Below are 104,043 nucleotides of genomic sequence, written 5' to 3'. Positions count from 1 at the left end.
TACAATAAGCGAACTACATCGGGTGTCGAACCAACGGTGTCCAAAGAGCGATACCAAGCTAAAAATAGCCTAAAATCAACGCTAGTTCAATGGCAGATAACATAGATTTTACAGAAATAAGTGTTCTTCCCGATGGAAGATCTTTCTCCCATCTCTTGATCCGATCTCCAGATGTTCGGTTCGTGCTATCAACGTACGTTGGATCGGGACGCGTGAATTTTAAGCTGCAGATGTTTTTGCGATGCAGCCTGAACTGAGCTGAGTTGGTGAAGATCATTTTCACAAAGGTTTTAAACAACAGTAGTTTCGTACAAACTGTCACCGTACATTTCTCTAACAATTCAACTAATCTTACAACATGTCAACATCACGCACTTACCAACTAGGCAGCTCGTGATATCGTCCCGTTATATTCTACTTTTTTGTCTAGGGGTGACACCAATTCTAGGACGTTTTCGAGCAGTCCTCCCTGCTTCGTCCCACCTCCCATACAAAACTGCTCGATGGTTATTTCACGTAGAACGTGTTTTGGAACGATTCGCTCGAAATCGAAGCTTGAAGTTAAGTTCCTCTATGATTGCGAGTGTCCTGGGAACGATTGAAACTTGTTTTCCGACAACCCTCTAGCGGAAAATTTTACGCCCGCGATTCCTTTTCCCTTCTCGCCGCGAGAGGACAAAAACATCGAAAAGGGAAATTCGTTCGGTTTCCGGTGGGCTTCGGGGCGCGTTTGGAATCTGTTCCGTTCGCTGCTAATCAAACGCCACCCGGCTGGCGGATGATGAATCGGCATTTTATAGCATTCGTATTTGTGGTGTGATATCGAAAAATTAACGCCATCGTGCTTATCTTTCGTGCTTGGGAAATTCGATTAGCGCTGGCTGATTTACGATCGGTCGAGATTAAACGCAAACCCATTATGGCACCGGCCAGCAGCTTCGCACACCGATACGGAAAACACACAGCACGCAACTGCCAGGCAACTGCATCCATCGCTCGCAGGACGTCGTCCTGGCGCCGCGTGCTGCTGTCAGTTGAGCCGTTGGAAAACCTACCGCTGTTTGGCGGGTGGAAATGCTCGGACCGAACGACGGCAGTCGGCTATTTTCGGCTTCCGATCCGTTCGGGTCTGCCAGCGGACGAAAGGAACCAACGCGTCGGTGGACTTTGGAAGCGTTCAGTTTTCCTGCATCTTCCAGCCTGTGTGGACGTGCTTTTCCGAGCGAAGCGAGCCAAACGCTCTCGATCTTTTGTCTCGAGTTCAAGCCCCAAAAGAGTTGTGTCGCGTGTACAAGATTCAAGAAACAGCAAACCGTGACAGAGTTAGCAAACTCGCAGTGGAAGTGGAAGCCCGCGGTGGTGATCGTCGTTCAGCTTTTCCCTTCTTAATGCTCAATCGGAAAATTGATCTGCCTTGATCGGTTTCGCAAAACAGCAAAGTGTCTTAATGCGTTCGAGTGTTTTGCTTGACAAAGAGAAGAAAACAAAACAAGTAAAATCAAAACCCGAGACGAACATTTGCTTCCCAAGGAACCGTTCCGTTCGCAGATGAAACCGTGATCAGTCCAGCGCCTTCCGCGACAGGGTATACAATTGTAATGATCTTTCAACCAGCCTCTAGGGAAGTGTTGCATCCTTTCGCTTCCCCACAGCCCCCCCCCCCCCCCCCTTTCTAGTTCTTCTACATTCAACTTGCAAACAAACGCAAAGAAAAACTCTCAACTAGTTGTCTGCTTTGATTGGAAGAAAGTAACGCAAAGGTAGTTTGAAGGAAAAAGTAAGCAAAAAAAAAACAACTCGGGGAAAAAACAGCAAGGATGTAGCACTGCGGAGGATGGAAAGGAAAAGGGAAACGGAATCTTTCCCTTTCCCTTTCTTCACCGATCATCGCCGGTTTTCCACGATCAATCACATCAAAGACCCCACGAACGTTCGCAAAACGGGATGGAGGCGCCTGGTCCTTTAAGGCCTGCGTGTATGAGTGTGTCGGTGTGTGCATGTTTGTGTGTATCGTATAAAATTTAAATACCTTTTCTTTCTATTGCTCTTGACAGTAAAAGCCACAAGAGGCGTGTCTCACTGTGAGAAAGGAAAATATCCGTAAAAGTTGAAAAATTAAAAAATTTAAAACGACTCTTTTGTGCCTGTGCGTCAGCGTTTCAGTGTGCGGGTGTAAGTGTTTAGTGGTGAATGGTGGGTAAGGTGGTTTCTTTGCAAGTTCCAGCCGAGTGTCACGTGTTTCAGCCCCGGTTTCCGTAAGCTCAACGTACCGGTTCCGACGGAGTATTTGCCACCTTCAATCAACCGTTACGCGCATCTTGCCCAGCGTTTCCGGAAGTTTTCAAGTTTCCGGAAAATTCACCCCCGCCGGTGACGGACGACCATCAGCCAAAGTCTACAATCAGGCAGTGTTCGCTTTGCCTCGGCTCGGGTGACACGTGATCGCCATCAAAGCGGTAAGTGTGGTGCCGGATCTCGATCCTCTTTAAACATCCGATCCTCCGGAACCGTACGCTTCCGCTTTCCCCGTTCACGTCAATGCAGCCCTCGTTGAATCTCCTTCCTCCCAAATCCAGCGCGATCACATCGACGGAAAATTAATTACAACCAGCGGTCTTATCTTGTACCAAAAAGCAAACCAAGGTAAATTGCTAACAAATATGGTTTGGTAACAACGTTTTCCACCAGTAGCGCTTCCTACCCTCATCCTTGGTAAACAGTTGAACCATCATCCAATTTTTCTGTGATTGTTTAGGTTTTTCGTACGGTAAAAAGCAAAGAAAGGGAGGTAGAAAAAGTGTTTCCTCGCACCATTGCGAACGCTTTGCGCTTCACAAGGCCTCATCGGAACATCTGCGATCGCGTGTTTGGGTGAGGAATTTTTGATTTCGAAAAGGGAAACTCCGAGACACAAAAAAAACCAACCTTAAAACCGGGTGTTCTTTCAAGTTAAAGGATGAAGCAAAACAAAACAAAAAGGAAACCAGATCAAAAAGTTTGTAATCCCGCCGCGTTTCTTGTTTTGCTTGGTTTTATTTTTTCGTTTTCCTATTTCGGCCCCAACGCGAAAGCGAAGGGATGAAAATTTAAACATTCCGTGCGGACAAACGTGTCCTCGCGGGCCGTTTGATGTTTGGACGGACTGGCCGTGCGCATCGGTTAGTGCAGCGAGGAAAACAACAAACCGAGCAACATCTTGAAATGAAATAAAGTAACATCAACTAAATGAAAATGGCGTCCCCGCCGTGCCGAAATTCTGGGCGCAAACGGATAACATTTGTAACAATTTCTCTCCTTCTCCTAGTCCGGACATCTGCCAGCTGTATGTCGCGTTTAGGTCTTCCGATTTGGTGCAGAGATTGCCAACCTTTTTATATTAGTTGCACTGTAAAATCGGGAAATTAATATAAAACAAGTTAAATTTTACACTGTCGACACTGACGTTGACCCTTGCCAACCTATCGCCATTTGATAGAATCATTATTAGTTTATTCATTATAAGTTTATTTGATAGATTCATTTTTAAGATTCATGATTAGTTTATTATTAGATTAGAACGTAAAATCCCAACTAAAACCTATCAGACTAGTAATTGTTTTAAGGTTATCTAACGAGTTCATTGCGATTTTCTATCCCGAGAAAATCGCTACACAGTTTATCGCACTTTCCTTTTTGTTTATTACCGAGCCAAATATGTTTAAATATGTATTTCCTGCCTTCGTGTAAATCGTGAATTAGACGTTATGAAGATTAACAAACATGAAGCTGGATAACCAAATTGGCAACCATATCTCGTGATTGAGAGCATCTGCTTACAAAATGGAAATGAAGTGAAAAGAAAAAAATAGATCGGTGTAACTGATGGGCGCTAGTTTGAGGGAAGTTAATTTTTCTTCCAAGCGAAGTGGGGCATCATGCCCCATTTTTAAGCTGTCGGAAAGGGATGGCTTGGGGTTCGTTTCTCATATTTCCGCGAGTGCAATATTGGTTTTCCTTTCGTGGATGCCCTAGGTCGGCGCGTTGCGTTATCTTGGTGCGTGAATCGTCGCCAAAGGTTCTTGCCCCGGTTCCGCCATGAGTTGCCCGGCGGTGCGAGATTCTTTCTTCACCTCGCCTCGAAAGCGAAGGGCTAGTCTCGCGTGACGCAGCCCGAAAAAGCCGGTGCGAACGAAGTATGCGCCATTTATCATCTCGTACACACGCACGGGGGAAAGGCTTACTTTTCATGCTTTTCCCACTCGGCATACATGAACGAGCAATAATTCCCCCGGTGTTTGTGGAAGGGTGGAGGTAAACTTCGAAAACTATACACTAATGCTAAGACCGAACGAAGTAACGTATGCATAAAGCAGTGCGGGCTCATAATGCGAAATTTTCCTACGTACCAGTTGGTATTGGCGAACGGTGTGTGTGGGAGGGTGGAAATCGTTTCCGAATACGGGTGGCGACGGAAAGGGAACGGCGGAAAGTTTGCGAAATGAAAAGTAGAAACGCAAAAGAAAGCGTAAGCACAAATAAACAACATGCTCGAAGGACTAAGCTCACTAATCTTTTCGCCAAAAACCCGCTTCGGTTGCCCAATTTCCGCTGAAGCCTGTGCGTATTGCGGGCTGTGTTTGGCGCCTCCTTGGGGGCCCTTTTGGAGCACCGGTCCACCCGGGCGGTAACCGGGGTCTTGAAGTCGTTGATTACAATTTAGTGAAAACCGTATGCGCGCTATTTATGAGTTCCGGACGTTCCGCACCGGCTTTCTCACCGGCGGTTGTTGGTGGACGGGGGGTCGGGATCGAAGGCGCACAGATGGGTCCTCTCTCCGCGACCTTCCAGGAACGTCGGGCCTAAGCCGAGGCCGAACCGATCCTTCCTTTCGCACGTTTCGCCGAAATCTATTCTTGAGTTCGAAAGGAAAGCTAAAAAGGAAAACGTAAGCCATTAGAAAGTGTGTCTAAACTTCCTACCCTTTCAGTGACTTTTGCCTTCCAGAGGTCTACTTGAGTACCGGGAAAGATCCGACGAATGTGAAATCGGCTTTCCAATCATTGCCGCACGATTGGCTCCGCAAGGTGGCGATTTGCGCTCCCTCGAATCTCTGGAGGCTTTGAGACGCTGGAGCGAGGCTGGTTGGTTGACTTTTGGGACGATATTTATGGAGGAATACGGTATCCCTTGTTTTATAGAAATATAACTAGAAGATGTTAGATTGTTTGGTTACCGTAATATCTACCGTAAGAAGACTATTCAATGTCTAACCCTATTCGAATAGCTAAATATTCTATAGCCAGGTCGACTCCAAGACCAATATTACAAGAGGAGGGAGCATCTCCACATAGGTTCAATTGAGATTGACATCATCAGATCTTCATATATTTAATAGTTAGATTTTTTGTTGCAGAGCACATTCCAAATTACTCTGAGGGACGATGTTTATATGATTTAAATTACTCAAATGTTCAAGTGAGAGCAAAAACATTCTAACTTGCATTTAGAGTTAATCAATCATTCAAGCAAAAATGTTGTTGTGGATTCAATACTCAAACAACACAAAAAGTATGATCCAATAAGGCAACGGAAGCTTGACGATTCGAACTTCGGGCACGGAATGAACACTTCCAAAAGATGTTGAGTTGTTTTGCATGCTCAGACACAACGTACACAAACTCAAACAGACAACTGGAAACGATTTCAACCCTGAGCACAATGGCAACTCGCGGGAGAATTTTTTGGAATTTTTCTTTCCCGAAGAAGCGGAAGCAGATAAACAAATAAATTGACGTGTATACATGTATAAATATCTATGTTGGTGGTTTTGAAGGGTACCCCCTAATGAAACGTTACAATGCATGCTCCCCACCCAACTTCCTAGAGCTTCCGCCGCAACAATTTCGTTCTCCCTGCGTCAAGATAAACCGCTCGAGAGCGCAAAAAAGTAAAACGGTACGCAAACAACAACATTCCCGCAGACCGTTGGTCAAATCGGTAGGGTGGGTGTAGGCGGTCGTGGAGGGGAAGAAAGTAGCAACACACTGGTAGACGCGCCGCCAGCCAGCGTCATAAAGCATCGTTCGAGCAGGCGAAGATTTGCGCGCCGATTTTGCGGCCCGGAACCGATACCGATGTTTATTGCACCGTCGAATGGGACGTTAATGTCCTGGAGAAGGAAAGTTTTGAGTGATAAAAACACACACACGTACACGGCATACGCATACGCATAGGCAGATAAGACCCATCCACCCCTCGGATAAGGCAAGCGTAGGCAGATCGGGATCGGGAAAATAAATTATTCTTGTGTTTGTTGTGTTTTTTTTTATCTCCTCTATTCTGCCTTCTCATACACACTTCGCTCACCGCATCCTCGGCTCCCCGATGGAGCTGTTGCGGAATTTATATTAAGGTTTATTTTTCAACACAGCCGACAGCCGAAAATAGCTTTCACTTTCGTTTAGTTAAGGCCCCGGGGAAAGCTGGGCGAAAACAGGTCAGCGATTTTAATTAAAAAACTATCCAACTCCACACGTCGCCGAGGAAAGGATTGATTCTAGGAGTGGGTTTGATCTATCCTCACACACAACACACACGCACGCACGCATATGTGGCACGTCGGCTGGCGATGGAACCGATTTGTTTATGGCAGCCCGTGGGCTGCTTTTCTGCCAGGCTGGAACGCCCGGCCAGATGACAAATTGATGATGGCTGACGGTTGACGGCTTTGTTTATTGCTTCATTTCCTGCCAAAGCCGGTGGCTCCGTCTGCATAGGGACCGCAGCGAACCCTTCGTCATACACAACGAAACCCAGTAGAAACAAAAACGCAAACGTGCGCCATGGCGACGCAAACGATTAACGAAATTTTGACCGACGGTTCGCACTTTTACTGCCCGTCAAGGAGCAGGAAGATGCAGGGGGTAGGTAGCCCCGGCGGCCGGCAGTTAATTGTGCCGCCTTCGCACGCGATCTCGGAATGATACTCCCAGGGCGTATATTTGATTGGGATGCGCCAAGGGCACCAAATGTCACCCGAAAACCAGGGGAACCTCTGTTGGAGCGTACTGGATCATTACTTCTTGCCGGTAAAATTAGGTTTCCTTTGTTTTTGCACCGTAAGTGCCGATAAGTCATCACCATCCAACCATCATGTGGTCCACCCAGGCCATCAGTTGTTAAAGTTGTTTGCGACATTCGCACCGTACAAAACGATTCAACGTACAGAAGGGTGGTCAAAATACGTTGTGTAGTTGTTTTTTTTTATCGTAGCGATACATAAATCTTTCGTGAAATATCGGTGGGTTTAGGCTCCGGTACTTCTGTAGTTTAAACATTACCTAAAACATAATGAAAACTATTAATACAAAACATAAGCAGAACGGTTATGGTGCTAAACCATTTATCCATCCAGGTATTTGCTTCCATACAACTCCTTGGCCCATCAAGCTTTGTTTCGATTCGTTTAGATATTATTATTATCAGCGTTGGGTTCGTGGTTCCGGATTACTTTACTATCTATTTAATAATTGTTTTTAACAAAGCGTCCATCAACATTTGTCTTAAAGTTCAATTCCGTTAGCAAAGAGGCATCCAGGAGTACGTTAAGGCCAACAGATCGGAGTGAAGAGACTGTGCAGGGAAAACAGAAACTCGACGGGAAAAGTGATTAGATTAAAATAGGTACCATCCATAGTTGTGGTGAAGGTGTTCGGGCAGCCGGTGCAAGGCAAGGTGGAAGATTTATGAAACGCGCTCGTCCAACAATTTCCTCACCCAATACCCATTATGGTTCCGCTCACAAAGGATAATTTTCTTACTTGCCATTGCCAAGTGGCAGTCCCCCGTCGTTTAGTGGCGGTGTGCAAGGGTGAGGGAGAGGGGAGGGGAGATGGGAGTTATTTTCCTTGGCTATGCCAAAGTCTCTCGCCGTTTCGCAAACTCCCAGAAACGGGAGGGTATGTTCGGGAAATTCGGGGGTTTCGCCGTCAAAACCGTGGTGTGCGTCCGGGAACCGGCGAGACCAGATGGCCGTTTCCAGCGCCTCGAAACGATGCCCCAGCATGCTCCGCCATCCCCCCCCCCCCCCCCACTTCCGCCCTTCCCCCTGTGCCACTCGATCGGTGTTCCAAGTTGAAAGGAAGCTGTATTTCAATTTGATATGTTATGCTACACGCCATAACGCACCCGCTTGATCCTTGCCCAAGTGAACTGATCGTACTCCGTGTACTCAACTCCCCCTTCCTCTACTCCTTGTGTTATTGCATACGTTTTCCCAATCCAACCACCGGCTATCGTCCCCGGAGGGCGGGAACGAGCATACTGCTTATTTGTCTAAGAAAACATCCAGAGCGCTCTTCGTGAAAAATACAAAAAAAAAAGGTATACACACACACACACACCGGTTGGCTGAAGAAAATGAAAGTGACGGAAGACCACAACACCGGCAGGAAAAATGCGAAGAAGAAAAAAAACATTCCGACAGCAGCGGAAAAACTTACCAAAGGTAAACAACGCCGCATTTTCACAAAACTTTTCGATGTGTTTTTGCTTTTGCTTTTATGGCCCGTTTCGGTATTCCGATTTCGGTTCCTAGTGGGTTTCACACGCCCCTCCTTCCGGCCACGACCATCCGGGGCCGCTGGTAATTTAGTCGTTTCCACAATCGGCTCGCCGATAAACAAATGCTCGCTTCTGGAACGCTTACACGACCGAATAGGCCAAGATGACCTTTGGAGCACCAAGAATTAGTGGGGAAACAGATCACGACACAAGCATCTCTGTTGCACTATTTAACATCTAATTACCAGAGATTTTCTAATTATACATTTTGATTCCTTTGTTTACCGATTCATCGATGACATAAGAGGTTTTACGTTCAACTCGCAAGTATAAACGATTTGATTGGTGACGTATATCCGGTGGTGAGTTAATCACGAATAATTCGTTTCAGTTGGATAGCAAGAAAAATGATTTGTTATAATCTCCATGAAATATCACCAATGTAGGTATAATGTTGTTTTAAATAGGTATAATGTTCTAAGCTACCACCAATAATGTAAGGTAAAAAGCTAAAGTTTACCGGGCCAGCTAGTCACTTCAATCATTTTAACCTCTGTATAATTTTCATCCATTTCTCACTAACAACCGGATAGGTATATTATTAGCCGTTAGTTCAGTGCTAGATACAATTTTTATTTTATGTAGAATGTACTGACTATCCTCCAAAAAGTTTAGGTAAAATGTTTCCGTAATATTTTGAAGGTAGTTTAACAGTGTACGTCCGCATGAATAAGCTAAAAAATGAGTTGCAACACTAGATTGAAAGATGATTGCCGTTTTCGATCGTAGCAACGCATGATTTTCGTTGCTTAGCAACGCTGCAACTAGATGAGGAGAGATTTATAAGCGTCAATCAAAGTAACACTAGGCTTCGCAAAAGCATTGTAACGAAACAGTTCGTCGTGTTAGCAGCGTAGGGTGGTACGTATATTCGTGTAATAAAACTGAACTGATAACTTAGCCGATTCGATACAGTTCTTCAGGAAAGGATAAAGATGAATTTTATCTACAATAAGTTCGGAGTTTTGGTCGGTACCCGCGGGGATACGGATCTGGCCTGGATTGTGGGTGGCAGAAATGGTATGGTCCAGCTGCAAAACCTGGACGATAACCTCATCTGGCGGCCCGTACACTCGCTCCTCCCTGTGTACGGAAAGTCCAGTGACCTGGATCCCCCGACGTGGCAGAAGTCGTTCCGTCGCCAGGACGTCGTAATTTACCGCTACGAGCGAGTATCTGTGTGGCGCGGCCAATATCGCGGCGCCGAAGGTGTAGTGATCGCCATATCAATACGCGATGTCTACATCAAGTTGGATTACGCATCCGACTATGCGATTATCTGTACACCGCAGCACACTATCGGTCTCCCTCCTTTTGGGCCGGAAGGAGGACGCGTCGGACGTCGTCGTGAGCGGTTCATTTCGGCGGTCGCTTTGACGACCCATTACGAAGAGGACGACGAAGACGAGTAGCAACTGAAATATAGCTGAACGTTGCAGTGTAGTCAACCAATATATAGAATATAGTTAAACGGGACTGGCAAGTCCGTGGATATAAATGGCTTTTTCTTCTACGCGGAAAGTGACAATCAATCGGTTAGCGGAATATTGGGTAAGCACATTTGAGGACGAAGATTATCTATCCTTTACGGATTTTATCCATCACACCAACGCTGTCGCAATCATCTCTATGGGAAGATAGAAATAGTAATATTGTAGTATTATTGATTTACATTCGTTTTGGCTAAATGGTTTTACGAGCTTACAGCAATATTTACAAAGTGTAATTTAGTCGCCATTTGTTTGCCTCATTATTTTTCATTACGGGTGGTGTTGCCGTGTCCGCGAATCCGTGTGGAACTCGGGAATCGATGTATAGGAAAGAGACCCATAGCGAAACAAAAGAAAATTACATATTTAATTTCCTCAACCTAGCTGGAACCTGGAAACTAACCTACCATAATTATACCCTTGTTATTAACTCGCATTTGATTTCATACGCAAATTTGTCGATAAATGTAACGATCGGCTATTAATACCGGAGCGAGGTATTGAGGATTCACTTTGAGAATAACTTTTTGTTTTATCTGGAGCCACTTTATGGGCGCTTGGGTACATTTACTCCACGCTGGAGATACATAACTTATAATAGGTCAAACGCATGTTTAGCATGGTTTTCTGCTGATTATGATTTGACTTCCTGTTTCTAAAACGGGCAGTATCTGAATCGGTTTATCTACCTTATATTCTTGCTGTGATGATGGTGCGTTTGTGGATAGTGGAGGTTGACAATCAAATCAGGTGTATTAGAGAATACTTTTAGTGATGGTAAGGTTGTTTCTCGAACTTTTAGGATAGATGTTACTTCTAGCGTTTCCTTCAACAAGTCTAGACAATTAATCAAAATCAATACTTTTCATCGGTTGATAACAGCCAGGTACGAATCAGTTTTGTGACGATCAAATCATTACTTATGCAATTGTTTCTCTGAGTGGACTCGTTCGGGAAACCCCATTCAGCTTGATTAAGCTATTGGATACATTTCTGCTTATCGATACCGTCTTCGTCTTTAATCCGGCTCGTTGGTTCCGTTGTCGATGGGAACGGCCACAACGCATCAATCACACCGGGACTCAATTACTGTTGCATCAAACACTTAACCCCGGGGCGGAAGCGTCGAGTTAGAATTACGGACCGTCTATGCTGGGCGTCTCCTCTCGCTGTGCTTCCGGAAGCTGCGAGTCGTGCTCATCAGGATGCCGCTTGCGTAGGCAGTTCCGCTTTGCGGCCCAGAACTTTCACGCCGGCGATTGCTTTGACCTACATCGAATCCGTCGGGAATGGCCCCCGAGGCCCCGGTTGTATACGGTTTATCGGCTCAGAAAATGCGCATAATAATCTCCTTACGGCTCGCACGGCCGTTTGGCGAGGATGAAATTGTGTTCCGCTCGTTTTCTTCGGGAGACGGAGATACACACCAGGTCGGTCCTCTGATCCGCAAGGTCGCTATCGATCGCGCACGAAATCCTGCGGAGTGAAAAGAATGAAAGAAATAAGATCAGAATATATCATACTAACACGAACAAATGTGGATACAAATAGAGGGAAACATATGCAAGGAAGCTGTTAAAGTAAGTAGAAATGAGAACCCGCCATTTGCATTATTCAAAAACAATTTGAGTTCATTATTTTTATAATCAAAAACAACATGTCGTGAGCCGGTTGTTTTTGTTTATGTGGAAAATAGGCTCCATGGATCTCGCCTGAAATTCTGGGGACTTTGAAATGGAAAAAGGTAGTGTTTTAATGTAGAACGTTTTTATTTAGGGTATATTTAATTGTGTTGAAGGTCACAAAATCAAATCGCTGGAAAAGCAATGTTTGACAAACAAGTATGCAACGTGTCGATTAATGGGTTTTTGGAATGTATTTTTAGGATAATTGAAACGCGACCGGAAACCCTGCTACAGAAGCAGCTTGAGAAGGTGTGCATTTTCCGGCCCGTGGCGGTACTTTTCTCGAGCCCGGTGCACTTCAGGTGCTGCACACAAGCCGCCACAACATTTCCTTTTTCCGTCCTCCAACTGCAAAATTTCACACACACACACACACTCACGAATCTCGCAAACCGTCGCTGGATCGGGGCGCGAAAGAGGAAAACCACTTGGAACAATTCATCGGGGACACATCAAAGATCCATCGGGAAACGGTGAGGCGCTGCGGGACGGGAAATAATTTTCCCCAGCATCACGGTCGTATACCCGACACAATACCAACACTCTGTGTCGGTGTACGCGGCGCGTGTGTTTGGAGGATTTCGCCAGGAAGCAATCGAAGAAATGCTGATGTCGGATGGCGTTTATTTGTTCCCCCCCCCCCCCCCTTCCCTCCAGACCCCGCTCCCGGCACTTTTCGGTAGCTGCCACAAAACGTCCCCCTCTCCTTCGCCTCCGCCCGTGCTGGGAAGAAAGGGTGTGGATCCTTTGCCGAAAACGCTCAATCCGGCCGCGGGGGAGATTGTTTCGGCGGACGGGCTTCCTGTTGCGATGATGGCTGCCGATATTTAGCAAACCCTCATCATGATGCGTCCCCGGCAGATGAGGATACTTACGAGGAACGTTTAACTCATACACACACACACACACACGCGCTTACGTCAGACGCGTTTCCTTTTCCCGGAGTCGACTGTGTAAGCCTTTTGCGGAGGGAGAGAAAACGAACGGCGCAAACAAACACGAAGTGAAACCACGGCCGGCTGACGGAAGCTTGATAAATTGCTGACAAGCATTTGAATCTGGTCACCACCGGCTTCTCCCACCCTCTGCCATCCTCCCATCCGGAAGACGGGCAGGTCGGGCGGGTGGCAGAACATCCGGGGTTTTTTCGCAGAACCATCCAGGGAGGGGGGGAAGCTGCGAGAGTGGCTTCGTTAATCAACGCGCGTCAAGGAATCAAGGATGTCAGCCGTGCGGTGCGGTAAATAGGAAAACTAAATTAACAAACAAAAAAAACCGATACAGGCAACGGCAGGACGACTGCCGGCGATGGAAATGGAAAAACGGCATCGACGAGTGAACAAATCATCACCGCCCGGAACGCTTCCTTCCGGCAGCGCCCTCGCGTCCCTTGTTTGACACGTCCGACACGACAATGTGCGGTCGGTTTATTACGCGCAAAATTGCCAATTTGCCTCGAGAGGCTCGCCAGAATGCAGAATGTGTGCGAACTGCTGCGCACAAATTTCACTTTAAATGGTAAGATTACTAAAGAGAACTGATTCTACCGATTCCAGCCAGGTGAATCCGTTCTCTTGAATGCTCCCATTGGCCCGACAGTGGAGGATATACTCTCCTCACAACATGTCCTGAGCGGGAAAAAGCCTTACGGCCGATGGAAAACTCTTATTTTCACACCCGTACTTATCAAACAAATCAAGTTATAATAATTATTTTGTCTACCGATCTCGTAGGAACGAAATGCAGACGTTAATGGATCTAATACTAACAATTCTAGCACGCTTAATTGGACACTGGTGATTACCATATGTACTCTTGCGTTGTGTTTTTTTACCGGTGTAGACCGCACGAAAACCTGTTATAGTTTTTCACTCGTGTGGAAGTGCCGTATGGTAGAATATTTAGGACTACTCAACATGCCGTTACGCAAAACATTTGGCGCGATATCGTTTTAATACCGATAGTAAAACAAAACCGTAAAGCAAATCTAATCAAGGAGGGAATACAGGTGCACACAACGTCCGTGTTCGGACAGATGTGTGTGTGTGCGTGTGTGTGTGTGTGTGTCTAGCAGCAGTTTTAAAACCACCTGCGGCACGCTAGCCGGCCACCATTAGTAGTCCATTGGCGGTAAAACTCCGGCAATGGTAATGGATGGCGGGCGGGGGGTTCCGCCAGGGTTTGCGAGGGTCCATCTCTGCGTGGCGGCGCGTCGTTTTCCCCTCGCACGGTGGAGGTTTTATTGCAGGCTCTTGATTGAATGCGCGCCTCCCCGGTGCGAGCGGTTTGGCCTAATTTATCGCTGCATAAACAGGCAGCGCGCAATCGGTGGAATGTTTGGAATGAATGCTGTGGACTTTGCCGAACACCGGTTTAGAAGATCTATGGCACGGAAGGGCGCGAAAAATAAACAACGATCTCAAATAAACAACGGTCCAAGCCTGGCCGGAGAATTTCTCACGATCCAATCGCATCGAAACGTTTTATGATGGTTCTGACTGGTGAGACGCGAGGTAAAACCGGTGGAAAATGGAACGAGAACGTAAAGGATAGAAGGAACTCCTAGCAGGAGGTTTTCAGGTCCCTTGACAGGGAGTCGAACACCCAAAAGAGTGTATGAGTGAGTAAAAGAGTTGCTAGTCGCCATAGAGATTCGAATGCCAGGTAAAGATTCGAATCCCAATAGTGAGTAAAAGAGTTACTAAGATTCGAGTCTCAAATAGGATTCAACTCAATCACTCATTCTTACTCAGTGCGCACACATCACTACTTCAAACAGTAGGCTACTTAAGCACACCTAGTAGATCATATGTTGACTGCCATCACCCAACAATGTAGTCTATTTGTAAAAACAAGAACAAACACTTTAAGTACTACTTTTGGGACTTGCCAAAGAACTGGCTTAATGTGCTCGTGTGTGTTTGTGTGTGATACACTAAGAGTGTGGCGCCACAATCCCCAAAGAAACGGCGGGTTTTTCTGCGACATGCACGAAACACAAACAAAAGCCTCCTCCCGTGCGATGGCATTCATCTTCTGCCATTGACCCTCTTGCATGGTTTCCCCTTGCTCTCCCTCCTTGTGCTTCCTTGCTCCTTCCGGTGTGTGTGTTTGTATGTCGTGTCGCAAAAACGAGTATCCCCAAAACCGTCGGATGTGATCCCATGTCAGGAGGTTAATTATCTGCTAATAGCTATTTTCCTTTTCCTAGTGGCCTTTACGCCACCCGCATCCTTCCCCCCCGCTCCCCTCCCCCCATACCCCCCCCCATTGTCCTCACGTTAGTTCCGGGTGGTCGGCCCGGCACCTAGCCCGGATGTCTTCGGCGTCCGCCCGGTTTGTTATTTTTCGACCACCAATCTTTACTTTATTTTGTCCTTTCCGGTCCACTGTGGCATCGCATCACCACCCACTGCTACGCCACCAATTGTCGCCGTGGTCGCCGGATCCTTGATTAAATGGGGGTGGGGGTGCCGCAACCGCAACCATGCAAATCCGCCAGGACCCGGACCGCGGGCAGCGCAGTGGAAGCGAGGGCGGGCCATAAATAAATATTCGACCCGCCGGCCACTGGGAGCAAGCGGCGCAGGAGGCCCACCGGAACTAGGGCAGCGAGGTTGCTCGGGAGGTGCAACTGTTGATGACGATCTGGACGAATAGCGCCGGTAGCGATATTCCCGATAGAGCGTAGCCGCGAATCCGACAAACAATAAAATAGAAGGAAGATAATAGCCAACCCCGAGGCGTAGTGCGTGTTAGATTGTGTGCTACCGTGTGTGTGTGCGTGGGTGAATGTATGTGTGTGTGTGCGTGTTTGGCGTGACCTCGATACGCAGTGCGTCGAAACTCGTTCGGCAGACGATCTGCTCCCACGAAGCGCAGATCGTTGGAAGTTCATACAAAGTCGCTGTTGAGTCTCTTTGAGCGGCCTCCGTTGAGGTGATAAACAGTAGGCCTGGTGAGCCCTCCCCGACGTACCCAGACTTGAGTCGTCAGGTTCCAGGAAAAAAGCCAAAAGCCATCGCGGCAATTGGAAGCGGCACCGCGCGGACAGTCGGACCGGATCCCTCTTCTTCTCCCAGCGGACGGTAACAGACAGGTGGCTACTCTGGATTTGCCGTGGTCAGCGCCCTTCCCGTTCCAGCATGACCTCACATGTCCTGCAGTATGCGGACTACTTCAACCGGACACTCCGTATCAACCCTACGGCCCTTGGGGTGATAGTAGGCAGCGCCAGCGCGCTCGGCTCGAGCGTCAGCAGCAGCGTCAGCAGGAGCAACAGCAGCAGCAGCAGCAGCAGCAGCAGCAGCAGCAGCAACAGGAGCAGCCTCCTCCTGGCGACCAGCAGCAGCAGCAGCAGCGTCAGCGCCAGCAGCCTCCTGCCGAGCAGCAGCAGCAGCAGCAGCAGCAGCAGCCTGCTGGCGGGAAACGGCAGCACCCTCGGGCCGGCCGGCGAGCTGTTCGGCGAGGTGTACGCACCAAACTACCCGTACGTCTCCTCTACCGAAGAGCAGAACTACATCGATCAGCTTACCGAAAGTTTGCGCAACCAAACCGGCGCCGGCGGCAATCGCTCGTACGGCGGCTACGGCGGCTACGGCGACTACGGGCTCGAGCCGGGGCCCGCGCCCGAGTGCAGCAACGCGTACTCCGCCGGCCTGTACTTCCAGATAACCAGCTACTTCCTGTACATCACGATCTTCGTGATAGCGGTGATCGGCAACTCGATCGTCCTGTTCATCGTCCAGTCGAACCCGCGTATGCGTACGGTGACGAACTTCTTTATTACGAACCTGGCGGTTGGCGACCTTATGATGACGCTCTTCTGCGTCCCGTTCACGTTTATCTCGCTGTTTATCCTCCAGTACTGGCCGTTTGGCCTGGCGATGTGCCGCCTGGTGAACTACACCCAGGCGGTTTCGGTGCTGGTGAGCGCCTACACTTTGGTAGCGATTAGTGGCGATCGCTACATCGCCATCATGTGGCCGCTTCGACCGCGCATCACCAAGACGTAAGTGCGGGCCCTTGCGCCCTTTCGCATCCAACTGCACCCAACACTAACCTAGCTTCCGTTTCTTCTCCTCTTTCATCTCACGTTGCTGCAGCTGCTCCAAGTGTTTGATTGGCATCGTTTGGATCATAGCGCTGATAACGGCTGTCCCCATCGCCATCTTTTCCACGCTCAACTTTCCCACCAAATGGCATGAACACTGCAACGTGTAAGTATTGCAATAGGGGCGAAATCCACGCCTTACCCAGCTGGGACCTCTCTGTGACTCATCCTTAATTCGCTCCAGAGGACGCTGGGACCTCTCTGTGCGTCATCTTAAATTGGCTAGAACTAGGTATGCTAGGAAAGTCCTACCTAGTGTTGAAGCAACTCGAAACCTTCGGTTACCCTCCATCCCCCACCCAGTAATGGTGTGTGCGTAAAGAAAATAGGATACCGCTAGTTTGTGAATCACTCTCCTCGGCACAGCTAACGACCGATTCCATGTTAAATTAAAAGTCAAGCCAATCCCACCCCCCTCCCCCTCGTAGTTTATAGTTTCGAATAGTTTGTAGTTCGAACGAATTCGTCTACCTGCCTGGCCTGGTGTCTCATCCAGCAGTTGACAGCGAGTTGCCGCTCAACGTCCTGCTGTGTGTTTGCAAAAACCACCGCTTCGAAAGTTACGTCACTCACTCGCTCCTCCCTCGTCGGCCGGCGTTTTGCGGCCGGCAGATACCATTTGATAACAGATCATGGTTTATAACCGAAGCATGAAATTAGATTCCAACCCCCCCCCCCCCTCCCCTCTCCTTGCCTCTGGCCAGGAAGGAAGGAAGGACTCACCACCACCAGAGTGGCAACGTCACATTTCAACAGGATTTAACCCCCCGCCCCCACCACACACACACACACACTCACTGTAGAATGCGGTACACTTTTCCAGTGACAGGACAAGGCAGGAGAAAAAATAAATCAACACGAACACCATTTTCCACATCGGAACATCAACCAACCCATCGGCTGTATATTTGATTCCTCCAAATGTTCTACACAACACTACGTGCCCGGTGGTGGAGGAGGAGTACCGGGGGATGGGGGTTATCAGCGAGTGTTGTGGTTTTGTGTAGCACACTAGACATGCCGACTTTTGCCGAGGTCCAACACAAATAACATGCCAATTAGTGGCAGTGGTCGTGCAATAACTTCATAATTGCTCGAGCGCTCCTGTCGGGAAGTCGAGAGCATCCTCCAAATCTCCTCATACTCTTCACACACACACTCACCACACCCCCTGCGCTCCCTCCTGCTGGGGAGTAAATTATTTTACTAGCTGCCCAAAACACGGCATGGTGTTTCGAAAATTAATAAGGCTTTCCGTCAGCCGTCCATCAGACATCAGGAGAGCGGTGTTGTGTGTTTTGTTTTGGTACCGGGGGGAGGGGGGTTGGTTGGAGGAAGGTGGCTGGCTGGTTGTAAATCAAACTGCGGAGGATCAGCCGTATCGTAGATCGCTCGCTTGACGCTGTGTGTTGGTAAGCTGGAGCGTCAATGCCGGCCTCGGCTCGCGCGCGAAACACGACGAACCGTCGGGCCTCTGGGGTAATTACATCCGAGCTTTTCCATAAGGGCGATTGACACCAGCGGCAACATTAGAATTACATTAGGATTAGGCGCACCCGGGGAACGCCGGGGCTTGTTTCCTTCACCTAGCGGGCGGATCGTTAGCCCTTTTCCGACGAGTGCGCGCGCGGGCTTTGCGGCTTCGTGACGCCGGCTCGAGCGTTCCGTGCACGTCACCCAGCGCGGTCCCATAGGAGTGGGGGCGTTGCGGTAAACAGTGTGTTTGATATTCAGGCCCCACGGTTCCGCACGATAATGGTCGTTGGCTGGGCCGCAGCAGCAGCAGGCTTTTCCCATTTTCCACCGGTCGCGGGTGTTTCGAAAAACATAGAAGAACAAAAATACAAACAACGAACGAAACTCTCATCGGTTCACCCCCCCCTCTGTTTTTCACCCCCTTTTTCCCAACACACGCAGGCCGATCTGCATGGAGGCGTGGCCGTCGGCGGAGCAGGACAGGTACTACACCGTGGCCCTGCTGACCACCCAGTTCATCATTCCGCTGGTCGTGCTGATTTTCACCTACACGCGCATCGCCATTGTCGTGTGGGGCAAGCGGCCGCCCGGCGAGGCGGAAAACTCGCGCGACCAGCGGATGGCCAAGTCGAAGCGCAAGGTAAGTGCCCCCCCGCCCCTCTCCCACTTACACTATGTGCCATAACCTCACAAACCGGACTGACCGTGTGACCTGAACGAGTGACGAGAACCGCATTTCCATCCAGAGCCAGATTTAAGCTTTCCACCACCCATGGACAGCTGCATTTTCTCTTCCGTCAAAAGTCTACTGATCAAACCAAGGATTTGGTCCATACCTTGTTAGTCTTTGACACCGACTCGACAAACGAAGGACATTGTACGGTATGAAACCCGTTGTGACCAACAGTCTGATCGACCGCGTGCGCATTGGAAAAAACGAGTGAAAGTGCTGCAAAACAAAATGCAAACGGAAAATTGCTTCATGCGAAGACAATTCGTTTAGTAAGTTTTATTTAATCAAATGCTGTTTTTGAAAGGTAAGTACCCGGTGTAGGGATATATAAAGAGAGACGGGGCGCCTCCATTTGGGATTTTATCAAATATGGATTTGTGTGTATTTTGCAGGTATTTTTTAAATCCTGCAGAACGTTTTCTTAAAGGTTAACCTGTATATTTAGATAGATTATCCTTCACTGAAATCAAAACACATTTGCAGCACAACGAAAAACACTATTTATCATTATTTAGGCTAAAGCCTTGTCAACTACTTCTTTTCCCTTTCGGTGGTAAATCCATGCAATCAAACGTCAACCCCCCCCCCCCCCCCCCCCGGCCCACCCCCGCCAGCCCGTCTGTGCGCGTCCGAACAAAAGATAAGCGAGCGGGATAAATTCAGTTACCTCAAGCACTGAAAGTTCCGCTGTCTCTGCTTCTCTTTCTCCCCTCCCCTCCCCCACCCCCTACCCCCTTCCGGGGGCTCTGTCCCTTCATCATCCGGTTCAACCCCGCGGCTTTTAAAGCACTGGCAGTGAATCCCAATCACTAGATTGTGGAAGCAAATCCTTTAATTAATTTTATCACCCCCCACCAGCAAAGCTGAGTGCGTGTGTGTGTGTGTATGTGGGTATGGTTTTTTTTGCTCTATTTGCTACTTTGTGCTCCGGGCCGTCCTTCGTCTTCGAGGCTCTCGGGCTTAATCCACTCCACTCAGCGCGCGCCTGATGGTTCCAATCAGGGCGTTTTTCTTCCGCGAATGCGAAGGGGGGGAGGGTGGGGGGGGGGGGGGAAACACAACGAAGGGAAAATGATTGCCGAAGGTCGATTGCCGAAAGGAGATTAAAGGCAATTTCCATCAAATTGCCCATTAGCAAGCGATGCCTCCCCCCCCCCCCCGCCACATCCCCCGGTTGCCGTTTTGTCCCCGTTTTTTTCCTCCAGTTTAGCTCGTTCCTTTTCGCGAGTTTCCTCGAAGGAAACGCGGCAGAAGAATAGTCTCGCGCGCTCGGTGAGAGATTTTAGATTCTGACAATCGGTGTGAGACGGTGATGGGTAATTTAATCATACTTTCAAAACGGCATGCCGGCGTTGTTTCGTCGAATTTGGGCGCCCCGGAAAAAAAAGGATGGCTACCCCCAGGATGGGGCGACGGGTGAGGGGGGAGGGGGCTGGAGGGACGGTAGCGTGGGGTACCGGTTTGCTTCGATGGTTCTTGAAAATGTTTTGAATGCCGGAACCACCACCTAGCACACCACCCACCCTAACCCACCACCCCCCTCCCACAAAGGAAGGAGCGACTCCCCGCAGCTCCGAGCGACGGAAAGGAAAACAAATAAACTCCAACCGTCTGCACACACACATGCTGGTCACTCCCACGCACTCCGAGCATGCAACCTTCACGTTGAGGCAGCAGCCGCCGGAAAAACCGAAGAAAATTTCATGCCTAGTTATTGTTTATCTTGCGGTGGAAATGTAAACTATAACGCACTTCACGGTGAGTTCCTTCGAGCTCACGGAAGGGGCATGAGGCGGGGCTGGGGGGGTGTGTTTCGACCTGCAGATGATGATGGTGATGATGGTGATGCTGCGGTACTCCCCGATCTGTGACACAGCGCGGCTATTTCGGGCGTGTTATGTGTGGTAGTGTTTTTCCTTTTCCGTTTCCCCTTTCCCGGTCCCCAATCAAAGTGGGTCAACTTGGTGGCCCCCTCTTTTTTTTACGGCTCGTGTTCGGTCCATTAAAAAGATTGAAGCATAAAACAGTCTATATACAGCGGCATCGAGGCCGACGGGCGCGCGGTAAAGACTGACTTTAATGTATACACTCGAAATCAAAACCCAAACAAGACAAAAAAAAAAAGGTAGGAAAAATGTAGAACCATTTGTGCACGAGACGATATGGGGAAAAGGGGAACAAAACATGATAGCGACGTTGGCATTGAACAGCACAGAACGGCACATCAAACGCGGAAAATAGGTGCAGCAAAACAAAGAGAAGAAAACAAACACGAAAATGTTCGGAGCATCAGCAGTTACATCGAGAGTGAGCCACTCGGGGGTGTCATTGCCAACTCGGTTGTCAACTAGCTCGACAGGAGCAAGGGCAAGAGTCGTCTACTTACACGTTTTTCGCCGGCAATCCACTGCGCTTCGGGGTTAGGTTCGTTTTTCGCCTTCGGTCCAAAAGCCAAGGCTGAGCCCTCTGGCAGATCCTCTCGATGCTGTGTCACGGGTGAGGGCCAAACCCTAGGATTTTGCTTCGAAATCTTTCAGTCATTCATCTTCGTTAGCTGCGCACGCTATTAGGTGATGCCAAGCTCAATGATATCCTTTTAGGTGTGTGTGAGAGAGAGAGAGAGCGAGAGCCAGCGTCGGCAGAGTCTTGTTCGAACCATCGTTCCATCCACCCCTCCTCCGAGGGCACATACTTGGAAAGTCCTATATTTTAATTGATGTCATGCGGGTTACGCCTACAGAAAGAGAGAAAGAGAGAGAGAGAGAGAGAGAGTGGGTGTGGGGGTTAAGAGAATAAATTAATTCAACCGTATGAGAGTTTACCCCTCAAACAGTGATAAGATATCAGTAATACTTAACTTTCACTTTGTTTTCCCCGTTTCCGCAAGCTGCTCGGGAAAAGCTTTAAAGGTTCGAAAAGTGGTACTTTAAAGTTATTTTAATCCCACAACTAGAGCCCGTTCCGTGCTGCGGGAAATTTTTCTCTTTCCAGTTTCCATCGACATGCCGCTCCGATGACGAGAATGCCATTTATCCGCTTACCACGGCAAACGCGTGCTGAGAAGTGGAAAGCTTTAGGTTTTTCCCGTGCGCCCAAACAATGTGGATCATGGTTTTTGTGCTATTTTAATGTTTGCGGGAAAGTTTTGGAATCTGCTGTGTATGCTTGTACGTGGTAGTACTATTTTTAAAATATTTAACGCTTACCGTACGGTGAAGCGAAAATGGGTTATTTACTTTTCGAAAGTGGTATCTCACTGAAGAAAACCTACCGATAGAGATATGTTGGACTTATCAATAATATTTGTACAACCGACAAAGCCCGGGATAAGGCTCAATAGCAGGGAGGAAATGCCCTGCTACTCTGTGTAAATGACATTTTTACAAATGACAAAAGTCCCATACTTCGATGCTCCAGCTCTCTCTCTCTCTATGCTAAGCAGCTGTGTAATTATGTTGAAGGTATTCTTACCGAAGGGATTAGAAAGCGATTTGTAAAGCATGAAAGCATTGGAAAAGCTTACCGTCAACAAATCAGAGGATCAGATTTTCTCAACGTTGTCATGTATTAGCAAAAGGCTAGTACGACTTCTTCCGGTAAAGAATGTATTAATATTTATTCATCGTACTTAGGAAACGAATGAATGGGACAGTGTTAAACATACAAAAAAAGTTCGTGTGTGTTCAAGTGTTTTACAGCTTATAACTTCACGTACATTCGGCTTAGCGGTGTGGAAGTGAGTGGACTTTGTCTGATACTTTATTGTTTCAGCAAGATTTAACAATATGCATAGCTCTGGCTCTTTTTCCTCGATTACAGATCTTTATCTTTTCTAGTCTCGCGTAACATATCCTTTTTCTTCTTAATTTCATTCAAGTCATTCAAGTTAACCGGTTTTGTGTTTATCTTGGATGGCACTAGATATATTAACTGAATCTAACGCTCTTTAGAATAAGCACAAAACTATCGATTCGTGTCAAAAAATGATTTCAAGGATATCGTAAATATCTCACCTCAAGGACATGTTGGAGATTTCCGTGATGTTTATCGTGTAGTTCTTGAAGTGGTCCTTCGATCAACCTCCGTCATTTTCCACGGCAGTGGTTGATCAGATTTTTGGAAGGTGAATGGGATGCATTCGTTGTTGTACGAGCTTGCGTAAGTAAACACAATATTACAGATTGTTGTCAAAACTTGATTTCAATAAGTTAACCATTACTCTCTCACCTGAGGGACATGTTCGATATTTCTGTGTTGATGTTTCCATCCTCGGTCCCCATCCGCATTGAAGCTGGTGGCGTTCTGCTTGATAGAAAGTTGTTTCGGGCGTCATCTAGCATTTTGTCCCGGCGATGCTTTATCAGATTTTCGATGACGGCTTCCAGAGCTGGCGCTTACTTCTCATCTTAACATTTTCTATCCTCACCTTCTCGCACTGTTTACCTTCGTCGAACAAATTTCTACTTCAAAAAGTCGGGTTTGTTGGTTCGTACAAATTAAGAACACCCATCAACCGAGACGCTCGTTGAAACGCCGGCGTTTCGAGCACGGTGAAGTTGTTGCTCGCACAGGACGCTCAGTTTTGCCCGTGAAGTTGGACATTTTTTCTTCGCTTATAGGCTCGATTATTTTTATGTGATCCTGCTATTTCCTAGCTTCATTGAAGTGCCGGTGCAATTTGTAAATACGGTCTACCTTATCTCATCGTAAAAGTAAAATGTAACCCCAACTGCCAAATTGGGGTCCAATGTTGCTGCTCACTATATCAAGGTGAACACAACGCGGGTAGGAGTAAGCCATTGAAAAGCAGTACCCCATGAATGAAATCGCAGCACTTGGCCGATGACACAAAACCCGCTTAATGGAGTTTGTCCTTCGGCCAAAAAGGGGTTAGAGTAAGTGATCCGGAACTGCCGCCATTAAGCTACGGGGCGCCGTCAACCTTTATCGGCCGCTGACGCTATTGCGTAACCGCCGTTGCGTCCGGCCTCGTTGAGAATGGATGAAGATGTGTGCCTAGAGACTTTCCCCACTTCGTTGAGTGCGCGTTTTTTCCGCTTTTTTTTTTGGGGCGAACGGTATACAATATCGGCTCGTGCTGAAGTGACCACGGCGATGGATAAGACCGGACTGCAGGTTGCGGCCGGCATTTTTGGAGCCCTCTTTGCATTCCGGAGCGCGGCGAAGATGTCAAGGCGAGCCGCGTTTGCGATCCCGGGGAGTGTTGGAGTAGCCTTCCCCATAAGCTTCGCACGGATGAGTCGGTCACGTAGGAGCTCCTTTCCAAAATGGTGCATACGGATCCCGTCTCCGAAGGGTGAGCAGAAAAACCACCGATTGGCCGGTTCCGAAAATGCAAGACGGTTAATGAGGGACGTGCCCGGGTAAGGTAAGCGTATAGACACATACACCGCTTGTAAGTCGGTAAGCCATCGCCAGCGGAAAGTTTGGGATGTTTGGGGCTATCCGTTACATTCGTCCGGTGTCGAACTGACCTTTTCACTTGCGGCATTATGAAAGTAAATGCGAACCCATGATGTTGATGCAGTCCGCGTCGAGAGCTGTCCGGATGGATGGAGTAGTGATTGCTTTTGTTTCTTGGCCTTTTGGGGGCCCGGATCACGCACGCGTTATTTCGACGTGGTATTTGGTGGACCTAGGGCGGCGAACTACTTAAACGTTTTGACTTCATTTCAGAGCTTATTCCGGAGCTGGGCTCCGTCGTCATAGGCGCTATGGAGGTTACGGTGGAGTTCGTCTTTTTACGACACTCGCATATCGAGGGAAAGGTACTCGGCAGCGCTGTGCGAGTGAATTAGTATAGGTCCGCTAGGCAGGCCATAAATATTTGCGATAAATTTAAGATGTCAGCATAAATTATGCATGGCAAACTTTTTTGTTTCCCACCCGTTTTCCAAGGTACCTTTGGCTAAAAAAATGGCTCGTATTGCCAGGTCCTGTGGCGTAGACAAGGGACACATAAACGGTCCTTTTGGATATGACATAACGTCGGGCTCCGAGCTCAGGGGCATTCCGTTGGGCGTTGGGCTATCGGAGTTAAAACTTAATGAATCGATAGCCGGTTGATTATTGGCCCCGAAAACTTCCAAAACCACACACACGCACATACCAAACGCTTCCCAGGTGTCCGTCCGACCATCGGCGGGTTCAACATCCGAAGCGGATGATAAATTATTGCTTTCCGGATCTGCCCGCTTGGCTTCGCCCGGTAAGCGTTGATTGCTCGGGGGCCCGCTTTATGACAGCTATGAAATCTCGCCGCGCCACTCCTCCTCCTCCCATTTTTCGTGTGTGGCGAGTGTCGCGAAAATGGAAAACGCTCCGCTCCACGGTTGCGTCGCGCAAAGGGTCATCGTCACACGCAATCGTCACCGCAATCGCAATCGATCGCATTATTATTAAGTGCCGTTCGCGCTTCCCATTCCTTCGGGAAATGCGTGGGTGGGTTTGATGGGCACGGGCGGAACAGGTTGAGGGACGCTATACCGAGAAACCCATTACATCCATAAATATGCGATCAACCTCACACCCAGCTGTGAGGTGGCACCCCGTAGGTCGTATCTTCAAATCGGTTTCGAATCAGAACGCCGCCTTCGCGATTCCGGCGCCCGTACATTCAACTCTTCCGGTCGCCTGCCTAGCGGACCGCCAACCACCAATCCCCCTGCGCGTTGGGTGATACATTTCAATTTACATCGAATTGATGCGGCGCCACCATCCCGAACATGGTTTCTGCCATGAGTAAGCGACCTCTACCACTGGAAGGACGCGTGTCCCTGGAGGGGTTTTGATGCGGAAGTGCGTACCCCCTCCCCCGTACTAGTGCTTCGTAAATGTGTGTACGCTGTATGGGACATGCCAAAGCATTATCGGCAAAGAAGTATCGTCGTTGGGCGTAGCTAGAATATAACACGCCAAACTTTTTTTCCTCCACTGCATCCTAGTTGTACTAACTCCTGGTGATGTGCATCAACATTGAAGGCATTAAAGATCCACTCCGGAACGAACCCTCCAATCCATTCCAACTCCAACAACGCGCGTTGGGTGTGTGATTCCAGGCTGACTCCGAAAGCAGAAGCGGAGCAGAGTGTGCAGGAAGCTCTTAATGGCAACGTTTGGAGCACGCGACTCCGACTCCGGGTCCTCCGGGGTGCCGGATTCGGAACCAACCAGATAGGAGTGTTTGCCTACCACCAGCTTCAGTGGTGCTTTATGGAGTGTAATGTCCGCGTTCCAGGCAGATAAATAGATATTTCCACGTAACTTTGATCCCTTGCGCAAAGAAAAAGGGACTAAACTCACTCCGCCAGCTGTGTGCTTCCCCCAACTCTATATGGCTGGGCGATAGGAGAAACTTAAACAAGAAAAAAACAAAACTCCCCGAGCAAACTGGGCCCCATTGTGCAGCACCCAAACATGCCGCACGGCATTTGGTTGTTTTGTGACTTCCAGTTTTGCAAACATGAGGGGGGGGGGAGGCTGGACTTCCGTTTTCTCCTTTCCGTTTCATGGCGGCGAAAAGAAAAACCTGACAGATTGGGTGCGTGTTTGGTTTGAAAAACAAAGCAGTGAGAGAACGTTGATAAACAACCGGATGGACGGAACGGTTCTCTCATGCCGCCAGCCCCCCCGCTCCTGTGTGCCAGAAGTGCGCAACATAAACTATCACTAGCGCTATCATTCCCCTCCCCCGATAGGACACTTCCTCATCCGCGAACGGCGGTCGAGGGGGGGCGCACAATAAGTGCCATTTAATGACGGGCCGCACCGTACGCAAATCCCGTACCCGAATCGATGCCAATCGAACGCGCACGGCCGGAAGGGAAAGCACTCTGTCATCTGCGTCGACATCCGTTACGCACAATGCGTTTCCAGACGATTAGCACGAGCTCCGGTTAGCGTCGATAAACAGCTGTTACTCGTGCTACGCGCTCGCTGAAGGAAAAAAACAACCTCACTGGCTGCGCTGAAGAAGCAGCTAAATCTGGTTGGTTCCTTCGATACGAAAGTGGAATGATTTCATCGTGGAAGTGTTGAAGAAGAGCAACGTTAATGTTTCGAAAGGAAAGATACACTGTTTCTGGTGAGTTTTTCAGTAACGACTGACACCATTCGCAAGCGCAAACGACAATACTTCTCTACAATCTGCCAGTAATTGGAAGTCCTCTATTGACTTTCCAAACAGAGTCTCTGCATACATTAAACAAAGAAATGATATGCGGAATGCGCTAACTGAGTTGAGTTCTGCTGCTATACGACGAACGAGGTTCTAGCAAACGATAGCGCGCGGATGCAATTAGTGCGCGCTGTTTTTCCTTTTAGGGAGGTAGAGTTTTCCTTTCCGATTTGATTCCGTTCTGGATCCAAGGACGGGTCGGGCTGGCTCAAAGACGCAACCCGCTTGCAAGTGGAAGTGCATGCCTCGATTGCTTCGGTAATGATGAGCTGATATGCCGGTAAAGCGGCCAGCGAAAGCGAACGGAATAAACGAGCACATGCGAACCGGCACGTAGTATTACAGCCTCCCCTAAAGAATATCTCTGGCGTTCTCCCAATTTCGTCGTGTCCTGTGGCAACAAACGTCAACTGCCATCGGTGAGGAAAGATGAAAATATAACGGGGTTACCGGCGTTAACCCTTCCAGCGCTAAATTGCGACAACAGACCTCGTAGGCACGTGATTACTTTCCGATTACAACTCAATTTCCGACGACTACATGCAACTCCCCACGGGGTGGGACGTGCGTCCAAGGGGTTAGTCGCAAGGATCCGTGCTTTTTGTTTGCTGTTTCGTTTTTCTACACCCAAGCTTTTTCTTTTTTTTTTTTACTTCTTCCCCAATTCGCTTCACGTCGTACCGAGAACATGACACTTCATTTAGTGGCAGGCATGGTTTGCCGAGGACGCCATTAACACCGGGCGAAGGTAGACACACATGTGGATCGGGGGGGGACCACGTTCTTCAGGGCTGGTTGCTTGCTGCACCGTCATGGAAAATTCGTTACGGGCGCCACACCACACGTACGCACAACTTCCGCGTCATGTCTTCATTAAGTGAGCGCTTTTTGAACGCCTTAACACGCCATTCGACACGCCGAAAAAAGGGCAGCCCGACGCTTGTGTCTTACGGCGAGCAACGGGAGGCGAGGGGGGGGGGGGGTGGAGGAGTGACACACCGAAATCGCCCTGTCCAATGCAAAGGGCCGGCAGGAAAGTCGAAAGACAAAGCACACGCCCGTCTGTGCAAAGCCGGATATGCTAGTGGCTTGAGGGAGCAGCGGGGGGTGGGGTGAGAGGTTGGTGTCAAAGGTGTTCAAAGCCCGAGGAAGGTAGCAGCTGGCAGCACGAGCACAGACACCTAAACACAAACAGCACACGCGGTAGCCAAGTTTTTTTTGGAAATGATTAATTTCCCATTAGCAACCGGAAGCTTAGCTTTATTAGAGGTGGACCTCCGGCAGAAGTCGCCCCCTCCCCCCACCCGGTCCGCGTGCTGCGCTGGGATAGGGAGTGTGGGATCCACAGTTTCGGACGCTTTCTTCCAGCAGTGAGAGAAACCAACAAAACCAGGCAAATACCCGTGTGGAAGATTTTCGTGAGAGCAACAGCTTGGCGAAACGGAAAAGCTTCAAAGTCGTCCATTTCTTAAGGATTTCTTAAGCTCGTATTTCATTTGATATACCCAACAATGGCATGCAGATATCGTTAAGGATCTATATTGGTTCTTCAGCAGATCTTCACAAACCGCGAATACATCGCCAATTTCCCATTTTAAGCTCTAGACCCTCCTTGTCCAGATTGCCCGTGTTGGCCTTTGCCGGCGGATTGGAAAGGCGAAGGGTAGGTAGCAACAATGTACGTGCCCTTGTTTGACGCGCCCGCCGACTCCGGGGTGTGATGATCCAATCGAACGGCGAGGCGAGAAATTCGAGATTTGAGTTACCGTAGACCCAATACAGGGGGGGCAGGGCAGTGTGTGTAGCGGTGTAACTCAAAACGGTAGCGGTGTGAAATGTGCGGCTTTAATGGTATCTGGCGCTGCCAATCGTGCGCGGTTAAGTTGCGCTTATTTTGAGTGGTAATTATGAAACAACAACAACATGACGGCTACAAGGTCTGCTCGTTCGAGGGGATGTTGTTAGTGCCGTTTACGCAACCGTCGAAGCATCCCGACGGGACATTGATGCTCCCCGTGCGGTCCACGGTGAGAGGCAGGGAGAGAGAGAGAGAGACAGAGAGAAAGAGAGAGAGAGAGAGAGAGAGAGAGAGAGAGAGAGTTATCAATCAAGCTTGAGAAGCTGCGGCGGTACTGGAAGCCCTTATCCGAGCCCTATTTGCGGCGCCCCGGAGTTGCTAATGCCAACCCATCAACTCTGGACCGGTTACTGTTTTGTTTTTGAAGTCGATCTCGAAGGAGTGGCGGCGCATCGCTATCGCCGAAATAACGAACCGGTGATAGCAACCAACGCCAGCGGGAGTTCCCCTCGGCCCGGGTTGAAGCCCGCTTAACTCGAACAAAACGTTCGGAGGACGTTTCTCGTCCAATTTACGTAATCTCATCTCAGTGCATCATCCATCATCTTCGCCGTGGCTCTCGCGCGCGCATGCAAGGTGGCAACGAAACGCGGATGGAAAAGAAAAAGGCACTCTGCGGTGGCCCTCCACCGACAAAAAAAAACAAAAAAACAAAACAAACGGTTTGTCGAATAGGCTCGGGACCATCACTTATGGAGTTAAGCATGTGGCTATTTTTAAAGCAATTTCTACTCGCCAATAGGCCGGCCACACGGTGCAGATGAAGCAAACCCGAAGCAAAAGCAAGAAGCCAACCGACGCAAGGCTGCGCAAGTGTCGCGTGCAAACGTCGAAATGCAGCAGCCTCTCACACAGCCGCTGTTTGACATTGGGCTACGCCAGGTGACGCTGCCGAAATTCGGTAGGCAATTCGACTGCCGGGAAGGTCACACAGGTAGCGCTGCTGTTAAAATACTGAATTATCGACCAACTCATTGGGCTAACCTTAGCTGTTCAGCGATAAATAATTCCGATACACAACGGGGAGAAGGTTGCGGTGAACTATACCTTGTGGCCGCGTTACTCTTGATCGTCATCGGGTTCACTGTGTTTGTTTTACCCTGAAGGCTCGGGTTCGATTCGCGATACGGGATCCAGGATAGTCTGCTCGTTTGATAACATGCTTTTTCAAGCTCCTGTCCGATGTAGCGATGGACTTTGTTAGCAGCTTCCATGGACCAGGCCAAAGGTTCCTGTCTGGTTCCGAATTGCACCAAAGGATTGGAGACAAAATTAGTCACCAAGACTCAACTCATCATGGAGCTGGAAGAGGAGCAAGTGGATTACGATAAGAAGGAAGAGTTATAAAAGTATCGTTCTATACCGAGATAGTGTAGGTAATATCCACTATCCTTAGTTTTTATTTTAGAGCTTTACAACTGTAAAAAGCTGTGTTAATGTTTAACTAAAATTCAAACTAAAAAAGTACCTGCTGCCTCAACCTAACCTGGCTTCACACTCGCATACAGGACACAACGAATACCTCCGTTGATTCGGCAACAGCTGCCTTTCACCGGACCAACCTTTCCTGTGTGCGCTCCTGTGTCATCGCGGGGTCAACGGTGTCCCTTGAGGTGGAGTATCGCTTACGCAATATGTCCGGTAGGCGCCGTTTGCGAAGCTCCAAGAGCGAAGGCACATCCATTCGGGAGCCCGGATTCGCTAATTGAGTGTGTGTTTCTGTTCCCCCAACCCGCCCCAACCGTCCAGCGCAGATTCATCGTCAAACAAACCGGCACGGTGGGGGAGGGGAGGGGCAACAACACTGGTGCGCGCTCGACACTCTTTCGGGCCGGCCCACCAGCTTCACGGGGTGAAGCGGCATGGAAGTCGTGTTTGTTAACGGCTTTTGACGATGACATTGATGCGGATTTGTCACCGTGCGATGTACGCCAGATGTTGTGAGGCGAAGATTGATTTTGACAGTCCAGGGTCGCCGCACTCGTCGCCAGGTCCGCCACCGCAACGCGTGCCCTGCTGCCCCTGGCCATCCCAAACTGTTGGCAGATTCTTGTTAACTGCCATCCTCGCTACCGTCTACCCCTACCCGCAGCTCTCGGCAAACTTCGCAAAGACCCCGGGACAAGTGTGTTTGTCAAACTTTTGCCCATCTCCCTCGGTTCGCGACCGAGCTTCCACCCGCCTGCCTCACTCGCATTGGCAAGTGGGGTAAGTGAAATGGATTTTAATTGAATCCCGAACTGTCCTAAATCATCGTGTCTTGTATCTTGCGCACAGCGGCAGGTTTCGGACCTTCCGGCGACTGATTCGGCACACCCCAAAACCTTGACGCCTCCGGAGTCGCCTTCCGCCCGGAGTGAACTTCCTACCACATTCGACTTTATAATGTCTTCCTAATTAATTCGTTTTTGAGCCAGCTTCTTCCCAGCTGACAGTTGTCGCACCCACACGCAAATCACCAGGACGAAGTTTCGAGGACACCACCATCGCATCAAGTCCAGCCTCCGTTGGTTGCCTTTTGCCGGCGGACTACTGCTTTCTCTGTCGTGCGCAGCATCGAGGACCGAGGCGACTTATGCGTTCGTTCGATATCAGTCCGAAGGGACTGACGCGGCCTGAACGGAAAGTTTACTGGAAGTCCTTATGGATTGACATGGCGGTTAAAGTGTTGAAGAGATTCATAGCTTATTTCATAAGGTGGTATGGTCAGGGCATTCGCTCATCATTAGGCACGAGGACCTTACCTTCCCAGTTAGTATATGCAAACAAGTTGCATATTCCAGCCAGCACCACGAGGAGGTTGGGATAGGATTTTGCTGACCAGCTGAAAAGAAAAATATTAGATTATTCTGATTTAAATTTGCTTCCCCCCTCCCTCCCCAGGATTCCGCTCATATATAGATATAATACAAAATAATACAAAAAAATATATGTATATATAATACAAAAAATACAATATAATACAATATATAATACAAAATATAATTCAAATAATACAAAACATTGCGCGACCGCGACCAGCCTCCCCCACACAGGTCCTTCCGCTCAGTATGTCGCGTGTGGTACTACCTTTATACTCACCTTATGGGCAATTTCATTCAGCAAATCATGTTAACGACTCACTGCCACGAACTCTCCCCAGGCGGCTCGGTATTTTAAGGCCATAGTTAATTTACAAATTTGCCACAGTAGAATGCAAAGTCCAGAGAGAGAAAGAGAGAGAGACAAGTGATTTCTTGGTCACTAGAGAAGGAAACCGGATGGATTGTCTCTAGCACAAGGAGGGCGGACGCGGTGGTGAGCAGTCTGCACGTCGATTTGTCACCCTGGTCCGACCCGGGTGGTCATCCGCATCTCATCGCGACCGGATGTGGTTTCGCTCCCGGTGGTTTCGGGCTGCAAAATGGCGAGCATTAGTTCGGGGGATGGCTCGGGGGAGGCACCCAGACAGTTTGCTAATATGCTACGTGCTAATGGGCACCTGTGCGTTCGTGTGTTTGCGGTCTCGAACGGTGGAGGTCACGCACCGCCATTCGTTTAAATAAATTACTAGCGATTACCGGTGCTGACATGGTGCCGGCGGCACCTCTCTTGGAAGCCCAACGTCTGGCCGCGTTCCGCTCGGGGCGTGGGCTTCATAACTTATACTGTGAAGAAGACAAATCAAGATGCACAAGGTTGCCAACAAACCCATGACATGCCCAGAGACCGCCTTCGTTAATGATCACACGAAATTAACCCTGTTTGTCCACTCTGATGCTCGCATTACCTCCTCAAGGTGGGTTTTGGGTGATTGGCTGTTTTAAGCTGTTGTTGAAGCGTTACCCAAACGAGGGTGAGGTGGTAAAAACCAATCTCTTAAACAGTTCCCCGAAGTACTCCTAAGTACCGGGGGGGGGAGCACGTGTACACTTGCTGACTGGGTTACGGAACCCTACGGTCGGTCGGTCATCCATCTTCCCCAGCATCCACCACACACACACACACACACACACACACACACACACACACACACACGACAGGGGTTTTCCCGGAACGACCGCCATCAGTAATAATAATCAGGCCGCTCGGCGCTCATAATGTGCTCTAAATTGTATCGGATGATATAACTGCACGCCGCACGTTGGGGCATAGAACCCCGGGTTAGAGGCGGCGTAAGGCGCCCAGGGATGGCGCGGTGCCGTGTGGCCTATGAGGCGGTGGACTTTCACCACTTTAACCTGAATGGACTTTCGAATTGGCCGGCGGGGTTTGCGGGCTAAATTGTCGGGTGTCAGTTGGTCGATGTCTAATCTGCTCTCGTTGTTGCCGCTGCTGCTGTTACCAACCCCGCTGCTGCATTGTTGGCAGTTCTTTGTTTGCGCAGCAGTCGCGGTTCCCAGTGCCCCGGAATGGGAGGTTCGGTGTGAAAGCTTATGACATTACATTACCCTGCGCTTACCCCGATCCCACTCCTGCCCAATCGCACTCACGCGAGATGGATGTAATAAAATGCTCCAAAGCTGGCACGAGAGTACCACGAGCGTTTGTGTGCACGCGGAGGTGAGAAGAGGTACATGGGCACCTCACAAAAAAACCCCGCAATAGAAGTAGTGAACGGTAACGGGCAGGAAAAATCTTCATTAAGCTGTTTTCGGCTCAAGTGATGATGCGACTTTCGGCTCTGTCATCCGCTGCATCCGTCGTCGTGGCCGGAGGTTCCCGAAACTAGAGACGTCGGACGTGACGATAAACTTTTATTTGGGGACACCCTCCTGTGTGTGTATGTGCCCCGACAAACGGCTCTCTTTGGGAAAGGTCTTCGGGTAGACCGAATCCTTAAGGATTTGCGCTATAAATAACAGATTGCCGTTATGCGTGCGTGTATTTGGTCTGTGCGGTCGGGTGTGTAGATTTGGCGACCTTTTGCGGGTGTAAGACGCTGTGTGTGCCGGCTGGCAACACCGATAGCTCGCGTACGTAATGCCGAACTATATCGCCCGCTTCTCCGCGCCCCTAGCGAAGGGGTTTTGGGGGGTTCCAAAACTTCCAATAATGGCTCCAAATTGAGGGTTTTCTTTCCTCTACGAATGTAGTTGGCTGTGTGTGTGTGTGTGTGTGTGTGGGGTGTGTATCGCACGGGTTACAGAGGCGGACAAATTGGCGACTCTCCAGCCCGAAGGCCCAGCCTTGCCTGATCGAATTCCAAAGGGGCCTCCAAACGGCGTACTATTGAGTGCGAAGCGAAACGATTATTACCGTCCCCGGGCTTTTCGGTCCAAATATTGACTGTTCGGCTTTAGGCAGCAAAGGCTGTTTTTGGCAAAGTTGAGCAGCCATTGATAAGGTTTTACGACGTACCTCACATCTCGGGGAGGAACACACTCACACACACACACACACCCTGGCAAAAGAGCCGGCTTCCCGACATTGTTGCATCAATCGCGTGGCAAAAAGGACGTGCGGGTGGTAACGTCGATGGGAGCCCGGGTACCCCGGGGGGAAAGGGGGGGGATGGACGTCAACTGGCAGTGAGATAACAGCCAGCGAGTGAACCGAAGCGAATCGCTATGATCGGGATTAAATTCTCCAGCACCTCGGAAGGAGGAGCCTAACGACAATGGCACACCGATTGCTGTAAATTTATGCAACCGGCAGACGATACGGTCCGGGTGCCCAAAAACCGTCGATACAAATCGGGAGTTCCCACCCAGAAGCAGGGGCAACAATTACGCAACCTCGATTGGCGCTCAGGTGACGCGAAACGAACCAATGAACCAACGCGGTGTTCGAAGACACGAGCAAAGGAGTGTAGGGTGTGGAGTAAATTGTCAAGCCGTGTAGTGTTCAGCCCCGAAAATGAATCTTTCACCTTCAACTGAAATGGAAAACATTCTGGCATCCCCACGGGACCATGTGTTAAGGCGTCCCATCTTCATCGTCGTAAGAAACTTGCGAACTTCTTATTCGGAGGTCAACTGGTGATTGAACAGAAGTTTTTCGTGAAAAACAAAAATGACAAGCATTTTAAACACAAGCTATAGTAAAAATCGCTAACCACCAGTGGAAGAAGAAAAATAAAAGAGCGTCCATTGGCAGACATTTGTGAATCCCGAAAGACAAAGCGAAATAAAATTAACAAAAAACATTAAACTCCCAAATGGCAGTCGCCAACGGATGGGGGGCATGAGAAAAAAAAAACCGACAAGTAAGGGGGCTAGTGGTTCGCACATCACGAGAAAAAGCTTCACAATTTCAATGAGAGTCCATGTCAGAGGAGGATGGGGTGGGGAGGGGGGGAGGAGAGAAACCTCTTTTCTTTCACCCGAGCGGATGATAGTGATCTAGCTAGGGGGTAAAAGGGAATCTAATAAGTCTAAGATGAGATGAAGGGCTGCATGAGGAGAGCATGCGGTGATAATCTCCATGCATACACAAACTTACAAGCGCCCCTGTACGAAAAGTGAAATGTCGACCAAAGGTGGGTGGGTGCGGGGGGTTAGGGGGGTATGGAAGCGTATAAATAAATAAATCTAGGCGGCATTAGATCGCGCTAGCAGGTGGTGTTGGCTGTTGGCAGACGATTCAATTCTGCAGAGTGAACGTTTGGGTTCCCCCCCCCCCCTCCTCCTCCTTTCCTGCTCCTCACTCCTCTCCCCCTTCAATCGCTTAAGACGTCGGTCCCTTGCATCGCTTACGCAACCGGAGTGGAGTTGGAAGATGCATCTGCCATTATCTAAGCAATGGGTGAAAAAACAAAAAATGGCGAAACAGCGAAACGCTGTGAATAAAAAAAAGAAAAAACCAGCTCCCAATCATGGCCAGCACGAACGCAGCTCGTTTCGTTCGAGAGCTGTCAGCCGAAGTAGCAGCAGCACGCTCCGTTCCTGAACCACCATTCGGGATAAGAGCTATCGGAATATTGGTGATGAAAAACGGACCGCAAGCTTAATGAAAGCGGACGATGCACACGCCGCCGGAGGCTGCACGACACCGGTGCAAGGTTTAACAGTACAAACACCCGAGAGCTCATCATATTCGGTTGCTCGTCTTATTATGCTACAAACGAGCGATGGCAGCGCTTGATAAGGGTGGCCCCCGGGTGCGGGGGTGGGAGGTGGGGGGTGGGGGGGGGGGGGGGGCGGTTCGGTTAACAACATAATATGCAGGCTCCCCCAGCGCTAAACCCGGTGGTTCGCGTTGCATAATGCGGTGCGGTGCTAACCTGCAGCGTCGCGCAATGGGGATGGGTGCACTTGCCAAGCGCGTGTGGATAAGCAGCCGGGACCCATCGGGCACCAGCACACCATCAACAGCATCATCGACATTAGCATCGACAAAAGGCTGCTGCTGCTGCTGCCGGAGAGCCATGCAGACCCCCTTCTCGTCGCGTTCCAGAACTGCCAACCCTTGGAAGAAAGGCAGCAAACCGCAACGTGCCAAAGTCCTCGCAAAGTCTGCGGTTGAGGCAGCAGTTGCCACCACCCCCCCCCTCACGATCTCGGGGAATGTTTGTGCAGACAGCGTTTATGGAGTGATGCGAGCGCGAACAAGGCAAACAAAAACAAACTGAACATCGGGATGCGCTGCCGTGTGGTCAACCACTTAGCGGCGGCTTCAGCTGTGTGGATTAGGAGAGCCCGTTTCGGGTCGGTTGCATAAGGCGTGAGGAGTTGTGGTCCAAAACCGCAGCCCCAACTCCTCTGTGCATTCGTGGGTTCTGGGAGGACGTTGGGAGCCTAGAATCGGGGATGCGGAGTCAGTGACTCGCTACAATCTTCAGCCCGCTACGTGCAGGTACAGGGGGAAGGGCGCACCTGGTGCAACTGATCGCACCTTTGCGGTTGACAGGTCTGTCAAACGAAGGAGACCGCTGCGCTCAGAACCACTCACGGTCCCTCACAAAGCCGTTTCGCCATTGCCGGGCAAATCGGTTCCAAAATCTCTTGCTCCTTTTCTCCAGCGCGCGTGGGACGTTTTCCGCTGAGTTGGGACAACTTTTCCCTTTGCGGCCTAAGCGTTTTCCCTTTTCCGCGATGAAAATACTTCTGTCAAACTTCCCGTCCAACTATTGACCGGTCCGAGGCTCCTAATTTCTTTGCAGTCCGGCACATTTCGGTCGGAGAATTTCGGGGCACGCCGGAATGGTCCACTGGAAGTCGGAATGTTAGATTACGAGAGTTGGGTTTTGACCTTAGGACATTATATATCTCTAAAATCAAATTTTGCCTGGTCCATGGTCGCACTCATCTTACAGTTTGTCCTTAGGCCAGGCGTTGGGGGCTTCCCATGCCATTGTCGATCGGAAAATGCCACCTAGGTTGGATGGGGGACAGGTTTCGTTTTTCCCGCCCGCTGCGGAATCATTTCCCACCAAACCTCGGTTCGTTTACCAACCGATCCGGGGATTGCGTGGGCATCTCATCGCAGCATGGAGTTGTTGCTTGTTTCATTTCAACTGGTTTGGAGGAAATCGATTGCAAAAATCATTGTTGCGTACCGGATCTCGCCCTCGTGCGCCATCAGCCATCATTACACCGGCGGAGCGATTTGTTCGTGCGTAAATTTGGAAACAATCATCTTTAAGTCTCCCGCCACCGCACTTCATTCCGGAGTGTGATTGGTAAGCCCCGCGGGAAAGGAGACCCGGGACTGTATTGGACTAAAGAAAGATGGGGAAAAGGAATCGCTGAAGGTAAGCTAAATCTGTCCGTCGTGCGGCCCACGCACAAGCAAATGGTACCGAGAGCCTCCCGATGGTTTTCTGGGCGAACACAACAGGACACTCTTTCCGCTCGCTGCCAGACCGATGCCTTCATAAATCATGGGAATTTTAATACGACGTTTTTAGCTCAACTAAAAGGAGTGAGTGTGAGAGAGAGAGAGAGGGAGAGAGAATGTAGTGTGTGGCTCGGGTTTCAATGAGCTCCAACTCTGACGCTGAAGCCAGACCATCCATCACCGATCGTCGAGAATCTCTTAGGGGCGATGGCACTCGGGAACGGGTTGACCAAAAGGTGGAGGAGGGTGAGGCCAGCTCCCAGCTTCCTCCTCCCTTACCACCACCAATCTCTTGGTATAAACCTTTTCGTTTCTCATTTCGTCAAAAAGGATGTGCGCATCCAAGCGTGTGCGAAATAACGAAAATAATCAAATCAGAAGTTAATGGCCCCCGGAGGGGTTTGGGGGCTGACGGAACTGGAGCGACCGAGGCGCCCGCCCAGGGGCGGTGGTGAGGGGGAAGGGCGGGCCCAAATTTGCGCCCAAAGGAGCAGCGAATCAAATCGGCCGGCCCGTTTTGATTGGGACCTGTTGTTGCGGTTCATTTAGTGTCACGAGTCGTGGAATTAACTCGTTTCGATACACCTTGGAACCAACTCATACGCAACCAACTGCCCCAATATTTCGGTCGATACAGAAGAAAACAAACATGCACACGCACACACAGGCACAGTGTGATGAAAAGCTTAGAAAGTAAAAGCAAACTCCCCCTCCATCGGAAGGACCTTCCTAAGGTAAGCTATATCCAGGTATGATTAATGAACTTGTTTCTTCGTGCATTGATGTCAAATTTTGGGAGCGGGTTCGCCATTCCCCCATTTCCCTTGGGCCTTCCAAGGGGACGGGGAGAGGAAGAAGTTTTGATGTGTTGGTCTGTTCATAAATCAAAACCATACTCATCCAATCGACGTTAAGGACCTCTACCTTACGCCTACGCACTGACAGCTCGCAGAAAGGTCTCTGAGTGGGTACCTTGTCTATATATTCGCTATCGGGGTGAGTGATCGTCGTCGGGAACTTCGGCGCGACTCGCTAGCGATCGAGTGCCCTCCGTTCTACGAACAAAATCCTTGCATTCTCAAACAAGAGAAAACACACAAGGAGAATTGCCCTGTTTCCCAGGACATTTCCTCCCTGGGAGTTGTTATGACCTTATCCCGGGGCCTAAGAAATCTCTTATTTAAAGGCTACTCCCTTCTGTTTTCAAGATCCTCGCTTTCTCAGGTTCATGAACTTTTCTTACACAACTTTCTTCACGATTTCCACCCTTCCATATGGGAGAGGGGGAAGGGAGCAAGATGTTTCTCATCGGAACAGTCACAGAGTGCTGTGTGTGGCGCGAGTAAGTGGCTGATTATTTGCACAAATGATCATTTTCAATCCCATCGGCGTAACGATGCGCACGGTTTTGGTAAAGGGCACCACGACAACCAGCCAACCAGCACCCAGGCATCAACCTTTAGAGATCGCCAGATAGTGGTGATGTTTCGCCCGTCGGGAGACGACGACGGGGATGGTGGTGGTGATGCTGATGACGACAATAAGTCCTTTCACTCGCTGGCTTGAGCCATCCCAAAACCGAGCGGCACGATTCTTCGCCTTGACGGGGCGCTCCTTCTTCGGTCGAAGCTGAAGGCTGCCTGCCTGCCTGCCTCTCTGCCCGGAGTTGACCACGCGAGGAGTACACCCAGGCGGCAAGGTGCAGAGGAAATAATCAAACGACGGGAACAGAGAGGCAAACGAAGGAGAATCCCATGCTATAACATTACCGACCCACCACCCAGCTCCACTGATGAGCTCAGATTATGTTCGGGTGAAAGATGTTGCCTGCCCGTGCGCAGCTCGCTGTACGCCACATCCCACCCCCCTGGAAACCGGGCTGTAACGAGGCGCGCGTACCGGTCCAAATCATGTACATACTTCGCCATCCCATCGGTGGTGACCATCGCTCTGTTGCCCACTCTTCCTTTCTCTTAGTCTTAGGCTGCCACGGCAACCAAGCCAGCAGCTACGCTGGGCTGGAGAAGAGCAGCATGGTGCTTCTTCCCTCGCAATGTTTCATTTTTCTCCGCCATGCACTGGAGCGGCGCTCCTCCCGCGCTCCGTCCGCGTCTAATGCACGATTTATGTAATCGATAGATGAAAATTTATGCCTTTCTGTTTGTGTTCGCTTTTGCAGCATCCGTTAGTGAGCGAGTCTGTCCAGAAGTTAAATATTCGGACGCCCTTTGAGCTAGTCGCACGATTGTTTTACACGCAGAATGCAATTAGCTTACTCTACAGCTGGCATCTAATACCTTAACCTCACCAGAAACATGGAGTTGTGTTTTGCTACAATTTGAAATGCTCGCCTCTCGGTTGCTGCTATCAGCACGAGTTGTTAAATGATAGATTGTCCTTAACGGTTCTTTAAACGGTATTTAATGAAAGGTAACATTCCCCACACCAGGGAGGGAGAATGTTGGAAACGTTTCGGGTCGGCGATGTTTTTAGCCTAGAAAAAAGGGTCGAAGGACGAGCGTGGAATTTATTTCATGAAGCAACAACATAGATAAGCTGATCGAAAATGTAGTTATAGTTCATACCGAACACGGTTCAGTACCTGCGTGCAGTTCGAACGTCCTGCGTTGAAGGTGATAGCTTCACGTGCAGTCCAGTTACTTGACTGCATCCAGCATGTCGCAAATGGGGAGCGCGGTAAAGAATCTGGAGCCACCAGGTCCTCTGAAGTCCCTGTCTAGGCCTTTCTAATGGGTGCATCAATGTAGATAGCATAAGCGCATTGTTTACCACAAAATTACCACAGCATGGACCCGCTGTTGGAGAACGTATCGAAGGATACGCTGGATCTTGGCGTGCAGATAAAAGGAAAGCTATCATGGTTTCCGCACCTTAGGGGCGTTGCAGAGAAGGCACAACGAGTCGGCGATCCCAACCACGACGGATTACGCAGGTGCTCCGGCGAGAGTGGAATGAGGAGCGCGCCCAGGGAGCGACAAGCAGTAGCTGGGCTGGAGGCAACCGACTGGGCAGCTGCGGACACTGATGCAGACGGTATCGGTATCGTAAGCTTCCATGCTTGGACTGATCCACTTCGCCGCACCCGAAGTAGCAGGAGACATCGGAGAGCGGCAAGCGGGAACTCTAGGAGAAGTGTCGGTACATGAGCTCAAGAAGCTGCAGATGGAAACTAGCCCCGCTCAACGAAAAGCTCAGCCAGCATCCTACGCAAGTGCAGGGCAAAAAATCCTTGCATTCTCAAACAAGAGAAAACACACAAGGATACTTGCCCTGCTTCTATCAACACGCTGCTATCAACACGAGTTGTTAAATGATAGATTGTCTTTAACGGTTCTTTAAACGGTATTTAATGAAAGGTAACATTCCCCACACCAGGGAGGGAGAATGGTGGAAACGTTTCGGGTCGGCGATGTTTTTAGCCTAGAAAAAAGGGTCGAAGGACGAGCGTGGAATTTATTTCATGAAGCAACAACATAGATAAGCTGATCGAAAATGTAGTTATAGTTCATACCGAACACGGTTCAGTACCTGCGTGCAGTTCGAACGTCCTGCGTTGAAGGTGATAGCTTCACGTGCAGTCCAGTTACTTGACTGCATCCAGCATGTCGCAAATGGGGAGCGCGGTAAAGAATCTGGAGCCACCAGGTCCTCTGAAGTCCCTGTCTAGGCCTTTCTAATGGGTGCATCAATGTAGATAGCATAAGCGCATTGTTTACCACAAAATTACCACAGCATGGACCCGCTGTTGGAGAACGTATCGAAGGATACGCTGGATCTTGGCGTGCAGATAAAAGGAAAGCTATCATGGTTTCCGCACCTTAGGGGCGTTGCAGAGAAGGCACAACGAGTCGGCGATCCCAACCACCGAGGAGCACTGTGTATTTTGCTTCAATAACAAAGCTAAACCGATCGTCTATAAAAGTCATAGGTGCAAGGATCAACGTGGGTTGGTAAGCTGTCCAATTCTGCGAAAGCTCATGTGCCCTTTTCGCAAGGCGACAGGTCCAACCGCACACACGCCAAAGTATTGCCCCATAAAACCGATCATCACCCCCAGCATACTGCGAAGCAATGGAGCGAAGAAAGAAGGAAAACAAATGACTTGACTTTTCTTCTAGCAACAACAAAAAGTACATCATACCAAACAAGCTTGTTCGTAAGGATATGAATAGAAGAACGGACACCGCCGGTTGGTCCGGTACGAGGTCTCTGTGGACAAGAGAAGCGGAGCCGCATAACTGAAGTGGTGCGACGGATTACGCAGGTGCTTCGGCGAGAGTGGAATGAGGAGCGCGCCCCCCGTCCCCGGGGAGCGACAAGCAGTAGCTGGGCTGGAGGCAACCGACTGGGCAGCTGCGGATACTGATGCCGACGGTATCGGTATCATAAGCTTCCATGCTTGGACTGATCCACTTGGCTGCACCCGAAGTAGCAGGAGACATCGGAGAGCGGCAAGCGGGAACTCTAGGAGAAGTGTCGGTACATGAGCTCAAGAAGCTGCAGATGGCAACTAGCCCCGCACAACGAAAAGCTCAGCCAGCACCCTACGCAAGTACAGGGCAAAACATCCTTGCATTCTCAAACAAGCGAAAACACACAAGGATACTTGCCCTGCTTCCCAGGGCATTTCCTCCCTGGGAGTTGTTATGACCTTATCCCGGGCCTAGTCGGCGGGTGGTGGACTTAGTGATCAACGAAGTGAATCTATAGACTTCTTCAAACAAAAAAGAAAACGCATAATCCTGTTTCCCAGCGCATTTCCTCCCTTGGGAGTGGTAACGCCCTGATGGGGTGATAGGTGATTTTCCCTCGCCGTTAAGTGTGTTAAGTCGTCCTGTGTGTGCCAGGTACATGACACGTGTGCATCGATATGTTTCGAAGAAAGTGAAACTGCCGGGACCCGAAGCGCGGGAAGGAGAACGCAGACGGAGATCGTCAAAATCGCAGCAGGACACTTTTCCAAGCTGTCCTAGATCCGTCTTACACGAGTCTTACATGTGGCAAATGGCCTAATGGCCTCCAAGGGACCACCACACACTCGCACAAGGGGGACTGTCCGTCCAGCAGTCCCGCTCTATTGTCGGTCGCAATTGTAGTGGTAAAGTGCAAAGCGAAACGAAAAAAAAAGGCAGGCGAAGGATCATGGGCAAGTAAGCCGCTTACAGAACCGTCGGCCGGGAAGGTGTGTGATTAATGGGTTTAAGCTGATGTTTCGCCTCCCCCCCCCTCCCCTCCCCCGCTTTCTCCTCACTCCCACAGCCCAACACTCCCAAGCCGATGGTAGGAGCTCATATGTTTCCACTCGCCAGCCAACCCCCATCGGCTTTCTGGCTGCCTACTCTCAGACTCCCATTGCGGGCATGTGTGTGTGTGTGTGTGTGTGTATGTGACGAACGTATACCACGCGCAACAACCCAAGTGCGGATAGGCTTGATCTCGTCCTCTCAGCCCCACCCCTCCCTCTCCAATTATGCTCTGTTCTTGTTGGGATATTTGTCATCTTTTCAGATCTTCCACTTTAGTTTCCTTTTATTTCGAGCAGTTTTTCTTCTTTCGCCTGTGCCCCCTCCCTCCCCTCCCCCTGGCCACATCTTATAAAAGGTGCTTTGCTATCGATGTGGCGCAGAAAATAACAGCACTCAGTTGCAGCTATATCATTCCACCATGTTTTGTATCGTGGTAGATAATGTTCTTAATAGGAGAATGGGCAGAAACACTGAAATGAGGCAACTTCGCGGGGTATCTGAGAGCGCCAATGTTGGCGTGGTGGCGTCAGTACACAAAGCTCCGAAATATTATTCCAAATGGTTATGAGAAAGTTATGGAACATTCACGCGAAGCAGCGTATAAAAGGTTGATGCAGTTAGAAAACCCTTCTAGACATCGCTCGTTGCTAGACCAGTGAAAAGTTATCTGGAAACGTGGAAATGGCATGTGACAAGTCCTGCATGTGGGAAGTCAATCGGAATTTTGAGTTGTGCTGTTTGAAAAGAAATCTCACGCTAATAAATGTAGGGCTTGAGAGATCATTTCGATCCCTTTGAATGGCAAAAAGTGAACCTTTGCCAAATGCTAAATGTGTTTGTGAAATGCAAAGCACGACCATTCCATGTCTGGTCCCGTCTGGGCCATTCCACTACATCCTCGGGGAGCGGGAATTTCGCTATTTCCGCTCTGTTGTTGCTATATACATGGTTCCCCTTGCCGCTGGCCCAAAAAACGCCTCGGATGCGAACGATCGGAAACACTCGGTCCACAGCTTGCTACACTTTTGTGACGCGGGCGGGGAAATGGAAATACGTTACGCGGCCCGACGCGGCTGAACGCTTTTCCCCCCCTAGGCTCCCTCTCTAAGGTGGCGCGCAATCGGGCAGGTGGATGCCACGGAAAACGCTGGAATGTTCGTCACGACCGGCGCGGCAGGATATTTGTTTTCTGATCAGCGTATTGTTTATTAAATTTCTATGTTAATGACTTTTTCACCCGCTTCCGGGACGGAAAGGCAGTCGGAATAGCATCGGGACAACGACACTCGTGTCGAACGGAAGGAGCGAGAGACGGTTTGGGGCTCTCTTTCTCTCTCTCTCTCTCTCTCTCTCTCTCTCTCTCTCTCTCTCTCTCTCTCTCTCTCTCTCTCTCACACATACACACACACTCACTTTCATCTTTCGGTCTTCAACGTGTTTGCAACGTTTAGTATCGCTTTGCTGTCGTATTTTTATAATGGTTCGAGGGAGGGTGCTGAGGTTTGGTGAAATGGGCAAGCCGTGGGAGGTAGTATAATTTTCGTCTTGTTCTTTGTACCATCGATGACATCCCCCTCTCCACCCTCCTTCCCTCCCTCCCTACCTGTCTTTACGAATGAAGTGAAAGGGATGGATTGGAGGACGTGACCGAAGGAACCGGCCGGTTCGGTGCGGGGGGAGGGGAGGGGAAATCCCGGAAAAATGGGCGACAATTGCACGCTGGTTTGGATAATCCTACCTGCCAAACCGACGCTTCAGCCTGGCTACCTGTGCCGTTGAAGGAAATACAGATAGAGAGAGAGCCCGAAAGGATGTACGAATCGATGGAGGCGCCTGGTACTTTCTTCTTGTACAAAAAAAAACATAGCGGGTGCCAGTGGGAAGTACATTAGGAAATAGTCCGGAAATATCCCAAACTTCCTCCCCCCCCCTCCATTCCCCCTCCTACGCCTTATCTTTTCACGTCTCTTTTCTTCTTTCCGTCGGCAAACCCAACGAACCGAAGGCGTCGTTGTTATTGAATGAAAAATAAAACGTAACATTCCGATGGTTCGTTTTCTACCGCCTGCGCTTTTCCTCCTAGCGTGTTTATGCCGTCGCTGTGCTTTGTCGGTAACAGCCAATAGGCTTTTGGGGGGGAGAAATTTAACGTTGTACCCGTTGTACCCCGTGTACCGTTTTCTTCAAGCACGAGGAAAATGTCGCCAGTAAACGAGGCTTGACTTTCCGATTTTTCACCAGAAACCTAATTTTATGCTGTGTCTCTATCGGAGGGGAAAAACACTGACTGGCAAGAGCTGTCCATTTAGGGAAGGATTGAAAGTTCGCCCAATTTCTCGTGCGTAAGTGCCTAACCTTCGTGAAGAAAAGTGAAGAAAGCGGCTTTTAAGCGGTCAGAATAACCTTCGAATGAAACTCGTGACAGTCTCATTTTATTTCAATTTCTATCCTTTGAATTGCTGTTGCTGCCGGAAGCAGAAGAGTTTCTGGAGGAGCATTTGCTTCCGGGGTGCTTAGATAGGATTTCATTCCTCCTTCTCTCTCGTCTTCGAATCACTTCCTCACGCTGCAGGTGGCCCAGCGGTGACAGTAATCTTTAACCGCGTGTGGATTACTGTCGTCAAGTGTGAGCCTTCCAATTTGGTTTTACTCCTGGTTTCCATTTTGCCGCCGGAGCCTTTTTATCCTTCAGCCGCAGCAGCTAAAAAGACGTAGCGGTCAGGTAGACCGATCGACGTCAACGATTTTGTTATTTTCTTTTTTCCACCTCCGGATTCCGGTGGGGGTTTTTTTTTGCCAACGCAGTGGAAAGCTAGTTACCGCCCGCACAGGGGTGGGCAGCTGTCAAGTGTTGATGGAGGAAAATGGTTGGTCCAGCTAAGAAGGAAAGAAAAAACGACCAAAGTCCTGCCGGAAGAGCAGCGAACCGATCGTTATGGAAATGGGCAATGGCGAGCTCCTTTAATCGATTCTTTCCTTCATTTTCCCATGCGCCTTGCGTCGCGTCCTTCCTTCCCTCGGTTGGCTCTCTCAGCGGTCCTGTTTTCATTCGATTTTTTTTCGCACTACCTCCCCGAGCGAACGTTCGAGCGAAAGGTTTCCGGAGGGGGGAGGTGGGACCAGGGGGAGGGGGGAAGGCTGGGATAACGACCCTCTATTTTAATAACCTCACTTCCCCGCCCGCCGTGTCGGAGAAAAGCCCGGAGACTCGACGGCTCGCCCTTTGTGAGTCACATCAAATTTGTCAATATAAAATTATGGATCGAAAGACGACCTTTCCCTTCCCCTCGACGGGGGGAGGGAAAGGAAGAAGGAGGAACTCATCGATGGACACGTGGCCTGGTAGTTGACAGGTCAAGGCGGCACACCCAGGAACGCAACGGACACATTTTTCAAATTACGGCAGCATCCATGACATCTCGTGTCAATCCGGCGATTGCGGTGGAGAGTTCATTCTGTCAAATTGTCCGCGCAAAATGGTAAACAACTACGCAGGACTAAAAAGGTAAACAAATTACAGATGAACTACGGATGGATTTTACAAAAGCAGTCGGCGATTATAATGTCGAAAACCGGCTGAAACCCCTTCACATATTGGTGAAGTAAAGGCTTGCAGTTAACAGTGAACATCTTTTGCTCGTTTTGCCAGTATTTTATGACAACTCTGCCATTTTTGGTAGCATTTGCCTGGTACGAGTTGGCGAAAACAAATTTGCTATCATTAGCTTGCGCCCGCTTGTCCTTCTTGGCAAAACATTCCACTTTGACCCAGAGCTCCCTCTCCTTCTGGCACCCGTTCTTCCTTCTCCTCCTCCTCCTCCTCCACCCATCACCATAGTAAGGGACGTTGCCAGGAAGTTTGGCGCGTGTTCATTTGCAAACGGGCTGCTTGTCCAATTAACTGGTCTAAGGATGGCTGGAAAGTAACGGAGGAGGAGTTAATCAGGTCCATGTTGACCCCGTGACGGTGGTGTGCACCCCTCTCCGGGTGCTTCACCCCCCGTCCTCCCCCCCGGGGATGACGAATTTTGACGAGGGAATAAACATCCCTCGGGGGATCGGACCGGGTCCAACAACGGTCGGTCAGCCAGCTTTTCCGGCGCGGGAAAATAATTACTTTCCCTCGAATGCCGGGGCCAGCGCGCTCGCTCGATTGTCCGCTTCTTGCCATCCCATGCTCGGGGTTATTTTGAAATTCCATCCTTCACCTCTCGCCCATTCGCGACCTACCCTCCTCTCCATCTCCCTCTGTTCGGTGGCATTCAAATTAAGTGCTCATGTTGCTACTGGAACCTTTATTTTGAGCTGCTCCCGTTTTGCTAAGATCCGTCCCGTAGCGTTTTTGGCCCGGTCGTCTGCTTCTCGTCTAACCCCCTAACCTTTGGACTTCTCCCCATACCCGGCGCTGGAGCCGTATGTAATGGGAGAAAGCATATGCACCAAGCCTCGCACTGAAGTGAGGTTGAACGTTCCGCAAATCACGCAAATTTGTTCACCCTGCATCAAACGGCAGGGGGTGCAATAAAAAGCAGCCCTTCGGGAACACGTCCGCGGAACCGCTCTTTGGCTGGGATTGATAATCCGCGGAACCGGTGTTACCAGAACCACTACCACACACGCATGCCTGCATGCCGACGACCGCCAGATGACTTTAATGTCGCTGCCAGGGATGCGCGCGGCGGAGAGCTATGAGAGCGCTTCTTCGCGTCAGTTTCTTGAGGAAAATGTTGCGCAACCCGCCCCAGCCTGGTTCGGGTGGCAGGGAGGTGAAGAAGTAGTGCGCGGAGCGGTACGGATCGCAATCGCATCGAATGGCTGCGATGCCTTTCACCAACGACGGCGATGGAACCGTTCCCTTCGCGCAGCAGGGGATGATAGAAGACCCGTTTGGCAAAACACCGCGAGACCCTGCGACGTTCGGTAATTGTTGTTGGCGGCTTATCTCTTCGATCCGTCGTCTCCGTCCCGCAGTGGAGGGAGGGAAGTTGAATCGATCTTCACGCACCACTAGGTGTTGTGGGTGTTGTGCGCTAGGCTCGAGACTGCATGGAGAGAGACTATCCTCCCAACGCTGGTCAGATCGGAGGTCACACGGCGAACGTTCGTCCAGTGGTGGACCCAAGAGCTCCACACCATTTCCAATTTCGGATTGAACGCGGATGTGTGTTACGCGAATGCCTGGGCGTTCGAGAAAGGCCCATCCGCTTCGAGATGGCGACAATTCATAGACCCTGCCATTGGCCATGGGCTCTATTGCCGGTAGCTATACGCAGCCATGGCATGTATATGCAGCGACAGATTTAGAAAGCCAAATGGATAAAGTCGAACCGAAGTTCATTGTTACGTGTCTTTCTAAAACTTCTAACACCTTGTTTCGTTAGTACTTTAAAGAAAACTACTGTCAAATGAATGAAACAAAACTGTCAAAAAGTACACGGGTAGTTGCAAGATCTATAGGTGATAGGTTGCTGGTAGACCTACAGTTTCTTACTCAGGTGCAGAGATCTTAATATAGAATAAGATATTCAGAATTTTATATTAGATAGATGAAGATAGAAAGATATATATCATTTGAAGACATTCAGATTGTTTCACTATCATTTGTAATGTATTCCCAGCAAAAGGACTTTACAACAAACATCAATCACTGCAACGACGTCGTCGATTAAAGGAACTGCTGGAATTTGAACGATGTGTCCTTCTGACGGATATGAATGGAGTTAACGGGCCACTTGAGCTACAATCTCTCTGATGTCTCCGTAACGATACGTTCTCACAATCAACACCAAAACTGGCGCAAAGCAGCCATGTGCAGGCGACCCCAGTGCCGCAGACGGAACCGGGCCTCGTAAGGATTCTCGTGAAGCCAATGCTGCGAAGGAAGCTGGACTATAAACGCAGAATCTTCTGAGAAAGCAGAAGATGGAGCGACAACCGAGCTGTTGAAGATGAAAAGGCAGAAATAGATAACGCCTTCTCGATTCATGCTGGGGCTTTGTAAGAGATCGTGCTGAATTCTGTCGAGTGGCAATATGTTGCCTGATCGAAATACAGTTTCTTACTGAGGTGCAGGTGCGGAACTCTTACGAGTTCCATCATTGATGAGACATTTTAAAACCTCACCATGCTGGTACAGAATCTGACAGGAAAACGAGCTTCGATTACTCTAAATTTGTACGAGCTGCTACGACCGTGGTGGTGTATGCACAACGCGAATGTTGGTGGACGGTGATGAAAGTAGTGAGTGCGCAAAAACGTATGTTGCGACTGCGGATGAGCCAATTAAGGGTTGAAACCCGCCGACCCGGCGGATACGCACGCGAAAAGGGCAGAGGTTGGACCCGTCGTTGTCGTTACGCAAAGCCCCGTTTCCGAACTGAAAACACGTTTGGAAAGCCTCCCCGCGTGTCCACCAACTCCACCCCCCCCCCCCCCCCCCCCACCTATACGCGCGCTGATTGTGGTGGTCGTAGACTGTTGTTTTTTGTTGGTGATTTTTTTCTGAAAATTGAGCTGGTGCCAATCGGTTTAATTTAACAACAGGGGCCCTGCCCCAGATCTACCGCACACCCCTCTGATTATAAAGCCTTGCCAGAGGCTTCTTCGGAGTGCAGTCCGTTCATTCGTAACCCAAACGACGACCCCTCGGAAATCATTAAAAAAAAGACAAAAAATTAAAACCCCACAACAAGCAAAGCATACAACATTAAGACAGCAGTCGGGAGGAAAAAATAAATAAACCGTGTAACCGACCTGGTTGATTGGCGGAGATGGGCCGATGTGAGCGAAGCGGCGCGGCGAACCCGACTTACATCTCTTCCCGAGGGCCCGAACGAAAGCGCACAGATTAATTTACTTCTTTTGCAAAAAAAAACAACTCATAAAAAAAACAGACGCATAAGAAACCGGCGAGCGTCTTCTTCTCCCTGCCATCGAAGAGCAGGGAACAGAGACGGCAAGCGAAGAGTGAAGACGCTGCGAGAGACTTCAACACGCGCGCGCGCGCCCGCGCGGCATCGCTTAACCAAAAGCACCGGACTCTGTTGCGTTTTGTTTATCTCATCTACAATTTCTACCTCTTGTTTCTTTTACAGTCGATTGGGTAAAAACCGGGGCTTTTCTCCTCTCTTTGTGGCGCTTTTCCGCAAGGTTTTAAATGTGTTTCTTTTTACGGCACAAATGCACTGCCTGGCAACTGTTTTCTCATTTCCTCCCTATACCGCAGCACAGTTGTTTTCAGTATGTTTGTCTGGTTTTGTTTGTTTGTTATAGGTTTACTTGGCCATGTAAACGCATCGATAATGTTACTATATGGGGGAAGCTTTACGAGTGACGTTTCGATGCTTTGTGTTCTGCCGTGTGTATCGATTACCTATATTTAAATCAGAAAACAGTCTCAATCGTGTTTGCGGAAAATTAATGCACCACGAGCTGTGAGTCATGGTTCGAATCATCCAAAGGATTCCGTTGCACAGTGTTCTGCACATCCACCTACCCGCGTGGTGGAAAACATTCTCCCCAAGGGTCGCCGAAGAAAAGCGGGAAAGGGACAGAGAAAGCAGGAGCGGTGTTGGCAACATTGACGATGCACACACAGCACACGAGTGGATAATCGGATGAAATTACCTTCCAACAAAGGACACGACGTTGAATGATTGTTGTGGTTAAGCGTTTCAGGCGCATTGCATGCCGCTTGCCTGTCACTTTGAAGGAGAGATCTCTTGTCGGATGACAGGTGGTAAGTGCAGAAAAGCACCTTGAGCCCTTCCAAAGCGTCAGACGGTGGTAACCTGCGGAGTTGATGTTTCGATAGTTGAGGTTAATTTATTGTCGTTCAATTACCGACGGACCCATTGTGCCTTCAGCAAGAGATGACACGTACTGTCGTACAGGTTAAATACGCCCCAAAACAACTGTTCCGAATAGGGCGATGCGAATGAGTGAGAGCTTGCGTCTCTTGACGTAGGAGACTATCAGCAAATAGCACAACGTCTGGAAGAACTTCTCCAGCGGCAATTCATATTCTTTTAAATTGGTAACTCTTGATCAACATCCCAGCGTCTGTTTGTATCAACTATACAAGTCGGTCAAGGGGATTGACGGATCGTCAATCGGTGTTGTCAGCCCAACCCGGGATGTCGTGACAACAAAGCAAATCGGTTTAGCCCCCCCGTCGACGACACGACGGGAGTGGTGGGTTTGCGAGTGCGACGCGGAAAATGCCTGACATCATCGCATGCTAATGGAAATTCCCGCCCATTTCAGAAGCCCAAATCGATTGCACTACGCCGAAACGGAAAGACGTCGCAATGGAGCGGGGCCTCGGCCTCCGGTTGCCGCCTCTGGAGATTGCACCAGAGGAGCGGATAGTTTATGGTTCGGCGCGGTTCATCAAACGACGTTCTTGCGCCACTGTGTCGCATTGTTCCGTCGTTCGAGACATTCCTGCGGTTTCTGGCCCGGGCCTGGGCGCTTTCGACATATTTACGCCGCCTGGGTCGAGGAGATTGCGGTCGAGAGCTGCAAGGATAAAGCAATCGCTACCAATCCTTTTGAACATCGGTTTCAGCGCCTTCGTTTGGCGGCAAACGCCTCAACAAATGTAACGCGCCTTACAGGATTTTAAAGTGAGGTTAGGCCAAGCCAGGTCACAAGAAGATGATGGTCGAAGTTGTAAGTAACTCCATTTGCAGACATCTCCACTCTTATTGGATGGGTATACTTGCGTGTCTGCCGAACAGTTACTAATATGGCACATGGTCCGGTGACTGTATGTAGGGTGCTGCATTATTGTCCAGCTTTCCAGGCACGTAACGCGGCGCAGCGGACGGCATTCCAAGCGACCGTTACCGGTTCGCTTCCGGTTCGCCTGTTGGCACACACGCGATAAACGCCACGGTACGGACTTTCGTTTTCGTAACGCGCGTTTATCCGTTCTTCTTCCTCCGGTTGCCCCCCCCTTGAGACTTCCCCGCCGCGCGCCCTGTTGGCTTTGGAAGGACTCCCCGGGGCCGGGACGAAAGACGAAAGTGTCGAACACCCCTGCCAGCCACAAGTGGGCAGGCGGCGTACGCACCCTCCTGCCCATCCCCCCCTACCTACCTACTTGTTCCCTCCAGTATCGCCCATATTTTGCCCGCTTAAGATTACGGAACTGGTTGTTCCGTTTTTGTTCACTTCAGTGCTGACGACCATCGCCCTATCGTCCGATGCGAATTAACACTTCCTCGCGCAGAATCGCTGTCCCCCCGGGTTGCCTCTTCCTCTCTCCCTGTTTGTTTCATAATTTCTTCGAGCCCGGGCCACACAGAGGAAAAAAAGGGATAATCAAACCAAAAATAAACTCTCCCGGGCGTGGGTACACTTTTTTTGTTGTTGTGTTGTGCCCCCCTTTCGCGTGATGCACAAATTGGCGTGACGATGGCAAAATCCCCCTTTGCGCTCGCTTTCCCTTTCTCCCGACGCGAGCCGACGGGAGCTCCGAGAGGTTCCGGTTCGGGAGGGGGAGTAGTGTATCGATCGGTAAATCACTGCATTTGATGGTACTTGCAGAAGAGGATGTACCTCAACCGGACAGTGAGGCTTGAGGAGGCGGTGAGGGGTGGGGGGGCAACATTGATGCAACAAAGTCACACCGCTAACCTACTAAGTGTTTGCGCGCATCGATTTCTTGCCCCGAAGTGGCCGACTGCAAAGTGAAAGTCGTCGCAATTTCGCCTCCGCCGTGCACCGGACAAAAGGCAAACGCGCTTCCCAAGACGAGCGAGCTAGGGGAAGAAATTGGTCCAACTTCCCACCCCAAAGCTCCCGAGCGGCATGTTCCGGACCCGGGCATGACTTCATCAAGCGCTCGGAGTGTAGCGGGTTTTTTTTTTTGCGGCCACCCGAAAGTGAGAGTTCCCGAAGACAAACTCGAAACCCCGGACCACGCTTCGCATTCGCAGCGGTTCTTTCCCGATTTTCAAGCCAGACCGAGTGCCACGTTTCGGGCTGCAGTTCCGTACACCATCTTCCTCTGGGAAATCTTCCCCGCGACTCCCACACATTCCCAAACAGCTGCATCGCTCCGCAATAATCGAAAGAGCATATACAGGTTTTCATTTGTTTGTTTATTTGTTTGTTTGTGGCGGGCAACGCCACGCCACGGGGTTTCGGGCTTTCGCGCCGGCACCACGCCGTGTGCCATGTAATGTGTTTCGCGCGCTTCCTCCATATTCACACACACACGCGCTAACAGAGGAAAACAACGAGCGTGCAAATGCAGATCAACACCTCGTGCTCGCAAGACGCCGCTCCGCTGCTGCGGATGATAAATATCGGAGCACGCGCGCATTACGACCCCTGCGTCCATGCCACCCCCACCCTCCCCTCCCTTCACCCAGGTACAGACTCTTTCGGTCTATTTTTGTTTAGCTTCGATTCGCGTTACATGACGGTGGTGGCTTTTGTGTGGCTTTTGTTATTTTATCGCACAAAAGATGTGAAATTTCGTTTCGATCGATCCATGACCCGAGATAAACGGACGGAATAAGGCATGGGGCAAGCCCCCGAGCGGGAGAGCTAGGGCCGGCGTTCTTCTACACACCCCATGGCACCTGCCCTTATTACATAACTAGCATTCCCGGAGGCCCGGGGTTGCCGTACCCCGAAGATCGGCCCAAGATCGCCCCCCCCCCGGATCGGGAAGAACGGAACGGGTCTAATATTGTACGTTTCAGTAATTAAGCTTTCTACCAGGAGAATCATCAACGTTCTTATCTATCACAACTCTGGTAAGGAATCCCAAAGAATCGAAACAGGAGGAGCTAATTGTTGTTACCGGCCGCAAACTGCGGGTTCAATATTGGTTGGGAGTTTGATAGATATCCCCTTGCATCCCATTTGAAATACTAGCAATTAGCAATTACTAGGCGTAATTTTTCCTCAGCAACAAGCTTGCTCTACCGCCTCCCCTACTCTCCCAGGTTCACCAGTGAGCGGGGAAATCAATCAACATTTGTACTATGTATGTCTCAATATCGATTTAGTTCTTTAGAAAATGTCAAGACCAACTAACTGAAAAACTTCGTTACAGAATTACATTTCGGTGATGACGGAGTTGAGCCTTGGTCGCTTTTGATCAGCAGGTGTCTTAATTCAATAACATTTGGCCCTCATCAGCCGGGCGCCCGGATCGGCTCAGAACGAGTGTGCGAGCCGTAAGCGCTGAGTGATGCCTTAAATAAACGTCGATTGGGCAACAGATCCAAACGATCGTTTGATGATGAGCGCCGCATAAATCGGGCGGCGGCTCCCTCTCTCTCCCCGGGAGTGCACGAAGGATGGGTTACACCGAGCCCGTCGCCCGGCACGGCGCTGCTAAATCCCGTTCCTCCCCGGTGCGGCCATCTCCGAGGCGCCGTTAGCCATTAAGCCGTGAGCGTTACGCAATGTGGCACCGGCATTATTGTATGCTGCGTGATGCCGGGGTGATCACCGCTGCTCAGATATCCGGACGTGCAGCAAGCGGTCATTTGTGGCTCCGGCGCCCTATTATTCACCGCCATCAGAAGGGTTCCACAAGGCGCCTCACAATACGGCCTCACAATGGTGGGCCGAATAAAACGGGACCAACTTCCCACACACACACACACACACTCAGTTCGGCATGGATTTAGCAAACAAAAGTAAGAGCCATCGCAAAGGTGGGGCGGGGGGAGAGGTACGGGAAGATTGGATGGTGTCAACGCATGCGTACGCGTTGGTCCATTTGCGGACAAATGCGTCCGATTACGTGATCCGGTGCCTTGGCTCCATGCTTCATTTCATGCCCCGTTTTCTCGCCCATCTCTATTGTGTTCAGCTCAGGAAAAACGATTTCCCTGCACGTCTATGACCACCATCCACGTCGTTGCATGGTGCGAGAGGGCGTTGACGGGATTTGGATGCTGATCTACAAAGTCCGGGAGGGAGATCTTGGGTCTTGGGAATTCGGGAATCTCGCAAACTAGATCGAAGCACCGTGAAGCGGTGGCAAGGATTACATTGCTGGAGACATAGTTTGGACATATATACCTCATCCCAAGTATTGATGCAGCAACGGATCAAACTAACCAAACATAAAGGTCACTTTGGATGCGAACCCTCCGTGACGAACACGTCGTCCCCCGAGAAATGGCTGGCGTTCCTGACATCGCATCACCTACACCAGCACCCGCATCAGCACCTAGAATATACAAAATATCAGAAAAATTAGGTGGTTGCTTTCAAAGATGCTGCTAGTAAGTAAGAATATTAGCTACGAGCAGAGGGACGAGCACGTCCCCCGAGAAATATCCGATCACCAGTAGGTAGGCTATAAATGTTATAAAGAAGAAGCTGCCCTAGAACCGTAAATCGGCGACAGAGATTACATTGATGGAGACTCGTCTCCAGTTGATAGCACGACACGAGCAAAACATTTCATAAACAAGGAATGACATATCAGAAAAATTAGTGATCGCTTTCAAAGATTTTGGAGTAATCAAACAGTGTTCAGTTCAACTAAACAGCTACGCACATAGTTTAGCTAACAACCGGGCCCACGAGGTACGGCCGTATCTAAACCTCAGCAATATCGCGAGATCGTACCCTGTGTTGGTTTGGTGAATGGAAGAAGAGGTGCATGATAACAGGTATGCACTTTTGCCGCACTAGTTGACTCTTATTTATGCCGGAAGCCAATAACAATCGAAAAAGTATACACCAACATCCGCAACTAGTTTGAACAGGCAGCATCCTCCTCCCTCCCCAGCCCTTTGCCTTCTTTTTTGCATGAAGTTAGAGGGGAGCGTGGCATCCGTACACGCGAACATTCGCCACCAACGGGGTGGGTTTATGTGTTTTATATTTTTCCCATTTTTATATGTTCATCCCCTTTCGCTTCGCGAGAGGTCGTCTTCTTCATCGTTCTGGACCGCTTCCCTTCATTCAAGTTTCTCACCCCGTTGGGTGGGGCACGAGGATGGGGAGGGCGTTGTGCATGGAGGGTGGAAAGAAATCTAGAAGGAGAGAGAGAGAGAGAGAGAGTGGGATGGACAAGCTTGAACTTTGCCACACGGTTCACCGCGCGATCACGATATCGCTCCCTTCGCTTAACCCTTTCTCCTTTGCGTTTTTCTTTTCCTTCGACCAGCACCATCCCATCCCTTCGTTTCCCTTTCCCCGTTCCCTTCTGCTCCTCTTTTCCTCTTTCCCAAACCGGTCACATAATGGTGGAGCTATCGCACGATGGGAAGCAGCGGCGTTTCGCGGATTAAAACCCATCTTCAAAACCGGCAGCAGAGCCCGGCTGCTTCTTGTACTTCGCGCTAGATTCCACCTCTCCCCCTCCCCCATCCGGCCCGCCAGTAGTCCCCGATTGCAGCAGAAAAATGTCATTCACCACCCAACGACTTCCCCCTCCCAAAAACTGAAAACAAAAATCATTAAAACATTTAATGTTGCAAATAAGCGTTGTGTGTTGATTTTTGATGATTCAACCAACAAGATTTTGCATAGTAGAAAATAAATTTACATTGTAATGGGGACATATTTCGAAATTCACACGAAGAATGTTTTTCGACAACCAAGTCTTGGTGCTGAACGGAAAGGCCACCTTTGGAGGCGAACCCTCCTTTTGTCGGCGGAGCTAGGAGAAAGGCGAGAAATTGGTGCTGCCCTGTTCGTCTCCGGTGGAAAACATCACCACTGTAAAACACGGTTTCCCCCCGGTGGACAGATTGGATGCTTTTTGCCCGAACGCTGCACGAACATTGGCCATTCGTTACGTCTACCAACAAAAGAAGCAAACAAGCGCCAAACCAAAAACTACCAGCAATTCTTTTTTCGGACGCCAAAGTTCAGGCTCGCGAAACAACCCCAAACCCCACCCCATTCCGTGAAGAGAGTGCCGAGAAAAGGTAAAGATGCTGCACTTCATGGGGGGGGGGGGGGGGGGGGAACCGTTTGATGAGATTTCGTCCCTCCGCCCTCCCCTCGGTGCGTCTTCTCTTTCTCCCCCCCCCTACCCCGGACCCGACCGACTTGCACGGGAACAGAAGTTCACTTTTCCTTTCATTTGGTACCCGCCCGCTTTTGGGCCTCCCCCTCCCCCCTTTCCCTGCTGCTACTCCTCTTTTACGACCGTTTGCCACGAAAACCGAATCATTTCCCTCTCTTCGGCGACGGCTCCGGGCGCGCTCTTAAGATCTTCGAGTCGTACGCCGTTTTGCCGGGGGTAGAGGTGGGTAGGGTAGGGGTCGTTTTGCCGCGGATTGTTGCTGTATGCGCGGGTATCTCTCGCTCGGACAATTTCTTCACGCAGCACTTTCAGGTGCAAACTGGAAGACTGGTGGAAGAAAAAAAACACACACACACGGCACCGGTGCCGAGGCAAAGGAAGGGGAGAAGACACCGGCCAAAACAGAAGAAAGAAAAAAAAACATTTCGAACGCACGAGAAGCGCGCGAGAGGAGTTGATTCACGAAATCAACGAAACTGCGCACGGCGCGAGGCACGAGAAATAAACGTGGCCGGAGCTTCTGTCCGCGTGTTTCGTTTCGTTTCGTTTTGTTGTTGTTGTCTGGGTTGGTGATGCTTTTTTTTTCTTTCTTTTCCCCTCCAGCCCGGGCTCCGGTGGTGGTGGGCCTTTTGTGCCGCGACCTGGGAGTTTGGGTCTCCGTTTGCGCTCTTCCCGCCGTGGGGTAAAAAGGGTATAAATTGCATCGGCCCGGGCAAACGAATCATCAGTGAAGCATTTGCATCGATCAAACCAAGATCGGCCCAAAGACAGCGAGTGAAGTGTCGTTCTCGTTCGCGGCCATTACACACGCCCATACACACACACACACACCCACGCACACAGTTACGTGTTACAGCCCGAGTGTCGGAAGGAAAGGACACTAGGACGCGAATAGTTCAACAAGTCAAAAAGCCGCAAAGCAGGGAAACACACACACACAAACATGAAGACGTTCGTGCTGGTGAGCTGTTGTTTGGTCCTGGCTTCCGCTCGGCCGGAAGCGGGCTACTCATACAATCGTCCATCAACTGGCGGCGGCTCGCACGGTGGCGGCGGCGGCGGCGGCGGCGGCTACGCGTCCGGCGGATCCTTCACGTCCGGCGGTAGTTCCGGTTTCGGCGGCGTCGGCGGCGGATTCGGCGGCGGCGGCTTCTCGTCCGGTGCCGGTGCCAGCTTCGGCGGAAGTGCCGGTGGATTCGGAGGTGTGTGTGTGCGCTATAAAGAAAAGGCTCGCTAGAAGGGAACAAGTCGGTTTTGCATTTTCCCACCATGTGTGGAGGTTTTCTACCCCAACCCACGGTTTCTCGGCTTTCCCTCACCCCTTTTCCGGGTGAAAGTGTCCAATAATTTAAAAAACATACATCAACACAACCACATCCACACACACACACAAACAGTTTCAATTAAACGAACAGCCTAAAACCAACCTTCAACATAGCTCTTTCGGGGAGAATAGTGTTCGTGCTTGCTTTGCTGGTATTGTGACGTGTGCGTTGTGGTAACCACTCTAGTGCTGCTCCTCGTGTGACTTTTCGGCGTGTTCCAGACCAAAAAAACACGTTTCCGGCAGAACGTTTACGAGGACAGAACCGAAAAGTGTGGTTTATACTCTTAGTCTCTTCAACCAGCAGCAGCATCATCCTTCAACAATCAAAGCATTCGGAGCACAAAACATACAAGTACACACACCCAATACACAATCCTGGATTGTAACAGGCGCAACGAACATCTTAAAACGTTCGCCAAGAATGAAAGACTTCTCCGTTATTGAATGTCGGCATCAAGCGACGAACCCGATGAAGTTTTCGAAATCAAATTTTTAAAAGTTCCCTTTTAATGGGACTGGCTTTCTCCTCTGGATTTGAAAAGCTTGTAAGCCGTGGTTTTTTGTTGGATAGGAAAAGTGGGTTGAGCCGAGATCGGGAAAATCCCATCGAAGGGCTAGAGGGATTTTCGTTTATAGCTTAAGCTAGTGGAATAAATGGGCAACTGTTTTAAACGGAACTCTCGCTTCGTTTGCGCCTCACGGCATTCCACCCCCCCTCCGCAGGATCGTCGTTCAGCTCGGGTGGAAGTAGCAGCTTCGGCGGCGGCGGCGGCGGCTTCGGCGGTGGCAGCTTCGGCGGCGGCTCGCAGCAGGCCATCATCCAGAAGCACATCTACGTGCACGTGCCCCCACCAGAGCCGGAGGAGGTGCGCGTCCAGCGCCCGATCCAGCTTGCCGCGCCCCAGAAGCACTACAAGATCATCTTCATCAAGGCGCCGTCCGCGCCCGCCTACCAGGCGCCGCAGATCCCGCTCCAGCCGCAGAACGAGGAGAAGACGCTCGTGTACGTGCTGGTGAAGAAGCCGGACGAGCAGCAGGACATCGTCATCCCGACGCCGGCCCCGACCCAGCCCAGCAAGCCGGAGGTCTACTTCATCAAGTACAAGACGCAGAAGGAGTCGTCCGGCGGCGCGTCCTCGGGCGGATACGCGAGCGGCGGCGGATTCGTGGGCGACCTCAGCGGCGGCGCTGGCGGCGTGCTCGGCGGCGGTGACCTCGGCGGACACGGTGGCTCCCTGGGCGGCGGCGATCTCGGCGGCCACGGCGGCTCCGGTGCGTCCGCACCGGCCGCGCAATACGGCCCGCCCGGCAAGTCCGGCCCCTACTAGGTTCGCACGGCCTCGACGTAGGAGCCACGTAGCTAGTCGTACACACCACCCCACATTCCCCCTCGTTCCCACATCGATCATCTAAGACCAGACCCTCCTCAATCGCACCCAACGCCCCCCCCTGCTGCTACTGCTGCTGCTGCTGCCCGCCCCTCCTACGGGGTTCTCCGCGACCGAACGGGTTCGAAAAGGACGCGCCGGGGAGAAGAGACCCGTGGTGTTCGGAGCGTGTGTGTGTGTGTTTTCGCGCGGTGCAGCCTTTCTTGTTGTACATAGTTCTCTATATTAGATTCATCTTCATCGCCCCTTCGCCAAGCGCCAAACTGCTTCCATGCACCGCGCAGCACCACCACCACCACCACAAACCCCCGGCCGGTACCTCTCGGAACGCGGCAGATTAGAGTGAGGACGGACAGCACACACGCACGCCACCCAGGCGCGGGGCTGGTAGGAGAGGTTACACAATGGGAGGAGGGTCGCCAAGCAAACCAACCAAGGACACGAACAAAGGCGCATCATCTGGCATCATGAAAACGCCCGGAAGCTCCGGAGGATTCGGGAAAAAAACAGCACAAACAAACAAACAAACAAACAAACAATCGAATCTCCGGAAGCCCCGGAAGTTTGTTTTGTTTCTGTGCCGACACCCACACTCTCACACACACCCACAAAAAACACATAATCTCGCTCGTAAGTTAATATTGTTAACTATTCGTAATTTTGTATTCTTCGTATTTTTTTTTTCAAAATGCAAATTAAAAAAAAAAGCAACGGTGACAAATTTTGAAAAAAAAAAACAAAAACCAACTATTCTACTCACGTGTGTTTGCGCCTTCCCTGGCCCTCCGCCTCGGAACCACGAGGTGGGGATTAAAATGCATCCGAAGGGTCGAGAACTTCTCTCCGGCAGGTCTCGCTGGAGCGTTGGTTTTATGTTTTGGGGGAAAAAAACCAAACATAAAACAAATCACCAACCGTACGCCTGGAGCAACGTCCCGGTATATCCGGTTTGCGCCTTTCACGGCGCTCACAGTGAAGTGAGCGTTCACTTTCATTCTCGGCGACGACGAATGTCAAAAGTGAGGTTCCCATAACATTTCCCAACCGGTACGAGGAAGTAGCGAGTAGGCCATGTACAAAGCTAAAAAAAACAAACAAGATAACTTGATTCAAAAAGCGGGAGCAAAGCTACTAGTGGAGGGAAATCGTGGACAAGAATTCCCAACCCGCACATCGCGGCGCCTCCAACAACCAATGGCTTCTCGTCGTCTTCCGATGACTACGTAATGGTAATAGCCATCAGGCGGGGCGAGCTGAAACGGGGGGAAGTTTAATCGATTCCGGTTCATCCTCTTCTCTCGAACCATGGCACAAAATTCGCTTCCGGCCAGCTAGACTCCCCGCTACGCTAAACAAACGACTCGTCGAAAGTGCCGTTGGAAAAGCGACGAACCCATCTTCCCACGGACAATCGTCTTCACAGTACACACACACACACACACACACACACACAAACCCGCTGTGGGTTTATATGCAATCACACAGGCGAAACGGGCTACACAGCAAATCGCACGGTTTTCGCTTCCGTGAGTTGCGCGATCATTTTCCACCACCACCGTCTTCTTGGCTTGGCTTTTCCTTCCCACCCGGCGTTGTTGGCGTGGGTGACGTGGAAAGTGTGACCTTTTCGCCTTTCGCTTTTCATTTCCTCGGGCGGTCGGGGGGGTTGTAACATTGTTACGCGGTGGAAATTGCCATTACAAAGGGCGACCCGAACTTTTCTTCCACAAGACAGCTTTACAAAAGACGGACCTTTTTAAAAACGTGGTTGTGGTTGTTTAAAGAAAAGATAAACGCACTACTGGGTCCGAACTAACTTGCACATCCTCTCTCTCATATTCGCAGATGATCAAGATGATGGTAACCGTGGTGATCGTGTTTACGTTCTGCTGGCTGCCCTTCAACTTCCTGATGGTAAGTAGTGAGACGGTAATAGGTGCATTGGCATACGGATTCGGTTATTTAACGATCGGTATGCGATTCCACCTACTGTTGTCTTTAAAACTACCTCGCGCGTCCCTTCTTTCAGTTGATGAAGCTGGAAGCGTCGTGGGACCTGCTGCCATACTTCTGGTTCGCCTTTCACTGGCTCGCCATGTCGCACAGCTGCTACAACCCGATCATCTACTGCTACATGAACGCGCGCTTCCGCAGCGGCTTCATTCTGGTGCTGCACGGCGTGCCGGGCCTGCAGCAGATCTGCTGCTGCATTCGTCACTCGCCGCCGGCCATCGCACGCAACGTGGGCTCCAGCGTTGCCCTCGCCGGTGAGTATTAACCCGTCCCCCCAGCCAACCAGCGCAGCCGAGAAAGCCCGGCATAAGGCTCGACAGCAGGGAGGAAATGCCCTGCGCAAGGAAATCGGGATTACGGAGACAAGTCATCTGCTCAGGATGTGATTGCATTTTTAACAGAATTAGAAGGCAGATAGAAAGTAGGTTCTATCAGTCATAATGTCGTGATTGTCATATTGGTTTCAATCGGATCAGAAAGCACGACGACACGATTGAATCAGAAAGGAACTGAAACGCATGGAAGAGGAAAGGATCAAAGCATACGTAGACTATCCAACTGATCTATTCGAAAATCCTGCACAGTAGCGCACGACCCAACACTAATAAAAACTACTTAAAACAAACTCACCACCTTTATTACTGCCGAACTGAAGGTGGTCCGCCTGGAATGAAACAAAAAAAAACAAATTATTAATAACAATATATTCACTCATACACACAAACACACAGACATTTCTTAAAATTAAAAAAGAAGTTATAATTAAAGAAAATTATAATTAATTGATTGTCAAAGCCGTGCGCGCGTGCGTGATTAAATTGAAATCTGAAGCCGCACATTTTTTCTGGGAAGTCTGAGAAACATCTGCCCATGCCGTCGAAGCGAGATGGCGGCACTGGCAGATCTTACTCAGAATTTACAGAAGTAGCGAAAATCAAAAACTTACCTTGAATTAATAATTAATTTGTCCTTCTGGGAGAGCTGCTCATGCAGAATTTACAGGAACCACTTTACAGGAACACTTACCACCGCTATTTTTTTCACTTGCACTTCACTTTCACTTGCACTTCACACAACATTATATTATTGTGACGCGCACGTGCATCACCGAACGGCACTCAATCTAGAATGATGTAGAATCCTTAGAACGATAGCTCCTTGCGTGATGTTTGACATTTGACAAACTGTATGCTGTAACTCTAACAACCTTGTTCGATTGCTGTAAGTGTCGTAATAATTGAGCCCATTTGACTTTTCCGTTGTATCCCTAAGTAAAAATTACAGCAAATTAAAATATTTCCTACGTTGTGATGGTACAAGTCCGTGATGGAGATAGTTTGCTCTATAACGGATTGGGCTTGTTTTTCATTCAGTTCATTTTAGCTTAGGGCAGCGGATTGAATTTAAATTTTCGAAATTCCGTGGACTATGTTGGTATCCTATAGAACATTCTTTTATATTATTTTATTTTATTCTATTTTCCCCCGGCACTGTCCTCAACGACGGTAAACGCTGCAAACGATGGATAGGAATCGATGAAGTGTCCCATCTGCATCGGGTCAATACATGCACCACGTACATAAGCACCAGAAGAAAACCGAACATCAACCTTCAGGTGAGTATGTATCCGCATATCCAAACATGCCAATCAATACTGGATAGCACAGCCAAGCGGAAGTGACCAAACCACCAGCCTCGAGTCCTGGAAGTGTCGGAAAAGGAAGTGTGTAAATACAACTGCAACAAAACCGGAACCGGTGATTAAGGATTAAGCAACGCGTTCATACGGGGATAATCGAGGGTTATATAACGTCTTCCATTTCCCACATTTCACTGATTCCTCTACCTGAACGCTGTCAACACCATGTTCCGTAGCATCAGGTTCTTCTCGATTCGGAAGCAGGCGGCCCGAGCTGGGAATGTAAAAGTGCGTCCGGAAAATGAAATAATGAGGTTCCGCGTATCCATAGTTGGACGTAGCTTTGTATCGGTACTGGGAACTTTTTATTGAAAACCACAGGGAATGGTTGACTATTTTTTAAAATCAGTAATAAGTTATGTGTAATATAACTAACAAGAACGTTTTATTCATTTATCAATATAAAGCTCTAATGCTATGCCTACTTTTTACAATCAGGCTCGCCGTTGAATCACTAATGAAACACCGGTATCCGTTCGCTGCCGAAGGAGGCATTGTCCCTTTCTATCTACCAAACCACTGACGCACCGAGTGGAATTTAAATGCACTGGATTTTCAACGGTGAGCTTAAAGGATCTTGCTGCGCTTGATTAAAACGGGAATCCGCTTTCCGACGTGTGCCACCTTCGCTCACCCTACTTGCTGTAAAGCGATGCTAACGAAACGAATCGTACGTGCGCTGGTGAAACGATTTGAGTCGTGCCAGGAAAAGAAAAACTCGGCTACCATCGGTGGGTACTTGTTTCGTTTCTCGTTATCGGTTTCCCGCGCTGTTCATCGCCATGTAGTAAGCGGTTCGTTCATTGAATCCGATTTCGATGCAATTTGGCCGCCACCATCCTTGATGTGGTGGTTCCGTTGTTGCGGCGATGATGGCAAGACGAAGTCCACCCACACAATGGAATCCGCAGGGCTCGAGCCGGGTACGAATTTGTGCGCGGCAAATGCACATTATCGTAAATCCCACCGGGTGAGGGAGATCAGCTGCAGCTTTTCGCACGCTTACGTTTCGGAAACGAGAACGTCCTTGGAGTAGCTGATGGCAGTGATCTAGGCTTTCCTTTACTTCCATTTTTCCTCCTACTGAGGCTTACGGCTGGTGGCGATTCTTTTCTTCCACGTGTAAATTAAGTTGTTGCCACAAAGACGAAGGCATCGCTTTCTGCCGAATCTCCATCATAGATTGTTTCCTATGAAAGAACAAATGAGAATAAAAAAAGAATGAAAATAAAAACATCGTAAAACACCCCATAAGGAAAGTCGTCTTCAATGAAACGAAGCTTACTGTATTCCTATAATTAAACATATTAAAATGTACACTAATGAAAATATTTCCAACGTCAAAATACATGAGCTAGCTACCAAATGTGTAACAGCGACGGTCGATGGAGGAATCGGATATACATATTTTGTCTCTATTTATGAGTAAAATAAGTCACACTTATAATGCATTTGATAACCTGCCAAGAACATTTTCTTACACCAAGGAAAACCTTAAGGTTCTTTGAGCAACGTCTTCACTCACCAGAGAGTTTACCATCCGTATTACAATATCCCCGTTGGATCAACAATGTTCCTGTTAATTCCTTCCATCAAAAATGTTTGTTCGCGCGTAGGACGTTTTTAGGATGACATTTCGAGCTGTCTAGCGGGGATGTGGCAATGAGTGGCAAGAAGAAACACAAATAAAGGCTCTCCAATTATAGTAACAATAAGCCAATGTACCAAGAAAGTGTTTTGAGTTGATTTTTCTCACGCTTATGTCTCTTATTCTCTCCAGATGCAGTCGACGGAAACGTCCCTGTTACGGTGATACCAGCAAGCCTACGACTAGAGCGCACCTTTCGCCGGCGCCGGCAGTGCTTACAGCGTGAGCGGCGGTACGGGACCGACGGTGGCGGCGTTGGCCGACCGGTTTCCCTGCCTGCGCTGTCTGGCCGGCGTCGGCAACGGTGCGACCATGGACGGAACGGAAGCGGCGACCAGCGGGGGCGGCAGGCGCAAGCGTGGCGGACGGTGCAGCCATCAACCGACGCCAACGGATGGCAACGGACGGACACGGAGCAAACCCCGGGGCAACGGGAGCGGTAGCGGTGTGATAGAGCTGATGGTAATGGACACGAACGAGGACTCCCTGGCGCACCAGCCCGGCTGCAGTGCTATGCGCACGACGGAACTGCTTGGGAATGAATTTTTTGACGTTAGGTTGGAGCCGGAAGAGAGATCGGGCCGGCGTGTGAAAATCATTGGCGAGGAAGGAAGCTTCCAGCAGTTGGAAGACGCTGGCGGACGTGCGGGGTTTATAGATGGTAAGGGGAAGTAGAAAGAAGAAAAGAGTAAAAAATAACAGTGGCATCAAGCGGAGAAAAAAACAAGGTGTCCCCGTTGGGGTTGAACACAAACTTTTCTTGACAAATTTCTATTAAGACAAGCGCGCGAAATAGGTTAAAAGTTATTTGCCGATCATACATAAAAATATATTGCCCTACGGAGGCAGTCGCTTTTCCCTCGGCCAGACGTTTAGAGAAGGATACGAGTTGGGATAGCAAAGTGGGAAACGACCACACGAATGGAATCGACCCATTCGAACACTCTTTGTCAAAGTTTGGACTCGTTTATCGACAAACGCTTTTGGTTTTCGTTTTTATTCGGCTGTTTCAACAACGGAAAGCTTTAGTACCTTGCGGTTTCCGGTGGCCAGCCGGTTTCCCTCGCCCTCTTGTGATTCCTTTCTTCTCATTTTTTATCTAGTGGTTAAGGAAGAAATTAGTTTCCAACTTTCACATGCCATCCATTCTATAAATCAAATCTGCTGCGATTCGGTTCCTTTTTGAATGCAAAAAAAAAAAGATACGTGATGGTGTGGGTGGGTTTTACTGCACTGGGACGGAGTTTAAAAAAACCTGACCGGTTCATTCCATTCCGAGACCTGCGAGCCGGAATGTCTGAACCTGACAGATGATCCTAAATCTCGCCCAGCACCTAACCCTGGACCGGGCCGGGGTCATCAATCTTTCCGCCCTACCAGATTTGCGTTGCTTAACCAACCACCGAACCAAGAGCGGGTCTTGTTTTTTCTTTAAAGGACAGTTACGCTAGAAGGTAACGAGAAAAAAAGGATGCATACCTTTCGGCTCGTCCTCGAGTTTGTCGTTTCATCGGTGGCACTTGCAGTTTGCTGGTGGATTTGTTTATGTTGAAAGTATAAGTAACCGTTACAACTGGCCGGGGATGGTGGTTTTGGTTGGTGGGCAAGTTTGCTGCCGGTTACGAAGGCGAAACGAAAAAAAAACGGAAACAATTAGCTTCACCGCCAGCGAAGTAGATTAATATAAAATATACACTGCATTCAACTTGATAAAACCCTGACCCATCATGTGGCGGCTGAACAGAAACAAAAAACAAAAACATACGAATGATCTACGAAGTAGTTAATACGATACAGGCCAAACATTCCCGACGCCCCCGTCCCCGTGGCAACCCGACTCCGGTCATTGCACCCAAGTCCAAGGAATGCCGTCCAAGAGTGCCACCGCAGTGCTCCAGCGCAGCAGCGAGGGGAAGGATTGGGGGAGAACATTGAATCGGTGGAAGGGGGGGATCGAGGGCCAACCAGAGATGAAGAGAAGGAAACCATTAGATTGCCGTTGATAGTCATTTTAAGCATATTTACAACATACCGAACTCGCGCTTGACGCTTAATTACGATTACGATTTCATACAAACACACACACATACACACAAACTGTGTAGGCCAACATGCCTAAAGCAGTGAGCCGGAAGATGATGAAACAAGGACACACCCGAATATAAATAACCAACTGATTTTGATAATCGGTTGCACATTGCAAAGGGATTGGATAGGATTTATAACGAACTAATAAACGAGGTACAGTGGATAGACCCAATCCATAGTTTAGCCGACGACCGGGATAGCAGACGGACGAAGAGAAATTAGATAACTTATTGTGGCGCGATAGATGATACTGGATTCTTATTGATTGATTACCACATTCACACAAGATTAGCAGTTAAGGAAAAATGAAAACATTATATTAAATAATTATCTGACTAAATGGCACAACAAATGAATCAAAAATCACACAAAAAAAGAGTGGGTAGGGGATTTGCACCGAGGAGTTTAAAAAAAAACGGGGGGAAACCCATATCGGTGGACTGGAATCTTTACTGTTGCATGGTAGGTTAAGGCAGAAAACAGAACACAAAACCCAATTGGAGGCGATTTCCTTAACGCTAGAATTTAACTGGAATCATGTGATGTGCATGTGAATCACGAGGTGGTAGAGCTAGAAAGGGGGAAAGTTAGGGCAGATAAAGAAAGAAAGGAAAAAAGTATTTGTTCACTATATATATACATACATATATATACATATTCGTAGGCCTAAGGATATATAAACGTATATTTTATCGGTGTATACAAGAAGGGCGATCCGTGGCGGCGGTTTGGATGCCCCCGAGTTGATGTTACCGAGAGAAACCACATTACTGAAACCACTTAAACGAAAAAGAAAAACAAAACAAATTATTAGACAACGCTAAAGTAAACCCATTGACCATTGACGAAGCGTGAGATGCCGAACAGAAGGGGAAAGTGGTGGCTGCTACCATCTGCTGATTAAACCTAGATACTGGAAGATCTAAAAACGAATGTACACCCCCGGAAGCAGTCGAATCGGATTAACGCGCACACTGTATAAATTTCGCAAAAGCTGGATGGACTAAATAAACCAATATTTTGTATGTATTCCTTCCCAACGGAATCGGATGCGTTTGCTTGGCCAAACCAATGGAGCGGAGAGCGGATTTTGGTAAATTACCGTTAGTTTCGTACCGGTGTCGTGTTTATTATGCAATTTTCAAAAAAACAAACAGAAAATATTAATCTCCAATCGTCGATAAATATTCCATTAGAAATTCTATAATGTAATACGTGGTATCGCCCGCCGGCAACCTGTCCATCGTTTGCAAACGCTCTCTTTCTATCTCCCCTCTCATACTCTCTCTATCTGCCCTGATTCTAGTCTATCGTTCGGCTGTCGTGCCTGTTAGGTTTGTATCTCGCTAAGGTAAGTAAGGTTGTAAAATCGGTTTGGAACAATCTCTCGTAAGGCCAGTTGCGGTAAAGGCGCTGCTAGGCTAAGGCTTCTATAGTTAGTTAGTTTCGCGTTGTCTGATGGCACATCGGAGGTGTTCGGGTAGTTAGAGGTCTGTCACTGGCCCGATTCCGCTGACTCCGCCATGCTGTTGCTGTTGCTGCTGCTGCTGCTGCTGCTGCTGCTGCTGCTGTTGCTGCTGCTGCTGCTGCTCCTGCTCCATGGAGGCGCGCGAGACGGTGGCGGTACGGGCGCGATATGGTGTTCCATTACGTTCTTGGCTCACGAGGTTCAGCGAATGCTGCAGCCTGCGAGGGGGGTGTAATGTTAGTGAATGGTTTAAAAACAAGGGACCACCACCAGGGACAGCTGACGTGACTTACATGTTGATGCGCGTTTGATGCGCGGACTTGGCGGCGACGGCGTCCTGCAGTTCGCGGCGAAGCTCTACCTCGCGGAGGTCCGAGTAGTCGCCATTGGAGTGCGGCGTCAGATGGCCCACGGTTTCATCGAACACGGCATCCAGGTGGCGGATGTCACCGCGTTGCAGACTGCCGCTGAGCGACCGGGAGCCGCTGGACAATGGCGAGATGCCGCTTACACCGGCGTTCGGGCTGGCTATGAGGCCCGGATGCGGCATAAGTGGCACAGACGACGGTGGTGGCGGCGGCGGCATCATGCCATGCAGAAATGGCGGAACCCCCGGCAGCGGAATGTTTTGGGAGTAGTGCATTGGCGACGGTGGCCCGTACATATGTTGCTCGTCCGCACGGTGCGGGTACGATTGCAGCAGATGCATCAGTGGAGGTGGCGGTCGGTTTTGGTTGGACGGTCCGCCCTGCCCGTTCGGCCCGTCCAAGCCGCCCAAGCTTAACGCCATCATAAGGCTCTGCACCAGCACATTCGAGCCCTGCTTCAAACAAACGACGTCCCGTTCGAGCGTTTCCAGACGTCCGGCGTGCACCTGTGCCGTGCTGTCTATCTTCCGGATGTCCCGCTTCATTTCAGCGAGATCGCTCTGTATACGGCTGATCTGCAGCTGCAGTGGTAACAGCTCCTGGGTCACCATCACCTTCACGTGCTCCGTCATGCTTGCCTCGCGGACCCGCAGTACCTCGCGCATGTCAGCCACCACTGCCGACGTCACTCCAGGCGCGTAGTTGCCTGCAAGGTGAAAGAAAATAGCGTTAGAAAGCGTGTCTTGGATAATAACATAAGTTTCCTTGTTTTCCTTTTGTTTTCATTATGCCTTTTTGCAGAGATATTTTCGTTCTATTATGTTCTCTACCACTTTCGTCGAAATTAAATAACGTTCGTATTTAAATAGTTTTTATAATGGATAGCACCACCCTTACTATGAGGGTGAAAAAGGTAATTTTATACACTCGACAGTACGGTGCATGTTTCTAAATATGCCCAAACATCAACTAAGGTAACTTCTCCTCCTAACGTACCTTTATCTCTAAAGCAAGAGATTTTGTGTCCAAAAGGCAACCACTAACAACAACATACGCATTAGTGAAACAAAAGTTTAACGATAAAAATCCAACAAATAATTTGGTTGGTTAAAAGAAATGGTAAAATTTTCGGTCAATATGCCTATCTTTAATTCACAGGTAGGAGCTGAATATGGGCAAGTAGATATAGAACGATTTTTATCATCGACACAACACCAACGGTGATAAGAAGGACGGCTGCTTCAAATAAAGACGCACACCGTCTTCATAGTAGTTACGCTCTTGTTGACCAGATTGCGAACGCAACACGGTGGATAGATAAGCAATTTCAATTTCAATAACATTAAATTAAACGGAGGTAAATTGCGTTAGCAGTATAAAGTGGTGAACCGATTGCTGGCTGTGCGCTACAACGTGGACAGCCGAGTTTAAACACACTTGAGTAGTCGTTGCAACCTTGCGATCGGTAGGACGGTGCCGGGCTTTGCAAGCCGAGGCTGCTGTAGTTGGGGCCGCCTCCGCCGACCGGCTGGCTCTGCGTGCTCAGCCCGCCGATGCTGTCCCGCCGGGGAAACAATCCGGGCACGCTGGTGCTCTGGCGTGCCTGCCTCGACCATTCCGCGTCGTCTGTGTTGGTGGGGAGAAATGAAGAAATCAATTTAAAACCCGAAACCGCAAAAATGGGGTTTGCGAAAGGCTCGCGTACTTCTAGCGTCCCGCGTGCGTCGGCTCATCCGTGCATAGGCATGCTCCTCCAACGCGTAGTCCCCGTTCCCATCCGGATCGGTGGCCGGCATCACGGCCGGCGGGACGCTCGGTTCGTCCGTCTCGGTGTCGGAACAATCCGTGCTCTTTCTGTAACGAAAAACAAAATAACGCGATAAAAGATAGACGAAATATTCCGGTAAGCGTATTCGTGCACAGCGAGAAAAGAATGTAAACTAGAAGGGCGAATGAATGGAACCACATAAAATACGAAAAGTGACCAATCGCCAAATGTCGCTGAGGTCAGGTGATCGGACAATAAACCGTGATGCCGTTTAGATAAATGTTCAGTGCGTGCAGTCGCTATCTCATCCAAGACGGTTCGCCTTTTTTCCATACGCCACAGCGGACGGGGTTTGTTATCTTTACGCACCCTCCCTGCCCCGTTTTGGTCGGCAGAAACCGTATGCGAAGGCAAGGTGCGTGCGCGCCTGTGCCTGGGAAATCTTCGGGAAACCGTAGCGCCACCGAACTATCGGTCACATGCATATCGAAGGCGTCACGCATGACCGGAGCGCGATCGATCGAACAGCAGTGTGTCGGGGCGCCGACGAAGCAATGCCGTACGTGAACCCCACAATCAAACAAGGCGAGAAAACAAGGGCGTACTTAACGTCGCTAGCTTTAGCCTAGCAATTTACCGCCGGGCACAGTCGAGCGGGCGAAAACCGAAAGCACAACTCCGCACCGGCCCGTAGGTTTAGGCTAATCGCTGGCGGCGCATATCTATGTGTATCCGATGGAAAAGTTTGGGCATGCTGCTTCTTCACCGGCTTAATTGTTGTCAAATTAGATACGCATCTCGGCGCTGCCTTAATAAAGGAGGGAGAACCGCGATAAAGAGACGGTTCCGAACCGGTCGTGCGCGTGCTGCATCGCTGCCCTAATGGCTAGCCTCCTATCCGCCCATCGAGAAAACAGTCCATTATTGCTAGCTTTTCTCCTCAAGCTCTCCCCCGCTCTTTGTTTCCCTTACAGCTCCGACACTAAAGCGTGGTAAAGAGGATTTTTACACCACTAAACGGTATTTATGATTAATACAAACCCGGTACGGAAATTAAAAAAAAAACCGTTAGGATTTAAAAGTTTTTTCTAGAGAGTTAATATTTCTTAAACAATCCACACCAGTATATAGTCTTGTGCATCCTGAAAGACCTTCTCGATGACATCGGTGGATAAAAATAGTACGAACATATGTCGATGTTTAACCGACAACGCCCGGGATAAGGCCGACTCGCAGGGAGGAAATGCCCTGCGATCCGAAATGTCAGCAAGTGCATAGTAGCTGTTAAAATACGCCACCTTCTGTAATACCAACATAAATAAACAAATATATAAATATGTTGATGTTCATATTGGAACTCAAGCGGGTTCTTCATAGTAAGGACTGCGACTAACTCAAATGCATAGTAGAAAATGTAATAATTGTTTCATAGGTATAAACATTGCATAGTACATGCAATATAAGAGGAAAACATCGAAAAAACAAGGTCAAAGGGACTTTATCCAACAAAAAGTGGCACACTTGGCTTGATGAAGATTGTTGTAATAATAAAAAAAAGGGTAAGAGCAATAAAATATTGATGGAACTCACGGAATTAAACGAGATGAAACAAATTGCGGCGGCTGCTGCTGTCGCGGTTGTTGTTGCTGCAGTTGTTGCCGAGATTGTTGTTGTTGTTGTTGCAGCTGCTCTTGCTGCTGTTGCAGCTGCTGTTGCTGCTGTTGTTGTTGCTGCTGTTGCTGCTGCTGCTGCTGCTGCTGCTGCTGCTGCTGCTGTTGTTGCTGCTGTTGCTGTTGCTGTTGCTGTTGCTGCTGGTGTTGCTGCTGTTGCTGCTGTTGCAGCTGGTGTTGTTGCTGCTGCAGCTGCTGTTGTTGCTGCTGCTGTTGTTGTTGTTGCTGCGGTTGCTGTTGCTGTTGCTGTTGCTGTTGCTGTTGCTGTTGCTGTTGCTGTTGCTGTAGCTGTTGCTGTTGCTGTTGCTGTTGCGGCTTCGGCTGCTGTTGCTGTTGCTGCTGCTGTGGCGGCTGTGGCGGCTTTGGCGGCTTTGGCTGCTGCTGTCGAGCTTGTTGTTGCGGCTGTTGTTGCTGCGGCTGCTGCTGTTGCTGCAACCTGTTGACCAGTTGTTGCTGCTGCTGCTGCTGCTGGTGCTGCTGCTGGTGCGGCTGCTGGCGTTGAAATGCCGATGGATGCAGCGAACAGATACTGCCGGAGGTACTGGGACGCGGATCCAGCATAGCGACTTCCTCTCGTTCCACCTCTGCCTGTTCGACCTGTCGCACGTCGATTGGTAAGAATCGGTACGACATTGCCGTTCTAGTGTACCTCGGTGGCGGAGACGTCGGCAGTGGGTTCAGAGCCCGCAACAGGCGCGGTCTCGCAAATAATGTTGCTGGTGGCAAAGAAAAACGAAGTAACAAATAAACTGTATTCAGTTTGTATTCCAGTTCCTTACTTGTATACAAAAAACAGCCCTTTTTACTTAAGATATAGGTAGTCTTACAGAATCTAAGCGAACCTTAAGTTTCCTGGTTGTCTTACTGACTTTCCGCCCTCATATCAAAAACTCACGCGATTCCCAACCACACAGCAACACACCGCGGGCCACGTACCAGTAAATTTCCCAGCCCAGAGTTTTCCACCGCACTGTAACTACAAGACGACCACTGCGTAACTGGCTCGCACGCCGAGAAAGCACGAACCATGTTTTGGGCCGGCAACAAGAACAGGGATCGGACTGGCCAGGGTTGGGCAGCACACTTACGCGCATTGTGCGCGTGTGCTCCGGTGCGAGGTGGGTGGTGAACGGTGGATGGAGCTGGAAAAACCCAACCCCCACGTAGTGGCGAACCACGGGCCAGCGCTTCATTTTTGTCAAAACCTCGACGAATTTTGTGTTTCGAAGTTCCGTAAACAAATTCATGGCTTTATTACATTTCTCTTACGACACCGAACGCTTTGCTAATGGAACAAGGAATTCATGCCAACTTTCAATTCAAATCAATTGAAGGATTCAATTTGCAAAACCTTGTTTGCAGACGAGATTAAAACCTAAACCGTTCGTCGAGCCACTGTTTGGGTATGTTGTGTTAAGCTACGTAGCGGTTCGTTAATATCCATATCGTGCTGCCCTTCTATTGGACTAAATGTTCTTTTTTTTATCGAGTTTGCATATGTTTATTTTATTCTTTCGTTGACGCCAAGTCGGGCCATTAAAATGCGCGTCGTAAAACGACGATTGGTTGCCGCATGACGATCGCAACATGTGTGTGGGTAGATTTTTATGTTTTAATATTCTCATCTCCCTAATTCGCGTTCAGGATTAACCCTGAAACAGCCATCGGTTCATTTGGTGCATTGCAGGATGGTAATAGTTGATTAATAAAAACCCAAGCGTGCTCAATAACGCGTGGGAGACAAAAAAAACACTAAATTAATACAATAAAAGCAAACCGGTCACCAGTGCAGTGTGTATGGAGTAATCATGGTTTCAACAGCGTTCGATAGGAAATTTTACAATCGATTGAGGAATGAAACTGCCAACATGAAACCGCATTATCCGGTTTTCAGTATCCATAACATGCAAATGGTATCTTTCCACCCGTATGACCTGCTTTGTAATAAGCTTTGGGCATAATTTGGAAACACGCATCATTCTCCAGTATTGGCTTAATATGCACAACTAGTTTGCAGGTTTTTGGATTGTATCGAATGGTACACCTCACTGGAAATAATGTTTATCTTCCCTAACACAATACTACAAACTTGTATAACAAACAGAAACAAAATACGCACTCTCCTAGTTTCCCGAAGTGCGACATTTGTTACTCAATTTGAGTGCAGGATACGATCAGCAGAGCACACACATGCACAACGAAATTGCAAATAAGTTATTAAAAGATCGCAGCTACCACCCGGGAAGCCGGCATGGGATAGCGGTGGAGCGGTGCATGAGCTTTATTGTCGCAGATGAGGTCGCCTTAAAGTTGAGTAGTCTTGAAAGACCAACTCGATGTTCGTCAGAAGATAAAAATAAACCCGGCCATAAGCGGATGTTTGTACTGCAGCAGAAGAGGCAGTTGCAAAACCACCCCGCGTATGGGACGAATTCCATGATGTCCCCTCGAAGCTGGCGGGGATCATTATATTCGTTTTTTAGCAACGGTTTTCCGGGAGCTGGTGAACACACCTCTCCCCGCTGCTCTTTCGTGCTGCAACATTTTGCAACGACGGAAGCCAAAAAAAGACCAAAAGAAAAGGCAAAAGGCGAGAGAAAACCCACTGAGGAGCGTTTTATGCGTTTCGCGTCGGGAATGTAAGGAAATTGTAATTGCAGTCGATTGAAAAATAGGCCAACATGTGTTTCCGATTATGTTACGGCACCGAACGCCACTTTTCCTAGCACGCAAAATGCGGAAGATGCGCCGAAGAGCAATGCGTTGTGCGTTATTTTCCTTTACGCGGGGGGAAATTAAAAATAGCTGTTGTCAGGTGAGGGGCCCTTTTTATCAGACCTCTTTAATTCCTTACACTCAACCTTTGATTTCTTTAACCAAAGGTGCGATGCGACCATTGAAATTATTTTTCAGATATGCCAAAAACCGGGCTGTAGCTATTCCCGCCATTCCTTTTCGTGGGACAATAATACGTGGGCTCTGAATACTTGGCCTCGCCAGTATTGAAGTATGTATTGTGGATGCCCTGTACTTTTCACAACGTTAGAATCGTATGGTTAGAATACTAAATTCATCCAGGGTCATTTCCATCCAGCTCGTTAGTGTTATACATGCATCTTTAGACTCACTTCGTGCAGATCGCTCTGACACCGTCCGCCGCGTGACGCTGCGTGAATACGGCGTGGATGCCCTCGAAGAGTAACGGGGAGGCGGCGACGAATACGGGGTATACGGACGAACATCTGCAAAACAAAAATTAATAAAAAAAAAACCAGTGTAAGAATGGTCGTGATACTGTTAGCTAAATGAATTCAATAGCAGCCTTAAAACTAGATAAACAATTTGTACAACCGAATACAGAAGGGAACATCGGATCGGAAGGGGGAAATCTCCCGGGAAAAAACTGATTTTCCCAGCGTCTTTCGCACAAACGAACGCGGCACTGATTTTAACAAATCTTACTATGTTTTGGTGAAATTAACAAGGAAACCTCGGTTGATAGTTGAGACATGAGATCTACGTCTTTGGGGGATAAAAGTCTTGGTAATCACCGGTTGATCGAGGAGTCGTCGCAGGCGTCGACTTTGGTTTCGGCTGGCTCGGCTTCATCGTAAGGAGATGGATTCACTTTCGCACTACTAGAACGTTTCGCACAGAACTTCTGACACAGACTGAAGCCACTGGAGTGCCGGTCCTGCCTCGAACCCTATCAGGCCGGCGATGCTCCAGCCTCTAGCATCGTCTCCTCGGTTCGCTGTAGGGGACGACAACGGCAGCGATCGTTACGAGTCATTCCGCCAGAAGGACAGGAGCTCCGGCTTGCAAGCAGCTGGGGAGCAATAAAACGGCTTGATCGTCTCGTTTGCAAACCTTCGTTAAAGGCGGGTTCGAGCCGGAAAGTGAAACCGTCCGGGTGAACTTTACCAACGCCCGGCATGGCACCCCCTTGGGAGAGGATCGGTTGCCAGAGAAACGCATCGAGCGGCACTTTTATTGTTTTCCCCCATCGTGGACTAATTATTAGCGCACATCTTGTTTTCCACCACATTGACTTATGCAGGAACAGGCATACGAACCGAAATTTATGCCTTAGCGTTTAACAAGCATTTGGTTCAAGCTGTGTTAAAAATTACAGGAATGTGCCTGGGGAGATGATAGAGCCGATCACTTGTTGGAGCTGAGTGTTTAAATCGTATAATATTAGACTAACCGAGGTTTGCTGGTTTTACCGTACTGCAGCCTCCAAACGCAAGCCATGGCACGTCATCACGGTGAACAAAAACTCGATTCATAAACCTGAGCTTTCCCCCGGGAAGGGAAATGACGTGCCGAATGCTTGGTGGATGAACGCCGGGCGCAAGCGAAATGAGATGTGAAAGAAAACCGGGAACGCTATGCGCGCCGTCGTTCGCTACGGGAAAGCAGAGAAACATCTAATTTTTCGATGAATGAAAAATCCCCGTTAGAGTGTACTGGTTTGGGGCCGTTGAGAGATAGTTTAGGGCAAAGGTTGCCACTTGTTTGTGGTTTACTTTTCCCAACTCCCAGGGCCTGATCTAAAATGTATGAGACAAAAACGGGCGGTATTATTTATGGGGCCAAAACATGTGTTACTTTTTGAATAAGAGAACCATGATTCTTACTACCTTATTACAATATGCAACGTTGTTGATGCGTGTTTTAGGTTCCATATATCGGATATCTGAACTTCTAATGTCATATGTTTTCTTTTCATTCAATTCCAAGTTAAAATGTTTTTCGACATTCAAATAGGATAACAGGAAAACTGCTACTTTCGTAAAATATCACAACGTATCTGAAGCCTGTTGGGAAACGCTGGTTTAGAGAGTTTAGGGAAAACCTACAGAGAAAGCATGGGGCAATGGGCATGGGAAAAAAGGCAGGAGGCTTGTTCAGAGGGAGAAAGCTTTTATTCACTTACCAAAGACGAGCCGCCGGTTCTCTAGGGTAGCTGGGGTGGTTGGCGACCGATTTGACCAACCCGGTTCTGGCCACGAGCACACCGGTCCGCATGAAAATGTACCCTTGGCACCGGCGTTCCTTTCCTCCCCTGGGGGCGGATCGTTCGCTAATGAGTCGAAACGAAAACAAACGACGCACGTATCACGGCAACAAACCACAAGTACACAACGTTTTTCTTAACAAAACAATTGTGGATCGAACACAGCTGTTGGTTGATGGCCGAAATTGTCAAACCATGGGATATTGTGTGTGTGTGAATGTGCTTGGAGGGATTTTTAGCGAATGGTTTCTCGATTGTTTTGATGGACGGCGAACATTGGTCGATGCGGGGGTGGTGCGGTACAGGCAATGGTAACGAAGGAACGTCCGGTTGAGAGGGTGAGTCAGTTGGTTGGTGGAATGTTGAGTTATAGCTGGTTGCGCTTGCCTTCTGCCGATGTTACATCCCTTCACCCGCCTCCCCCCCACACAAGCTAACCACTCACCCTACACAATTGCTTTTTCACGACGAAGCTTTCCTCTCGCCTAATTGTTTACGCTTTCGATCGCTTTGCATTACGATAGCTGAGTTTTCTAACAGCACACAGCCGAAGGAAAATAGGCACTGGTTAAGCGAACACCAGCGAGCTTATGCACTTTGGAACGCAAGACGGTCAAGACGCAAGATATGATTTCGATGCGAGCTGGACAACAAGCTCGAAGCACCTTCCTCTTCGTGGAAAACCATCCACCAGCCGCTACCGACACAGGTTGTTGATATTTCTAGTGCACACCAATTTCCGCACCTGCCGTCACCAGTATCAAGTGACACCATCAGAACCAAAACTAGCAGCAACAACAACGAAATAAACCACCAACTAAAAGTTGCACAGCAAATGAAATTAACTGAAAAAGTCTCCACTGCTTTTCGTAACACCTATCCGGGTCTGCTCGCGACACGAACGGTGGTCAAATGATGGAAGGTGCTAGGCGAGCAGCGGCGGGGGCAGTAGGGCAGCTGGCAGCTTGCAACTGATCGTTTTTATCGTTTGGCTGTCACTCGCGGCGATCGAAACCGTGCAGTTTGCGGTGTCCGTTTGAAAAAGTCGTTAGCCGACCAAGAGTGGTGCTGTTTCGGCGAGAAAATGCTATCTAAATGCTTTCGGATGTCGGGTGATTGCCTCAATTACACGTGCTAAAAATTATAAATATTTACAAACACATGAAAAAGAAATTTTCATTGGTAAATCTATAAGCGCACAAGCTAACCAATTCAAAGCTTCAGCAACATTCGAAAGCTTTTGTTATGTCGAGCTTCAAAGCCCTCGTAATAACTGTAAACTTATGTTTAAACATATGTTTGTCCTCTTAAATTATGTTAATGTTATAATGTTAAAATTGTTAATGTTCACCGTTGAAAAAAATAAGTGAATCATCTTAATGAACAGGAAAAGTTAAACAACCGCTGATTAAAATTCGTCTTTCATTGATTGGGGTGTATATTCATGTATAATATTAAGTTATATTTTAAAACATGTATAAGCCGTTTAAGTTTTTTTTTCGCGTGCGTGGATACATGTATGGTCCAAATAAATATAGTGTTCAGGGACGAATAATCTATGGGCAATGAAGTTTAAGAGAGAAGTACGATATGTTGATATACTTCTCCGATAGTGCTTCGGCATTTCTTTACATTCCTATGGTTCATACACGGGAAAGTAAGGCTACTAGAATTTTGATTTATAGTTAACAAACTCACATGAGAATAATCGCCGGCGCTGTCCTCCAGCACAGTGGACAATAAGTTAGTTTTGGAGTTTTCGCAGAACGCTGGTGCCAGCGGAAAGATTGAAATGTATTATCCATTGTCCGCGTACAGTTCGGCCAGGATGTCATGGTCGAACGGAAGGTAGGCTGGATTTGCTGTTGATAGCCTGTACCCATCACGTGTCGGTCGGCGGATACTATTGGATTACAACCAGGCGCTCGCCGAATCCGAGGCGCCCCAGCTGCGATCGAGCGGGAGAGTTGGACAATTCGGTGCAGCGATGTACACCCGCAATCAAGGGCCACATTGTCCAATTGACCCGACCATCGGCGGTGGCGGTAATTAAGTTTATCAAAAATCTGCGCGTAGCATCGTGGATTCGGTACGCGGTCCGATTCTGTCCTACGGCAGTAACAGGGGGCCTGTGAGGCGACACGTGACGCGCAGCCAGAACGGCCGGCATGATCAGAGCACCGTGACGCGGTTGAGTCGGCTGGCTGGCCGGCCGGATTCCGAAGGCAGACACCCAAAACCGTGGCGGCTCAGCTTCGACTGAATGGGGGGCTAGGGAGATCTGCACGGTGGGCTAGGGGAAGCCGCCGGGGGGGGGGGGACCAGGAAGGAAGGCGAAGGCTTGCTAGGGTTACATCATCAATATTGACATAATTTTGCTAATTTAATTAAACGCACCGTTCGAACACCCGTACGGCGAAGCCCTGAGGACGCCAGGCCGGCCAGTTCGGCCATTTTCGACGGACAGCTCGACCCGAACGCAAGCTTGCTCCTCGCAACGTGCAGTGCAACGCAGCTCCAGCTTCGGTCCCGGTCCGACGACTGCTTCGACGCGGGCAGGAATCGATTCCCGTCGATGGACCATTTTCGGCTGAAGGCTTGAGCGAAGGCGGACTCTCCGGTTGAGTGCGGTGTGTGTGTGTGAAGTAGTCCATTTTAATTGAATTAAACGTGGCCAGGTGTTCCCACCGGTGCGCTGTCCCCGAACCACCTCCAGGCACGCCGAACGATCCCCAGGGGAGCCCCGAAAAAAAAGAACGGGCAAGTGACCGGTGGGAGTGTCCCCGACGCCGTGGCTTCCTGTGTGGGTGGAGAAGGCACGCCCGGAACCAGGCTCGGTCCACTCAGTCGACAGGCCGCAGTCGCGATGTAATTGCGTGGGGTGCGAGAGAGTGCCTAGGTAGTGTACTTGGTAGCCACAATGCAGGCCGGGCCAGTGCTTTAGTGCCATAGCCGTGTTATCAGATCAGAGTTACACACCGCAGCTGTCAACCCTATAATCGCGTGTGCCTCTGCCGGAGTGTGTGCGTGTGTGAGCGTGGCGTAGGGTACGCGTGTGGGGTGCGAGGAGAGAGGCTGCTCTTAGAAAGACCTAGGCCAATCCGAAGACCATCCGAAGATCAAGCAACAATCATCACGATGAAGAAGGCGACCGAGTCGCGCGAGAACCTCGTCAACTCGACCGTCTCGCTGGAGGATGGCAACGCGGAGCCGGGGATCGGTGACCATCCGTCGATGCGGCGCTCGCTCAAGAGCGCCGCCTCCGAGTTCGACCTCGACATCCAGGACATCGTGCTGACGAAGACCGAGAAGCGGTTCCTGCTGAGCGCCGAACGGGGTGATTGCGCAACGGTGCGAAGGTAACACAACCGCGGGGGGAATAATCCGCCTTAACAGCCTTCGCGGACGCGCACCCTTCCTTGGGCCAAGGCCAAGCGCTTAAGCGCTGACGTGCGAAATGCGGCACGTAAGCTGCACGTGGTTGACACAACCACATTAAGCTGACGATGATGCTCTAAATAGGCGCCTACCTCAAAAGCGACCACTTCACCTCGCGCCGGAATCACTATCAACTACCGACTTTCCAATCAAACACGCTGCGGCGAAGCGCCCAGGTCCGTCGTCAATCGATCAAAGGCGCGCTTTTTACAACAGGCTGACCGTGAGAGGTTCCGGTCCGCTTCATTTGATTTGCTTCGTGCGTTTCTAATTGAATTTACATTATCGACGGCATTGGTTTTGGACGATTCTAACCGGTATACACAACCCTCCGTGCTGGGGACCATTCCGTACTTTCATTCTTAACATACATTTCAAAACCAAACTGACAGGAAGCTAGCAAAAGAACCCGTACAAGTTTGCACCTTCCACGGTTTACCGACGGGATTCGCTGTCATTTTAAAATAAGTATTACGTAAGCCGTGTGTTAACCGCACCCGGGGTTGTGCGTTGGTATTTCCTCCACCGACAGCGGTATCTTTTACAGTGAAGGTTAAGGGTAATCGTGGGGACCGGAAACCCCCCCCGTTCATAAATGGTTAGGAAGCATGAACCGAAGGAAAATAATCCACCCCTGGTGCGTGCATTATTAGAAATACAATTTTGCCACGCGGGGGAATTGGAGGGGCTGGGCACGCTCGCGATGATGTAACCCCACCTGTCCACGCACTAATCCGTTTGCCATTCCCGGTTTGCCATTGGCCGATTCGCAGAATCATCCAGGAGAACAAGGAGACGCCGGAAGAGTTCGACATTAACTGCGTGGATCCGCTGAACCGCTCCGCCCTCATAGCGGCCATCGAGAACGAAAACATCGAGCTGATCAACCTGCTGCTGCGGGAGGGCATCAAAGTCAAGGTAGGGTGTGGAGGGAAGGGGGCCGGAGGACGGGGGGGTAACGGTACTGTTTTCCCGAGCCTTGGGCCGCGCAGCTAATCCCCCGGACGGCAGTCGAGTGTCGTTTGTGGTATTAACTAACGGCCCTGGTACGCCAGGTAAATCCTTTCGGTCGTCCGTGCATCTGCAATGGCGGATGGCGTAAGGGGGATGAATAATGGCGACGCTAGGAATTACTCATCGTCACCAGAGCCGTGGCGATAAGCGCCCGGCTTCCGAGGACGAACAAAAAAAACACACCACGAGCAAGTGAGATGTCGCCACCATTAACCCGGTTAACCCGGTTTCACCCGTTTCCGCAGGATGCACTGCTGCATGCCATCAAAGAGGAGTACGTCGAGGCTGTGGAAACGTTGCTGCTGTGGGAGGAGGAGAACCACGTGCCGGGCGATCCCTACGTAAGAAAATTTTGGCAAACCGCTGCATGAACGCCCTATTGAACGTTCACTCTTTTCTCTCATCCCACCCACCCTCGCCGCAGAGCTGGGAGGCAGTGGACCGGTCCTCGTCGTCCTTTACCGCCGACATCACCCCGCTGATACTGGCCGCCCACAAGAACAACTACGAAATCCTAAAAATCCTGCTTGACCGTGGAGCGACGCTGCCGATGCCGCACGATGTACGGTAAGTGGGTGATTAATGGGACACCGTTTCAGGCGCACGTCCCACGACGTGATCGGTCATTCGGTCGGCTCCCTGAAGTTGCCCCCGTGAGTTTAGGCAAATTAATCATGCCCACGCACATGCCCCCTTCTCCTTCTTTTGGGGTTTTCCCACACACACACACACACACACCCCTCTCGTTTTGCTCATTTTCCCCGGTTTCCCAGGTGCGGTTGCGATGAGTGTGTCACCTCTAGCGAGCAGGACTCCCTGCGCCACTCCCAGTCACGCATCAACGCCTACAAGGCGCTCTCGTCCAGCTCGCTGATAGCGCTCAGCTCGAAGGACCCAATCTCGACGGCGTTCCATCTGTCCTGGGAGCTGCGCCGCCTGAGCCGCATGGAGACGGAATTTCGCGCCGAGTACACGGTAGGCGGCAGTAGCGTTTCGCGTGCTCGTAAGCCCCTTTCTCTGACCTGGTCCCCTATATCCTCCCCTCGCCGAGGGTAGCAAATGCGGGCGGCGGTGCAGGAGTTCGCGACGGCGCTGCTGGACCACGCGCGCACCTCCAACGAGCTCGAGATCATGCTCAACTTCAGCCCGGGCGCGGTCGACAACTGGGAGCCCGGCGAGCGGCAAACGCTCGAGCGGCTCAAGCTGGCCCTGAATCACAAGCAGAAAATGGTACGGCACCAGCGGCAACCGCCCCTCAGGGGAAATCTATTGACTTTCCCCTTTCGCCCAACATGCGTAGTTCGTGGCCCACCCCAACGTGCAGCAGCTACTGGCGGCGATCTGGTACGAGGGGTTGCCCGGCTTCCGGCGCAAATCGTTCATCGGCCAGATCATGCAGGTGGCGAAGCTGGGCACCATGTTCCCGGTGTACAGCCTGATCTACATGATCGCACCGAACTCCGAGATGGGCCTGTTCATGAAGAAGCCGTTCGTGAAGTTCATCGTCCATTCGGCAAGTTACGCGTTCTTTCTAAGTATGAACATACTCTAAAAAAACCCCCCGCACCCTTCCTCTGTCACAAGTTCTGATCGCTGGTCCTTTCCCCCAAATTCTTCCCACCCGCGCGCGCCAGTGCTGCTTGGTGGTGCGTCCCAGCGCGTCGAGTACCTCGCCATCGAGTGGTTCGGCCCGGACTGGGCGCAGGATATCTTGGCCGAGTGGAAGCGAAAGGAGCGTGGCTCGCTGCCGGGAATGTTCGAGTGTCTGGTCATACTGTACATCATAAGTATGTCGAGCAGCGCGGTTGCAAGGTACAACAACTTCATGTGGCTTTTGTTTTGCTTCCCACCCTCCCACCAAAAGGTTTAATATGGCACGAGATGAAATCCCTGTGGAACGACGGTTTGATGGAGTACGTGTCCGATCTGTGGAACATTGTCGACTTTATCTCGAACACGTTCTACATAGTGTGGATGAGTTTGCGCTTCACGTCCTGGTACACGGTTTGGGTAGGTGTCGGAAGGGGAAGGCCCTGCCTAGGAGTGCGACTTTAATGTGACTCTTCATTCAATCATTCATTGAACGCACCGACAGCGCGACGCACGAGCTGGCCTGAACCCGTGGTACCCGCGCGAACAGTGGGATCCCTTCGACCCGATGCTGCTCTCCGAGGGTGCGTTCGCCGCCGGGATGATCTTCTCCTTCCTGAAGCTGGTGCACATCTTCTCCATCAACCCGCATCTCGGACCGCTGCAGGTGTCGCTCGGGCGCATGATCATCGACATCATCAAGTTCTTCTTCATCTACACGCTGGTGCTGTTCGCGTTCGGCTGCGGGCTGAACCAGCTGCTGTGGTACTACGCGGTGCTGGAGAAGAACAAGTGCTTCCACCTGCCGAGCGGCCTGCCGGACTTCGACAACAACGAGAAGGCGTGCGCCATCTGGCGCCGCTTCGCCAACCTCTTCGAGACGTCGCAGTCGCTGTTCTGGGCGTCGTTCGGCCTGGTCGACCTGATGGCGTTCGAGCTGAGCGGCATCAAGAGCTTCACGCGCTTCTGGGCGCTGCTCATGTTCGGCTCGTACAGTGTCATCAACATCATCGTGCTGCTCAACATGCTGATCGCCATGATGAGCAACTCGTACCAAATCATTTCGGTGCGTACGGCTCGGGAGAGCTCCTGCTTTGGGCCGGGGCCAGACCACAACCTACAACTCACCCCTTCCGTCGTTTCCGTTTCTCCCCCCTCCCCCCCCAGGAACGCTCCGACACCGAGTGGAAGTTCGCCCGCTCGCGGCTATGGATGAGCTACTTCGAGGACGGCGATACGCTACCGCCCCCGTTCAACCTGTTTCCGTCGATTAAAAACTTCACCAACCTATGCAAATGCTCCGGCGACAAGCGTTCCACGACCAGCATTATAGTAAGTTGTTTTTTTCTTTTTCACTGTTTATTGGAAAGCAAGGTAATTGAATTGTCCTTTTCCCCCTCGAGTGACTGGAAAATATCACAATATGCCACGCGTCGCGTCTGATAACATTTCAACTTTCATCCACATCCTTCGCTAGACAACTCCAGTGGGGAGGGGGCGGGGGGGATGGATAAAAATCTCCGGATGAAATTTCTGTTTCAGTTCCCCTCTCCAACGTTGCCTCGATGCCGATGGGTTGCAAGGGTTCCCGGAGGGTATTACAACTGCCCAGTCAAAGACATCACCAACCCACGACGTGTGAAGTTTTGCCGGTGGGGTGTTGCGTGTTGGTGACGTTTCAGCACACTGCCAAACCGCCGCCGGACTTGTTTGTTTGTGGAATAGTGCAAAAAACAAAAAAAACTAGGACTTACTATTGATTGAACCATTTTTTTCTTTTGCGGCCCACAGAAACGCAACCGGGAGAAGGCCCAGCGGCGGCACGAGAACGTGATGAAGCTGCTGGTGCGGCGCTACGTCACCGCCGAGCAGCGCAAGCGCGACGACTTTGGCATCACCGAGGACGACGTGATGGAGATCCGGCAGGACATCAGCACGCTCCGGTACGAGCTGATCGATATTCTGCACCAGAACGGCATGCGAACGCCCAACCTGAAGCCGAACGAGAATGCAAGTGAGAAGGCCGCATAAACATTCATTACAATCAACACTCAACTTTATATTTGAAAATTGATAGAAACTCAACTACGTTACAAACCAAAATTTTCCTCAATATTTTCCCAAGTTTTAACTGCCAAAAGCCTTAATTTCAAACCCATACTTCATGCGAAACCCATCTTTGCGAACTTTCCGGGAGAATCATTACGAATAGTATTTTCCATGAACGAAATTGACGAGCAGTTTAATTCATTTTTAAATTCATTTAATTATTGAGTCTCTTCAAAACTCGAACAAGTTCATTTGGGTGAAAAGTTTGTGCATTAGAAATACGTTTGGAGCTGGGGCAGAGCATTGGTTTTGCTAATTCTCCCGTTCTGCAAAATAATCTGCACACTGATCGCTTTAATATACGTTAGTGCAGCAGTATTTTATATTTTAACTGAACAAACCACAAACATGTGACGTTTGGGTGACCTTTTCTGCAAATCAAAACACAATTCATTCGCAAATTCATTACGCATTTGATGAGACAGCTGCAGCTGCTTAGTGTGCTTACCGTATGGATCCGCCACTGCATTTTACTTCCTTTCCTTCCCTCGTCACCAGTCGCCGGCAAGAAGGGACGCGTCATGGAGCGAAGAATACTGAAGGACTTCCAGATCGGGTTCGTTGAGGGCATTCTGCAGGATACGTTCAATGCCGCCACCGAGAAGCCGGCGGACGTGTTCAGCACGATAGCGAAGGCGATCGGCAACAAGTCGAGCACGAAGAAGAAGTACGTAGCGGGCGCGGGGTGTTACATGTGGGTGCCTTGGTTTTCTTACGTTTGCGTTAATCGCTGCAGGAAGCCGGAGGACTGGAATGCGCTGGTGCGCCGCAGCACGGTGGCCCGCGACCCCATCGGCAACTCGACCGAGGCCATCATGCGCCGCAGCCGGCAGAGCCTGCGCAAGCAGATCCTGGACAACTCGGAGAAGGGGCTGGAGATGGACACCGACCATCTGGTCGCGTACAACCCGAAGCTGTCGGAGGTGACGCCGGTGACGCGCGTCGCGTACGTCAAGTTCATGACGACCAAGCTGAAGAAGGACATGACGGATGTGGCGGCGGCCGGCGGCGTCGAGACGGCCGAGTTCGAGCACGAGCGCCGCAAGTCGTGGAAGCAGAGCTCCATCAAGAAGCTGGTCGATATGAAGGACAAGATAAGTGTAGGTATCTTTGGCGTGGCCCTTTTGCTAGAGGGGAGTATCTTACACGCAGTACGACGCTTCTCAGGGTTTGGAGGGAGCTGAAGGTGATGGTGCGGAGGGTAGCGAGCCGAAGGAGGTGGTGAGTGCTGAGGCATCCGTCACCGTCGAGGAACCGTCGCCGACGAACAGCGCCACGTCGGGCACCGTGGAAAGGGGCGCGCCGGCGACGGAGGAGTTGAGCAAGCTGGAGCGCATCCGAGTCCGAGTCCGATCGCCGATCATCGAAGATCCGAACGAGGAGCGCTCCGATACGCCCGCATCCGGATCCAGCCCGCCGGTACCGCCGCTGGACGACGCCATCCCCGAGCGTCCCGTGTCGCCCATTCCGCCCAACAGTCCTCCGCTGGAGCGCCACGAGGTTCCCGATCTTGCCCACGAGTCCCGCGAGCCAACTCCGGAGTCGGAGTCCCGCGAGTCCGGCTCGAAATCGCCGGAAGTGGCCGCCCGCCCCATGGATACGCTCTCGCCGACAGGTTCGACGAAATCGGGTGCGAATCTCACCGCTCCCCGCTCCCGCTCGCCGTCCAGCGCGAAGACTCCGGAGCGTCTCAGTCCTACCGCCGAGGACACCTCCACTTCCGCGCCGGCCGCTTCACCCTCAGCCCGCGGCAAGTCGAAGAGCACGGGCCGCACGCTTGGCGGATGGCTGTAAGGCTGCGTGTCGAGGTGTCCCCAAACCACCCTTCCCTCCTGCCTTCCCACCCTTTCGTCGCCAAGATACTAGCCAATCTACTCTATTGACAACAACAACAACATCGAGCATACTTACAGAGACTACCCACGAGTGTGTTGCTGCACCACGTTTTGTGTCGTTCCGCTTCATTGTGTCGCTAAGCGGCTCCTCTCCCCACTCGCTCCCTCTCCCCCTCACCCCGAACGTAACCAACCACGAACGAGGAAAGCCGCTTAGCTCGTTAATTAGTCGTAATTTGTTTGTTTTTGTACTCCGGATGGGCAATATGAAATAAATCGTATACTCCGAAACTCCGCCGAGAGCGCCGGACGCAATCCACAACGGTGACTCCTCTCCGCGCGCCCTTGCCCCGTCTCTCCATCCTCGGGTGCTATTGATTTTCTACCCCCGAAAAAAAAAATTAAAAACTCCCCATCAATATCTTGCCATCCAATTTTTGCGCCATATTTTTAGCGATATTTTAACCTCCCCCACCCACCCCAACGACGCGTTGGGAAGCCACAGGTATGAAGACCGCAGGATCGTACGCCCACGTACGCCGCGCAAGCCACGAAATGGTGATTTTGTTTGTCTTCTCTACCACCGCCCCTCCGAGGGTTTTAACAGCGGCCTTCGGGGCTGGGTTGTGTTCCTTCGGGTTAATTAATTACGCGAATATTTTTACCAGGAAGATAACCAACATAAACGCGCATATGGGATATCGCAAGTGCACTGGCAGTGTAATTGCGCACTTGCATTGCAGCATGTTCGAAAACGGTATTATTGCTTGCACGGCCCAACACTTCACGTCGCCTGAAATCATCATTTATTGATCAACTGGACACGGTTTATGAAAATGAAATCATTTCAAGTGTTTTTTTTCTTATCTAACATAATTGGAACATACTAAAACCCGTTTCATAACATTAACTCATGTTGTTTTCAAATGTTTTCAAGCCTTATTCTAATCGCTCCGGTTGCTAATTGCTTAGCTGCTGCTGATGAATTCGCTGAAGGGGGAAAATCCTTTTCCGTATCTTTAAACCGAATCACACAGAACAAACAAACATCTCGAAGCGTTTTACCGATCCAGCGAGGCGGAGGAAAGTGCATAAAATAATCCTCGTTTCTAGCCCCGTCGGCTTTGCGCTATCAATTACTCCGGATCGCCCCCCATATCTTGGCACGAACAAAAAAAAAATCCGAAAGGCTTGCAGGATTATTAAGAAGCGAGTAGTTTCTTCCAATTGCTGCCTTTTGCAGATTGAGGAGCAAACTAATCTAGCTTAAAGAACTCAAGGCTTCCCCTCCGGCTTAGCCTTGTGTTTTTTCTATTTCGATCGAAAAACTGGCAAAGAATTGGCGAACAGCTGCAAAACCCACCAGGGAAGCTCTGAGGCCGCAAGGACACGGGTGCCCGGTGCCTTAAAATAGCTGGCTTCGCCGCACGTGGCCGTCCAAGCCGGGGACGAGGTGCAGCCATGACCACCGGCTGGCAGCTGGCACTTTAAAAAAAAAACCCCTACCGGGGTGGCCCGGCGTTAAAAATGCAGCATCCGAACGAAAATTAATCGACGGGAATTTGTTTCAATTTAGCAGCCTTTCGGGCGGCGGCGGTGAAAAGATGGCGACCGGTTGCAATGGGGAAGGGAGGGGGGTAGCGTGGCGTTGGCCCTGGATCCCCGGGAGACCGGAATCTCGGGATTGAAGATGGGTGCTTTTATTAGCATTTGCCCTCCACCCCCTGCCCTGGGCCGCTGATTTGATGAGTCTCCGGGTTCACGTCATGCCGCGGCTGATGGTGTTGAAATTGCATCCAGTGGGATCCACTGTCGATAGGAAGCCCTTCCCCCTCCCCCCAGGAGGTCCAAGGAGGGAGAGGGAGAGAGTGTCCAACTAATGAAACAATCATTACCCGTGTATCCGAAAGGACACAAACCTACGTGTCGGCGTCGCTTAGGGGAACGATTATCGGGCCTGCTAATCCCGGTGGCCCAAAACCAAACGACAGTTCTAAGCGGTTGTTGGGCCGCCCGGCATGATTTGAGCCTTGCTTTCACACCCCCGTGTTTCCCCCTTTTCCCTTCCGTTGTAGCTCCTTCTCTCTCTCTCTCTCTCTCTGCTCCCCTCTCAGGTGCGTCACCAGTAAGACGCACGTCACCTGTCGGCTCGTTGCTGTTACCGAGACCATTACCGGGTGGTTCCACAGGTAAACTCCCCGTTCCGAAACAAGTTTGTTGCAACTGATAATCGCCCATCCCTCGCTATCGATACGGAAATCCCCCGTAACGTTTGTTTTCCCGCAAAAAAGTGGGGAATGGAAGCAGTGCCCAGCAATCCCGGCGAAAAGAGAGACCAAGAGCGCGTGATTACTGGAAAATTACACCTGTGGCTGAGAGTGTTGCAGCGATGGGGTGTTGCGCTTGACTGGGAGGGGTTCACATTTGCTATATTCTATTCATTCGTTAGATATTATAATGAGTTTGTTTAGTGTTCAGATGAAAACAAGGTAGGATTAAATGAAAATTTATTTGCAAATGTATTTTCTGAAAAGAAAAGTTACCTCGACTTATGTAACCTGCTTTTGTTTTTTCTAAGCTGACCATTTTCAATTTTACTATTTTTCTGCGATCATTTTCTTTCTGGATATTCTACTAAGAGTGTATAAAACTACCTTTGTATTTTTGACAACTACTTGAGTATTTTTGGCGTGGAGTTCGAAGTGAAACAAATTTGATAACGAAATCAAGTAAAATCTTGTTAACAAACATCTTAGGCTACTACATTATTCTTATTGTTATTGTTGAAGAAACAAATGAAAAACATGTGAGGGGAGAACGGGGAGAAATGTAAGACAAACCACTTACGTTTTCGAAACTTTCTAAACATAACACTGTATAAACTATATCGAGTCAATATTGTACAATTTCTAAATCCACAATCCACACATTTTAAATTATAAATGCAATTGATACCAATCGGTTCGGAATCTTGTATAGAATAATGAAGGAAAAAGGAAGAAACTAGAACTAGGATCGAGCACGGGTTCGGGTGGTTTTGCGAACACCACTGTATACGGTGGTGTTTCTACTCGAATGATGAATTCGGCTAACGGGAAGATCTTGAGATCCGCCGGACGCTGGAGAGAGAGTGATGCGTGGGGAGAGGCGAAGGGGATACCTGAAGGACATGCGCACCGGAGATGGTAAGCTGGCCAACGGTTCGCGTTCGCCTCCCCCTCTTCCCCCCTTCCTGGTGCACGGTATTCAAATTCGTCGGCTGAGCTTGCGCCCCTATAAAAGGCAGGCGGCCGGACATCCGCTCGACACAACACCGTGCACAGCCGAACTGTCCGAGTGACGACGAGCAGACTGTGAGACTGTCTGTCCTGTCCGTGAAGTGGGTGTCCCCGTGTGCAAGTCCGCGAGCGAGTGCATTTCCTTGCCACATTTTGGCCGCAGCCTCATCTTTCAACCCGTCAAGATCTTCCCAGCGCAACACAAAAGTTATTCGTGAGTGATTGAAGGGTGTCGCCAAGAGTAAAATAAAAACAAACAAAACACCCGAGCAGCCGAGCGTCGCTTTCCCACGCGTTTGCAGCCGTTGGAGGTGTTGTTTCGGTTGCCCAGATCTTTATCTTCCGATCGACGCCATGCTGGTGAAGATGCTGGTGTACGTGACGCTCGCCGTCGTCCTGCTGGCCGCACCGTTATGCCGCGCAGAAGGTGAGTTTTCCCCCGTGTCCAAACTCCGCAGCAGGTTGGGGGGTTTTTCTTCGGGTGGGGTGGTGGCCGTTATCCTCGTCGGTGTCTTTCGGTGGCCCGGTTTTAGATCGAATTCGGCCCCATAAATACGAGCTGCTGGCCGCACCGTGCGCTATAATATGGCACTGTTTACCCAACGTGCCGTTTCGGTTTTCGCAGCATATGGCCCCCGTATCGTCTTTTATCTACGATCGACGATTGGATGTAATCTGGAATCGCCACGCCGTGCTTGCAGTGCCAGTTTTCCACCGCGAGCATTAAAGGTGCTAAAGGCGCGCCGCAACTTTCAACGGTAATTTATCCCGCGAGAAGCTAAACGTACAACGAGTATTATTGATTAGTTTTTTTTTGAAAACACACCCAAGACAGTTTGTAGACGTTTAACACCACGTCGTTTCAAGTAGCTAAGTTGCCTTTGTCTATGGTGAATGCATCGTAGAACTTGCTGAAACTCATTTACCTCATGCTCTAAGGGAAGGGAGGGGGAGGTTAGTGCAGGCGGAGGACTCGGTTCCCATCAATTAATAGATAATTTTTGGAAAAACAGTTCGAATTTAAATGGGGCGAATCATTGGAAGGAGTTTTTTTTTCCCTCTAAATTTCTGTTTGTTTAATCCGGTCCATCCTTCGTCTCTTCGCCGTTGGATGAGAATGGAAATGGGAAAACGAGTTCATTAGCCATCGGAAAACACCCAGTGGGGCGCGCTCTCGGAACCGCCGAAGCCGTGGGTGGCATGGGGGGGTGCGGGGTGTTGGGGCCGGTGACGAAGAAAGGAAAACAATTATTCTAATCCCGCACCCGGCCCATGCAGCAGAAGTGCATCCGCACCGCCGGATAAGCAGGGTGGGGGCGGAAAAGGTGGGGGAGGGGGAAAATGCCAGCACGGATCCCGCGGCCTACGGGGAAAGCCGAGGCCGGCGGCTAACGAATGGGATGGCGGTAAATGAAAATGTCCTAAGCCGAGCCGCAGGCTAGGCGTTGGAGTTGGGGCACGAAAGGCCGGTGGAAAAGAGGTGGGAGGGAGGGGTGGGAGAAGGGTGCCGCAGGGCGCGAACCACGCGAACAAAGGCGCTGCGGGTGTGCGTAATGTCGTTATCAATTATCATTTCTTGGCATAACATCCTTGGGCATGTTTCGTGTTTTAGTTCTACGAAGGGGGCGGAGGGAGGGGAGGGGGGAGGGGGGGGGGAGGAAGGAACAGGCAACTGAGAGCGAATGTTGAAAGACATTTTTATCAACACCACCGTCTGTCAACAAATATTAATAAACGCCATCAAAGTGTAGTACCACCAATTTTCAAACAATCACTTGTCAACACACGGAAAACGAGTCCTGGAGCGTTTTCATTTGGTTGAATGCGCTACCTCTGCTTTGGAGGCATTTTCCCGTGGAGGGAGAGGGAGCGTAAGGGCGGAATAGGGGGCGAAGAAAACACAGATATGCAGCAAGATTGTGTGATATTTTACAAAAATGCATCACTTTTATGTAGAAATATTTTGTGTTTTAAATTGGAAAATAATTTAATTTTAATTTCTCACATTTTTGTTTTTTGTTTGTTGTCAAATACAATGTAATCAAACCACAATGCTTAGCTGATAACCCTGCACTGCTTTATCGCATTGGAGTTGGTGAGTAAATATGAGGCGAATTAAAAACATAGCACAGGAAACAACAAGCACAACATGTGGCTAGGAAAAACTTCTCGCTTGTTTGCTATTTCTTTCGGAATGGCATTGTGCAACAAAAGTGGAATGGAAATCGTATAGTGATTTGTTTGTATAACACTTACCAACCGTGGAGCTGTCCGGGGGCAGAAGATCATTTTCGGATGAGCTAGGGAATGGCTGGAGACGCATGAATAACGACGTTGTTTGCCTTTTCTTTGACACAGGGTTTGTTTATTGCAACTTTTACATTTGAAATCAAAACATCACAAGTTAATTTCCTTTCCTTTTTTTTCCCACTTATTCCAATTGCAGTCGAGTTCGATGTCGGTGCGCGTAGCAAGCGGGGCCCGACCGTGGGACTGTTCGCGTTTCCTCGCGTTGGACGCAGCGACCCGGAGTTGGCGTCCGTCGATTGGGATCCGACGGCAGTGCTGCCAGCGGTCGACCTGGCCGACGACTACGGTAAGGACAAAACCAGGGCACGGCATCGTCTCCAGCATGAGCGACCTTACTCCCAATCTCTGTTTCGCTCTCCCCCCCTCCCAGCAGAGGACTACCCCATCCAGGAGATCAAGCGCCAGGGGTTGGTGCCGTTCCCGCGCGTCGGCCGCTCCGGAGGTGGAGCCAAGTCGGAGCTGGGCGGAGCCGCGGCCCGCTACTGGTTGATGGCCCGGGCGCTCCAGCAGCAGCAGCGAGCCCTCCAGCAGCAGATGCTGAGCCAGCCGGGGCTCGTGAAGCGCGCCGGCGGCTCCGGGGCCAACAGTGGCATGTGGTTCGGACCGAGGCTGGGCAAGCGGAGCCGCTCGGGGACAGCCTCCCAGGTGGGCAGCGCCGAGCAGCAGCAGCAACAGTTGGCCAAAGGCGACCAGCTGTAAGCCCCTCTTCAGCCTCGGCGTTTCGTCTCACTCCCAGTCTGCTGGCTCCATAACGAGAAGGATGATTGGATGACGCAAGGTTCCCGCCCTATGTTTGCACCCCACTCCCATTGTTTCCACCCCGCGCGACCACCAACCAGAACGAACCTCTCGAAGGGAAAACTACGTTAGTGCAGAGTGCTGAAAGACTTTTGCGTGAAGAACGAAGGTAATGGTTAAAGATCGTGCGTGATCGAGCCACCATTTGTCAGTTCGTTAGGACGGAATGAATATGCGATGGTGAATTATGCGAGCGAAAGGTAAAGGATGTAGGCGTAACGACTGCAAATGGAAGGGTGAACACCTGGCGCAAACCGTATTTAGGGGAGCCGGAGAAACCTTCGAAGGCTGGAGGCAGCTGCCCGCAAGCTGCCTGGTTTCTCTCCGGCCCGCCCCCCCCGCCACCCCCTCGCACAGCTTCTCCCTTCGAATGGTTCCCGCACCAAAAGCATGGCCCATTTCGGTTCCCCTTCCTTCCCCCCCGTCTGATTAAAGGTAGATAAAACCAGGCTCCCCCACTCCTCTCTAGGCCGCCCCACTCTCTGTGTCGGCAGTTACGGTAGTTGTTAGTAGTGACTAGAAGAAAACAAAAAAACCAAACACATGGCGGTGAGCTGGGGCAAGACACACAGAAAAATTGAGACATTTATGGAAAATGAGCATAACAAAACAAACAAAAAAATGCATATATGTATGAAAAGAAACTAAACAAACAAACAATCCCATACTACAAACGATCGGACGCGCTAGCATGTAGAGTTGTTTCATCGTGAATCAAAGTTTGCTGTAAATAAAAACATAAGAAAAGAAGAAACATGTCGCTCTCAAGCCATTTATGGACTGTAGAAAAAATTAACGAAATCAACGAACGATCCGAAAATGATTCAACGGTAGAAGCATCCCTCTGAAAATGGTGCAGAACAACTTGACGATTTAAATAATCATTTTACAAAAAAAAAAACTACACAGAGATGACCTGAGTGATTATTTTTGCCGTACAGTACACTTTAGGAACTATTTGTTGTATAATTTTCACGTCGATAGCTGAACAAATAGTTACAAAACGCAAAATTAATAAAGCATGTTTTTTAAAAGCTCATCTATTTTGAACGAAAAAGGCGCTCGTTTTATAAATATATATGCTTAACATTAATCGTGAAATAATTATGTATTTAGCTATTAAAGCCATGCAATAATATTGTTATTAAAAAAATCACAAGTTTTTCTTTAAAAAATATTTATTGTGACTGTTTTTTTACAACGCTTTTGCCAATTAACGGTTATTTAAAATCGTCAAGTTTTGTTGTCTGCAAAAGTCGAAACTGGGCGCCTCCATGCATTACCAAACCCTAAACCATAGTTTTTAAACCAAGTTTATTAACTTTAGTAACAATATAAAAGTAAATATAAGTTTCATAATAATATAAAAATGTTCTTCTTACTGAAAATGTTGTCTTCCCGGACGAAAACGGGCAATTTTGCTAGTTCAAGAATAAATAAAAGGCCTTTAAAGAATAATAAATGAAATCTTTGTCGACTTCTTGTTGCATTATCCGAAAAGATGTTTATTTTTGGTAAGTAAAACAGCTTCAAAATATCTGAAAAAAATCCGCCCAAAGTTGACATTTCAGGTCGAAAAATTGGTCAAAAATGTTTGCTCCTGCTAGCATTTTATGCAAAATGATTAATTTAGGTAAGTTAAACAGTTTTCAATTATTCGAAAACATTGCAATTTTATCCGAAAACAGTAAAAAAAGCTTTAAATTATCCGAAAATATTGCATTTTATCCGAAAACAGTGAGTTAGGTAACTTATATTGCTTTCAATCCATCGCTTTTGGTAAAAATTTTGAAATTTTCATCCCCAAAAACCGGCCCAAAATTACCAGTTTATGCCGAAAAATCGATAAAAATTTTGCTTCTGCTACCTCCTGAAAATCCTGCGCTCCTGTTAAAAAAGTTGAAATTTTCATCCCCAAAAACCGGCCCAAAATGACCAGTTTATGCCGAAAAATCGATAAAAATTTTGCTCCTGCTACCTCCTGAAAATCCTGCGCTCCTGTTAAAAAAGTTGAAATTTTCATCCCCAAAAACCGGCCCAAAATGACCAGTTTATGCCGAAAAATCGATAAAAATTTTGCTCCTGCTACCTCCTGAAAATCCTGCGCTCCTGTTAAAAAAGTTGAAATTTTCATCCCCAAAAAACCGGCCCAAAATGACCAGTTTATGCCGAAAAATCGATAAAAATTTTGCTCCTGCTACCTCCTGAAAATCCTGCGCTCCTGTTAAAAAAGTTGAAATTTTCAGGTCGAAAATTTCTCGGGCCCGGTGGCAGTTTTTGGCCCAAAAACCGGCAAAAATCCGGCAAAAGTAACAGGAGCGAAGGATTACCAGTTTCGTAGGAGGTAACCCAAATTTTAAACCGGTTCGGCCGAACCGGTTGGCGGGAAACGGCCGAAGCGGTTGGCGGGAAACGGCCGAGCCGGTTGGCGGGAAACGGCCGAGCCGGTTGGCGGGAAACGGCCGAGCCGGTTGGCGGGAGCCGGTGACAGCTGGCGGGTGACAGCTGACGGGTGACAGCTGACGGTTGACAGCTGACGGGTGACAGCTGACGGGTGACAGGTGACAAGTGACAACTGTCAAATTGACAGATGACAGCTGTCAACTTGACAGCTGTCAAATGTCAATTTTGACAGCTGTCAAATTGGACAGGTACCAAATGTCAAATGTCAAATTTGACAGGTGTCAAATGTCAATTTTGACAGCTGTCAAATTTGACAGGTGTCAAATGTCAAATGTCAATTTTGACAGCTGTCAAATTTGACAGATGTCAAATGTCAATTTTGACAGCTGTCAAATTTGACAGGTGTCAAATGTCAAACGTCAATTTTGACAGCTGTCAAATTTGACAGGTGTCAAATGTCAAATGTCAATTTTGACAGCTGTCAAATTTGACAGGTGTCAAATGTCAAATGTCAAATTTTTGACAGCTGTCAAATTTGACAGGTGTCAAATGTCAAATTTTTGACAGGTGTAAATTTTTTTTTTTCTGGAGCACTTCCGGGAAAACTTGCATGCAAGTTTTAAGAAAGTGGGCAAAACTTGCATGCAAGTTGCATGCAATTTTCGCGAATTTTACACGTTAAAAAACACGAACAAAAATTTGCTTTTTTTTTGATGAAATTTTTTATTAAGGCAACTGAAAACTTCAATTTTCTTCCGAAAAATCTAATTTTTTCAGGATTTGCTGTGACTTTAATTATGGAGATAATGTCGTCAAAATTACATGAAAAATAAATCAAAGTGAGCGCTACACGCTAAAAATAAAGATTAACTTGATATGTTTATCCTTGTTTCTCTAATGTTTTTTTAACCCGTCAAGTTAAGGCAGCTGAAAAATTCAATTTTCTTCCGAAAAATCTAATTTTTTCAGGATTTACTGTGACTTTAATTATGGAGATAATGTCGTCAAAATTACATGAAAAATAAATCAAAGTGTGCGCTACACGCTAAAAATAAAGATTAACTTGATATGTTTATCCTTGTTTCTCTAATGTTTTTTTAACCCGTCAAGTTAAGGCAGCTGAAAAATTCAATTTTCTTCCGAAAAATCTAATTTTTTCAGGATTTACTGTGACTTTAATTATGGAGATAATGTCGTCAAAATTACATGAAAAATAAATCAAAGTGTGCGCTACACGCTAAAAATAAAGATTAACTTGATATGTTTATCCTTGTTTCTCTAATGTTTTTTTAACCCGTCAAGTTAAGGCAGCTGAAAAATTCAATTTTCTTCCGAAAAATCTATTTTTTTCAGGATTTACTGTGACTTTAATTATGGAGATAATGTCGTCAAAATTACATGAAAAATAAATCAAAGTGTGCGCTACAAGCTAAAAATAAAGATTAACTTGATATGTTTATCCTTGTTTCTCTAATGTTTTTTTAACCCGTCAAGTTAAGGCAGCTGAAAAATTCAATTTTCTTCCGAAAAATCTAATTTTTTCAGGATTTACTGTGACTTTAATTATGGAGATAATGTCGTCAAAATTACATGAAAAATAAATCAAAGTGTGCGCTACACGCTAAAAATAAAGATTAACTTGATATGTTTATCCTTGTTTCTCTAATGTTTTTTTAACCCGTCAAGTTGAGGCAGCTGAAAAATTCAATTTTCTTCCGAAAAATCTAATTTTTTCAGGATTTACTGTGACTTTAATTATGGAGATAATGTCGTCAAAATTACATGAAAAATAAATCAAAGTGTGCGCTACACGCTAAAAATAAAGATTAACTTGATATGTTTATCCTTGTTTCTCTAATGTTTTTTTAACCCGTCAAGTTAAGGCAGCTGAAAAATTCAATTTTCTTCCGAAAAATCTAATTTTTTCAGGATTTACTGTGACTTTAATTATGGAGATAATGTCGTCAAAATTACATGAAAAATAAATCAAAGTGTGCGCTACACGCTAAAAATAAAGATTAACTTGATATGTTTATCCTTGTTTCTCTAATGTTTTTTTAACCCGTCAAGTTAAGGCAGCTGAAAAATTCAATTTTCTTCCGAAAAATCTATTTTTTTCAGGATTTACTGTGACTTTAATTATGGAGATAATGTCGTCAAAATTACATGAAAAATAAATCAAAGTGTGCGCTACAAGCTAAAAATAAAGATTAACTTGATATGTTTATCCTTGTTTCTCTAATGTTTTTTTAACCCGTCAAGTTAAGGCAGCTGAAAAATTCAATTTTCTTCCGAAAAATCTAATTTTTTCAGGATTTACTGTGACTTTAATTATGGAGATAATGTCGTCAAAATTACATGAAAAATAAATCAAAGTGTGCGCTACAAGCTAAAAATAATGATTAACTTGATATGTTTATCCTTGTTTCTATAATGTTTTTTTATCCAAGTTTCCTGCCTCACCTTGTACTCGTTGATTTTCATAAGTGTGTTTTGATTTTCGCTTCAATTTCGAACCATTGTTAATTTTGTTAATTTTCCCGCAGTGAAATGTTTCATGCTTTCTTGTGGTTCATATTTACAGCAAACTTTAAATCACGACGAAATAATTCTACAATTGAAACATTAGCTGAAAATTTCACTAACTCTTTTCGGATAATTTAAAGCTATTTTCCTTACCTAAATAACTCTTTTCGGATAAAATCGAGCAGCTCATATTATTTTTAGCCTCATATATGTATACTACTACAAACATATCCGTACATATTAGCCTTACAACACACAGTAATTGTAGAACCGTGTCAGAAGTTATTTTTTATAAATGTTCGAAGTATTTTAAATGAAAAAGTCATTGATTTTGTAACGAAAGCGAACTGCAAACATAGCACTTATTTGTATTTGTGAGAGGAATTTATTCTCATTATTCTTTCAATGCCATGCTGATTCGTGGCCTTGCAGATACGATCACTTAAAATAAATTAATAAGTAAGTTGAGCTTTTTTCGCTGATTCCTTACACAATAACTTTTTCCAGTGCTGTTAACTTTTTCTGAATACTCTGCACACAAACTTGAGGAATAATTTGTTCAAATTTACTGCAAAAAATGTCACACAACCTGTACATTTTATACAATGTCACCGACAAGAAAAAGCTTCAACGCGTTATGCTTCATATGCACCAGCTAAGCATGACGTTTGGCAGACCGAAACTTCCTTAATCAGAAAGCGTAATGCAATGCAAAATAGAAGTTTAAAGAAAAGCTACATGTTCCTTCCAAAAAAGGATTAAATGGGCTTGTGAAGAGATGGAGTGTAATAAATTCCGGAACCGGAGGTAAAGTTGTGGAAACTCGAAGGAGTTGTTCACAAGCTCGGACGAAAAGAATTTTCCACCCTGTGTAGGTGTCACTGGCCTTCCATAACGTGTCCGACGTGTCCTTTTCTAGTCAGGAGCGTGCTATACAAACAAAGCTGTCCAGGCTAGAGGAGCTGAAAGACGAACCTCACTGACAGCATCCGGGTGAGTGCCCCTGCTATCGTTTCGTTCGATTTAAATTTGAATTTCAAAACATGCGCAGTGTGTCATAGCTCCCGAACGATACGCGAAACGGGCTGCTTCGGGTGGTGTTGAGCCGATCCTGAACAACGGCAGGATGGTCACCGGCAAGGACGTACGCGACCCTTAGGCCAGTAGGCAAGTTGCACTCGGCTGAGTGTGACGACAGAAAGGAAGCAGCGTACCGTTTTGCCATCCTGCGAGCCTTCCAACCGATCACGCGTCTGGCGAACAATGTTTGCTGAAGCCGCTCTCGGTCACTTTCCAGCCATTTCGAAATTATCCTGTTTTTCTGGAGGATTCCGTCTATGGCAGAAAACCTAAGTCGTGTTGACGCACATAGAAGTCTTCCCCTGGGATGAGGATATGAGCTTGTTATCGGGATGACGATAGTTACGTTTTCTACGTCACCGAACGCAACCTTACGCAACAGGTCGTGTCGTAAGTGTGCGAGCTCGTCAACTTAATCCAGCATGATTGCTAGTAGGAAGCGCCGGAACTGCTCTGGTCGTGGGAGAGGGGGTGGGGGAGAGCAACCGGCACCGGGGTTTGCTTTCGGATGGCTATCTTCTGCTCGCCGTTGGACGACTGGAAATCGGTGAGGATTAAAAGGACAAGAATGGGTTCACTTTATTTTTGGTTTGCGCTAAACAACCTAGACGAACGAATGAGAACGTGTTCCGCACGCACTGCCACTGCGTCCTGGGCGTCGACCCTAGAGCATAGACGAGCTGAATGTCCTATGCTAGTGTTAGAAAACAAAAAAAAAACGTGTGCCGTTTAAATGCTAGTTATGATTATTTCCATTGGTTTTATCCTTAAAACGTCGTTGTAATTTTGCTTAACATCTTAACGCTTAGCATACTTTTCTCTCCATTCGCCACCTCGCGCCTCCAGCTCCCGGCGACGGTTTCCAGAGAGAGAGAGAGGGAGCCGGAGATGGGGGAGTTTTTCGATTTTCTTAGCTAGTTTATCGGTTCCTCTGCCTTTTCCTCGACGATCGGCAAAATCGGACCAACGGAATTCGTACATTTTAACGTACATGAGACTTAACTGCTACACCGACGCACTCGGCTACGTTCCTCGACGGGGCTTCCGGGGCACACACCCTCGTGTGCTATCTATGGCAAATGCTGGAATGGGGAAGCGGCCTCTGCCACCTCGTGCCGGCATTTGCAGCAGGACGGGAACTTCAGCTTCGTCTTGACAAACCGTTTGGGACCATCCTTCGGGACGGTGAACACTTCGTACTCACCGTACACCTGCTCGCAGTACAGCTTACCACCCTTCGCTGCATTCACATTGCTGCAGGCGGCTTTCGGATTGCTGGTGGGAGAAGGAGCAAGCAAGAAAGGGCAGGTTAGTTTGGAGTCGGTATCTCGCAGACGAGTCGCGAAGAAACGTGCCTAAAATGCCTACGCAGCACATCCTCTTTACTCTTTACTTCTACCCTTTGGACAGTGATTTCATTCTCAGTTTGGAGTGAGACCTTTTGGACAGACGGAGAGGAACAGCGGACTTTGAGGATCTGCTGATTAAAGCAATGGTACATCTATGGATTTCTAAATGCCTAGCCTATTGTTCAAATGAGAAATGCAAAGCAATGCATAATATTATTTCTTCTCGTTCACCTCGTTCTAACAATTGCTCAAATCGGGCCCTACTTAAACCTATCTCAGCGCACCGGACTTACTCGCATTTCTCGTAGGTCACGGACTGGTAGTATTCCTTTACATTGACTATGTAGGCCTGGGTCGTCGGATCGTATACGGGATATTCGGGCTTCTGTGTCGAGCTGCACAGGTACGGGTCCGCCGGGCTGTCGATGCGCGTCACCAGCTCCTCGGTGTGCGGTTCCTTCTCGAAAAACTCTCCGTAAACGTCGGGCTTCGCCGCCAGGATGTGTCGTATCGTTTCGAACGGGTAGTCCTCCGGGTAGGAGTCGATTGCGAAATGGTCCCCGATCATGTCCCGGACATCGGTCTTCGTTTCGTTCACTGTCGATGCTGCGCCCAGAGACACCACAGGAGAGATAAAGAGAGACAGAGAGGGACAGAGGACATGGTTGGGTTACTGGCGGGTCTCGGATGATACTAAGTGACGCGACGCCTGGGCACAGACGAGCGCTCACCTCGGAGTACGAGGATGTCAGCGGTGGTTGGAGCATGCGAGACAACGAGGTCGTTGGGCGGGGTGGTAACTGGCGTCGGGGGGGTGGAATGGAACACAGCGTGAAGCTTACCATTTTCGTCACGATATACCCCCGGTATGTTGTAGTTATTCTTACTCGACTTGTCACCCTCGTCCTGCCAGCGAAAAATAAGAGAGAAAAATAGTAGTTAAGTCAGTTGACGGTTGACAGTTATCAGTGCCGGCCCGCTTGCTCTGCCTCCTGTGTACACTTACAATACGTGGCCCTAGCGGCAGGCCTTGCGTCGTTTCCTCCAAGGCTGACAGCACCTCGGGTAGCTTCTGGTCCCTGTCCAAGTCGTACCCGCTATTGACTTCATCTTCCCGCTGCTCGGTGCGACTCCGGATTAGTGGTTTGTAAGTCTGCGGGAAAGCAGATAGCTATTGTATAGCAGAAGAAGGGAGAGTGGCGGAGATAGCAAGAGAGAGAGGGTTAAAGGAAAATAGAAAAACAGAGGGTAGAAGCAGAATGAAAGAGGGCGAAAAAGAAAAAAATACACCATAACTTTATTACACCGCGACGACAAAGGAGGTAATCGCAATCGAGCAACACCGAACGAACTATTATTATTGGCTTTGAGTATATCGCCTTTAAGTGTGCGAGGCATGCGTAGTATCTGTCAAATCTAGCAAGTCTGGCAACCAATTGGGAACGTGCTTGAATGCATACTATTTCCGGATCCGGGTAAAAAAATCCAGCATCGTAGCCATTTTCCGCCAGTGGAACTCGAACGCTGCTTAGCCCGGAAGTACCTGTTGACTTCGCTAGACGCAAGTGGACGATTTTACCTTGGCTTTGGATCGGAGGCGGCAACAAAGCAACTTTGGGATGCCATTTTGCAACGAAACGCGAAGCGGAAGAAAAGCAGCAAAAAAAAATCTAAATAGAGAAGGACATTTCGAAACGGCAGTTAACCAGGCGCGGCGAACGCATTGTAACGTTGAGGATGGCTGTGAGTGAAGTGGCACTGCACCAGCATTCCCGGTTTTCCCAGCCACACATACACAGCCAAGCACATGCACGGGAAGCTTCTTCGCCTGCAGATACGTCGTTTCCGGAATAGGTAGCGTTACGATTTTCCTGCAATATTATCAACTCTTGCCAAGCACCCGCTAGGGAGTATGTGTATGTGCATCTATGTGTGTTTGTGTGTTTTCTCCGGTACGATCGGTCAAACCCGTCGGTCCATTTTCCGGCGACGCCCCGATACTCGTTACGATATCGTCAAAAGTTCTACTGTTAAAAGGCTAAAGTTCAGTATCGATGGCCAGGACCCGGGTTTGCATCGTCCGATGCTGCCCGGATAAGGTATTTACGAAAAACTGAACATTCCGAAGCAGAAGCTAAAGGGACGAGAAAAACCTCCCCACAATTCCTAGCCGCGTGTGGAAGGATGCTGCTGCTTTTGGGCATAATCTTATTGGACGAAAGCACAATAAATGGATCTGTTTTACGTACATGCAGTATTCATATTTTGGAAACCCCGTTTCAGAGCAATCAAAGAAATTAATCCCGTCTACTTTGACAGATTAGTTTCTTCGGCAGAAAAGTTCTCCACCATAAGGAACTTGAAAAAATTAAGCAGAACAAACAAATGGCGATTAATAGTTACATTCAACTGGAAAATGCTGCAAGGCCCAACTCGAAAGCATTCGAGCATTCGAGCATTCGAAATAAACGGGTTATTTTTAGCAGAGATAAGCATAAATAAATGATATAAATACGATTTAATATGTACTAACCTCATACTATTTAGATCAAACATGTATTGTCACATATGGACAGCTCATGAAAATAAAATGATTGTCAAAACCAAATGAATGAATAACACGAAAAAAAAAACAAATATAAAATTATTAATT

At 49.0% G+C, this 104,043-nt stretch overlaps 6 protein-coding genes across 8 annotated transcripts in view; 4 read left to right on the top strand and 2 right to left on the bottom strand.

Annotated features, from left to right (window-relative positions):
- The first annotated feature begins 15,921 nt into the window (after positions 1-15,921).
- LOC131269427 (RYamide receptor) lies at positions 15,922-65,440 on the top strand. The gene is made up of 8 exons (XM_058271781.1): positions 15,922-15,970; positions 16,175-16,787; positions 16,882-16,995; positions 18,807-19,005; positions 61,761-61,829; positions 61,945-62,182; positions 63,458-63,543; positions 65,408-65,440. The coding sequence occupies exons 1-8, from the start codon at positions 15,922-15,924 to the stop codon at positions 65,438-65,440; spliced, it is 1,401 nt and encodes a 466-aa protein (XP_058127764.1).
- On the top strand, positions 58,144-59,855 carry LOC131269434 (keratin, type I cytoskeletal 10). The gene is made up of 2 exons (XM_058271789.1): positions 58,144-58,402; positions 59,251-59,855. Exons 1-2 carry the CDS (start codon positions 58,144-58,146, stop codon positions 59,853-59,855), a joined length of 864 nt encoding a protein of 287 aa, XP_058127772.1.
- Positions 65,441-68,457: 3,017 nt separating the features above from the next.
- Positions 68,458-72,697, bottom strand: LOC131269133 (histone-lysine N-methyltransferase 2D-like). Its single transcript, XM_058271459.1, has 5 exons — positions 72,558-72,697; positions 70,905-71,053; positions 70,637-70,825; positions 69,125-69,905; positions 68,458-69,049 (listed from the first exon to the last, which is right to left on the bottom strand). The coding sequence occupies exons 2-5, from the start codon at positions 70,993-70,995 to the stop codon at positions 68,848-68,850; spliced, it is 1,263 nt and encodes a 420-aa protein (XP_058127442.1). The 5' UTR covers positions 70,996-71,053; positions 72,558-72,697; the 3' UTR covers positions 68,458-68,847.
- Positions 72,698-80,798: 8,101 nt separating this feature from the next.
- On the top strand, positions 80,799-87,962 carry LOC131269618 (transient receptor potential protein). 2 transcript variants are annotated; one of them, XM_058272078.1, is made up of 15 exons: positions 80,799-81,019; positions 81,872-82,016; positions 82,358-82,453; positions 82,537-82,679; positions 82,886-83,087; positions 83,169-83,342; positions 83,413-83,647; positions 83,747-83,899; positions 83,977-84,122; positions 84,208-84,768; positions 84,870-85,034; positions 85,494-85,716; positions 86,310-86,478; positions 86,548-86,911; positions 86,988-87,962. In XM_058272078.1, exons 1-15 carry the CDS (start codon positions 80,799-80,801, stop codon positions 87,603-87,605), a joined length of 3,615 nt encoding a protein of 1,204 aa, XP_058128061.1. In that variant the 3' UTR covers positions 87,606-87,962. The 2 variants fall into 2 exon arrangements, with proteins under 2 accessions (XP_058128061.1, XP_058128060.1); XM_058272077.1 differs by having other exon boundaries at positions 86,979-87,962.
- A 3,316-nt stretch (positions 87,963-91,278) lies between these two features.
- LOC131268754 (cardio acceleratory peptide 2b) lies at positions 91,279-94,709 on the top strand. Its single transcript, XM_058271031.1, has 3 exons — positions 91,279-91,351; positions 93,371-93,520; positions 93,608-94,709. Exons 1-3 carry the CDS (start codon positions 91,279-91,281, stop codon positions 93,931-93,933), a joined length of 549 nt encoding a protein of 182 aa, XP_058127014.1. The 3' UTR covers positions 93,934-94,709.
- A 5,892-nt stretch (positions 94,710-100,601) lies between these two features.
- Positions 100,602-104,043, bottom strand: part of LOC131269063 (uncharacterized) — an 8,406-nt gene continuing 4,964 nt past the window's right edge. Inside the window, exons 2-5 of one of the 2 annotated variants that reach the window (XM_058271379.1) lie at positions 102,397-102,561; positions 102,122-102,296; positions 101,684-101,996; positions 100,602-101,316 (exon numbers count right to left, since the gene is read on the bottom strand). In XM_058271379.1, the coding sequence (XP_058127362.1) occupies positions 101,112-101,316; positions 101,684-101,996; positions 102,122-102,296; positions 102,397-102,561 (858 nt within the window). In that variant the 3' untranslated portion in view covers positions 100,602-101,111. The remainder of the gene's footprint in view (positions 101,317-101,683; positions 101,997-102,121; positions 102,297-102,396; positions 102,562-104,043) is intronic. The other variant, XM_058271380.1, reaches the window with a different exon arrangement.

Source organism: Anopheles coustani, chromosome X, assembly GCF_943734705.1.
Source record: "Anopheles coustani chromosome X, idAnoCousDA_361_x.2, whole genome shotgun sequence".
NCBI lineage: Eukaryota > Metazoa > Arthropoda > Insecta > Diptera > Culicidae > Anopheles > Anopheles coustani.
The sequence above is the reverse complement of the archived record's forward strand: the minus strand, read 5'-3'. Positions and strand labels throughout refer to the sequence as shown.

Excerpts from the sequence above, each read along its gene's own strand:
- LOC131268754 (XM_058271031.1), top strand. The coding sequence starts at position 91,279 with ATGCTGGTGAAGATGCTGGTGTACGTGACGCTCGCCGTCGTCCTGCTG. Across the intron at positions 91,352-93,370 it reads ACCGTTATGCCGCGCAGAAG|TCGAGTTCGATGTCGGTGCG; the intron begins GTGAGTTTTCCC and ends TTCCAATTGCAG. Across the intron at positions 93,521-93,607 it reads CGACCTGGCCGACGACTACG|AGGACTACCCCATCCAGGAG; the intron begins GTAAGGACAAAA and ends CCCTCCCAGCAG.
- LOC131269133 (XM_058271459.1), bottom strand. The coding sequence starts at position 70,995 with ATGCCGGCCACCGATCCGGATGGGAACGGGGACTACGCGTTGGAGGAG. Across the intron at positions 69,906-70,636 it reads AGGTTGCAACGACTACTCAA|GCAACTACGCGCCTGGAGTG; the intron begins GTGTGTTTAAAC and ends TTCACCTTGCAG. Across the intron at positions 69,050-69,124 it reads CATCAAACGCGCATCAACAT|GCTGCAGCATTCGCTGAACC; the intron begins GTAAGTCACGTC and ends CCCCCCTCGCAG.
- LOC131269427 (XM_058271781.1), top strand. The coding sequence starts at position 15,922 with ATGACCTCACATGTCCTGCAGTATGCGGACTACTTCAACCGGACACTC. Across the intron at positions 19,006-61,760 it reads TGGCCAAGTCGAAGCGCAAG|ATGATCAAGATGATGGTAAC; the intron begins GTAAGTGCCCCC and ends TCATATTCGCAG. Across the intron at positions 63,544-65,407 it reads AACCGAACATCAACCTTCAG|ATGCAGTCGACGGAAACGTC; the intron begins GTGAGTATGTAT and ends TATTCTCTCCAG.
- LOC131269434 (XM_058271789.1), top strand. The coding sequence starts at position 58,144 with ATGAAGACGTTCGTGCTGGTGAGCTGTTGTTTGGTCCTGGCTTCCGCT. Across the intron at positions 58,403-59,250 it reads AAGTGCCGGTGGATTCGGAG|GATCGTCGTTCAGCTCGGGT; the intron begins GTGTGTGTGTGC and ends CCCCCTCCGCAG.
- LOC131269618 (XM_058272077.1), top strand. The coding sequence starts at position 80,799 with ATGAAGAAGGCGACCGAGTCGCGCGAGAACCTCGTCAACTCGACCGTC. Across the intron at positions 82,680-82,885 it reads CCGATGCCGCACGATGTACG|GTGCGGTTGCGATGAGTGTG; the intron begins GTAAGTGGGTGA and ends CCGGTTTCCCAG. Across the intron at positions 86,479-86,547 it reads AAGTCGAGCACGAAGAAGAA|GAAGCCGGAGGACTGGAATG; the intron begins GTACGTAGCGGG and ends TAATCGCTGCAG.